This window comes from Sparus aurata, chromosome 16, assembly GCF_900880675.1.
Source record: "Sparus aurata chromosome 16, fSpaAur1.1, whole genome shotgun sequence".
NCBI lineage: Eukaryota > Metazoa > Chordata > Actinopteri > Spariformes > Sparidae > Sparus > Sparus aurata.
Genome location: NC_044202.1, coordinates 11,202,855 through 11,324,750, shown reverse-complemented (window position 1 = coordinate 11,324,750; position 121,896 = coordinate 11,202,855). Strand labels below are relative to the sequence as shown.

At 41.7% G+C, this 121,896-nt stretch overlaps 11 protein-coding genes and 1 pseudogene across 20 annotated transcripts; 6 read left to right on the top strand and 6 right to left on the bottom strand.

Moving 5' to 3' along the window:
* Nucleotides 1-377: 377 nt before the first annotated feature.
* kdm1a (lysine (K)-specific demethylase 1a) lies at nt 378-13,138 on the bottom strand. 5 transcript variants are annotated; one of them, XM_030391592.1, is made up of 22 exons: nt 13,039-13,138; nt 12,240-12,276; nt 11,345-11,638; nt 10,855-11,023; nt 10,424-10,557; nt 10,247-10,325; nt 10,039-10,131; nt 9,831-9,937; nt 9,552-9,633; nt 9,192-9,286; nt 8,187-8,204; nt 7,656-7,798; nt 7,437-7,527; nt 6,689-6,823; nt 5,268-5,341; nt 4,259-4,370; nt 3,996-4,128; nt 3,693-3,880; nt 2,699-2,813; nt 2,302-2,429; nt 1,383-1,529; nt 378-1,074 (listed from the first exon to the last, which is right to left on the bottom strand). In XM_030391592.1, the coding sequence occupies exons 2-22, from the start codon at nt 12,267-12,269 to the stop codon at nt 874-876; spliced, it is 2,568 nt and encodes an 855-aa protein (XP_030247452.1). In that variant the 5' UTR covers nt 12,270-12,276; nt 13,039-13,138; the 3' UTR covers nt 378-873. The 5 variants fall into 5 exon arrangements, with proteins under 5 accessions (XP_030247452.1, XP_030247451.1, XP_030247450.1 ...); XM_030391591.1 differs by having other exon boundaries at nt 10,424-10,551; nt 12,225-12,276; nt 13,039-13,126; XM_030391590.1 differs by having other exon boundaries at nt 10,855-11,020; nt 12,225-12,276; nt 13,039-13,126.
* Nucleotides 13,139-13,466: 328 nt separating this feature from the next.
* Nucleotides 13,467-17,908, top strand: tmem30b (transmembrane protein 30B). Its single transcript, XM_030391551.1, has 8 exons — nt 13,467-13,593; nt 14,067-14,265; nt 14,576-14,683; nt 14,816-14,923; nt 15,120-15,210; nt 15,297-15,434; nt 15,624-15,830; nt 16,855-17,908. The coding sequence occupies exons 2-8, from the start codon at nt 14,077-14,079 to the stop codon at nt 17,031-17,033; spliced, it is 1,020 nt and encodes a 339-aa protein (XP_030247411.1). The 5' UTR covers nt 13,467-13,593; nt 14,067-14,076; the 3' UTR covers nt 17,034-17,908.
* Nucleotides 17,909-18,413: 505 nt separating this feature from the next.
* Nucleotides 18,414-46,463, top strand: dync1h1 (dynein, cytoplasmic 1, heavy chain 1). The gene is made up of 78 exons (XM_030391546.1): nt 18,414-18,794; nt 19,983-20,070; nt 20,239-20,412; nt 20,550-20,805; nt 20,948-21,134; nt 21,231-21,502; nt 21,629-21,856; nt 21,976-22,629; nt 22,752-23,174; nt 23,331-23,510; nt 23,673-23,822; nt 23,936-24,082; nt 24,285-24,425; nt 24,557-24,733; nt 24,887-24,997; nt 25,092-25,211; nt 25,341-25,580; nt 25,804-25,959; nt 26,123-26,236; nt 26,339-26,449; nt 26,548-26,757; nt 26,883-27,029; nt 27,127-27,293; nt 27,408-27,581; nt 27,690-28,044; nt 28,137-28,331; nt 28,421-28,703; nt 28,806-28,906; nt 29,018-29,177; nt 29,387-29,627; nt 29,718-29,901; nt 29,994-30,206; nt 30,335-30,573; nt 30,685-30,841; nt 30,939-31,163; nt 31,296-31,526; nt 31,643-31,783; nt 31,909-32,142; nt 32,237-32,443; nt 32,604-32,725; nt 32,860-33,025; nt 33,149-33,312; nt 34,490-34,619; nt 34,728-34,861; nt 34,974-35,088; nt 35,179-35,340; nt 35,455-35,669; nt 35,778-35,982; nt 36,071-36,244; nt 36,401-36,520; nt 36,687-36,807; nt 37,071-37,266; nt 37,985-38,102; nt 38,195-38,410; nt 38,514-38,726; nt 38,976-39,103; nt 39,240-39,393; nt 39,523-39,669; nt 39,821-39,971; nt 40,114-40,367; nt 40,502-40,636; nt 40,724-40,818; nt 40,902-41,076; nt 41,170-41,245; nt 41,362-41,522; nt 41,615-41,726; nt 41,834-41,894; nt 41,999-42,122; nt 42,266-42,379; nt 42,494-42,664; nt 42,856-43,073; nt 43,168-43,271; nt 44,277-44,485; nt 44,741-44,894; nt 45,023-45,165; nt 45,269-45,437; nt 45,725-45,849; nt 45,996-46,463. Exons 1-78 carry the CDS (start codon nt 18,545-18,547, stop codon nt 46,122-46,124), a joined length of 13,923 nt encoding a protein of 4,640 aa, XP_030247406.1. The 5' UTR covers nt 18,414-18,544; the 3' UTR covers nt 46,125-46,463.
* Nucleotides 46,464-47,381: 918 nt separating this feature from the next.
* Nucleotides 47,382-49,953, bottom strand: LOC115565898 (uncharacterized). Of its 3 annotated transcripts, none has more exons than XM_030391547.1 (5): nt 49,688-49,953; nt 49,465-49,520; nt 49,252-49,326; nt 48,417-48,509; nt 47,382-48,315 (listed from the first exon to the last, which is right to left on the bottom strand). In XM_030391547.1, exons 1-5 carry the CDS (start codon nt 49,905-49,907, stop codon nt 47,665-47,667), a joined length of 1,095 nt encoding a protein of 364 aa, XP_030247407.1. In that variant the 5' UTR covers nt 49,908-49,953; the 3' UTR covers nt 47,382-47,664. The 3 variants fall into 3 exon arrangements, with proteins under 3 accessions (XP_030247407.1, XP_030247408.1, XP_030247409.1); XM_030391548.1 differs by having other exon boundaries at nt 49,252-49,323; nt 49,688-49,951; XM_030391549.1 differs by lacking the exon at nt 49,465-49,520 and having other exon boundaries at nt 49,688-49,949.
* Nucleotides 49,954-51,384: 1,431 nt separating this feature from the next.
* Nucleotides 51,385-58,499, top strand: wdr20a (WD repeat domain 20a). Its single transcript, XM_030443233.1, has 4 exons — nt 51,385-51,681; nt 53,867-54,049; nt 54,497-55,840; nt 57,353-58,499. Exons 1-4 carry the CDS (start codon nt 51,418-51,420, stop codon nt 57,404-57,406), a joined length of 1,845 nt encoding a protein of 614 aa, XP_030299093.1. The 5' UTR covers nt 51,385-51,417; the 3' UTR covers nt 57,407-58,499.
* A 1,061-nt stretch (nt 58,500-59,560) lies between these two features.
* Nucleotides 59,561-64,960, bottom strand: mok (MOK protein kinase). Its single transcript, XM_030443237.1, has 11 exons — nt 64,611-64,960; nt 63,251-63,365; nt 62,735-62,824; nt 62,571-62,641; nt 62,374-62,452; nt 62,228-62,276; nt 61,967-62,145; nt 61,637-61,738; nt 61,373-61,546; nt 60,905-60,998; nt 59,561-60,591 (listed from the first exon to the last, which is right to left on the bottom strand). The coding sequence occupies exons 1-11, from the start codon at nt 64,891-64,893 to the stop codon at nt 60,514-60,516; spliced, it is 1,314 nt and encodes a 437-aa protein (XP_030299097.1). The 5' UTR covers nt 64,894-64,960; the 3' UTR covers nt 59,561-60,513.
* On the top strand, nt 64,951-72,479 carry nemf (nuclear export mediator factor). The gene is made up of 32 exons (XM_030443232.1): nt 64,951-65,146; nt 65,279-65,347; nt 65,810-65,912; nt 66,239-66,364; nt 66,473-66,621; nt 66,753-66,820; nt 66,926-67,015; nt 67,112-67,185; nt 67,292-67,362; nt 67,463-67,538; nt 67,623-67,763; nt 67,849-68,057; nt 68,145-68,318; nt 68,414-68,477; nt 68,569-68,657; nt 68,748-68,851; nt 68,932-68,994; nt 69,098-69,210; nt 69,331-69,388; nt 69,482-69,540; nt 69,617-69,737; nt 69,827-70,091; nt 70,185-70,227; nt 70,313-70,362; nt 70,472-70,613; nt 70,994-71,071; nt 71,184-71,402; nt 71,510-71,545; nt 71,670-71,776; nt 71,856-71,899; nt 72,000-72,079; nt 72,259-72,479. The coding sequence occupies exons 1-32, from the start codon at nt 65,088-65,090 to the stop codon at nt 72,334-72,336; spliced, it is 3,222 nt and encodes a 1,073-aa protein (XP_030299092.1). The 5' UTR covers nt 64,951-65,087; the 3' UTR covers nt 72,337-72,479.
* On the bottom strand, nt 72,470-77,611 carry klhdc2 (kelch domain containing 2). Of its 3 annotated transcripts, none has more exons than XM_030443234.1 (14): nt 77,477-77,611; nt 76,465-76,756; nt 76,291-76,370; nt 76,068-76,185; nt 75,834-75,946; nt 75,319-75,403; nt 75,109-75,192; nt 74,848-74,928; nt 74,645-74,703; nt 74,316-74,425; nt 74,159-74,231; nt 73,954-74,041; nt 73,809-73,861; nt 72,470-73,703 (listed from the first exon to the last, which is right to left on the bottom strand). In XM_030443234.1, the coding sequence occupies exons 1-14, from the start codon at nt 77,521-77,523 to the stop codon at nt 73,580-73,582; spliced, it is 1,407 nt and encodes a 468-aa protein (XP_030299094.1). In that variant the 5' UTR covers nt 77,524-77,611; the 3' UTR covers nt 72,470-73,579. The 3 variants fall into 3 exon arrangements, with proteins under 3 accessions (XP_030299094.1, XP_030299095.1, XP_030299096.1); XM_030443235.1 differs by having other exon boundaries at nt 76,465-76,753; XM_030443236.1 differs by lacking the exon at nt 77,477-77,611 and adding an exon at nt 77,143-77,375.
* Nucleotides 77,612-78,080: 469 nt separating this feature from the next.
* On the bottom strand, nt 78,081-82,842 carry pole2 (polymerase (DNA directed), epsilon 2). Its single transcript, XM_030391944.1, has 19 exons — nt 82,695-82,842; nt 81,761-81,861; nt 81,552-81,627; nt 81,104-81,181; nt 80,890-80,983; nt 80,712-80,786; nt 80,452-80,535; nt 80,301-80,357; nt 80,164-80,212; nt 80,002-80,074; nt 79,730-79,902; nt 79,543-79,632; nt 79,402-79,456; nt 79,239-79,298; nt 79,079-79,156; nt 78,800-78,908; nt 78,533-78,709; nt 78,379-78,446; nt 78,081-78,277 (listed from the first exon to the last, which is right to left on the bottom strand). Exons 1-19 carry the CDS (start codon nt 82,763-82,765, stop codon nt 78,259-78,261), a joined length of 1,587 nt encoding a protein of 528 aa, XP_030247804.1. The 5' UTR covers nt 82,766-82,842; the 3' UTR covers nt 78,081-78,258.
* A 116-nt stretch (nt 82,843-82,958) lies between these two features.
* Nucleotides 82,959-89,721, top strand: LOC115566194 (kelch domain-containing protein 1-like; annotated as a pseudogene).
* A 4,717-nt stretch (nt 89,722-94,438) lies between these two features.
* LOC115566313 (kelch domain-containing protein 1-like) lies at nt 94,439-101,026 on the top strand. 2 transcript variants are annotated; one of them, XM_030392136.1, is made up of 14 exons: nt 94,439-94,675; nt 95,033-95,146; nt 96,204-96,274; nt 96,435-96,552; nt 97,019-97,131; nt 97,271-97,358; nt 97,596-97,679; nt 97,828-97,908; nt 98,042-98,100; nt 98,210-98,319; nt 98,414-98,486; nt 98,578-98,662; nt 99,274-99,326; nt 99,821-101,026. In XM_030392136.1, exons 2-14 carry the CDS (start codon nt 95,039-95,041, stop codon nt 99,960-99,962), a joined length of 1,185 nt encoding a protein of 394 aa, XP_030247996.1. In that variant the 5' UTR covers nt 94,439-94,675; nt 95,033-95,038; the 3' UTR covers nt 99,963-101,026. The 2 variants fall into 2 exon arrangements, with proteins under 2 accessions (XP_030247996.1, XP_030247994.1); XM_030392134.1 differs by having other exon boundaries at nt 94,446-94,675; nt 95,030-95,146.
* On the bottom strand, nt 100,319-103,726 carry LOC115566314 (uncharacterized). The gene is made up of 3 exons (XM_030392137.1): nt 102,934-103,726; nt 102,655-102,722; nt 100,319-102,248 (listed from the first exon to the last, which is right to left on the bottom strand). The coding sequence occupies exons 1-3, from the start codon at nt 103,411-103,413 to the stop codon at nt 102,146-102,148; spliced, it is 651 nt and encodes a 216-aa protein (XP_030247997.1). The 5' UTR covers nt 103,414-103,726; the 3' UTR covers nt 100,319-102,145.
* Between the last annotated feature and the right edge of the window lie 18,170 nt (nt 103,727-121,896).

Sequence of the window (121,896 nt, the reverse complement as noted above, 5' to 3'; positions counted from 1 at the left end):
AGAATCGTTGCGGCTCTAGTGTACACAAACACATTCAGCCTTGTTGAACTGTTAAGAAACACACTGATAGCAAGGTACAATTCCTTTCTTTTTTTTTTAATAACGAAACAATTGACAATATATATAAAAAAAAAAAAAGCATGTGATGGCGACCATAATAAAATACTTAAACTGCTATGGAAACAAAAAACATTCAAAATTCTTTCAACATATCCGTCATATTAGCTTTTGATACAAACTATTTTCACTATACTCTGCAACCTTAATGGTAGAAAGTAAATTTAGGAGGCAAACAGCTACAGTACACAGCAAACGTTTTAAGACAACCAAGACGAGGCCTCTGGAACGACACCGGAGCGATGTCTTTTGCTTGTGTCTTTATGTTATGCTGTGTGTACATTTAGTATTTAGACAAGGGCACATAAATACATGGTGGGTTTTGCAGACACGCTCCATGTGGAACTGAAAGCACTGGATGAGTACCAAACGTAATGCAATTCTTCTGGTTTTAAGACTGGAAAATCGCATATTTATAAAGTCATAAAGGAGTTATTACATTAGAATGTAACAATACTGGGATTTATTCCTTATTCTTCACCAAGTCTTTGTAGTTGAATGCATGTGTCTCCTTGTTTTACTACACAAACATCCCCGAATTCAATTCCAGCTAAGGAATTTCACATTGTATGTAAAGCCACAAAATAAATCCTCAAAGTATAATTTTTTTTGAGTAAATCCAAAGATGCTAAATTGTGTGTGGGACTTCCACGAACTTTCACATACAGAAATATCAACAACTTATGAGTAAACTTTTTGTATTAAGCTGTAGTTGGTGTGAGTGTCCAGTGTTGGCAGGAACTGGGAGAGGCCATTTCAGACGCTGGCGGCAGGCTGGGCCTGCTGAGGGTTGCTGGCAGTTGTGGGAGTGGCCTGTCGGGGCAGCGTGTACATGGCACCCAGGAACTGATCTGCAATGCGTCCGGCCTCGCGGAGCCCGCTGAGCAGGGCACCGTGGACCGTAGCGGGGTAATTCCTGATTGTGTGCTCCCCGGAGAAGAAGAGACGAGGGACAGGCTGAAAAGAGAGACCACATTGAGTTCGATGTTGGATTGCCCCGGGGGAGGGGGGGGAGTGTGGTAGTAAACTGCCAGAGCTCATCAGGCAACGCATAAATATGACTTGTTCAGATCAATCAGCATGCCAACATCAAAACAGCCAAAAAAACATCTGAGTAGGGAATAAACTGCTCTGCTTTGGTTTGGTTTGGTTAAATATTGTGGTCAGGGCCGGGATGCCTTCTCTCCCTTGCTTTCTCACACACTTACACACAAGACACACGCATCAACTCAACACTCGGGGCTCTTCAGTGTTTGTGGGCTCACCTGTGAGGCTCCCGGTATAGCAGGGCCAGGTGTGATGGGCTGTGCCATGAGGTCGTAGTCGTTCCCCGAAGAGCCCGCTGCGACGTACGAGTAGGAGCCCCGTGCCCAGGGGTCCGCACGCCAACGTGTGACCACAGTTTCCTTTGGCTGCCATGGTGACAAACAACAACACATACTTTTGAGATGTTTCCATGATGACATTGGAGGGACCTGTAAACAGCTGGATGGCAAACTGCTTCAACGCTGGCCTCCATGCATATGATTTTATCCCATTTGAAACCATAAGCAAATGATTTATAACGATGGGTGGTTTGGATACGACTCCGCTTATGAGTGCCTTTCACATGTGCGCGCTGTGTAAAGTTGTGCTGGTTATGGGGGTCGACTCAGGAACGTCGGACATTCCACTTAAAGTAGTGGAAAAACCAGAGAGACTTCTAATGATGGAGCTTAAAAAAATAACCCACCAGTCCACTGCTTTTTATGTTAGCAACATATTAAAGTTGCAGGCAAAACAAAACTTCCAGCTGTGTTAAATTACGAGGACATTATGTTTGAAAAGAATACGGAAACTAGTGTGTGGACTTTCTTTTAGATGTGTATTCAATTGAAAACAGTACAGACAACAATTTATTTACCGTTTCATGTCGTCAATGTAAATATAGGCTTATTCTGAATTTGATGGCAGCAACATGTTTCAAACAAGTGAGGACAGGTGCTGGACAAGTGGTGAAATTATCCAAAGAAACACCTGTTTGAAACATTCCACATAATTATTTCATTCATTTATGTTTTGCACAACACCCCACAGCTATTAGAGCCGAGGTTGTGCTCAAAATTAAAGGTCAACGACCAAAGATGGACAAGAAAGTGTCAAGCAGAACATTGCAAATATCAGTAAAGTGAGAGGGTTGTGTACCTGTGGCACAGCGCTGCTTCCAAATATTCCTTTGAGAATGGCCAGGCAGCGTCCGACAATCACGTCATCACTGATGTTCTCCATGATTCCGGCAGCCTCACCAGCCATCAGAGCAAGTAGGATTGGGGCTGGGAAGAGAGAAGTTAATGTTGCTAATTTGTAAAATGCTCTTTAAATAAATAGGACACATACTTATTCATAATCTGAGCACAGCAGGCACAATTAAACTTGGTGCTGGCAGTTGGGACCTTATTCCTATTTTGCAACCTAACAAGATAATACAGTACGTGTCTGCTTTTTAGTCCGTGTCCCATGGTTTCTGCTCTACAAGGGAAAAAGTTTGGAAAACACTGACCTACAAACAACAGTGTGAAACTAAGAGGGGATCTCTTGTCACCTTTATAGAGGTTCCAGAAGAGGAAGAGTTCGCCCCGACTTGCTGTGGTGGAGCCGACATGACCGAACAGGTTGACGCTGGGATCCCAGAACACGCGGTCGAAGCACAACACCACCTTTAGACAGGGAGGGGCAAAAACAGTACAAACAGTCACACAACAATCAAAGTGCTTATTTTAACCCAAAGCTCAATTGCCTGTGAAGTACAAGGCAGGCTCAGCACATTTACTGCTGTGAAAGTGTGAACGGCATAGCGCCCTCTGCTGGAGGTTTGACATTAGTAGCAGCTCAGGTTGCGTAATAATGCAGTATTCTTCTCTGTGCTGCAGCAGAATTAGGAGATAAACTACTCTGCTGCGGATGATGCTCGGCTACAGAGAGTGGTGACTGGTGGGTCAGGAGTGACGCAGAATGAGTACTCTGATCGGATTACTAACACACGGGGGAAAAAGGAATCTTTCACACGCCACCAGGATCTGACTGCCTCTGCTGTCCTATACGTAGCAAACACATGGGCCTGGCCATCCACTTGATCCCACTCACAATCCTACATCTTAGCCCCGATATAAACCAGGATAAAACAATATCACTATGGCAGTTTAGATGAGGGAGGGAATCTCTTGTCGCCTCAGCTCATTAAAAATACATATTGTGATTTATCTGGGGGAAAAACTACAGGAAGGAGGAAAGGGAAATGTTCATGCAGGATGCGGCTGACTTTGACAATGATTTATGAACCTGCAAGGAACAGAATCAAATTCTGAATACTCATGTTTTTCTCTCTCTAAGCAATCCTACATCCTACTAAAGGCATGTCCTTTGGAGATATGTTTGTCTTGAAACACAAAAAAGCAATACAGCAACATGATATCGACAGAAATCTAAATTCAAGTATTAAAAAAAGGGGATTGGTATCTTTCCATATCAAACATGTTCAGGTTTGGTAAAGTGGTTAAGGATAGGACAGAAGGAATGTGCTTTATTAGAAGTACAACCTTGTTGAGGTTGCCGAAGCCCATCCTCTGTATGGCAGATGTCTTCCACTCAGGCAGCGGGGGAACAAACTGCACAGCGGGGGGCTGCTGCTTCAACACACCCAGAGGCAGGGTGCACAGCACAGCATCACACTTGTAGATGAATGTCTGGGTCGTGGAGCGAGTGTTGACTGCTATCACCTCACAGCCTGGAGAATGAGCAGATGAGTTACTGATCGGCACATTTTAACTGCATGATTATGAAACCCATTTTCAAACTTGTGACCACAAACACACGCACACACACACGTCCAGTGCACATACCTGAGGCTGTGTATCGGACCTGCCGTACTGCTGTGTTTAGTTTGATGTCCAAGCCTTCAGCCAGGGCCACAGGGACACATGAGTAACCATTCCTTACTGTGAGGTGACTGCCAGTGAACTCAAAGTCATCATCCTGTGGAGAAATTAAAAACCTGTTATCCCAGACAATCAACTGATCTCACAGTTAACTAACTTATTACACACATGGGATTGTTGTGAGGACTGCACAGTTATGACTTTCTAAACTGGGTACATGTATATACCTGATCCCAATGCTTGAGAGAAAGGGTGGAGAGGGGCGTAGCGTTGGCAAACTCCAAGTTGGCAAAGTGCCAGTCGAGGATCTGCCGATCCCTGGATGACAGGTAAACATCACTGTGGGAAAGAAAGGGAAGTAAAGAGACGTAGTGATGTAAACTGACAGCCATTCACACATCAGAGGGACAGGTTTACTCATGCACAAGCTGAAAATGCTGAACTCCAAATAGTGTCAAAGTAATTACACATAATTGAACATATTAAGTGAAAACTAAAAAAAAATAACCAGATTGTCACAGTACATACACAAGTAAACAGTTGTTGCTAAGGACTGCAGGGCTCCAACAAGCAATGACATTAAGCACATTCTTGGCCCAGATAGCTCTGAAAGTGCTTAATGGCCATGTTGGTTTGCGAATATATTGCAGACTTTTCAGAAATTGCTTAATGTAAATGTAAACAGGCTGGCATTATTTAAGTGAGTGCCACTGAATTGTCTTCAACATCCCATGTGGTAGATGTGCGTGCTGGGAGCTGAGGGATGTAAAAAAAAAAAAACAGTACCTCTGTGAAGTATTAGAGATATTTCTATAGGAATGTTTTATTTTGCTCATTTTAAAGTAAACACAAGAACTGTATTGCTTTGTCATTGTTAGGGCTGCATTCCACACCCTGGGATGTTTTTGACTTCTTAAATATACAAATTTTAACGATGTGAAAAAACAGAATGGGGAGAAACAAGCTGGGAAGTGTGACCAAAAACTAAATGATGTTGTAAATGGACAATGGTTTCACAATAACGTGTAATAAAAATAAGAGTGTGATTTTACCATTTACTGGAACAATGTTTGAATTCTAAGAAGAGATGGGTGAACACTGAGACAAGCTGGCCACAGAATCCTAAACCTTCTCTACTAGTTTAAATACAGCAAGATGTTTAAATAATATGACACTAAATAGGAAGACGGTGAAGCAGTCGAGGAGATTGTACTTAAAAGTCTGAAGGATAGTTACCTTGGTGGATTGGCCTCCAGCTCCTGTAGCTTCTCCTCCAGCTTGACCTGCATCTCCACCAACTCATCATACTCCTATACAGGAATAAAGACAGCAAGGAGATGCATACACACATTAATTTTATCCACCCACTATATTTCTGTGCCTATTGCAAATGTGCACATTGCAATGTCGATGCTTAAATGATATATTGCGCAGCCCCAGTTTTAACAATCAACAAAGTATTAATATCTTACCACAATACACTAAAAAGTCTTAAAATAATACTCAAAAAGTATATTTCACATCAAACTGGTATCAGACTTAAGGAGATGGTGATGTCTTTTGCTGAGCATGTGTTGCATTTCATGTGTGTTCAAGGTACACACCCAGAGGGTTTCTCTCAGGTTATGTAGAAAGGACAAGCAGTCTTGACGGAGTTGGCTGACTCAACCTGTTCATCAGTTCACCACAATAGAACTGACTCTGACAGCAGCTGAGAGTCTGGTAATACCACCTACAATGCCAGGCCCCAGGACACAGCTACACTGAGTCAACGTCCTAATGACGCCCCGAAGCTAGGAGGCTGACCTGGGAAAATACTAAAACGGAAAGAAAACCGGAAAATATCCTGACACAGCCATCCCCTCACAGGCTTTAAAATCTTGTTATATGGTGTAGTCGTGCATGTCATGAACACACACACACACACACTCTCTTAAATGCTCATTCTGTCTCGCTTAACTGTGTGTGTACATCTGCAGACATAAAGACAGTCAGACCATGATTCAAGGCCTTGAAGTGGTTTCTCAGACGGCGGATGGGCAGCAGACAAATCCAGTTCAGACACCAGCTGTGTTTAAACCAACTGAAACCTCCTTCTAAAGTACACACATAGCAGTAGTGGAGGTGATTTATCGGGAGCAAAAATAAAACAGCAGCACTCGCTCTAATAATACATCCTACTGAGGCATTAAACCACTTAAACACAGGCCTGTCTGGTTTACTTGGATAGCACGGCATTAAAATTCTGAGAGGCATCCACCCTGACCCAGTAGTCCAGAAACTAGGCATTTTACATGCTACTACTGCTGCATTATAATACCTTACACAATAATATTGCTTCAAAATTGTTTGAATAAGAGCCACTGGAAACACAGGCACTCTTTTACTCACGCAGCTTCACAAACACAGTTGGAAACAGTTTGACGCTTTGACTGAAGTAGCCTGATTTCTCTTTGATCCAAGAGATCTTAGGAGGTAATCAAAGTGTCACATAGGAATCTCTTTTGGAAAACAACCAGTCGAGATAACAGCCGCTTGCAGCCTGTAAATATCTGTAGGAAGTGTAAGGAGATGCAAGAGCTCTACTGCAACTTTCTTCTTCAGCTTTTTGATGATGACGGTTCTTTTGCTTTTTCTGAAACAGTGTTTGAGCTCACTTTGCACAGTGCGGTGAGGTCACGGTGCTTGCTCTTCACCAGGAACTCTGCTGTGATATCTCTGGGTGGTTTGACCTCACTGGCTTCTTTATACTGCTGATGGAGCTCCTTCACTCTTTCCTTAGTGCTCACCATCTAAAAAACAACAAAAAGGGAGAGGGAGAGTAAGACGGGCATGAGATGATGGTGGATGAAAGGAAAGAAATGAGGAAGCAATTAGAATTACTTCTTCAAAGGTGGAATTTGTAGATTGAACAGTGATTATGCTGTTTAATTGGCCTCTGAAGAAAAAACTGGTTTTAGTGCTTTACTAAGAGTCAACTGCATCTTTGCCTTTCCAGCTTAAATTTTTGTGGATCATCCTGAAATTCAAACAGCTTGTGTTTTTGTCTTTTTTCCATGTTGACTATATGACTTCTAGCTAGTATCATAACAGCTAGAACATTGATTCTTTTTGCACAGTAATTTCGAGGAATTCATCATTTTAGGATTTGCACTTTTGTTTGTTTTCTTTCACAAAGTTAGATGCTCTTCATCGAAGCTGATACCACGCTAGTGTCTGTGCAAAATACGAAGGAGTCTTGTTTCTGTTGTACAGTAACTAATAACGGTAATTAGAGACTCCTAAAAGGTGGGTTAGATTTTCCAAGTTAAATCTTGTGGGCTGTGGGGATTTCAGACACTACCGAGCCAACAGTATGATGACATTGTTTGGGGCCTACTGCGGCACCTCCAAAAAAGAGCATACCTTGTTGAGAAGATCCCTCAGCTCTTCTTGAGTCTTTACAATCTTCTTCCAGTGTTCTATCTGCTCGTCCTTAACATGCTTTTCCTGCAGCCTGCACACACAGACACAAGATGACGATTAGACTGTATCTATATACATCTCTTCTTCAAGTCCACATGTGCAGGACCCATCTGTCACCACTGCCCATGTGTGAGCTTGTGTAGTGTACACCATACTCACTGTATGACCACCTCCAGGGCCTGTCCCAGAGAAACAGGTTTGTTGTTGAGGAAGTTAAAGTCCAGCTGGTGGCTGAGGTAGGAGGTGGCCTCCAGCAATCTGTTGAACTCTTGCTCCACCATCTCATCCTTTTCTTTTGGCACCTGAACACACACACACACACACAGACATTCAGACATACTGGACCATCAGTCACAATACTGACAGTGATAATGGAATCTATAGAAAAACAGGCAAAGCATGCCAGACACAACTAAAGCTTAAGACACAAGACGTATTTTAACATGGTAAAATTCACAAACTTTTACACAACTACTAAACTAAACTAAAAAACTCCTGATGTTCTTAAGGTTGATGACAGGATTTAATGTATCCTGTTCTATAAGATGAAGGTTTAAAATAACCAGTTGTTTCTCTCTTTATCTCCTATGTGGATGGTCAATGGTGAGTTACAAAGTAGAATTTAAAAAGCTGAGAATGTAGTTTAGAAAGATGTTAAGGAATGTAGTAAATAAATAAACCAATACATACACTTGTGCATCTTTCACCCTTTAGAAGTTCACCAAAAGATGAACATGGAAGGGATTGAGAAGACGAGAGGGGGGGGGGGGGGGGAGAGAGAGAGAACATATTAAGTAAACACAACTTTAACCTCAAACAGGTTTGCACAAAAGTAAAACATATACATTTAATTTGCCTTTTCCTGCGGAAGAGGAAACCAGTTACACATGATGTGGATGCTTCAGGAGCCCTGCTGGCTGGCCTCCACTTCAGTGGAAGTGCCCTGAACATGAACCTAAACATCCTACTACTGTTGCTGCCACTTGACCGACAGAACAAAAATGAGAGGGAAAAACAATGTTTATTTCGAGTCTAATTACGTTAGGCTAGATCTGTTTTCTGGTCTGCTCGATTCTGAAGAGAATTGGGAGCTGTTGTTGATGACACGCAAGGGTAAGCAGTTAAATTAATCCACCGTTCATTGTGTTTTTGTGGCTCGTAGAGAGCCAGATCCCTGCCTCAGGACAACAACAGGTTTAGAGTTCAGCTATAAACACAGACACGGAGCACTTCTGTGCCAGGAGGGAACTCTTGTGCATCCATAAACATCTTCTGTTAAAGGAAGTAAACAACACAAGGTCCTGGTTTCAAAAATGTAATTGGCATGCACATACCTAACGCCCTGATGGAGGGTTATTCTTGAGGTCTGCTGTTTGTAGGGGAATTTAACCTCATGCATTGCTACAAATGTTAGTATGACTGAAGCAGGCTGATTTTTTTTTTTGCACATGCATGCCCATGCTGCCATTAGCCTCCAGCCTTCTTTCAATTAATTTCTTGGTTTTATGAGAGAACCTGGGATTGTTGCGAATAATAATTAATAGGAAATTAAGCAAATGGTAAATATTTATTCAGTCATAGGATGTCTCAGGATTCTACTTGTTTATATTAGAGTAGCCTAAGAAGATTGGCTATGGCAGGATTGTGGACAAGAGATTACTCAGTTTACTGATTAAGACATTTCATTATACTCACAGCCTGGCCATTGGCTTCATACAGTGGACACTTCTGTTTGATCTTGGCCAACTCCATGTTGACCTGCTTACTGATGACAGCCATGGGGTTCCCTCCTGAACACAAATACACACACACAGAATTGCTGAGGACATGGCATAACATGGACAACACCACCCTCTACAGGTAGATATTAGTTACTGTAAAATCTATCTCGTATGCTTATGAAATCAGCTGATGTAACATTAGTGTGGAGTGAATATGTAACCATTTGCAGCCCAGTTGTACATGATTAAACACTAGAGGTTAACAAGATGCTATGACTGACATTGTGACCGACTTCACTATTCATATTTAAAAAACACTGAATCTGTATCTTACCCAGGCCTGTCACCACCATGGCTCCCAGATCAGCAACATAGTTGCCCTTCCTAAATGTGGCCACTCTGCCTCCAACCCGGTCCTGCATGGAACAAGTAAGTTAAGATTTACTACGGTACAAAGGTAAAATGATTGCAATTACAAACAAATAAAAAGACATAAAGTATGTTTAGGTTGCTTGATAGGATTTAATACAAACTCCTAGAAAATATATTACCATATTAAGCATACTGTACACCTGAAAAAACACCTTAATGAGAGACTCTACTGATGACGTACCCTGGCCTCCAATACTGTAACATCCATCCCAAAGCTCTGTAGCTGCCTGGCTGCAGCGAGGCCAGACACACCTCCACCAATGACTATAACCTTCCCGGTCTTCTTGGCTGCAACAACAAGCAGGGATTCATCAACTTTGTATTATTATTCTCCTATTTAGTAAACAGCTACTGTTGTTTTACAAGAGCAAAGAATGAATTGAACTCACTGGGCAATGGCTTGACCCGCTTGTAAATGCCAAAGTTAATGAGACCATGCCTTTCCAAGTAGCTGTGTATCCTGTGGACCAGCACAGCATCACCTGAATAGAGAACAAAAGTACATAAGATCTCAACCTGTGACTGCAATCTTCTTTAAAACACAAGAAAAGATTGTAAGAAACTTTTTTTATTTAAATTTTTGATCTACTGTCTTACTGTTGTATGGAGCTTCAAGCTGCTGTGCTGTGGTCTCAAAGGTCAGCTGGATCTTCGGGTTGTCCAGCCACAGTTGGAGCTGGATAAGGTTGATATGAGTTCAGATACAGAATGTTTAAAACTATGAAATAACAGTATGCTTATAACACAAAGCAGTGGGTTGACATTGGCACCTACCGTACGATTTCGGATGTAGAGGAAAACCTTCTGAGTCTGCTGGGGACCGCTGATGATGTCAGGGAAGCAGGCGGCTTCCTGGGATGTCATACGGTCATGGGGAAGACGGCTCTGGAAAGCTGCTCCTTCTACACCTAGAAAATAAAAATGCCTATCACTATTCTATTAACAGAACTGACTGTCATTCAAGATCTTTTAAAGACTACACGAAATGGCATTCATGTGCAATAAGTTCTCAATTGAAACTGAACAAAGGGTAAACAATCACACTGTGAAAGACATAACCTTCATGTTAGAGAGGAACCTCTGCACTCTTGCATAAAGTAAAGCTTGTGTTTTTAATTGTGCTGAGCAATTCAACTGTATTTCCTAAACAAAAACACCAGTATGATTTGACTGCTTTGATATAATGCATCAAGTTTCAGACTCACCAGATGGTTCCTCTGGTTCGCTGTCATTCTCTTCCTCTACTGGTGGAGCTGGTGGTGGGATGACCTGCTTCCGCTCTTTCTCTGCCTTGGCGTTCCGTTCCTCCTCAGAGTAATATTCGTCTTCCGACAAATTGGCCAGGCTTTCGTCCATCTCGCGGTACTCCACCTGCAACGGTAGGCACAATAAAAGCATCATTAAAACCAGCGTTGCAATTTCAGATTTGTTTGTGTGCTCCCACATCACTTGAAACTGCCAAAGCCTTTCTTGGGGTTAATTATTTTCTTTTGGTAATTTCCTGTGGGCCAGTGAGAACCCATCTGTAAATGACAGATACAGAACAATATTACACCAAATGTTTAAATGACACATATTGATTCTTAAATCAAACAAATGGTCATAAAATAAAGTGACATTCATCACTCAATATTTTTGGCAGCATCCTCCCCTCCCTGAATATACAGGGAGGGAGGAGAACCCTAAAATGTTTACTTTTGCTCGCTTGCGACGACTCGTTCTGCGAACTTCTGCAGAGTCTTGGTCTACTCCACCAGGGCCTGCTTGGTGGGGCATAGGGGCTCCCCCAGGTTCCCCACTAGGGGACGACCTTTCCTTCTTTTTTGCATCCATTGGACCTGCAGCTGAGGCTGACGGACCAGTCTGCGCATCAGAAACCGGGGCCCTATCCCCTCCTGCTGCGCCCGCAGAAGATGAAGAGGAGGATGAAGATGAGCCAGCGTCTGACTTCTTGCTAGACAGCATCATGGAGGATGTTGGAGGCCTCTCCTGAACAAAAGGGGTTATGTAAATTAGGTGAAACCAATCACAAGAATACATACAACAGCCCAAGACACAATAACTTTTTTGGTGAAATGGTTGAAATTTGAGTTTTCAAAATTGTGTAACCAATGAAAAAAAGATACAAAATATTCCCGAAAAAAACAATGAAAATGATGAAGTGTGGGTTGTGTACGCAGAAAAAATAAACGCAAAACGAATCAAAGGAAATAAAATGTTGGTACCCTTTGTTATAGCCCTTAGCAGCATTCTAAATTAAGGATTTCCCACAAATGTGTTAGAAAAGTATAGCCTATAACAGTTAAAATGTGAAACCACCAAGGTCATGTCAAATTACTAGTTTGTTTTTTTCAAACAAAACTACCTTCTTCAAACATTCACTTAAAACCCCCATGTCATCTGGTCACTTTGGGGGCTGTGAATGCACCTGCAACAAAGGCTAACAACCACCAAGTGCTTTCGGGCTATGGGAGATGCTTCACCCACAAATATCACATCTATATCACTAGATGATTTAAGTAACTGTGCATGAATGTCATGGTTTATGAAATGAAGGCTCCATGGGTAGAGTAACCTTGTCTTGTTTTACCCATTTCTCCGTGCACCTGGTAATATCCATTCAAACACTAAGAAATGAAGACAGAACCAGAAATATGATTACGATCAGGACCAACTGAGCAAAAAATGTTGGCCTTTCATATTACATCAACTGTGATTTAGCTAAACATTTTTAAAACCTGTTGGCAAATACAGTGAAGTTCATTTACAGATTTAGCTAGCCGAGTTAGCCAAGTGGAAATACCGACTCGAGAAAACCTGAGAAGGCTCAACGTGTTCCCGAATGAACCCTGCGGCTTGATCAATTTATTTGGAAACAACAGCCGTAACATCAGAACCTTTATTGTGTCTAGACCTTTAGTAGATCCTCGATTGCCATCCAGACCAAATGGACCACGGTTAGCAAGCAAATTGACTGCAAAGCTAGCAACAGACTAGCATGGCCATCAGTGTTAGCTTGCGTTAGCTAACTGTAGCTTTATTCTGGACAACGACTAGCATCTAGCACTCATCAGAGTAAAATTACATTCCGTTAATAGCTTTGCAACATACGCTGTATTGCAAATATAGGTTAAAAATGAATTCCCTTTCAAATATATCATACAAGACCATGCTCCGTTCGCTAACGCAGCTAACAATGAGACCTAGCTAGCAACAACAGTGGCACAGCAGCAGGTGCGAGTGAAAAAGAAAGCGCCTGCTTCGGTGGAAAGAGGGTCTTTACTGATCAGCTGACGATAAAAATATTTAGGCAAACGTCCCCGCATTATGATGCACGTTTTGGGAAATAAAGATAAGCATTAAATATTACAAAAATATGTTAATATTACCTCTCAATCCTCCGAAGATGTCAACACAAAGACGGCACAGTAGCAGGTCTCCTTTCAATGAACTCTTTCCTGATTGGTTGCTCGAAAGTGTTACCCAACACCACCCAGTGAAACGATTGGTCAAAGTAAGTGTCAATCCGAAAGAAGGCGGGACTTATTACTCGAAATACTGCAGTGGCTATGTTTTTTCAGTTTAGGTTTAGTGATGCAGGATTCTTTTATATATTAATATATATATAAAAATATATTTATTTATATATACTGGCATTATTGATCAGCTTTTAAAAAGCTGCTTATTTAATTGTGTCAAAGTTGCATAATGTTGCTGGTCGGTTTCCAGAGCTGGCTCCTCGTTTTACTGCCTGTGGAGAAACGACGAAACTGATCCCAGCTCTGCAAACAATGTGACGTCAGCACGTAAAAGAACAGTAAGGGCGGGGCCGGTGGGGGGTAGACAGGTAAAGGTGTGCTGCTGCATCGCGCCTACAACTCAAGGAAGCAAGCATACCGATGAGTTGTTGACTCCTTTGTCTCTCCATTTTGAGCTCACTGCATGTAAGTAACACCTAGGAAAGAGATTTAAACCGTGAATATATGTGTTTATATATGTTTGGATTTCATTTGAACCAATTCTGTTTACCAGCATGTTTTAAAACCTGCGAGAAGTCAGTCCTCCTGTCTGTTTAGTTTTCGGCTAATCTGGGTGTTGGGGGTGGTGAAGCTTCAAGATTGTTTTGTGTGTGATGTGGCTTTTAAAGGTGTTGTGAGCTAAACTGTTGTGTTAATAAGTTATATTAACTGCTGCAGCTATCTGCATCATCCCACTATAACTTCGAATGAGAGCTGACAGAAACGTATGTGAAAGAGGCTTTAAAGTAACAGACAGTGAAGTATTTAGTGTCAGAGCACAGGAAATGAAAGGATCATTCATCTAAATGAAATGTTTGACATGGCTACGATCTAATACATTTGGAGCAAGGTACAGTGCGTGTTGCAAATGAAGAGCTGATCAACAATCTGCCCAACAGAACTGAGAAAATGGTGAAGCAGGAGCAGGAGATAGCCAGCCGGCCTGACAACACCGCCTTCACTCAGCAGAGGCTTCCAGCATGGCAGCCGATGCTTTCGGCCGGCATTGTCATCCCAGGGTTTGTCCTCATCGGCCTGGCCTTCATTGGCATCGGCGTCGCCCTTTTTGTCACGTCACAGAGCATCACAGTGATGGAGGTGAGGCTTGTGGCCACCGAACACACAAACCAGCCGGGTGTCACGCTGAGAGTTGGGGTCAGGTGTCAACAGCAAAAGACAGGAAGAGAGACATGATTGTTTTGAATGGAGACTTTGTTAAAGCAATGTGTGTTTCAGTGTTGAGATGAAGCAAAATAAGCAGCGCGGCTGTCTGCTTATCGATTTATCACTTGTAAGCGATATCGTACTGTTGGAGTTTAAAGAGGTGCAGTGTCAGTAGCACTCGATGCAGGTTGGTGTTGTAGCCATCAATAATTAACGGTAACCTTTCTTGTTCTTCCCTCCGCAGTTGGACTACACTGGGGTTGAACGAACCTCACCGTGCTTCAGGTGCTCTGACCCCAATGTCAAGAACTGCGTGTGCCAGCTGGACTTCTCCATTGCCAGTCTGTTCAAGGTTGTGTGTCGAGCTCTGTACAAGTGCATTCATTCATTCAAATCAGTTGAACTCTCCCTCTAACTCTAATCTTGCCTTTACCCCTGCCTCTGACCCTTGGCTGTGGGGTTGCGACTCTGTTTTCCTCCTCAGGGGCCCGTGTTCTTTTATTATGGGTTGACCAACTACTTCCAGAACTACAGAAGGTATGGAGTCTCCAAAGATGATGACCAGCTGTCTGGAGACCTGGATAGCTTCACAGTGAGTTACCGACATAGAGGATTGAAAGAAAATACACAGACACTCAAAGACAAAAATCCTCTGTCCTAAATTGAAATAAAAACTTTAAAGATATTCTGAACTGAGTAAGAACATGCTAAATTGTCACCGTTGCCCATCAGTAATACAAAGATTTTATTTGAGCAACGCGAACACTGTTTTTCTGTCTCTCCCTAAGTCTCCCAGTGACACCTGTTCCCCCTATGAGTATGACAGCAACAACAAACCAATTGTGCCATGTGGATCGGTGGCAAACAGCATGTTCAACGGTACGTAAGGGAAAATAACACACCTGTGATGAAGTGTATTTGCTGTGTTGAGGTTCTTATTCTTCCTTGTTTTTTTTTTTTTAAAGACACCTTCAAGCTGTATCAGATCGTCAATGGGACAAAGAAGCAGGTGCCCTTCGATGGGAAAGGGATTGCCTGGTGGACTGACTACAACGTGAAATATAGAAACCCCTCTGTTACACCTCTGAGGGACGCTTTCAACGGTAGCACCTGAAGTCAAATTTATTGTCGCTTGCCGTCTGCTCTGCCATGATGAAGATTTACTGTGTTTATCAAAGAGCTCCCAATCTGCCATGAAGATTTTATAAAGCAAAACAATATTTGAGTAATTGTTAGTAAATGTAATGTCTAAAAAAAAAAAAATGATGGCTCATACACAGTTTGACTTCCAGGTACGGTGAAACCCCTGTTTTGGCCCAGACCTGCTTACGAGTTGGACCCCTCGGACCCTGCTAACAACGGCTTCATCAATCAGGATTTCTTGGTTTGGATGAGGAGGGCGGCCCTGCCAGATTTCAGAAAGCTGTACCGACGAATCACGGAGGGGGATTACGCCCAGGGTCTGCCGGCAGGAAACTACTCCCTTGAAATTGCCTACAGTATCCTTACACACGGTTTTAAGGGTGGTTGGTTTGGCATGGGTCCTGTGTTTAAAGATTACACTAGCCATTTTTCACTTGGACTCTAATCTTCTGTCGTCACACAGATTAGTGATGTTTAACTTTTTACATCATGCAGGCTTGACGGACACTAGAACAATTAATTTTTCAACATACTGACACTGTTCTGCTTTCTACGCATTTCACAGGTGCAGTCATTTTGTTCGTTATAAGTAAAAAAGAGAACATTACTTTTATAAAACCGGTACATAAATCTGGATAATAAATCTTTCACATGAGGAGATGTGAGCTTCAAATCCACCGAAACGGGTCAGCCATTGGCTTGGCCACATGTTTTGTATCATGTTACAACAACAGCAGCTTCAGTCAAACTTGTTTTACCAGTTGGGTGCGGTTCAGTTTGTACTGGGGCAGAGTGAACACACTGACTCAGGAGTTCCTTGAGATTCCGGAGGGGAAAAAGAGAAGCAAATTTTCTGACATAAGAAAATGAGCTAGGCAAATTACTATTCACATCATGGATTGTCGTCTACTTAAAGCCCACGAAGGCTTATGTAAATACCACAAAGACATTTTCCTCTGCTGTGTTTCCATGTTCAAGTCCCGTAAATAAAACCAAATGCTCATAGATGGATGCTTTTGCTTACAGTTTTCGACACAACCCAGACCATTTTTGTTGTTTGGTTGCAGGCAGCCATTACTTTCTATACACACTCATCAATTCATGGAGTTGGTACATGTATGTAGTCCAGTGGCAATGCAATAAATCACTGCAGTAATGTAACTGGGATGGATTATACAGCTAAAAGAATACAACCACATTTCATGAACTAGTGGTCATAGTCTAACTGTGATGTCAAGTGTCCATGATTTAGAGAAAATGGGTTAAATTGGGTTGTTTAATAGAATATTTTCATACAGGTTTGCATGTTGAACATTCTCCATTTTTCATCTTTTGTGCATTTCCATTTTTGCAGTGTATCCTTAACATTTTGTCCCCCAGACTATCCTGTTCTGAGCTTTGATGGGAGAAAGAAGGTGGTGCTGAGCAACGTGTCCTGGATGGGTGGCAAGAATGAGTTCCTGGGCATCGCCTACCTCGTGATTGGTTCATTGTGCATCGTCATGTCCATAATCATGCTCATTGTCTATGCCAAATTCAAGTTTCCTGAGGAAGAATGAGTTCCTGGTCATGGACTGTTGTCAACTATGTGCCTTATCCACCCTATCAAACTTTTTTTTCTTCTGTTTTCTCTAAATGGGATGATTAAAGCACAGTACAGTGCTCACATAAACCACAAAATACAGCTGGAATGCACCCTGTAACTGAAATCACACGTGAAGACATTCTTTAAGGTGCAGAAGAAGCCTGGTGTCATTTTGTGAGACAGAACTCAACAACACTGTCTGTGACTGCAAAAGAGGAACCATTCATTGTCAGTGGAACAGCTGTTATGTGTGTCTCTTCTTGGTACCTCAAATTTGAGTGATCATTTGGGAAGTGTCATTGATCGAAATCCTTATTTTGATGTTAATGATGTTGTAAATGTATCTGGACTTTCTTTATTATTAGCCTCCACTAGGAGTCTTAAAGGATTAATGTGAAGGTAGAATCAGTATGTGCTGTGCACAGGCTGATATCTGCTGGAGGAAATGAGACTTACAGCTCATGTGTGTTTTTTGTTTTATTTTGTTTTTTTGTCATTTTATGCTAGTCTAGTTAATTTTAAGTGGCAGGATGTTTCTCTCAGGTTTCTGATTCTGTATTTCCTTTACATGTGCTGTCATAAGCACTCAGTGAGGTCAGTGGTAATGTTAAAGCCATAAACAATTTGATAAGCCATTTGTTACTGGACAAAAAGTTTCTCCTGATGTTTGTCAGATACATAATTTAGTAATATATTCCCACATTTTAATGCTGTAAAATGTGGAAATGCATCTCTCTTCAACCTCAGGGATCTGATATACAGGCACACTCATGTTGTCTTGTATGTACTGAGATTTTACTTCATGTTGATATTTATTTAATAAAAACAACATTTATATCCCACAAGAAAGAGTGTTTATATTTTTGGGATTGTGGGCTTTCTGCTGTCATTATGGAAAGTATTTATCAACTGGCCACTTCTTTATCATGACTCCTATTTTCCAGATTTAGGATGCTCTTCTAACCCTAAACCTCTTTATATTTATTCCCAAATGGGTCACATTCAATGGGGTCCTGGATGTCTATATCTGCCTTCCCAGCAGACTCAAGTCCAAGCTCCAAGCACTTATTCTTGATGTTTAGCTAACACCATTATTAACACTCTGTTTTTAACAACCTCGTTGTGCTGTAGCTATGGAGGAAGATTTCTTGATTTCTTGCTGCATCATTGGAGACAACTCCCTTTCTCCCTCTATCTGTCATTCACTGTTAAAGCAAAAAGACAGAAAATGTGGTTTCGTTCAACTGCATTGTGAGTATCGTAGTTTTCGGCCAGCATAGTCTAATTGAATATGTGCCGCTCTTGAACTACAAGTACCACAGTCCATTGCGCGCTGATAAATTTGACGGTACCAATTGCGGCGTTCTGACAGCACCAGTCAGTCTCTGACCAGCTTTGTAGTCACTGCAGTCATCCTGTTAACAGCAGCCTCGTTTCTTTGTTCACTTTCACATCTGGACCGGTCGTCGTTGACCGCTTCAAAGCATGTCTGACGGCGGGGGGACGGAGGAAAACTCCGGCACCATGGAGGTGTCGGCCGTTCAGACGGTCGCTGACACTTCTGTGCTGCAGAAGCACATTAGGAAATTGGTACCGCTGCTCCTGGAAGATGGCGGCGAGGCCCCGGCCTCACTGGAAACCGCCCTGGAGGAGAAGAGCGCCGTGGAGCAGATGAGGAAATTTCTGGCAGACCCCCAGCTTCACACCATCCTTGTCGAGAGAAGTGCACTCAAAGGTACATCCTGGCAAAAGCGACTAGCTAGCTGTTTTTTTTTTTTTCAATAACAATACCTGTTCAGTGTTACTAACGTTACAACATGAACGCAATGTGTCCTCCACCATTCATTCTTCACAAGCGAAATGTATGTAAATCCAATATTAGCCAGCTAAGTTTACAGTGCATGTGAGCTAATAAGCATTATTTGACAGCCGGCTCGATAGCAGTGCTAACCTAGCTTGCTATCACCAGCCATGACAATGGTAGCTGTAAGGCAACTACGCCACACTGGGTGGGGAGGAGGAAAAAAAAAAGCTGACAGCACAATACACTGCAATGAAGCTGCTCAGTGTTGGAGATAATATAAAGGTTTAATACTGATCTAATGAAGACGTATTTTATAAACATTTCGCTAAGGTAGTGTAGGATTTATTGCAAGTCAGCATTACCTTTGCTCTGATTCTTTATAAAGCACATTCAGTTCATACTTGTAGACAACAGACGTGTTGTGTGAAAGAGAATAGAACAAACACACTGTGCTTATAAAAAACAAGCTCTGGATTTAAAAATGACACAAACAACAATATTATATTCATTGAAGAAGAATGAATCCTTTGTAGTCACTTGCAAGTCATGTTATCTTCACCTTCTTGGGGTTTTATCATGTGAACCAGCTTGTGTCAATGAACACATGATCTGCAGTTTTCTCCAGGCAAATTAAGCTTCAGAGCCGCTTGCCTTTCCTAATATTTCATACTGAACATGACCAGCTGCAGTCTGAGCCTGTCGGATTTGGATTCCCAGCCAGAGAGCAACTTCCCCAACCTATTCATGCTTTTGCACTAAGAATACAAACGCTGCAATGCAGTGATTGCAGATGGCTATCTTTTCCTTTAAACCATGACCTCACTTCTGAAGGAGGGTGGGGACATAAATGGATGGAAGTAGATAAGTGTCAGATTGCACTGTCATCCTGCTGTAACGTGGCTTTTTATACTTTTTATTAGCAGCAGAGTCATTTTGTTGGGCTTGAACATTCAGTCCTTACTGCCTCAGGCAAGTCTAAAACAGTAACTTGCGTGGTGAAAAACCTCAGGCTATTGCAAACACGCACCGATTAACACTGGCAGTGTATAGAACATGACTTTATGAGACGTTTGTTTATTTGTTCAGTTAAGACATAGATATTCTATTTTCTTTACACAGAGGACGTTGGAGATGAAGGAGAGGAGGAGAAGGAGTGCATCACTTACAATGTCAGCATTGACATACACTATGGGATCAAGTCCAACAGGTAAATTTGTCTTCCTTTAAGCCATGCAACTATATCTGAAGTGCTTCCCTCTTTTCACAGAACTTGTAATCAAGAAAGCTAATTCCGAATTTAATGCATAGCACTCATCCCTGCAGTGTTATTAATCCTGAACTATGAATTTTTTTCCCTTTTTTTTTTTCGCTGCAGCTTGGCTTTGATCAAGAGGACGGGCGTCATCGATGCAGACAAGCCCATATCAACCCAAGTGCGAGTTCTGACCTTGAGCGAGGATTCTCCCTACGAGACGCTCCACTCTTTCATCAGCAATGCCGTTGCTCCTTTCTTCAAGTCTTACATCCGCGAGTCTGGCAAGGCAGACAGGTAATCCTAAAAAGTGTCTTTATATTTCGTTGAAACTTTTCATCTCATCTTAGCAGCAGGGGCATGAACCTGCATGGAGGAACAATGTAACATTGATGGATAATTCATTTACTCTATAATTTCTCCTAATCCTGCAGAGATGGGGATAAAATGGCGCCTTCAGTGGAGAAAAAGATTGCTGAGCTGGAGATGGGTCTTCTCCACCTGCAGCAGAATATTGAAATTCCTGAGATCAGCCTGCTCATCCACCCCATCATCACCAACATCGCCAAGCAGTTGTATGAGCGTGGGGAGAAGCCTAAGGTCACTGACTTTGGTGACAAAGTGGAGGACCCAACCTTCCTCAACCAGCTGCAATCTGGAGTCAACCGGTGGATCAGGGAGATCCAAAAGGTAAGAAACATTCCCATATGCCTGTAACTTATTATATCAAGCAGAACATCACTGTTTGGTTTGTGATGGGAATATGGAAAAATATTTTTTCTCTCCTAAACTCACAACTAGGTTTATTTGTCCGCTCCTGTACTTTTTTAAGGTGACAAAGCTTGACCGTGACCCAGCATCAGGCACAGCCTTGCAGGAGATCAGTTTCTGGCTGAATCTGGAGAGAGCCCTCAACAGGATCCAGGAGAAGAGAGAGAGCCCTGAGGTTCTGCTCACACTGGACATCCTCAAACACGGCAAACGTTTCCATGCTACTGTCAGCTTTGACACCGACACTGGTGAGTGGCAACCAGTGGAAACAAATTATCTTTGGCTCATTTCACTTCTGTTGCCGCAGTATGATTAATAGTTTGTCCTCTCTGTACTTCTCACAGGTCTGAAACAGGCTGTGGAAACAGTCAATGACTACAATCCTCTGATGAAGGACTTCCCTCTCAATGACCTGCTCTCTGCTTCAGAGCTTGATAAGATCCGCCAGGCCCTGATGGCCATTTTCACTCACTTGAAAAAGATTAGGAACACCAAGTACCCTATCCAGAGAGCACTGCGTTTGGTGGAGGCCATCTCCAGGGACTTGAGCTCCCAGCTCCTCAAGGTGTTGGGCACCAGGAAGCTCATGCATGTTGCCTACGAGGAATTTGAAAAGGTTGGTGTGGTTGGGTCTCAAGCTGAAACTAAAGCCTATTGCATTTCCCCCCAGAAGTACACTCTTACTTAATTACTCAAAATTTTAGATGTCTTCTTAAATGACAATTTAAATGTCCCTGTGCAGGTGATGGTGGCATGCTTTGAGGTGTTCCAGACCTGGGAGGATGAGTATGAGAAACTGCAGGTGCTTCTGAGGGACATTGTGAAGAGAAAGAGAGAGGAGAATCTGAAGATGGTGTGGCGTTTGAGCCCTGCCCACAGGAAGCTCCAGTCACGTCTGGATCACATGAGGCGTTTCAGAAGGCAGCACGAGCAGCTGAGGGCTGTGATTGTCCGTGTGCTGAGGCCTCAGGTAAATCACCATCAGTTTTTCCACTTTATTTATTTCATGGTCATTTTAGTGTTGTTAATTAAGACCTGGCTCTATCCACACTTGACTGAGAAATGATTCTTCTACTTTTTTATCTCCAGGTGTCTGCTGTGCCACAACATGCCCCTGGAGAGACAGTTGAGCCTCAGGACATGAAGGTAGCTGGAGTTCTCTTTGATGCTGCTGATGCCAATGCTATCGAGGAGGTCAACCTGGCATATGAGAATGTCAAAGAGGTCGATGGCCTTGATGTGTCTAAGGAGGGCATGGAAGCCTGGGAAGCTGCCATGAAGCGTTATGATGAACGTATAGACCGTGTAGAGACCCGTATCACCGCCCGCCTGCGTGATCAGCTGGGAACAGCCAAGAATGCCAACGAAATGTTCCGCATCTTCTCTCGCTTCAATGCTCTCTTTGTGCGACCCCACATCCGTGGTGCCATCCGGGAGTACCAGACACAGCTCATCCAGCGTGTGAAAGATGACATTGAGTCACTGCATGACAAGTTTAAAGTGCAGTATCCTCAGAGCCAGGCCTGTAAGATGAGCCATGTCCGAGACCTGCCGCCTGTGTCCGGCTCCATCATCTGGGCCAAGCAGATCGATCGTCAGCTGACTGCATATATGAAGAGAGTGGAGGATGTCCTGGGAAAAGGCTGGGAGAACCATGTGGAGGGGCTCAAGCTGAAACAGGATGGAGACAGCTTCAGGGCTAAACTGAACACCCAAGAGATATTTGATGACTGGGCTCGTAAGGTATGTAATCAAATGTTATATATTTGGCAATAAGATGTTTAAGTTTAAGTTATTTTAAGTTCTATTTTTTTGGCAGTTTTTCTGTATTTAAATATGTGTTCTTCCTTTCTTTTGTAATTCAGGTGCAGCAGCGTAACCTTGGTGTGTCTGGCCGCATCTTCACCATCGAGAATACCCGTGCCCGCGGACGTACTGGAAACATGCTTAAGCTTAAAGTCAACTTCCTCCCAGAGATCATCACCTTGTCCAAAGAGGTCCGCAACCTTAAATGGCTGAGCTTCCGTGTTCCTTTGGCTATCGTCAACAAAGCCCACCAGGCTAACCAGCTCTATCCATTTGCCATCTCTTTGATCGAGAGTGTGCGCACCTATGAGCGCACTTGTGAGAAGGTGGAGGAGAGGTCCTCCATCTCCTTGCTGGTGGCTGGGCTGAAGAAGGAGGTTCAGGTTCTCATTACTGAAGGCATCACTCTGGTCTGGGAATCCTACAAGCTGGATCCCTATGTCCAGAGGCTGGCTGAGACTGTATTCAACTTCCAGGAGAAGGTCAGTGTGAAGGACCTATTGTTGTAAAATTGTAATATACATCCTGCAGAAGTAAAGACTCTCCTCAGTGTCATTTTAGAATGAAACGAGTGCTTTTGTTTAAATACTCCAAACATTAGTTCTAAGCTTTTTTTCTGCTCTGTGTTTTGTCTCCAGGTGGATGACCTCTTGCTGATTGAGGAGAAGATTGATCTTGAGGTTCGCTCTCTGGATACATGCATGTTTGATCACAAGACCTTCACTGACATCCTAAGCAGAGTCCAGAAAGCTGTGGATGACCTCAATCTCCACTCCTACTCCAACTTGCCCATCTGGGTCAACAAGCTTGACATTGAGGTTGGCACCACAAAACAACAGAATTATTTGTCATTTCATTAGATTGTGATTTATTTGAGCTTGAAAGGTTTAAATGATCAAAACATTTCCATTCTTTCTTTTTACACATGGTGGGCATGAATGGTTTTCAAACTGGATGTTTTTTTCGTTTTGTTTTCATAGATTGAGCGTATTCTGGGAGTGCGTCTGCAGGCTGGCCTTAAGGCCTGGACCCAGGTGCTCCGTGGCCAGATAGAGGACAAAGCTGATGTTGACATGGACACTGAGGCTCCACAAGTGAGCCACAAACCTGGAGGGGAACCCAAGATCAAGGTAGCCGTTGTGTCTTTAGTGACTCTGTTGTTTCGTTTTATTCATACATTACTTGCGAAACCTTGGATTCGTTGACACAGCTGATTGATTATTATAATTTTTTCTTTTATCAGAATGTTGTCCATGAGCTGAGGATTACTAACCAGGTGATCTACCTGAACCCACCGATTGAAGACTGTCGCTACAAGCTCTACCAGGAGATGTTTGCCTGGAAGATGGTCATCCTTTCCCTTCCTAGGATCCAGAGCCAGAGATACCAGGTAGAGATTTCTGAATGGTTTTGATGATAAGGCTGTGATTCCCACTGCAGAAGGCACTGATAAGAAGGCCTGCATGTTTGTGATATGCAAAAAAAGCACAAAATACTTGGAACAATTTATCTTTTAACACAAAATACGTTGTATGAATGCATTCTGTTATACTTTTGCTTTAATCAAAGCTAACCTGTTCGTTCCTTACCAGGTGGGAGTTCACTATGAGCTGTCAGAGGAGGAGAAGTTCTACAGAAATGCCCTGACTAGGATGCCAGATGGCCCCGCAGCTTTAGAGGAGGCCTACAATGCAGTAGAAGACATTGTCAATGAGGTGGAACAGTATGTCAAGGTAAGAGTCATCTTGTTTTATAACAATGCAAAAAAGTGTAATAACTTTTATTTCTAATCATAGACATGTATATCATACACTATCCAGCAAATTGTTTTTTGAGGATTCATCCCTTTGTTGCCCCTGTCCAGGTGTGGCTGCAGTACCAGTGCTTGTGGGACATGCAAGCTGAGAACATCTACAACCGCCTGGGTGAAGATCTCACCAAGTGGCAGGCTCTGCTGGTCCAGATCCGCAAAGCACGTGGAACCTTTGACAATGCAGAGACACGGAAAGAGTTTGGACCTGTGGTCATCGACTATGGCAAGGTAATAATGACCTACAGTTCGAGGTCCTATATAAGAACAGCAATTCTCAAACGACCATCTGTAAGACTGTATTACATGAAGAGGTTGTTTTGTAATACTTTAAACTTTTATTTTTAGGCAAACATTAATGTTTGTATTTGTCCCTGAACACAGGTCCAGTCCAAGGTGAACTTGAAGTATGACTCCTGGCACAAAGAAGTGCTGAGCAAGTTTGGTCAGATGCTCGGCCAGAACATGCAGGACTTCCATGCCCAGATTTCCAAGGTAATACATATCTGAGAATACAGTGATCAGAAGATTTTCCACAAACTAAATTTTTTTTTTCTTATCACGTTTTTTTTGTATTTTTCCTCAATAGTCTCGTCAAGAACTGGAGCAACATTCTGTGGACACAGCCAGCACATCAGATGCCGTCAACTTCATTACATATGTGCAGACCCTGAAACGCAAGATCAAACAGTTTGAGAAAAATGTGGATGTAAGTGTTCAAATATGTACTTTAAAACGTTCAATGTCCTATCATTCCTTCATTATTTTGTATCACTGCAGGATTTAAGAAAAACCTTTGCTCTAATTCTAATCGGCTTCTTCTTCCTTTTAACCCTAGTTGTTCCGTAATGGACAGCGTTTGCTGGAGAAGCAGAGATTCCAGTTCCCTCCATCTTGGCTCTACATTGACAACATTGAAGGTGAATGGGGTGCCTTTAGTGACATAATGAAGCGCAAGGACACTGCTATCCAGCAGCAGGTGGCCAACCTGCAGATGAAGATCGTCCAGGAGGACAAAGCTGTGGAAAACCGCACCACTGACTTGCTCAATGATTGGGAGAAGACCAAACCAGTCGCTGTAAGAGAAATCAAATCATCCAATTAGATTTAACCTCCTAGTATACTTTCTGTGAACTTGTAACTGATGACTACTGATAAGAATGATTATAAGAATGACAGAGGTTGAAGCAATTGCTTTTGTGATGGAAATAATTGGTAAAAAAAAAAAAGAGAGAGAGAGACATGTTTGATATAAAAGATTTAGGCTTCTTTGATGTCTAATTTCTATTCTGTTTCACCAGGGTAACCTGCGTCCAGAGGAAGCTCTTCAGTCTCTCACCATCTATGAGGGCAACTTTGGCCGTCTGAAAGATGAAAGGGAGAAGTGTGCCCGAGCCAAAGAAGCCCTTGAGCTCACTGACACTGGTCTGCTCAGCGGCAGTGAAGAGAGGGTGCAGGTAATGCCAGCAGTTATATTTAACCCATAATGCAAAGAGTTACAGCTCTTATCTGTAGTTATATAGATGTTTCATAACCTGTACTGATGCCTAAGAAAACAAAGGCATCTTTTGATTTTTTTCCCCTTCTTCTTTTTTTTTTTTTTTTTACTTTTTGGTCTAGGTTGCACTAGAGGAGCTGCATGACCTGAAGGAGGTTTGGTCTGAGCTGTCAAAGATCTGGGAGCAGATCGACCAGATGAAAGAGCAGCCATGGGTGTCTGTACAGCCTCGCAAGGTAACCGATCGACAATAATCTTGCAGATCATAATTGAACCTCAAGTTATTTGTCAAATTCTTGGTATATAACTATTTTTGTGTTGGTGTTTTATGCTTGTAGCTTCGTCAGAGTCTGGATGCTCTTCTGAACCAGCTGAAGAACTTCCAAGCAAGACTGAGACAGTATGCCTCCTACGAGTATGTCCAGAGGCTGCTTAAAGGATACCTCAAGGTCAGGCAGCTAGTTTTTCCTACTAAGAACAAGTCTTTGATCACAAGAAAACTCAAAATGGATTATTTAATTCCTGTCCTCTTCCTTTCTCTGACCAGGTTAACATGTTGGTGATTGAGCTGAAATCAGAGGCTCTGAAGGAACGTCACTGGAAGCAGCTGATGAAGCGTTTGCATGTGAACTGGGTCCCATCAGAGCTGACCCTGGGACAGATCTGGGATGTGGATCTGCAGAAGAATGAGATGGTTGTGAAGGACGTTCTCCTGGTAGCCCAGGGAGAGATGGCTTTGGAGGAGTTCCTCAAACAGGTGAGAGAAAGACCCTCAAGATATTTTGCAGTGTTATTTTCTTATTTACTTTCAGTCCAGATTTAAAAAAAAATATGCTCTGGTTTATAATCCTTTTTGATAATAATTCTGTTATCGATTCTCAGATCCGAGAGGTGTGGAACTCGTACGAGCTGGACCTGGTGAACTATCAGAACAAGTGTCGTCTGATTAGAGGCTGGGATGACCTCTTCAACAAGGTCAAAGAACATATTAACAGCGTGTCTGCCATGAAGTTGTCTCCATACTACAAGGTAAGCTGAAAAACATGTCATGTTCTTTAAGATTTTAAAAGTATTTAAATTGTCAGAACTGCTTCAACACTATGATTATCTCCTTTCTTTCTCCCAGGTGTTTGAGGAAGATGCTCTGAGCTGGGAGGACAAGCTGAATCGCATCATGGCTCTGTTTGACATTTGGATTGATGTCCAGCGTCGCTGGGTCTATCTTGAAGGTATCTTTACCGGCAGTGCTGACATCAAACATCTGCTGCCTGTAGAAACTCAGAGATTCCAGAGGTAAATAAAGCCTAATTTTTACACTTTTTATTTTTACAAACCAGAACATTTTTTAACTGTAGTAATATTTTATACTGGAACTCACTTTATTTTGCCTCTCTTTTTATTCCACAGTATCAGCACGGAGTTCTTGGCACTGATGAAGAAGGTGTCAAAGTCTCCCTTAGTGATGGATGTGCTGAACATACAGGGAGTGCAGAGGTCTCTGGAGCGACTGGCTGACCTTCTGGGAAAAATCCAGAAAGCCCTTGGAGAATACCTGGAGAGAGAAAGATCCTCATTCCCGAGGTAAGAAGATATAAATCACAAAGCAAGAAAAAAAATCTGTGTCGCACACTGTCACACATTCATTTACTAACTATCCTTTAATGATCCATCACTCTCTTTGTTTTCCAGGTTCTACTTCGTGGGAGACGAGGACTTACTGGAAATCATCGGCAACAGCAAAAATGTGGCCAAACTGCAGAAGCACTTCAAAAAGATGTTTGCTGGTGTTTCTAGCATCCTGCTCAATGACGACAACACTGTGGTGCTTGGAATCTCCTCCCGCGAGGGTGAAGAGATTCTCTACAAGACACCAGTCTCCATCACCGAACACCCCAAGATCAACGAGTGGCTGACACTGGTGGAGAAGGAGATGAGGGTGACACTGGCCAAACTGCTAGCTGAGTCTGTCACAGAGGTCACATCCTTCAACAAGGGTACAGCTATTGACCTGAGTCAGTACATCAACTGGATTGATCGTTACCAGGTTGGTATTGAGAGCATAGTTATTTAGCATACTTGGAAATTGGATCATGTGTTTTATTTTTGTAATTTTTACTCTGTTTCCTCTCCTCACAGGCCCAGCTGGTGGTCCTGTCCACTCAGATTGCCTGGTCTGAGAACATCGAGTCTGCCTTGACCACCATCTCTGGCGGTGGGGACATGAGTCCCATGCAGGTAGTGCTGACAAACGTGGAGGCCACCCTCAACGTGTTGGCTGATACCGTGCTGATGGAGCAGCCTCCACTCCGTAGGAGGAAACTGGAGCACCTGGTTAGAGGGATTCTTTTTATCCAGTCATTCTTACAAAATATTTTCCAATGCGAAAATGTGTCTTTAATCCCTGTTCTGTGCTGTCGTAGATCACTGAGCTGGTGCACCAGCGTGACGTGACCAGGACTCTGATGAAGAACAAGATCGACAACCCCAAGTCCTTCGAGTGGCTCAGCCAGATGCGCTTCTATTTTGACCCCAAGCAGACAGATGTCTTGCAGCAGCTTTCCATTCAGATGGCCAATGCTAAGTTCAACTATGGCTTCGAGTACTTGGGTGTTCAGGACAAGCTTGTCCAGACCCCACTGACAGACCGATGCTATCTCACCATGACCCAGGCTCTGGAGGCCCGCCTTGGAGGGTCACCATTTGGTATGAAAGCTTTTTGTACACACACAAGAAATTGATTTTTTTTTTTTTTTTTTTTTTTTTTTTTTTTAATGTAATCCAATCTTTCTTTTATCATTCATATAGGTCCCGCTGGAACAGGGAAGACTGAGTCAGTGAAAGCTCTTGGCCACCAGCTGGGTCGCTTTGTCCTGGTCTTCAACTGTGACGAGACATTTGATTTCCAGGTACACAACTACCTTCAGACTCTTTGTTCTTGTCCTTATCATTTGCTTTTTTAAAGAGTGTTTCTATTTCTCATACTCGTCATTTAAATTAATAAATCTCTTTTCTTTTAGGCCATGGGTCGTATCTTTGTGGGTCTGTGCCAGGTGGGAGCATGGGGCTGCTTCGACGAGTTCAACCGTCTGGAAGAGAGAATGCTCTCTGCTGTTTCCCAGCAGGTGCAGTACATCCAGGTTGCCTTGAGGGAGCACAGCAACCCCAACAGAGACAGGAGTAAGTATAATACAAATGGTAAATGTCATAATTTGTAGAGAGAATGTCCTTTTTTATAAGAATATTCAGATTCAATTCAGTATCTTTGAACACCAGCTGCCTTTTAAAAGGGGGTTCCAAGGCGATTCTCTCTTTAGAGAACACAAATTGTACAAAATGTTTCCATGAAAACTACATTGTGAGTAACTATATATCTGTCATCTCCTCAGGTGTGCCAGTTACCACAGAGCTCCTGAACAAGCAGGTGAAGGTCAGTCCAGACATGGCCATCTTCATCACCATGAATCCTGGCTACGCTGGCCGCTCTAACCTACCTGACAATCTGAAGAAGCTGTTCCGTAGTTTGGCCATGACTAAGCCCGACCGCCAGCTCATTGCTCAGGTCATGCTGTACTCTCAAGGTTTCCGCACAGCCGAGATCCTGGCCAAGAAGATCGTGCCCTTCTTCAAGTATGTACTGTTTAAGAAAAATGCTTCTGGCTTTGAGAGAATTTTGATGGGTCCTTTCTTCACTGAATTTATCCCTTGCCTCCATTTCAGGCTGTGTGATGAGCAGCTGTCATCACAGAGTCACTACGATTTCGGCCTCCGAGCTCTCAAGAGTGTGCTGATCAGTGCTGGTAATGTCAAGCGTGAGCGCATCCAGAGGATCAAAAAGGAGAAGCTGGAGCGTGGAGAGGTCGTTGATGAGAATGAAATTGCTGAGAACCTTCCCGAACAGGAGGTATGCAATTTTTAGATGTTTTTGAAATTCAGCAAAAAATTTGAGGTGCTTTCTTTCAGTTATTTAACGCAGTCTGTACCTTGTTTCTGTAGATCCTGATCCAGAGTGTGTGCGAGACCATGGTTCCCAAGCTGGTGGCAGAGGACATCCCTCTGCTGTTCAGCCTGCTGTCAGACGTCTTCCCTGGAGTCCAGTATCTACGTGGAGAGATGACTGCTCTGAGGGAGGAGTTGAAGAAAGTCTGCGCAGAGATGTACCTCACCTACGGAGACGGTGACGATGTGGGCAGCATGTGGGTGGAGAAGGTATATAGTTAAATTCTGTCAACGTATATCTTATTATGTGTGACCAGAAATGGTGAGTTGTACAGCTCTGCCTGCACTGTGAATAGTTGCTCTACTTTCCTGAAACTTTGCCATTCATCCCATTCCAGGTGCTCCAGCTGTACCAGATCACACAGATCAACCACGGTCTGATGATGGTGGGACCCTCAGGAAGCGGGAAGTCCATGGCATGGAGGGTGCTGCTCAAGGCCCTGGAGAGGCTGGAGGGTGTTGAGGGTGTAGCCCATATCATCGATCCCAAGGCCATCAGCAAGGACCACCTGTATGGAACCCTGGACCCTAACACACGTGAATGGACTGATGGGTTGTTCACGCACATCCTCAGGAAGTGAGTTCTCTAACACATTTTATGCTTAGGTCAGCTCAATCATCTTTTTCTCTTTCAGCAGGACTTTTTGAAAAAGAACTGGTTTAAAATATTTTTTCCTCTTTTTTTCAGGATCATTGACAATGTTCGAGGAGAATTGCAGAAACGTCAGTGGATCATCTTCGATGGTGATGTTGACCCTGAGTGGGTTGAAAATCTGAACTCAGTCCTGGATGACAACAAGTTGCTCACCCTGCCCAATGGAGAGCGTCTCAGCTTGCCGCCAAATGTAAGTGCATGGCACTTGGAATACAAATGTCTGTTTTTATCTTATTATTAGACTATAATGTTCTATGGATTGACCTGAAATGACTCTCTCTCTGTAGGTGCGTGTAATGTTTGAAGTACAGGATCTGAAGTACGCCACCCTGGCCACTGTCTCTCGTTGTGGTATGGTCTGGTTCAGTGAGGACGTCCTCAGCACGGACATGATCTTCAACAACTTCTTGGCTCGCATACGCAGCATCCCATTAGACGAGGGAGAGGATGAAGCTCAGCGCCAGAGGAAGGGCACAGATGACGAGGAAGAGACTGCATCACCAATGCTGCAGGTAAATAAAGCGAATAAAATACACAATTACAAAAAACAAGACCTCTTAAAATACCTTTATTGAAAAAATTGCTGCACATTTTTCTTGTTTATATTGATTTAACTAATATCCTTTTTCCTTCCTTTACATTAGATCCAGCGTGATGCTGCAGCTGTCCTGCAGCCTTACTTCACCTCTACAGGCCTGGTGATCAAGGCCTTGGAGCATGCTTCCAAGATGGAGCACATCATGGACTTTACCCGCCTGCGCTGCTTGGGTTCCCTGTTCTCAATGTTGCACCAGGCCTGCCGTAATGTGGCACTCTACAATAACAACCACCCTGACTTCCCTATGCCCATTGATCAGCTGGAGAAATACATGCAGGTAATGTTCTGCTTTCTATTATGATTTTATTGTTATTCAAACTTGTAACTTAATCACTGCAAAACATACGTGCATTTTCTTAAAACTGATCAATTTGTGGCTTTATCTCTCTACAGAAATATCTGATCTACGCTGTGCTGTGGTCCTTCTCTGGTGATGGGCGGCTGAAGATAAGAGGCGAGCTGGGAGAGTACATCCGTCGCATCACCACTGTGCCCCTCCCTGCTGCACCCAATGTCCCTATCATCGACTATGAGGTAAAGCCTCTTAGTGATAAACAGTTATTTAACATTCTCTTGAGTAAATTAAAAAAAAATAAAAAATGGCTAACAAAAACTACTGCAGTCAAGTGATCATTGTGCCGTTTCCTTTGAATTTGCAGGTGTGCATCACGGGTGAGTGGCAGTCCTGGCAGGGCAAGGTGCCCCAGATTGAAGTAGAGACCCACAAGGTAGCATCCCCTGATGTTGTGGTTCCCACCCTGGACACTGTTCGCCACGAGGCTTTGCTTTACACATGGCTGGCAGAGCACAAGCCACTGGTGCTTTGTGGACCTCCTGGCTCTGGAAAGACCATGACTCTATTCAGTGCCCTCAGAGCGTTGCCTGATATGGAGGTGAGAGGCTGGATGAAAGTATAAATAAAAGGGGATAAAATGTAGTAAATTTTGACATTGTCAACATTTCCACATACTCTTTCCACGCTACCAGGTTGTGGGTCTGAACTTCTCCAGTGCCACTACCCCAGAGCTGCTGTTGAAGACCTTTGATCATTACTGCGAGTACCGCCGTACCCCCAACGGTGTGGTCCTTGCCCCCGTCCAGCTGGGCAAGTGGCTGGTGTTGTTCTGTGATGAGATCAATCTGCCAGACATGGACAAGTACTGCACACAGAGAGTCATCTCTTTCATCAGACAGGTATGATTTATTGTTTACAACCCAACATTGTTATTGTCACCTGTTGTCTCTGTAGCAACACGTTGGCTATTTTATAGGACTGTCATGGCAGCATAAAATTTGGTATCCCTCGTTTTATGTTAAATTCAATTTAACAATAGATATTGTGTTTTCTTTGCAGATGGTTGAACATGGAGGTTTCTACCGCACCTCAGACCAGACTTGGGTCAAACTGGAGAGGATCCAGTTTGTTGGAGCCTGTAATCCCCCCACTGACCCCGGCAGAAAGCCTCTTACACACAGGTACAGTTCAGACTTTATATCTGCTTAAAACAATAATATCATTAATAAAAAAAAAAAAAAAATTGGAAACATTTGATTGAAAATGATAGCTACATTGCATATGAAGTGACCATTTGGTGGTGTGCTGTTTCTAGGTTCCTGCGTCATGTTCCTGTGGTCTATGTGGACTATCCAGGACCAGCCTCTCTAACCCAGATTTATGGAACGTTCAACCGTGCCATGCTGCGCCTCATCCCATCTCTGCGTACCTATGCAGAGCCTCTTACCGCTGCTATGGTTGAGTTCTATACCATGTCTCAGGTACGGTGATTACTAGGATCTGTACATGTGTCACAGAAAACTTGTTAGTTTTTTTTGTACTAAATTGTTTGTACTATTACTAGTTTGTCTACATATCTAATTTCAGTCTCTTTTTCCATTTAGGAGCGGTTCACCCAGGACACCCAACCTCACTACATCTACTCTCCCAGAGAGATGACCCGCTGGGTGAGGGGCATCTTCGAGGCCCTGCGACCACTTGAGACTCTGCCTGTGGAGGGTCTCATCCGCATTTGGGCCCATGAAGCCCTCCGTCTCTTCCAGGACAGGTGAGGCTGAGCTTTAACACTCCAAGAGGAGACTGTTTTTATTATCCCTGGTTAGGGCTGCACAAAAAATCGTTAAAAAATCGCGATCTCGATTCACACATACACGTGATCTCATTTCTACACACAGCGATTCTGAAGCATTTTATATCTCGAGCCGAATCACAAACAAATGCTCCTATTTTCCTCCCGGATTTTTTGAAGCGCCCCCAAACGCAGCACGGCCGCTTCCTCCTCCCTCAACCTGTGGTAAAGCGTCTTTACAACACGTGATTCAGTGGCGGAAGCCCACCTGCAGTTGAGTGTTTGGAAGGAATGTGAGAAGCCGTTTTTAGACACGGCAGCAAGCCGCCAATCTGCCCGTCCTATTGACGGCTAGGTCCGCGGTTTTAGACAGAGGGCGGCAAATTGGGGGTCTGTTTTGGTCCGCCGATTTGCTGCCTCGGACGGTACACTTATTTCCGCCTCGACTGCTAGCTTGTTGTTGTAGCGACAAGCTAGGAACGGTCGCTACTTTCAAATTAAAAGCCCCCCGCTAAAAACCCAGTTCTAAACTCCAATGGGGTGCAATGTAAAGCTCTTATTTTGAAGACAAATTTGTTGTCAACTGTTTGCAGCCCAACTTCGGGCTTCACGTCACGTCACCTCTGAGGCGGCTTTTGGAAAAGGAAGAATATTATGCCTCCGTTTTAGAAAGCCGATCACAGCAGCTATCACATATCACCTAGCCAAAGCTACGGCCCCAATAAACACTGTACAACATGAGGTATTAGAGGATGCCCTCTCATCTTGGAGACTAATTTTTTTTTTACTTTTGTAAAAATCATTTATCATCCAATGATAGAACTAACAAAACAAAAAAAACATTGCTTTTTCATACTACAATGGTTTTTTTTTTTGTTTTGTTCAAGTTCATCAGTGCAATAAACATTTTGTGAAAAAAATCGTGCCAGAGAATCGTGATCTCAATTCTAAGCAAAAAAATCGTGATTCACATTTTTTCCAGAATCGTGCAGCCCTATCCCTGGTATTGTTTTAAGGGACTCATGTGGTTACAACAAATCGGTTAGACATGAAAGTGTTCATGAGTCTTGTTATAGTAAAGTGGGTAATAAATGCAGTTAAAAGAGTAGAATGGCCATTTTGATGATGAGGTTGTTTGTCTTCAACCTTTTTCCAGGCTGGTTGGTGATGAAGAGAGAAGGTGGACAGATGAAAACATCGACATGGTCGCTCTCAAACACTTCCCCAACATTGATAAGGACAAGGCCCTCAACAGGCCTATTCTTTACAGCAACTGGCTCTCCAAGGTAAACGACAAATAGCCTGACCATGATGAGAAATTCTTGCTTTGCTAATTATGTTAGCACTTCAGCATTTTTTATTTCCATTTTCACTGAGTTTCTTTGTGAATGCAGGACTACATCCCAGTGGAACAGGAGGAGCTGAGGGACTATGTGAAGGCCCGTCTAAAGGTGTTCTATGAGGAGGAGCTGGATGTTCCACTGGTGCTCTTTAATGAAGTGCTGGACCATGTCCTAAGAATTGACCGGTGAGTAACCACTTCTCCAGCTCCTGATTAACTTCTCTTTGCTTTTCGTCTAGTTTAAGGTCTGAAATAATTGTTTTGGAGTAAAATTTTTAAATGGTATATCCTCCTCCAGAATCTTCCGTCAACCTCAGGGCCATCTCCTGTTAATTGGTGTGAGCGGAGCAGGAAAGACAACTCTGTCCCGCTTTGTAGCATGGATGAACGGACTTAGTGTGTACCAGATCAAGGTTGGTTCAACATGTGAAGATATTTTTGGTCATATTACTACATTTGTTGCTGTGTTTATTCATTTTTGTATGTGTGTGTGTACGTTTCAGGTACACAGGAAGTACACTGGAGAGGACTTTGATGAGGACCTGCGTACAGTGCTACGTCGCTCAGGATGCAAGAATGAGAAGATTGCCTTCATCATGGATGAATCCAACGTGTTGGATTCTGGTTTCCTTGAGAGAATGAACACACTGCTGGCCAACGGAGAGGTAACTGCCATCTCGATCTTCAGCTCATTGAGAACAAGATGATATTGCTGCCTTTTTGTTTTCTGAGGCATGTATATTTGGGTTCTGCTTCCTGATGTTGATTCTTCTTTGTAGGTTCCTGGCCTGTTTGAAGGAGATGAGTATGCCACCCTGATGACTCAATGTAAAGAGGGAGCCCAGAAAGAGGGCCTGATGCTCGACACACATGAGGAGCTGTACAAGTGGTTCACCAGCCAAGTTATCAGGAACCTTCATGTTGTTTTCACCATGAACCCATCATCAGAGGGCCTGAAGGACAGGGCTGCCACATCTCCTGCCCTCTTCAACAGGTACAGATACACATACAGATGGTGGACATTAACTGAGACTAGATACTACAACTTTAAAATTACAAGATGGTGTTTCTGGGTTAACTGAAAACCTTTTTTTTGTATTAGGTGCGTGCTGAATTGGTTTGGAGACTGGTCCACAGAGGCCCTGTACCAGGTGGGCAAGGAGTTCACCAGCAAGATGGATCTGGAGAAGCCAAACTACAAGGTGCCCGACTACATGCCCATCGTCTATGACAAACTGCCCCAGCCACCATCCCATCGCGAGGCTATTGTCAACGGCTGTGTGTTTGTACACCAGACTCTACACCAGGTAGGGATGTTTCCAGGTTGGGCATTTTAAACCAAGTTACTACATTTAACAGCTTGCTAATGCATACTAATTTTTACGCTATATACAGGCTAATAACCGTCTGGCTAAGCGAGGTGGTCACACGATGGCCATCACTCCTCGTCACTACCTGGACTTCATTAACCAGTATGCCAACCTGTTCAATGAGAAACGCAGTGAGTTGGAGGAGCAACAGATGCATCTCAACGTTGGTCTCCGCAAGATCAAGGAGACTGTCGATCAGGTACATTCATTTTGTATTTTACTTCACTTTGAATGTGCTTGTATCTAAGTGCCATTTTATTCCACCTATTTCTCTAAACCTGAGTTGTTTTCCACAACCAAGCTGGTGTCATTGCTCATTTCTTTTTCCCTGATTCTACTTGTGCCTCCTCATCAGGTGGAGGAGCTCCGTCGTGACCTGAGAATCAAGAGCCAGGAGTTGGAGGCAAAGAACGCTGCTGCCAATGACAAACTGAAGAAGATGGTCAAAGACCAGCAGGAGGCTGAAAAGAAGAAGGTACGCAGGAAGGAATTTAACACTTAGAAAGATTATTTTTCTTCTTCTTCTTAAAGACAAACCTGAGCCCTTGGTAGTTTAGTGCAGTCCTCCTTTTTTCCTTGCATCGTACTTTTGGACTAACTGATGCATATAAATATACTTCATTACCATTATCTGATTCCAGGTGATGAGTCAGGAGATCCAGGAAGCTGTGTACAAGCAGCAAGAAGTGATCAAAGACAAACAGCTGAGTGTGAAAGAGGACTTGGACCAGGTGGAGCCTGCTGTTATTGAGGCTCAGAATGGTACAGTCTTTTATTTCCTCACAACTTTCCTTATAATATATTTGCATTGTTGTCACAGAATGAGTTTACGTAAGAATATAACATTTATAAATGTCCTACAATGTTTACTTGCCTTTATTCAAATATTTATTACTACAATGTTATCACTTAGTCATTCATGGTGAAGGGCTTCTGGTTAACAACTTACTCTTAACCTGCATCCTCCCTTCATCACTGCCCCATCCTTTTCATAATCCCCATCCTTGTTCACCTGATGCCGATAGCTGTTAAGTCCATTAAGAAACAGCACTTGGTGGAGGTGCGTTCCATGGCCAACCCACCAGCGGCTGTGAAGCTGGCCCTCGAGTCCATCTGCCTGCTCCTGGGAGAGAGCACTACTGACTGGAAGCAGATCCGATCCATCATCATGAGAGAGAACTTCATCCCCACTATTGTTAACTTCTCTGCTGAAGAGATCAGGTGAAATAAGAAGAAAAAAAACTATTCTGGAGTTGTTCACTAAAGCTCTCTCCCTCTCTGTCTCTTCCTCTCTCTGACTTCTTGCCCTGTATGCTCCCCATTCTCCCTCTACTCGTACTACTACTACTTCTTTCTTTCAAACACATTCCCCCTTCCACCTAACTAGCGGTGAGTTCTATTAAGCGGCAGCACCTAGTAGAAGTGCGGGCCATGACCAATCCCCCAGCTGCAGTCAAGCTGGCCCTGGAGTCTATCTGCCTCATGCTGGGCGAGGAGACCAGTGACTGGAAAAAAATCAGACAAGTTATTATCAGGGACAATTTCATCAGCAGCATAGTCAACTTTTCCTCTGAGGAGATGAGGTACCGGTGTCAAAACGTCTGTCTAGTCCTTAATGGAAGCACAAATTATATCAATCAGTGTATTAATCAAGTAACACCCATGTTTAGAATTTGATTGTACCGTGTTATTTTGCCTAATCAGAAAACCAGCTGATGGTAACAACGACCACTATGGTTGTTAGTGGCTGTTGACATGATTTTTAACTTCTTACAGTGAAGATGGTAGAAATCGCTCTCCTTCCCCATCCCAAAAATCTAAATGATCTTGTGTAATATTTAATTTCCTGTGATTCATGACTTCAACACGTTCAGCACTTTACATTGGAGTATTTGTCTGTGTAAACTGCGTCTGACTGGACTGTTTCCACTGAATCCAGTGACTCCATCCGTGACAAGATGAAGAGGAACTACCTCTCCAACCCAAGCTACAACTATGAGGGCGTCAACAGGGCATCTCTGGCCTGCGGACCTATGGTGAAATGGGCAATTGCTCAGGTAAGGAAACCTAGAAAAGATATGAAACTGGAGGATGTTGAGTGGGTAAAGAGAGTACTCCTTTTAACATGCTTTTTCTATCATTTCCCTAGCTTAATTATGCTGACATGCTGAAGCGCGTGGAGCCTCTGCGTAATGAACTGCAGAAGCTTGAGGATGACGCCACGGACAACAAGACAAAGGCAGAGGAGGTGGAGCAGATGATCAGAGACCTGGAGGCTAGCATCGCTCGCTACAAGGAGGAGTACGCCGTCCTCATTTCAGAGGCCCAGGCAATCAAGGCTGACCTTGCTGCGGTTGAGGCTAAGGTAACTGATCATCAAACGAATCTTTAGTTCACTCTGTATTATCTCAAATTAAAAGTGAGGCCTCTTGAAGCATTTTTCTGAACTCTCACTCTCCCCTTTTAAGGTGAACCGCAGCACAGCCCTTCTGAAGAGTCTGTCAGCTGAAAGGGACCGCTGGGAGAAGACCAGCGAGACATTCAAGAACCAGATGTCCACCATTGCTGGAGACTGTCTGCTCTCTGCTGCTTTCATCACATATGCTGGTTACTTTGAACAGCAGATGAGACAAAACCTGTTCACTACATGGTCTCACCACCTGCAGCAGGCCAACATTCAGGTAGTTAGAGTCTGGATACTCAAGGCTCAAGAGACTGTTGATCATCACTCACAACTCATAAGCCACAATCATATTACCAATAGTAGGAACTTCTTCTTTGTTACTCTGGTTCCTATGTTCATAGTCAAAAGACACCAAATATGCACTTAAGCACTCTACATAACTTTTCACATAGACTTCAAATGTATTTCATACTGAGGCTCATGTTTTATTCTAATATCTGATTGGCATCACTTTTGTTCCACACAGTTCCGTACAGACATTGCCAGAACTGAGTATCTGTCCAATGCTGATGAGAGGCTCCGCTGGCAAGCCAACTCCCTCCCAGCTGATGATCTCTGCACTGAGAATGCCATCATGCTCAAGAGGTTCAACAGGTCAGTATCTTTTTCCTCTGTAATGTTTTTAGGCTTTAAAATAAAAATACCATGTCAAAGTATTCCTGAGCAGTAATTAGCCTTGGGTTGAGTTCATATCCCATGTTGATCATTTCTATGCTATTGCCTTTTCCAGGTATCCACTCATCATCGATCCATCAGGCCAGGCCACAGAGTTCATAATGAATGAGTACAAAGATCGCAAGATCACCAGAACCAGTTTCCTGGACGACGCCTTCAGGAAGAACCTGGAGAGTGCTTTGCGTTTCGGAAACCCACTGTTGGTCCAGGTATGAACAACTTCCTCACACAGAACACACAACATCTCATTCTGCACTTTCTACTTACTCACAATAACTTGTTTTCATCAAGGATTTGGTTATTTATAGTCAGTTCTTCTTCTTTGTTTGCCTTTTAAGGATGTAGAGAGTTACGACCCCATCCTAAACCCGGTGCTGAACAGAGAGGTCCGCAGGACTGGAGGACGTGTCCTCATCACCCTGGGAGACCAGGACATCGATTTGTCTCCTTCATTTGTCATCTTCCTTTCTACAAGAGACCCAACGGTGAGTTGATAGTCACTTAGATTCAACAGATTTTAATAGGTATCTGTTGATTAACAGTCTATCAAAGAACATGTGCAATCTTATACACCTCATTAATATGATTGTACCAAAAAGTTAATCTGTGTTATTATGGTGTCTCTTGTGTATGCAGGTCGAGTTCCCACCAGACTTGTGTTCTCGTGTTACATTTGTCAACTTCACTGTGACACGCAGCAGCCTTCAGAGCCAGTGTCTCAATGAGGTCCTAAAGGCTGAGAGGCCTGATGTGGATGAGAAACGCTCCGACCTCCTCAAACTGCAAGGTGAGACGAGAAGATAGAGATGTGCTTACACGATCACAGGGCTTAGCTGTTGATGATAACGGCAGGGGTAACAAGATAATTTCGACTTGAGTCACAGTGAAGAAAAAAAGCATATAAACAACTGTGGTTCCGTCTCTTACAGGTGAGTTCCAACTGCGTCTGCGTCAGCTGGAAAAGTCCCTGTTGCAGGCCCTCAATGAGGTGAAGGGCCGTATCCTTGACGATGACACCATCATCACCACACTGGAGAACTTGAAGAAGGAGGCAGCTGAGGTGACCAGGAAGGTGGAGGAGACAGATATCGTCATGGCAGAGGTGGAGATGGTGTCACAGCAGTACCTGTCTCTGTCTTCTGCCTGCAGCAGCATCTACTTCACCATGGAGGCTCTCAACCAGGTCTGGACACATCTGACTTGCACTTTCACCCCATATTTTATTTCATTTTTAAATGTAAACCCTTTAAATTACACATACTATCAAATACTTTTATGGTGTCTAATAATAAACAAATACTTTGTATCCTGCTGCAGATGCACTTCTTGTACCAGTACTCCCTTCACTTTTTCCTGGATACCTACCACACTGTGCTGTATGAGAACCCCAACCTGAAGAGCATCAGTGATCATACACAGAGACTCGCTGTCCTCACCAAAGACCTCTTCCAGGTTTGAATAAGACATTTTGAAAATAAGGACACTCCCTTTTGGTGGTTTGGTTATACTGAGTCTAATTGTATCTGTTTTTTGATGTAGGTGCTGTTCAACAGAGCAGCCAGAGGTATGCTACACCAGGATCACATCACTTTTGCCATGCTGTTGGCTAAGATCAGCCTAAAGGGCATTACCAGGTACGATGCCAGAATAATACTAATCAGTGATAGTGTTGGATAAAACAAAGTAAATCTCAATCATGTCAATCTTATCTTTCCAGCGAACCCTCATATGATACGGAGTTCCAGCACTACCTGCGTGGTAAAGAGATTGTTTTGACTGGCATGACTCTGCCCAAAGTTAAAGGTCTTACCACTGAGCAGTGTGAAGCCATGGTCCGCCTCAGCCGCATGCCAGCATTCAGCGACTTGATTGACAAAGTTCAGGCTGATGAGGTGAGTGTAAACGGATACTGATTAAAACGACTTCCTTTGAATACAAACTGCATCAGCGATAGTCTTATCTTTGTTTTTGTTTTGTGATTTTAGCAATTCTTCATGTGGATTGAGAGTAACACTCCAGAGCTGGCTGTTCCTTATCTGTGGTCAGAGGAGAAGCAGTCCAGTGAGTGTACAGACTTGTCATATTTTGCAAACGATGCATTAACCAAACATATCGCTTTTAAAATATGAGATTTATATCCTGTGTATACACAACCTGCTTTGCTCTTCCCTGCTCAGCTCCCATTGGCCAGTCAGTGCACCAGCTGCTGCTGATTCAAGCCTTCCGTCCCGATCGCCTGCTGGCCATGTCACATATTTTCGTCTCAAAGGTGCTGGGAGAGTCCTTCATGAACATCATCGAGCAGCCTCTTGACCTTGCTAATATCGTGGATAGTGAGGTAGTAAACCAATATTTCTTTGAAAATTATTCTCTCCTATGTTGTTTGGCATTGCTAGTGTTGTTGAACCTGATTTTCCCTCTTGTCTGTAGGTGAAGCCCAGCACTCCAGTGCTGATGTGCTCTGTACCAGGTTATGATGCCAGCGGTCTGGTCAGAGATCTGGCTGCAGAGGAGAACAAACAAATCACCTCTATCTCTATCGGTAAGGAATGAATAAGCTCATAGTCTTGACACACAAATATGATCTTTTAAGTAAAAGTTCAGTGAGGTTATAGTTCGTAAATGTTTTTGTTCTTACGCTGTCCACAGGTTCTGCTGAGGGCTTCAATAAGGCAGACAAAGACATTAACACTGCTGTCAAGTCTGGCAGGTGGGTGTTTTTTGTTTTTTTTGTTTTTTTTGTTTTCTGTGTATTTTCTGAGCACGTACGCCTTGTTTTGTTGTTCTGGTATCCTGACTGTCTCGGCCCTACAGATGGGTGATGTTGGAGAACGTCCACCTGGCCCCCGGATGGCTGATGCAGCTGGAAAAGAAGCTCCACTCCATGCATCCTCATGCCAGCTTCAGGCTTTTCCTGACCATGGAGATCAACCCCAAGGTAAACAGCGTCACTTGTAAAAAATATTTCCAACATTTCATAATCTTGAATAGAGTTGAAGACTTTAATGACACTTCTACTAGCCCCAGATTTCCTTTTGTGCTTTTATTCCTCAAAGTTTCTGTTCTGTGTTTTCCTGTCAGGTTCCAGTGAATCTGCTTCGTGCCGGTCGTATCTTTGTGTTTGAGCCCCCCCCTGGTGTCAAGGCCAACATGCTCAGAACCTTCAGCAGCATCCCTGTGGCTCGCATGTGCAAGGTAACTTAATCTGGATTTCCCAACACTAATACTCACACTTTTCTACCAAAACCTGAATCATCAGCTTTCTGCACACTTCCTTGCAAAAAATCTTGATGGTTTCTCACTATCCAGGCTCCCAACGAGCGTGCACGTCTCTACTTCCTGCTGGCCTGGTTCCATGCAGTCATTCAGGAGCGTCTGCGCTATGCACCACTGGGCTGGTCTAAGAAATACGAGTTTGGAGAGTCTGACCTGCGCTCTGCCTGTGACACAGTTGACACCTGGCTGGACGACACTGCTAAGGTTGGAGATTATTTTATAAATTGTATACAGCTCTTTAAATGTAAGATTTATTTATTGCCAACTGAAACTTCTACCTTCAAGCCATTAATGGATACCCTTCTTACCTTATTAATGCTAAACCGATCTGATAAATTATGATTGTATAGGGGTTTGACAGAAAAAATATAAATTTTGCCTCTGCATACACCCAGGGTCGTCAGAATATTGCACCAGACAAGATCCCCTGGGCAGCTCTGAAAACACTAATGGCCCTGTCCATCTATGGTGGTCGCATCGACAATGAGTTTGACCAGCGTCTCCTCAACACCTTCCTGGACCGAATCTTCACCAAGGGAAGCTTTGACAGCGAGTTCAAACTGGCTCTCAAGGTTGATGGGCACAAGGACATCAAGATGCCCGACGGCATTCGGTCAGTACTGGCTCGACACTAGTGTATCCCACATTACTGATACTGAATGAACCTAAACTGGTTTAAAATTAAACATGATTTTGCTTTGTTACAGGCGTGAGGAGTTCATGCACTGGGTCGAGATGCTTCCCGACACTCAGACTCCATCTTGGCTCGGGTTGCCCAGCAATGCCGAGAAGGTCCTGCTCACCACTCAGGGTACGACAAAGTTGACTGTCGTAATCATCTTTACTCTGGTGTTCTGTCACAATCACTGGACCGCAACACATCCGGGTTCTTCTTTCTCAGTCCATCTCTCCAGATTTAATGTTTTCACAGGGTCGATCATTAACCATCTTTCTCTTTTGTTTCAGCATATTTACGTTTATCCTGACAGGGTGACTCGGTGGAGGGAGATTAAGATCTTATATTTTTTGTGTCTGCTGTGGGCAGAATACTGTTTGTTTGTGTGTTTATGGTGGGAAAGAACAAATGCTCCCTCTGCTTATCTCTCATCTTCACTTCACCCGTCAGTTAGTTTTCTATGACATAAGTAGCTCCTGGTTGCAGTGCTGTTCATAGTCATGTAATTTAGCTGTGTAGTTTTAGCCATCCTGCTTCAAAAGGTGGTCTGCCAAAAGAAGGGTGTGAGTGTCCTCACCCTCCAGCAGCTGTATTTCACAGCCATCATGTCGCTTTGCTGAATTATTACCCCCATCCCACCCTCAGTTTAAGTTTCCAAAACATCCACACACCTCCCCACCCCCTTGGTCATATCCTCCCTCCCTGTTTTTTGTTTTTTTTCCGGTCCAGTTGAGTTCCACACCTCCTCCAAACTCCTCCAATCCCAGCTCCTGATGCATCCACCCCTTGAATCACCTGACTCCCACCCTTTAGTTTCCTATGTCAAACCTGTTCCCCTACATTGGTTATATTGATTTCTTTTACAGATCCAGTCAGGAATGTGGTTAATTTATCCCTTTGGGAACTTGAATGTAACATTTGATTGAAATGTTGCCTGAAGCCTTGAGTGTCTTTCGTCCTGCCCAGTGTAGTCCTCATTTATTTGTCTGTCTAGTGCAACTCCTTTTTTTCTTCTTACATTAACCTACCCTGGAGGTAAGCTGTTCGTTTCTTTGTTCCACTATTAATTTCTTCTCCCACCACGGCCTTGTCTTCCACCTCCCTCCCCCACACACTCCCTCCCTCTGCCGGGCTGCGCAGGCACTGACATGATGGGTAAGATGCTGAAAATGCAGATGTTGGAGGATGAGGATGACCTTGCCTATGAGACGGAGAAGAAGGAGCGCACTTCGTCCACAGCCGATGCCCAGCCGGCCTGGATGAGGACCCTCCACACCACTGCCTGCAACTGGCTGCAGCTCATGCCCCAAATGGTCAATCCACTCAAACGCACAGTGGAGAACATCAAGGTAATGGCAGTAATAAGGGGAGACGTGGTTGGTAAGCAAAACTCTGGGGACTTAAGTGTTTTGTGTTGTCTATAAGAAGTCTTACTATTAAATGTTGTTGTTGTAAATCTTTCTGCTTGACTCGTGAGGGTAACGAGGGTAACAGGGTAAAAAAAGCAAAGATTTAAATATTTGCTCTTCTTTGTGTCACTGATGCATCTGCCAAACATCTGTATTTGATTCAAAGTCTTCTTTATCCAAACACACAAACACCAGGACCCACTGTTCCGGTTCTTTGAGCGTGAGGTGAAGATGGGTGGCAAGATGCTGCAGGAGGTCCGTCAGGATCTGTCGGATGTGGTTTCAGTGTGTGAGGGCAAGAAGAAGCAGACCAACTACCTGCGCACACTCATCAGCGACCTTGTTAAAGGTAGAATCTTACTTTCTCACTCTGCACTCTTAAAACTCCACATCGTCGGGCTTGACCAAGTAGGTGTCATTGGACAGTTTGTACATTGAGGAAATAACTGGTAAACACCTGTTTTTCTTTCTCCACAGGCATCCTCCCTCGCAGCTGGTGTCGTTACACAGTTCCAGCCGCCATGACTGTGATCCAGTGGGTGGCAGACTTCAGTGAGAGAATCAAACAGCTGCAGCAGATCTCCCAGGGAGCTGCAAGCGGGGGTGCAAAGGAACTGAAGGTGCCGTTTTGTTAACCGTTTGTGTACAGCATCAGTCAAACTGAGTATTCATTGCCCGAGCTACTCGCATTACTTGAATTTTTCTGTTCTCCTCTCTCTCCAGAACATCCATGTGTGCCTCGGCAGCCTGTTTGTGCCAGAGGCTTACATCACCGCTACCCGCCAGTATGTGGCCCAGGCTAACAGCTGGTCTCTGGAGGAGCTGTGTCTGGAGGTCAATGTGACCACTGCCCAGGGTTCCACACTGGATGCCTGCAGCTTCGGCATCAAAGGTAAGACAAAGTAGCACGTCATCTGTTGTACTCTCGGGTTGTGTTATGCTGTGGCATGGGATTTGGGATATGAGGTTTGTGCTGGACTGTTGTCATTTTTGTCTGCCCCCATGGGAGTCACAATCATTAAAAACATAGAAAGAAAGAAGAGATCCTGGCAAATACTCGAACTACTCTTGAAAACACAGTCCAGTAGATTGTCATTGAAATAACTATGTGGACATATACACTACAGATATGTGCAATTCAAGGGTTCTAATACGTACATGGTCATTTCTTTCTCCCAGGTCTGAAACTGCAGGGAGCTACTTGTGCCAACAACAAGCTTTCTCTGTCCACCTCCATCTCCACTGAGCTGCCTCTCACTCAGCTCCGCTGGATCAAGCAGAGCAGTGCTGAGAAGAGACACATGGTATGAACAAGATATTCTCCTTCCTATCAAATAATCGAGACAATCTGACTATTTAGATAGAAATGTCTATGCATGGTGTGAAATTCAGATTTTGCCTTGGTAAATGTTGAACCACTCATCACATTTGGCTTTTCGTCTCGTTGCAGGTGACTCTGCCCGTGTACCTGAACTTCACCAGGTCCGATCTCATCTTCACTGTTGACTTTGACATCGCCACCAAGGAAGATCCACACAGCTTCTACGAGCGTGGAGTTGCTGTCCTGTGCACCGAGTAGATGAAACAATTCATTCCTGAAGACCAGAGAGTCTTGATTATTAAACCACCCATAATCACTTCCATTTATTGCTTATTAATCACCATTTACAAAGTAGTTTGTAGCCTGTTGCATTCCATTATTAAACATAGTTGGGAACATTCCTGGAGCAGTAATAAACATCTAACCATTTGTAGTGTTTGTGGAAAGTGTCTTAAAAGGTAAAGAGGATGTTGTCAGATGGTAAAGGAAGAGAAAATTAAATGTTGGAAAGGAAAGTTGTAATAAAAGGATGTTTTTAGGAAAGAAACTGTATGTTTTTAGATGAAATAAAGTCCATTGGAATGAACAAAACTGCAATAATGACTTCAATGTGTGTGTGTTGTAAATGTTTGATTTTAAGTCATATCAGAATAGAAGGGATTAAGGCTTGCTTAGTTCTTGGAAGTTGATTACCTGAATCCTCACACACATATGGAAGATTTCTGATTGTCACTACTGTCTATGTACTCTGTCAATCACTCAAATTAGCTTGTTCTCAGTCTGCCAGACTTCCAGAGACCAACTTTGAAATCACAAATTTACTGGCAAGATAAAATAATTGTATGTTAAATTAAATTTACATCACAAACCAGGAAACAGATTGTCCTTGTCAAAGTGTCTGATCCCAGTTTGTCACTGTTTAAGACACATCTGAGGGGAATCCTACACCCAGTGCCTTTTCATATCTGCTTGATGAGGAGGGGTTCATGTTTCAGACAATATCATAATTTCACCCCTGACATGGTGACGCATCGGCACAGATCCTGAGATCCAAAGCGCACCCAGTGCTGAACATTAGTGCTTGCCCTCTGCAGCTGTCATGACATTTAATCAGCTTATCCAAACCTTTGCCATGTCTCAATTCAGGGTTTGCATCCTTCAGAAGCTGCATTTGAAGGCATCACAACGCCGCACAAAGGCTGTCCCAATTCAAAGGCTTCTCCAAATGCAGCCCACAAATGCTGCCTTTCAAAGACCGCAAAGGCCGGGTCCTTCGAGGGAGGCAGACCCTGAATTGAGACACAGCACTTAATGCAAAGATAATCAAGGCTTCACAGAATAGGCTGAGAAAAATTCATGAAAAAATGTTAACAGAAATATCTTAAAAGAGCACCTGTTGCTGATATTCTGTTGAGCTACAGTTGCTGAATTGCATCTTTTTCAAACAACAGTAGGTGTTATGTTTATTATTATCATCCAGTACAGCAAAAGAAACGGATAAAAAACAAAACTTCCTTTCGAATGATGTTTTTCTTTTTTTATTGGTGTCTGAGAAAACACACAGTTTTTCTTCATCGTCTATTTTTGAGTACTTTTCCCAACAAAAATAATAATTTCTTAAAGAAACGATCAGCACAATGTGACATTGGTGAGACATTCAAAGTAACTGTTGGTAGAAAAATAAATCCTCAAGTCTCTTTACATGACAACAAAGTGCATTAACAAGTAGCTATTCATAGTATGTCATTTTACCTTAAGTCATTTAACACACCTAACATGTTTTTGTGTTTTAATGACTCTAACATGGTTCAGATGCAGGCTCCCCTCCCTCCTGCTCCTCCTCCATGTTGACCACACACTGCCTCTTCCTTTGCACCAGCTCCACCACCTCTGCCCCGGGGAACCCCAGCTTCCTCTTGTAAAGAGATCTGAGGTGACAGGGGCTCGGCGATCTCTCAGAGGAGCTGCCCAGCATCTGGGACGAACTACCGTCCACTGTGGTTGAAGCTCTGCCTGTTTGAGGCGTGGAGGATCTTGTAGCGTGCAGGCCTGAATCGTCAAATTGGCAGTGAAGTTCTACGTCCATAGTTTGGGCATGTGTTGTTGAATCGGTGGCCATTTCTTCTTTCTGATCTCCACAACCCTCCCGGTCACGGTGGGAGGGTGAAAGGTCAAGCTCACAGACCCACAACTCAGTATCGCTCCCGCATTTCATCTGGACATCCAAAAGACATTCCTGCTCCGGTTCGTGATCTCTCATCCCATTTTTCACCACTTCTCTGAGGGAGGCAGGGTGATGGAGAACGAATCTCCTGCTCCTGCCTGAGAACCGACAGCCGCCGCCTCCTCCTCCACCTCTTCCCTGCTGCCTCGTTCGCCTGCTGGAGACCCCCATGTCGATGTCTGACTTGTCAGAATCCTCAGAGCTCCCATCGTACGGGTCCAGGAACTACAACCATGAGCACATGAGCACACACTGATGAACACACTAAACACTAGGATGCCTTTGCAACAGAAAATGGATGGATCAAAGAAAGGGAGGAAGCTAACCAGGGAATAACATCCATGCCTTCCTGCAGGCTTGTGTGTTAATGGCAATATCCGCCTGAAAGTCTCATTCTCTGGTGCACTGCTCACACATCCCTGCTCAAAAAGACTTTTAGTTTTACATCAACAAGGCAGCAATTTATTAATTTAATAGATAAAAAAAAACAACAAGCTGGAGCCCATCAAAGTGTGCTAAACCTAAATGATGTGACTTAAAAGACGGTGGGTGTGGGAAGGTGTGCCTTGTCCGGTGGTGGTAATGGGCATACAGACTCATCCCAATTTCTTGGAGATAAACTAATTTTGATGCCGTTTTAAAACAAAATTCAAGCTGTTGCACAATGGAAAATATCCTGTGACCAGGTGTGACCTCTTTTAATTAAGACAGGGATGCAATTGGAGATTATTGTCATTTTTGATTATTCTGTCAATTCATTTTTTGGTCTATAAAATGACAGAAAATAGCGAAAAATGTTGGTCAGCATTTCCTAAAGCCCAAGATGACGTCTACAGATGTCTCGTTTTACTTCACTGCTTCAGACCAGGGCTAGCTGGTTAGCATGCTAACTTAAGTAGTTATCTCTGCAACACAATACAAATGATTCATATCATCAAAACTGCTTTTTCCTTCACATTTTGTTGATGATTTTAGTGTGGATACTTTCTGAACTATTCCAACTAAAGAAACGTACATATAGCCCCTTTAATTTATTTTTTCAACTAAATTGATTAGTCATTTGAAGTCTACCTTAAGCCACTAAATGTATGCTGTACTGGTTGTCATTGTCACTTATCCATGCGTGCTTTTTGTGTGTGTGATGTTCACGTTCAGACGTACCATAGTGCTGGTGTCTGACCACCTCGGACTGATCTCAGAGTCAGAATCTGTGCTGGACTCCACTTTACACATCTCCTGACAAAATAACAAAACAAAACAAAACAAAACAAAACAAAACACTCCAGTCCACATTCATGTGACACAAATCAAACACATGTGCTCCTGATAAAGAGGGCCACAGCACTCTCAGCATGGGGATGGAACTGATCTCACCATGTACTTTAAAGCAAGCTGGTCCATGTTGTTAGGTCTGTGTCCATCACTGTGGTCTAAATGGACAAAGTGTGGTGCACTTTCAAAATTAAATACACACAAGTTTTGTTTTAAAAGTGATGTGTGGTAAAAGCTGCCAATTCAAATTATCAGCCATGCAGAGTGAGAATATTACGTCCAAGAAAACAAATAATGCACATTTTTAAATGATAAACATTGATACCTGGAAGTGAGAGTTGTCGCCTCCTCCTGTATGCCATGACATCTGGCGAGTCTAACTTTTCAAACAGACCAAAGATGAAGTGAAACACTGGGTGGGATGTCTTGGTGGAGCAGTCAGGTGGACCTGCAGGGCGCCAGCTGCCTCTGAGTGTGAGCACAGGTGAGCATGGACACGCGACAAGCAGCGTGGACACGCACTCAGAGCACCCGAGCTCGCTCATTTTGAAATTGTTACAAAATAATACGTCCGGCGAATTATTTTTTTGCTTTTCAAAATAAAATTCTCACCGATTCCGCACGACGACCGAATGTAGTTTTGTACTTTTTAAATAGTTTTTATTAATTCACCAGGACCATCGTGTAAGCTGTCTGATTATTTAAAGAGATCTCCACATGCAAATGAAGAGGTGAATTATTTCACAATAGTGTCAAACGTTTCTTTAATTTAGATATTGAAATGCATGATGACAACAAAGAAACGTAGTTGACTGATATTGTTGGGGTATGAGATAGAATAGCATTTGTATTTAATTTGCTTTCTCTTCTCGTTAATGTGTTGCATCACTGTCACCTGTAATGGGACTGGACTTCTCCTTATCTGTATGTGCATGTTTTTATTTATGTACATAGAGACTGTGATATTGTGGCCAGTGTTGTTATTCATTATGTTTTAGTTGCTTGTGTTAATGTACAAAATCAAAATAAAGATATCTTAGCCATAACTCAGGACTCACCATAAGGCTCTTATCATCATCAGTTGATGTTTTGCTTTAGTAATCAGTACCCCCATAACCCTTAACCAAAATCAAGAGTAATAAAATACCATAAACCAGCTGCCATACAGAAACTTGGATTGTTTGAGGTTGCAGGGGGCCGTGTGGCAGTCTACTGATTTGCACTGCTGGTAATCCAGCCTTGTGTACACTCTTCTGACTGTCCTATCTACTTAATACAGTATACAGTATATTGCATAGGCCTGGCTTGATGTGACATGGTGTAGCTATGGCCACGTTTAGGACATCCAGTATATACTGTTATCCAGATAATTTCTAAAGTAATAAATCTATGAAAACCTTAAAACTGTCAACAAACAGAATTTTATTTGCAGATGTCACATATGTCTTAGTGCTCTGGCTGCTATTAAAGATGCAAGAAAGTCTTATTTACTTTTCTTTAGTTCATATGTAAGTCCTGAGTGAAGATTATACAGTTTGAGTATAAATAATTTGTGAATATTGTAAATATTTTGTAATTTGTAAACCACCAGTGAATCCTAACTCATGATATATTGTAGTAGTTAAAAAAGCACTAGGCAGTTTTGGGGAACATGAGCCTAAAAAATCTAATAAACCAATTCTTTCTGTTTTCATGAATTTATAAACTGAATAAACAAATCCACCTTACAGGACGACACAAATTCATAAAGCTGGGACTTTGTTTTTACATGTGGCGGACCCTGCCACCTTTCTAGCTTGAAATGGTGGTTCCCAAAAGCGACGCAGTGCCCCTTTAAACATGTATACAACTTACCACCAACGTTAAACACGGCATACTGTCGCTGCGGTGTTTAAAAGTCATTCTAAAATTATTCTCAATTATTATTTATTATTCTAAAATAGCTACTACCGTATCCTGCTCCACCAGTTCCCCGGTGAACCGTTGGGGGGAACGAGAGAGTCGGAATCCCCGTTTCCCCCCGTGCGTAAGATCCGGCCGGGGGGAAAGGGATGAATGTTAATTTCAAAGATGGCGGCGGAGGGAGGAGGGAAGGAGATGAACGAAATTAAAACTCAGTTCACCACTCGGGAAGGCGTCTACAAACTCCTCACGCACTCCGAATACAGCCGTCCCAACAGGGTGCCTTTCAACTCGCAAGGCTCCAACCCCGTCAAGGTCTCCTTCGTGAACGTCAACGACCAGTCGGGCAACGGCGACAGGATCTGTTTCAATGTGGGCCGTGAGCTCTACTTCTACATCTACAAAGGCGTTAGAAAGGTAGCATGCTAACGCGGCTAATGTCCGCGGAAATTCATGATACTACATGTTGAGAAAAACATCACTGCTGTCTGAGCTGTTGCTGAGCTCCAGGCTTCTGCTGTCTGTATTAAACAACTCCGACAGGTGCTTGACTTTGAAATTAGCTGACACCTAGTTAGCTTGAAGCTAGCCTACTAGTTAGCTAGCCAACGCAAATGGCTAGCGTTAGCAAGCCAGTAGCTACCCCGAGGCCAGGGGCTAAATTCCGTCCCCAGTCCGGCACTCTGTGTGAGTTTTACTGGATAGAGGCACTCGCGAGGTTAGATAACGATCACTGAGATAAAGTTGACTTTTTACGTTTTATTTAAGTTGTTCGGGTCGTTATTGCTGCTGTAGTGGTTGTAGTTTGTGATGACAGTGACAGTTCAACGCTGACACCCATAACACCTGTCGACGCCTTTTGATTGACAGCTGTCCACAAACAGCGATGATGCAGATATGAGTGTATGGGCGATCAGTTGGCTAACAAGCTAACTATTGCCGTCATCTTTGCGTATCATGGCACTCGGCTTTTTGCTTGGGGTTATGTCTAGACAGAGTGGATGAGCTGATCAAACTAGCCGACTGTTCTGCTTGTAGAGAAATGCTAACTTAGGCTATGTATGATGGAGCATATCTGGTAAAGCATCCACAGTTAAAGGGGCTCATCTTTGAAGGCTCAGCCACGGCAGAGTATATTTATATTTCTGCGTTATCGTAAGTCACCAACAATTAAGTGTACGTTTGCAAAATGTCATGGTGAAAGTTGGCTTTGACAAAAATGTGATGCTTTTCTAGTTAAATAGAGGGTGGATTACATGTAGCAATTAAACGTTAACTCATTGTATATTGCCCTCAATCTACTTGTGTAGTTTAGGAGTGTCGTGATAGACACTCTGCCTAATGCTACATTTATTCTTAATCCTAGTTGTTCAGCATTTGGCCAGTCTGTTGCCATATTGTATTGCAGTGATGACACACATGACATGCACATGTTGTGGCAGAAGGCTGTGACACATTGATTTAACTTAGAAGTCAGCTGATTCCTGTCAACCTTTGATGCAAAGTCAGCTGAAACCACTTTATACTATATTTATAACAAAGAATATGACTGTTTTTATGATTTTTTTTTAAATATCAAGAGTTTGTAGTAAACGGAAAAAAGAGAACAAGGATAAGTGAGATGTCAAGTCATTAATGCACGAGCAAATTAGACATATATCTGATTAAAAACAATGATGTATCACAAGAAAATGTACTTAATACTTCACCTTATTGATTATTTGTCCCATCACTCAGCTGAATTTTACCTATCTGAAATGATTTGCAGGAGCAGATAATTTGCTACAGGTTCAAAATAATAGACTGTCCTATGTATCGAAGCCAAAATTAAACAAATCCAGTAGCTCTCGAAGACTTGTTTATTTCTTGTGTGTAAATCCATTAAACCCCCACCACAACAGCACTTAAAAGTACTCTGCAACACTGTTGGCTTAATACCATGCATGCTGTTTTGTGGCATAAATACTGTGTTTTGGACTGGACTCTTGATTTAATCTACTTTTAAGACTTGGTTTGACATAATGTGTCTCCTGAGGTGAGACAGAAACACTCAATGTCACATCCAACAGTAATGGAGGAACCACTGAGTCATCATCTGACACTCAGAGAATTTTCCATTCTACAAGTAGTGTAAACTGTAAATCATTAACAAAGGGAACAGTTGTACTGGTTATCTACAGTATATGCCTAGGGTGTCTTGTTGGCAGCAGTAAAATACTGTTTCTCCGACCTCAGAAAGAAGCTCTACATCATCATAGTCTGCTAGCATCTACCCATCTGCAGCAAAAAGACATACCTATACTTGTTTCTCCTTAATTAAAATTCATGACTGTCACCTATTTAATGTGTTGATAAAGATCGTGTAGAACTATTTAGTGTTTCATATTAGCCATTTCCTTATAATAAATGTGTTTAATTAACGTTCAACCCTTCAGCTCCTCTAGTTCTATGTGTTTGCAATGAAGTAAAGGGAAAAGAACAATATTACTGCACCCTCTGCTGCAATGGTTTAGTACTCACACTTTGTCATGCGACAATAAGTACAACAGGTTATTTCTGATGTTCTAAAAGGTCATTGCACTCCATGTATTTTTCTCTTCAGGCTGCCGACCTGAGCAAGCCCATAGACAAGCGAATCTACAAGGGAACGCAGCCCACCTGTCATGACTTCAACCACCTCACAGCCACGGCAGAGAGTGTGTCCTTGCTGGTGGGTTTCTCAGCAGGACAGGTACAGCTCATTGACCCCATCAAGAAGGAAACAAGCAAGCTCTTCAATGAAGAGGTAGGTCCATGAGGGACAGATGTTAGATCACTAAGAGTTTTGTGTTCCTCGGATAGCAGGTATTGGTCAGTAGAGGAACAATTTTAAGAGGGGCAGTGAATTTTCGAAGACAAGGTTCACTAAATTGATCATAGTAGTACTGTTATGTCCATTCTGTAAAGCATCTGAAAGCCAAAAAGTTAATGTGGTCACAGGACTTCCCATAGCTTTTCCTGTACTTTATTTTACCTTTTGTGTTTTCTCTCCCAAATGCCTTTAAACATAACATTGCCAAAGATATAAGACTTTTACAGTATTGTATGTGTAAGACTTTCAACATTTCAGTATCAGAAAATGAATTTTCTGACGATTCTGAACTAACATTGTTTTTATCCTTCTCCCCTTCCTCCTCTGTTCTCTCCTCCCCTGTCTGCTTCTCAAACGCCAACTGTCCTTCCCTCCTGCCAGAGACTTATAGACAAGTCCAGAGTAACATGCGTGAAATGGGTGCCAGGCTCTGAGAGCCTGTTTTTGGTCTCTCATGCCAGTGGGAACATGTACCTGTACAACGTGGAGCATACGTGTGGCACCACGGCACCACACTACCAGCTGCTTAAACAGGGAGAGAACTACTCGGTCCACACTTGTAAGAGTAAATCCACGCGGAACCCTCTCCTTAAATGGACAGTCGGCGAGGGGGCTCTGAATGAGTTTGCCTTCTCTCCAGATGGGAAGTTCCTAGCCTGTGTTAGCCAAGATGGCTTCCTACGGGTCTTCAACTTTGACGCGGTTGAGCTTCACGGCACCATGAAGAGCTATTTTGGTGGCTTGTTGTGTGTGTGCTGGAGCCCCGATGGGAAATACATTGTTGCAGGGGGCGAGGACGATTTAGTGACTGTGTGGTCGTTTTTGGACTGCAGAGTTATCGCCCGAGGTCACGGGCACAAGTCATGGGTGAGTGTGGTGGCATTTGACCACTACACCACCAGTGTGGAAGAGAGTGACCCAATGGAGTTCAGCGGCAGCGATGAGGACTTCCAGGATCCGATGATCCACTTTGGACGAGACCGGGCCAACAGCACGCAGTCTCGACTCTCCAAGCGCAACTCCACGGACAGCCGGCCTGTTAGTGTCACTTACCGGTTTGGCTCAGTGGGGCAAGACACTCAGCTTTGCCTATGGGATCTCACTGAGGACATCCTTTTTCCCCATCTTCCGCTCTCACGGACACGAACACACACTAACGTGATGAATGCGACCAGCCCCCCTGCGGGTGCTACAATAATCACTAACACCTCTAGTAACACTACTAACGGAAACAACAGTGGTGCCAATACTCCTGGCATTAACTCCCTCTCCACTACATTACCACGCTCCAACAGCCTACCCCATTCGGCCGGCACCACCACAGCAACAGCAAACAACACCAACAAGGCTGGCAGTGGTGGTGGCATTGGCAGCGGTATAATGGACAGCGCCATTGCTACAGGCGTGAGTAAGTTCGCCACACTGTCACTCCATGATCGGAAGGAGCGCCACCATGAGAAGGACCACAAACGCAACCACAGCATGGGCCACATCAGCAGCAAGAGCAGCGACAAGCTAAACCTGCTGACAAAAACCAAAACAGACCCTGCTAAGACTCTGGGCACGCTGCTGTGCCCGCGCATGGAGGATGTGCCCCTCCTTGAGCCCCTCATCTGTAAAAAGATAGCACACGAGAGACTGACTGTACTCATATTTTTAGAGGACTGTTTAGTGACTGCTTGTCAGGAGGGATTTATTTGCACATGGGCGAGGCCAGGCAAAGTGGTAAGTTCTTTTTAATGCAGGAAATGTGGGGGAAAGTTGACGTGATATATAATGTTATGTCTGTCAATCTTTAGCTGTCCTAAAATCAGTAGGTGGGCTATAAGTAAAAATCTAGACATATTCTGGAAGCATAGAATAAACTGTGGACAATTGGAAAAGCATTTTTTTAGCTTTTATAGTCAGATTGTCTCTCTCTGCAGGCAGGCAAGGAACATATCAGACTTTGTTTAATGCACATCAGCTTTCCAATGAAAGACCAATAATGCCTAAGTTTCAAATATAACCAATGCTGTGAAAATACCCCAGTCTGGTTATATAATACATTCTGATAAGGAGGATTTCCTGTGAGGGGAAATAAGACGTTAATCCGTATGAAGTGTGTTCATTGGTTCATCATAATCATCCCACAATGCATAGCAGCATAGCCAAGAAGTCATCTGCATACACTCTCACATTTCAGCTTTTATGCAAATGCCTCTGTATATGCCCAAAGAGTCTCTGCGATTTCTCACATGCTTACAGCTTAATGTGTGTATACACCCTTGTATACTTCCCTTTTGTCTGTGTGTTTTGAGAGATTTTGCCAGAACGAGGCACATGATAGTTAGCGGATCTGGAACAAACAGGCAGTCTGAAGGCTAGTGAGTCTAGACACATTCCTACTGTTGTTGAAACCAGACATTAACAAGCACTCGCGGCAAAAATACCCTAAAACTCAATCTATTCAGTAAAATGAGGACACAAACAATGCTGTGATACTGAGGATTGCCCTAGTGTCATCTGGGTGAGAAAATGTATAAATCCTGATGAATACAAACCATTTACATACAGCAGCTTGATTTGGAAGTGCGGTCAGTAATTGGAATGAAGTTCAAACACATCTCATTTTTATTTTTATGGTGGAAGATTCAGTGTGTATTAGCATAAGTGCAATAACAATATAAGGCTAAACATTTGAGTAAGTTCGCACCAGAGCTGCAACGATTTTGATATTCGTTTATAATTTTTCAAGCAAAAATGCAAAAGTTAAAAAAAATGCTGGTTACGGCTGTCTTTAATGTCAGAATTTGCTGATTTTGTTGTCATTTATGGTAGTAAATAAAGAGTCATTGGGTTTTGGACTTTTGGTTGCACTAAAGAAGGAAATGAAGACGTCACTTTGGGCTCTGGGAAATTGTGATGAGAATTTTTTGCTATTTTATAGACGAAATGTTTAATTGATAATGAAAATGATAGTTGCAGCCCCAGTTTTATATGTTAAAACATTAGAAGTGCCTTGATCAAGCAAACCTCTCACAGACATAATTAGTGTCACGCTGTACACTCCACTCTGACTGCTGTGCGCAGGCTTTTAATTAAATGCAGGGGACCGTGCCATGGAAATAAGCGGCCAGAGGCTAATTTGTTGCTATCTGCAATTGCTATTTGCAACAGTATCCTATTTGTTGCTTGTTTTTTTGCTACAGTTTGTGAACTTTCCCAATGCAAATCTCCTTGTTTTCCTTTTTCCAGGGTTTATTGTCATCCCAAAACCAAGCCAGCTCTCCCAGTGGAACAGTAGTATAGCCACAATATTTCTGCTGCTAAAGAACCCTGCAACCCAGAGTCTGATGCTGCTCTTCACCCTGCAAGCATTGCAAGTTTTCCTTTTCTTTGATACCCCTCCCTGCCCTATCCCCTCCTACGATTTTGTTAATGGCTTTTCTGTTCTTTTTCGTTTATCACTCACTTCACCTAGTGGAGAAATGAAGCAAGAAAAAGGTGTGGTGCAATGGTGGACTATTGCGCTAATGTACTATTGTTCTCTGGAGTTTTTAACACATTTTAGAGTTTTAAAAATCTTTCTTTCATGTCAGATCTCATCAGACTGTTGTCCCCTCTGGAAATAAAAGCTTGGCTTTGTTAGATGCAAACCAGACAATTGTGGCTTGAGATTAAAAGGATAGTTCATTTAATTTTCATGATCTGTGTGAACCCCCTGTTTTTCTTCTTTTTTTTTTTTACCAAATGGCGTGGCCTGGTCTCGGCTCAGGGTTAGTGATTAAAATATGACTTTTGGGTGAACTATCCTTTTTATGACCAAGTGCGTGAGCATCTGAAAATTTTGCATCCATCCACATTCACCCACCACTTCTGTCTTTTCTTGAGTAGAATCTCCCCATTACGACTTTGCACTGATTTTGTTAGTTATTTTGTTGTTTGTTTTTATAACTACTCTAATGGAACAAAAAAAGGAGGGTTGAGGACTGCCTTGTTGCACTCGGCTTTAACATCCTCAGTCTTGAAATCTGAAACTATAAAGCTGGATGCTGCAATCAGAGTCTTTTTAAAGAAAAAAAAAATGTTTGCACTTAAAATTAGTTTATTAGAAGAAAATGGCTTTACATTTTTGGGTGTGCTCAGAACTCACAGATGGCTAATACAGTAGGTTGGAAGAAAATGATAAAAAACTATTAAAACCTTTATCTATTGAGCATTTATTTTAATATTATTTCAGATTCAAATCTGCTCTGTATCATAATGTGTATATTGTAATTAATTGATTTGATGGGGGCCTAAGCAAACTACCATTACTCCAGTGGAAGTTTTGTCATTGATAGTTATATTTCTAAAGCCTAAAGTATACATATTAATAATATTAAAATAATCTTGAATACACCGTTTTCTGTTCCTTTTTTGTGTCGCATTATATTTCCATAACAAATGTGTAATGTCTCTGCTGTTGAAATTGGTTACAGTGTCAAAAAAGTGCACAACATGAGCTACAAAGTATGGAAGTCTCTGGAACTCAACAACTATTGAATCTCAAAATACTCCTTAAAGGTGCAATATGTGAGACTTTTAGTTTAAAAACATTCCAAGTCTGGGCGTGGTCACTGAGAGGCTGTTGATCCCAGTTTAGTTTCCCACTCACATGGCTGTGGCACTCGGCATTCCTCACTGGGTCCTTCTGTCCTGGGCCTAAAAAAAAAAAACCTTAGTATGAAACTACAGTGCTAATGGTGGAACAACACCAATGCTCCCCTGATGCTCAGTTACTCTGGTAAAATGCTGTCCACCATTTGTTTAGAGTATGAGCAAGTGGGCAATCCTTACATATTGCACCTTTAACTTGATAAGGCTCTTTTTTATTTCTTATAAAGGTCCAGTGTTTAGGATTTGGGGGTATTAAGTGGCCGGATACAAATATAACATTCATAATTATGTTTATCATCATCAGAAATCGGAAAGAATCGCTGCCTTAGAAGGAGTTCAGAACTGACCAACCAAACACAGGCTCTAGTCTAGTCAGAGCCATTAGCGTTTCTTTTGCATTTTATCAGCCAAACATGTGGGAGGGTGTGATGAGGGGTGTTCAGTTAGTCACAATCTGCAACAACACTACTACCTGCCACTAAATCCTGCACACTGGACATTTAACAAAAGTCACAGGAAAGATTTCTCATGAGAAACTTAAGGTGCAACTAATAAGTCTTTTTCCATTTGACATTACTGCAGTATTATATATTTTATTTGTGTGTGATAATTACCAGTTGTGGGTGCCATGAAAACTCCAGTGCACTAGACAGAGTTGGTGAGGCAGATATATTTTTAAAGTGGATTACATTTTATATTTCAGACTCTATAACGAAAGAATCATTCGCAATTCTTCTCATTTTGATCTCAACTTTTTTGTGTCAGGAAGTTATGCAGACAAGTTAATGACAACATCACACATACTTGACTTTTTTCTCATTTTTTTATGCACCACAAGAACCAACAAAAATAAAGTGCAGACAGAGTCACAGTTCGTGTTAATGAGCTCACAGCTCTAAATGAAATGGAACTACTACTTCTTTTTTTTTTAAGCCACAACGCTTAAAGTGAAGAGGTGGTCAAGCTACATTATAAACAAAGCATTACAGAAAAAAAATATTCAGGACTTTCTTAAGGCCCCATCTGCAAACACAGATGTTTTCACATACATCATTGATCTGAAATGCAAGTCATTTTTTGTTATCTATTCACATTCTGTGTTTTTGTTGCCTGCAGGCGGTTATGCAAGTGTCGCCCTGTGAACTAGTTCACCAAAAACAATGCTGTGCCTTTGAGTAATTGCAAAGCACTTAATGTGAATGCTGTTTACCTTTATACAGGAAGACTGTTACCCTACAAATCAGTTCATTGACCGCTATTAAAAAGAGATTATCACAAGTGTATAGTGCCTATAAAAAGTACTCAACCCCTCAGTCCCTCCAGGACATTAACATACACATATGATGTTTAAAATGTTCTTGTTTCCCATCCCAGAATGATAGTTCCCTATTTCTTCACTGGAGATTTGTCTGAAAGTACTACCCCTTCTTGGAGTGTGACTACTTTTTAAAGGCACTGTCCCTGCTCCCTCATAAAGTAGTTTCACCCTTTAATTGACCCGGTAAACAGCTGTTCACATGTTTAATATCTTATTGCTTTGCTTGTGCAATAGGCTCCGACTGAAGAATAATTATAAACAATTGTAAACATGTAACACCTGCCTAAGTCAAGTAAAACTGAGGTCATAACTACACTACACACTCATAATCCAACGTAATATGACAGACTTTATATTATCTGTGTGGAGTGCACATTGCGTTTCTTTAATACAGTCTCTCTTGTTTTTAAAAGGCCATTTTTAACAGTGTGTTTGGCTTTCAGTAGTCCCTAGGTTTCCTATCCAGAGGTGGCAAGTAGAAGGTCTTGAAAGCTGGGCAGTGTGGCTCATCTCGGGGCTGTGAAGAGAGGAAATGCAGCCTGAATGCCAAATCAAATCCGTAATGACAGCACTTTCATGGCCCCTGGTCAGTTATATTCATTTGACATTGCTCTTTTTTCCCTGAATATAACACAGCAAGCATTTTAAAACCATCTCATCAACTTTGTTAACTACACAGTGCTCTTGGTTAATTGGGAACTTTTTTTTTTTTTTTTTTATTTAAAAAAATTTAAAAAGCCAAGGGGAAGATGACAATGGTACCAGTTGTAATGCATTTAGACATTTCAGTTCAGTTGTCTTCAACACTGACCATTAGAAATTGAACTTACACTCATTAAAGTTGTGTGCCTTGGGCGCCAGATGTGGTCTGAGGATGCAGTACTGTAAAGTCTTCGAGGAGAGTCCGGATTCTGCTCTGCCACCCTGGGAGAAAAAGGCAATACTTTTATTACAATAGACAGGGTATAATTATTCAATTTTAGTTTTATCTATGGATGGTGAGTTCTCTTGGCCAAAAAAGTGCTTTGTGAGGTCTAAATGACCTTGACCTTTGACCACCAAATTCAAATCTCTTCATCTTTGAGTCCAAGTGGATATTTGTGCCAAATTTGAAGAAATTCTCTCAAGGCGCTCTTGAGATATCGCATTCACAAGAATGAGATAGACATACGAACAACCTGAAAACATAATGCCTCGGGCCACCACCATCGCTGCTAAACAAACCTGGCAATTAATGTCAAGCAAATTTCATTCAAAAGCTACAAGGTTGTGAATTGTTTCTGATTTGCATGGTCTACCTGATTTCCCTAAAGCATGTGTGCTGCAGGGCTGTTGCTGCACTGATGCGTTCATCGGGGTCATAGGCAAGCATCTGATAGAGCAGCGACAGAGCCGGAGCAGGGCAGCAGGGGATCAACCGTGAGATACCGGTGCCTTTTCTAGGGGTGAAGTTGAAATCCAGCGCTCTAGATCTGCCAGACAAAAACAATGAGATGTCATATCTTTTAAGCACATAAAAATTAGATAATTACAATTGACCTATAAAAACGAGGAACACATACCGTTTGAACTTTTGGAGGATGCTTGGATCTGGTGTCCCCAACACATTGTGGATCTTATCGACCTGGTCCAACTCGCTGGTTCCAGGGAAGAGAGGGTTCAAACTAAAACACACATGGGTATAGAACCACCTTTAAGTCACAACAAAGGTATTAGCACAACCATTGTTTACTATTTTTTAAGTCTGGAGGCAGAAAGGATTTCTCAGAGCAACACAGAACGGAAACTTAACATATAATCAACTATAACCAGTCTTGTCTTATGAGCCCATTAACTGTTGTCCTATTTAGGTACTACAAGGGAAATGTTGTGCCCCCTCCCTGCAGAGGTACCTCATGATCTCAAAGAAGACACAACCAGCACTCCACAGGTCCATCTTATAGTCGTAGTACCCACTGGTGAGCAGGCACTCTGGGGCTCTGTACCAGCGCGTGGAGATGTACTCTGTGTGCGGGGGCCTGGAGGACACACTCAAACACAAGCCGAAGTCACCGAGCTTCAGACTGTTTTGCTGCAAAATAAATGTAGAAATATATATACGAGTGCTGCTGTTGTGTTTCTGTCAAGCAAATTATGATCATGATGCATCTCACTTTGATGAGGATGTTTTCTGGCTTCACATCTCTGTGAAAGATCCCATAGCTGCAGCAAAAAAGAGTGATATTGGGGAAAACAATGACAGCATATGTAATGTGTTTATTTTAATGTTTTGTGTGAACTTAAGCGCTTTCATAACTACCTGTGCATGTGTTTAAGTGCCTTGCAAAGCTGGTACATGTAGTTCTGTACCATATGGTCAGGCAGTGGTGTTTCTCTTCCTGCAAGGAATAAAGAACTAACATCAGCCAATAACTTGACTGAAAGACAACATCTCCATCTTTCCACGTTACCCTCATAATGATTTTATTACGATGCTTTTCATACTCGCAGACTTACCTTGTATGAACTCATGGATGTTCATCTCCATCAGATCACAAATCAGAGACACAGTTCCAGTATCTTTGTTGCTGAAACACCGTATTACATTAGTATGACATGCCACATGAAACTTACTTGAGGCAATACAACAACTTCACAATAAATGACACCCCAGTACTCACAAAATCAGATCATGTAGCTGGATGATATTTGCATGCGGGCTCAGTCTCCTCATTACCTGGACTTCCCGCAGGTTTTTGGCTTGCTCCAGACTTGATGACGGAAAACAGGTGACATTTGCACATTTCGTTTGACAGGTGTTCACATATAATAGAGTTAATTAGATAGTCAGATTGCATATCTGCTCACTTTGCATGAAAAAATGAGTAGTGAGGATGAGGACTAATGGGTCACAGCTTAAAATGACAGGATGATGCAAAGGTAAAATTCAACATGATGATTGGTTGCACAGGTTTTAAAGGGCAGTCAGGTTAAAAACCAGCACACAGACAACTCACATTGCAGGCAATCTATTGTGACCTCATCACTACAAGGTCAAAGGTAGATAAAGCTGACATCTAACAGGACACTTAAGGTTACAAGCTGCTGACTCATGTTTCAAGGGTCCACAGACGTATGGCTCAAGAAATGCACCACCGATTGCCTGTGCATAGGTCATACGGTCACAGAATACATACCTGTTAATTGTCTGCTTCAATGTTTTACATGCGTAGAACTTCAAATCTTTAAGGCTCAGAGTTTTCACCACCTCTGAGAACGTCCCCTGCCCGATTTTCTTAATTGCCTTGTAACCTGCATGACAATTAAAAACAAAGAAGAAGAGTAATAGAGGGGAACGTTTTGCACAAACATCTATAATATGACATGTCTGCACAGGTGAATCCTATTTGGATGTTAAAGCCCAATATTCTAATGGGATGGGATTTTTTTTCTTCTGATTCACAGTTGGAAACCCTAGATTCATATAGGGCTGCAACTAATGTGTATATACGTTAAGGATTTGTCTGCCAGTTGTTTTCTTGATCAATCATTTGGTATTAAAATGTCAGAAATTAATGGGGCGCCCCAGTAGCTCAATTGATGGAGCATGAACAGGGCTGTTTCCTCACTACAGCAGCCCTGGATTCAGATGTCAAGCAGTCCTGTCACATAAAGCCATGAAAGGCCAAAAAAATGTGACTGATTAAAAAGGATGTCAGAAAAAAAGGAAAAACTTGATTTTCCAGAACCAAAATGGCACATTTAAACATTTTGTCCAACAAATAGACACCCAAAATGCAGTTTACTGTCATAGAAGACAAAAAAGCAGCTATTATTAAACATTTTCGAGACAGGAACTTTTGGCATTCTTGATTAAAAATGTTTTTCAATTTTCAGTGGTTTGACTTATCAAATAATGTACGTCACATTGGATTTAAAAGACGGCTGCAACTAGCAATGATTTTAATGATTATATTCTAGAGATCAAAGATCAAAGAGAGAAACACATCTTTAGATTTAACAATTTTCGACTCAGTTATCAAAATGATTTGATCAAATGTTAAAGCCAGCAATTCGAGTGCAGATCATCATCATTAGGGTTCTAACATTATCCTCTGTTAAATGACACATTAAATTATCCATATCCGTATCCATAACACACGCATCTGGACGGTGTGTTTCAATGCATTTCGATAATATAAACAAAAATTTAAAAATAAAAAATAAAGAGAAAAAAAGGGGGGGTTTGCGTGTCGGTGTGTCAAAAGGACACGACAGTTGACTTCCGGGTGCTAGCTTAGCCACGCTTGCTAGCGAGCCCTGTTGGCTGACCGTCGCCTTGGTAACGCAGCACGCCTTCGCCCTGCACCCTGACCTGTGGAGGAGACTACAAACTCCTGCGCTGAAAATAGCCTCAATTAAAAGCATTTACATAGCAGAATATGCCCTGCCGTGTAAGAAAGAAAAAAAAATGCCAGTCAAGCAGAATTATTCGCCGCGGGGCCTTATATTTTACATGACTTTACGCCTTTACAGCCGCACAGTTCACCTGCTTACCTTCTTTCCTGAGGTGGTTGGGGGTGACCACTTGCTCGGGTGTATTTCCAATAGGCAGCGTGTTATTCCCCGCGTCCACAACGTTCCCTCTATTGTTTGGTGGTGGTTTGCATGCATTTTGAAGGCTTGCCATGTTTTTCACGCCAATAAGCCAGTTTGAGTAGTGCAAATTGTTAAAAAAATTATCCATAACAGTCCCTTCAAAATCACGGTTGCTGCTCCACTCGTTCATGTTGTCGTATAACGGTACCAGGCACCGGTGAGAATTCAAAAAATCACGCATTACTATCGCACTTGTTTCTAAAAGGCGTTGACCTGCTCCTTTTCGCCCCACGTCGGCTTCCGTCACGACACGTCGTCTGCGCATGCTCATAAGTTCCCTGTATGTTTGCCTTGCTGATGTTGCACTAGAAATGTGAATTAATTGCCTCAGTGTTTACGTTTCTTTCTCTAGCTGTTGTCAGCTGTTCTGCCACCATGAAGACAAGATTCACCACTGTGGATATCAGGGCAGTTATTGCCGAGGTCAACGCCAAGTACGTGTTTTTTTATGCTGTTGCCCCCAGCAGGGTTGCTAAGCTAACCTAGCATCGTTAAAGTGGACTTTGTGTACAGATGTTAATCAGCCATACATTTATTTGCTTTGCTTTATTTTCATTTCTTCACAGCTACATCGGCATGAGAGTATACAACGTGTATGACATCGACAATAAGACGTATCTCATCCGGCTTCAAAAGTAAGAACAGTTTGTAAACTTGCATCCAAAACTTCCACTGTAGTTTTGTTTACAGCTGTTAGTTAACGCATGAAAATAGTTATGCATTCATAACTGTCAACTATAATCAGTACAATTAAAATATTAGATTGAAAGTATGCATTATGCAAGAGAGGGTTATATCAGTGCTGAGTTATTATACATTACATTCATTATTATTGTCGGTGCATGTATATCTAGCTTCATTTTAGCTCAGTTTAGGCAATCTTTAACAGTGCATCATATTGTGTTAGCTCACCACATGTTTTGTCTTTAAAAATCTGAATCTAATAGCTGTCAAGTACATGTGAAATGAAAAGTGCAGTATTTTCCTTTGAATAAAATAGCATGAAACAGAAGTTCAAGTTTGTCACTTCTATGAATATACTTTCTGTTCTTACCACTCAGACAGTGTGTTTAACCAAGTGTCATGTTGATTCTCAGGCCTGACAGCAAAGCTGTTCTCCTGGTCGAGTCTGGGACACGAATTCACTCTACAGACTTTGAATGGCCCAAGAACATGATGCCTTCAGGCTTCGCAATGAAAGTGAGAACATCTTATTGCCTATTTAATAAGACGGACCAACTTTTTTACAAGTAGATTTTAACTGTATTCTAGTTTTTTTTAAATAATATTTTGCACTGTGATTCTGCTTTCACTGAGACTTTTCATATAAACTCCTGTTTCTTTGAAGTCTGGTGTGGTGAACTTCAACCAGACACTTTGTCAAGAGACCTGTTTTGTCTACGCCTGAATTTGGATTTACATCAATATATTTTCCTTTTTCCAGAATTTCCTTATCAGGTCTGTTATTCTTTATTTATGGATCAGTTATGATGAAACTGAATGTTTAAAATCAACTTTCTCCACAGTGTCGAAAGCACCTGAAGTCGCGCCGGTTGACCCAGGTTAAGCAACTCGGGATTGACAGGGTTATTGACATCCAGTTTGGCTCAGACGAGGCTGCCTACCACCTGATTATTGAACTGTACGACAGGGTGAGAAAACATTGTGAGATGTATGATTTGAGCTGTACAGATCATACCAAACCACTACAATGATATACACTAATTTGTATGTGTCGGTCTGTCCGTATCTATCTTCAGGGCAACATCATTCTTGCAGACTACGAGTACACCATCCTGAATCTGCTGCGGTTTCGTACAGCAGAGGCAGAGGATGTTAAGATTGCTGTGAGAGAGCGGTACCCTGTGGAGAGTGCCCGACCCCCTGAACCTCTCATCAGTTTAGAGAGGTAACCACATCTTTATGTGTGCTTTTTGAGTCTGTGGCCCAAATGGAAATCCATTAATATATTATCCTCATAAATTAATCCTCAAAATTAGTGTAAACTAATTCTCTCTCAATGCTTTTTTTAAAATGTAGACTCACTGAAATCCTTGGCGGTGCACAGAATGGGGATCAAGTGAAAAGGGTCCTAAACCCTCACCTCCGTAAGTAGCAAGGACACTGATTATTAATCTAAAACAGAAACACATTTCTCTGTAGTTTAAATATCTTAACATATTTGAATAATTTATTTCCACACACCTGCCCAGCCTATGGAGCCACTCTGATTGAGCACAGTTTGATTGAGGTGGGTTTGTCGGGCTCTGTTAAAGTTGACAGCCAAGCTGATGCGGCCCAAGGTACAGTAGAGCTGTTGGGATTGTGATTCCAATTTTAAATTGTATGTTTGTTTTATTTGCAATGTTGCTCTTCTGTAAATCCATTCTCTCTTGCAGTTGCTCCTAAAATCCTGGAAGCTCTGCAGATTGCTGAAACATATATGGAAAAGACTGAGAACTTCAGTGGCAAAGTACGATCTGTTTAGTCAGCATTTTTATTTTTAATTTTAAGAAAAGTACTTTAGGACTCTCTACTGGATCTGTTAAAGTCACAAAGTCTGTTTTGTTTAATTCAAGGGTTACATCATTCAAAAGAGTGAGAAGAAACCAAGCTTAACTCCTGGCAAGCCCAGTGAAGAACTCCTCACGTATGTCCTGTTTTGTGTAACGAATGTTACAAAAGAAAATACTAAACATGTTTTTTTTTAGCTGGTTCTTTATTAATACATTTATGATGTCTACTTACAGATATGATGAATTCCATCCATTCCTTTTTGCCCAGCATGCAAAGAACCCCTATTTGGAATTTGATAGTTTTGACAAGGTAAATATGGGGTAAATATTTCTTAAGTAAATTCACACTCTTTGCAAGAATGTGATATGAATTTTGTGTAATTCTCTCACTCAGGCAGTGGATGAGTTCTTTTCTAAGATGGAGAGTCAGAAGATTGACATGAAGGCCTTGCATCAGGAGAAACAGGCCATGAAGAAGCTGGAAAATGTTAAGAGGGACCACGGGCAGAGACTGGAGGCCTTGCACCAAGCACAGGTCAGCGTCACAGGCAACTTTTGGCTTTGTGTGCCGTAAACATTTCACTAAATAATGGCACGAAATCTTGTCTGGCGTGTTGTAGGAGGTCGACCGGATAAAAGGTGAACTGGTGGAGATTAACCTTCCTGTGGTAGAGAGGGCGCTGCAGGTGGTGCGCAGTGCATTGGCCAATCAGGTGGACTGGACAGAAATCGGCATTATAGTCAAAGAGGCACAAGCTGCTGGGGACCCTGTGGCCTGCGCCATCAAGGATCTGAAGCTGCAGACCAACCATATCACCATGCTCTTAAAGTAAGACCATCACTGATAAAGATGACACAGCAATTTTTTTGTTTATTTTATTTATTTTTTTTACACCATTTCACTTTTCTCCCCTAGGAATCCATATATTTCTGAGGAAGACCAGGAAGAGGAGGAGAAAAAGGATGTGGTAGAGGAGAAAGGGAAGAAAAACAAGAATAAAGACAAAGGACAGAACAAGAAGTTGCAAAGGAACAAGCCCATGTTAGTGGATGTGGATCTTGGCCTGTCGGCTTACGCCAATGCCAAAAAGTAGGGTTTGCATGTAATCCTTTCGACACAGAATTGAGAATTATGCGGGGGAATTGTTTTTACAGCAGTGTCATTGTGCTTTTTTTTTTTGGTAGATACTATGACTTCAAACGAAGCGCTGAGAAAAAGGAACAAAAAACCATTGAAGCAGCAGATAAGGTAGGAAAGCAGTTTCATTCTACACTCAGGTTTAAGGCATGAAAAAATGTAAGCAAACAACAAACATGCTCTTCTATTTTTGTCCTTCAAGGCTATGAAATCTGCAGAGAAAAAAACACATAAAACACTGAAAGAGGTTCAGACTGTGACCACCATTCAGAAGGCCAGGAAGGTCTACTGGTAAGACATTTGTAGCTACACTATTAAGACTTTGATCCAGCTTCTTTTTCTGGAGTCTTTTATTCTCACCGTTTCTCCTCTTTTTGGCAGGTTTGAGAAGTTCTTGTGGTTCATCAGCTCTGAGAATTATCTGGTCATCGCAGGGAGAGATCAGCAGCAGAACGAGATGATTGTCAAACGCTACCTCCGGGCAGGTAACAAATTAGTACACACTCTTCAAAAGTAAGCACCTTCAAATAGTGTTACCCCTTCATGTGTTCCTTTACTTTGTCAGGTGATCTCTACGTTCATGCTGACCTCCACGGAGCAACCAGCTGTGTGATCAAAAACCCCTCGGGTAAAAAACGTGGCCCCTCAGTCTCTCTTTGCTGTTTGACTTAATTTCATCAGTTTGTGATGTTACATTTCCCATAATGTTTTCCTCTGTCTTCCTGCTCCAGGTGACCCCATCCCTCCACGTACCCTGACAGAAGCTGGCACTATGGCTGTGTGCTACAGTGCTGCTTGGGATGCCAAGATCATCACCAGCGCTTGGTGGGTTCATCATCATCAGGTGCGTCATCGATATTGAGCAGACAGCAAATTTCCCAGCTTGACGTGTTCAGAAAAATGTCTGTGTTTCATATTTCTGAGATACTGTATACTGATTTTACATTTTCCTTTTTTTTTCCAGGTGTCTAAAACTGCTCCCACGGGAGAGTACCTAACCACTGGCAGTTTCATGGTCAGAGGTATTGGACACTGTAAATGAAAATTTCAACATTTTATAATTCACTGATGAAAAATATGAGTAGATGTTTGACATTTGAATTATTTCTCTCCAGGAAAGAAAAACTTTCTGCCACCTTCTTACTTGATTATGGGCTTTGGATTCCTCTTCAAGGTAAAATACCTTCATCAGCACATTTGAACTTTTTCTCATCTGCAAACAATTAAGTGTTATTCTTGTGTCTGCGCAGGTCGATGAGCAGAGTGTGTTTCGGCACCGAGGAGAGAGAAAGGTGAAGACCGTAGAGGAAGACATGGAGGAGGTCGCGTCCAAAACTGCTGAGCTGTTGGAGGAGGGAGAGGAGCTGATAGGTAGCAGACACAAAATGCCACACTTTATTTACTGTGTGTGTGTAACAACAACATTCAGGTGTTGTAACCGACTCTGTCGCCTGCTGCAGGTGATGACAGCGGTAATGAAGATCAGGGTGAGGGAGGAGATGGAGAGACGGAAAAGAAGATTAAAAAGGAAGTGCGAAGTGCGAATCGAGAACTGGACGCTGTTCCTGAGGAGGACAACATGGAGGCAGAGGAGGAGGAAGAGGAGGAGGAGGAGGAGGGGAAAGAAGAAGATGACAGGGAGGAAGAGGAGGTGAAGGATGAAGAAAGTGAAGAGTTCAGTTTTCCGGATACGACCATCTCCCTTCCTCATTTACAGCCCAGCAGGTAATGCTACCACCGCTGCTCCTTCAGACAAACACTGTCATTGCACATTGGCGATGAACTGCGCTTCATGAAATTGTCTCCCCTTATTTCTAGGAGCGCTCAGAACCCTGGTTTCAAAAAGGAAGTAACCACTCAGGTAATTAGTTACAATCCTAAGCCACATTACATGAAGTAAAATCATAAATCACACTACACTTGTAATAATGTTAATTATTCCCAAGGTGGAGGTAGACTCGCAGGGGAGGAAACACATGACTGCAAAGCAGAGAAGGTACAATAAGTCACAGTAAACCATGCTCTTTACAACATTTATTGTAACATTTATTAACATTTCTAATGGACCAGTTACCGATTGAATCCCGTGTTGCCTTTGCCACCAGAGAAGAGAAGAAGAAGAAGCAGAAACAGGAAGAGTGCGACACAGAGGAGAAGACTGAGGTTTCATCCGGCAGGTCAGCGGTCGATCAGGGATCCAAAGGTGGAGGAGGCTCCACCCAGCAGCCGCTGAAGAGAGGCCAAAGGGTAAGAGAGGAGTGTGGAGATAAGGTGTCCTGTTATTGGGGACCAAATCTAAAACAAAGTCATACCACCTTTAATTACAGTGCTTTTAATTTTACTAATCTTTTTAAATTTACGAATATTAAAGGAAATTCAATTTGTAAAAACAAGACTTAAACATCGAGACGATTCAAGATTAAGTCTATAAATAAATAAAAAAATAAAAGTAGTCATTAGAAAATTGAATAAAATGGGATGAAATAGTACTTAAGAAGATGCCAAAGCTAAAATTGTTACTAAGAGTTACATGTCATAATGATTATGGATCGATCTTGAACTTGAACAAAGCTTCCTCTGTCCGTGTTGTTTCTTGTGTGTGTGTTTCTTCCCTGTTGTCACTCCAGAACAAGTTGAAGAAGATTAAAGAGAAGTACAAGGACCAGGATGAAGAGGACAGGGAGCTGAGGATGCAGCTGCTCGGGGTGAGGAGGCTGTCACTGTGTAATATACCGCGGCATCGCGCCATCTGCAAAGCTTTCAGTCGCACCTGAGACTGATACGAATATTAACACTGTGAATGCTGTACTTCTTTAGTCAGCTGGTACCACCAAGGAAGAGAAGGATAAGGGGAAGAAAGGAAAGAAAGGGAAGGGGAAAGACGAACCCGCCAGGAAACCGGCCCCTCAGAAACCACCTCAGAAACCTCGTAAAGTGGAGACGGCAGCGAAGAAACCAGAGCAAACGGGAGGAGCGGAGGACACTGAGGAGAGACCGCCTGGAGAAGAGGCAGCTCCTGCTGACCAGGAGGAAAAGGTGCTTGACACAATTCAGATTTTCACTAAGAATTGGATTTATAAATATCTACCTACATGTGCTTGTATATTATGTTGAATCTTTATCAACACTGTAATCTGTTGCAGGAAGATGAGGTGGACCCGGACAACCCTGGAGCAGAGGTGAGTTTTTTTTTAACGTTTAACTGTGGATAAATAGTTCTGTAAGGAAAGGAAATGAGTATGTGCTCTTTCTTATGTTTTAATCACGTTAGCCTAACTATGGTTTTCCTTTGCGCTGCCTCAGGAAGCAGAGAACCTGCTCACCTCTCTGACGGGCCAGCCTCATGCCGAAGACGTGCTGCTGTTCGCTGTGCCAGTCTGTGCTCCATACACCTCCCTGACCAACTACAAGTAGGTGACATTAACGTTTACATGTAAGAGAGTAAAGGTGAGGAGTGTATGGACTAAATGAGCCATTTGTTTCCAACAGACACAAGGTTAAACTGACACCAGGTTCTCAGAAGAAAGGGAAAGGTAAGAATAGTGATTCATTTAATTTTTTTCAAAAGCCTTTGCGTGATGCTTTACATTGCTCTCAGAATCAACAGTGATGTTAATTTTTTCTTACCACCAGCTGCACGCACTGCAGTTCTCAGCTTTATGAAAGCCAAAGAGTCATCGACCAGAGAGAAAGACCTGTTCCGCAGTGTCAAGGTGAATTAGTTTATCATTTAGTTATGTTAATTCTACTGTGAATAATACATTTCTTGTGATAAATGATTGTCAGAATTGATTTGGGACAGGGATCAAACTAATGATTGATAACACGTAAGTTTGTTTTACTTGATAATGCGATTCAAACCGTGTCCCCTCTTACATCACCCGTATTGCAGGATGCTGATCTATCCAGAAACATGCCGGGCAAAGTTAAAGTGTCTGCACCAAACCTGCTGGCTGCCAAGAAGAAATAATAGACGAGCGACCCCAGATCCCTCAGTTCAGTCTGCAGACGTGGACATTACAAATTTTATTCTGAATATTGTATTTGTTGAACAATTTCTCTGAAATGAAAACATGTAAATTAACAAAGCTGAACATGACACGTCTTGCGGTATGGGTTTATTCTTTGTGTACAAAGAAACAATATGCATCATATTCTACAATAAAAAACACCAACAGTACATTGTGCAAACCAGGCAAATACAAACAGAGCCCTGCTGACATGAGGCCTTTCAGTGCATCATGGCTAAACAGCCAATACACTTGCAGTATTTTAAGTCACTGATGAAATTAAAATGCTACAGGAGCCACTCATGACGATTGCAAGGCTTTAAAAAGCCATTTTCAGAACACAGAACCCACACATTTCCTCACAAATATATAAATTACTTTATATTTATATATATATATACACATATATATAAATAAAAATTAACATTTCTGTGGCTTCAGAGTAGATAGTTTCGTAAAGAAGCACTAGTTTTAGGTCTGTGACAACTTAAACTACCCAAGATCTAGGAAATGTCTGCATTCAAGATCTCAAACATTAGTTACAGGAATCATTTTTTTTTTTTTTTTTTTAAATCTGCACGGTTAAAGCGAACCTGTTTCAGCCTTGGACCGCTGAATTTAGTTGTAAGACATTAGACACATATTTTAAGTGGATTTAATTTTTTTGAGCAAGAACAATGAATGGCATGTTTGGAACAGAACTCTACCCCTGACTCTTGGGTACAAGAGGAACTATAATCTTGTGGAGGGAAGGAAGTTCACAAAGCTTAAGTCCTGCCAACTCCAAACCATATTTCTTCCCCCTTCAGCCTCAATAACACAATACTTTGTTGCACAGGGTTTCTTTCAGTGTTCTTCCTCAATTCTAGCTTTCTCTGAACGAGTTATAAAATAAAAGTCCATTTGAAAAATATGTTGAGCCAGGAACAAAACACAACTGGAAGGTAGTTCTGGGCTCCCCGCTGTCAGCACTGCTACTCAACTCTGGCTTTGCAAGAGTTCAACCTGTAAGATAATAAACGGCCAGGACCATTTCCAACAGTTCCACAGCTGTTCACTATTGCTTAGGGATTTTTTTTTCCACAAGTGTCCACACACATTAAACTAATGCTCTAAAAAGGACTACCTGCTCATCTCGTATACTGTACATATACACATATTTCCCTGTAATGCTCCGGTCTGGATTGATGGCTTCCTCTCTGCCTAGGAGCCCAGTGTGTTGACGCGCGACATTCTCTGTTTCAGGCTGTGCAGGAGGTGTTTAGGCAAGCAGTCCCAGTAACTGGACAAACGCTCCTTGTGCTGCAGAACAGTCTCCATGCAGAAACTGGAGAGGGTGGTGTGAAAAGTGAGCACATAATAAGAAACAACAGATCATTTCAGTGTCAGATAAACATTGTAGGGCATCGTCTTTGCTTCTGCACACACTCACCGGACTAGAGATTTGGGCTGAACGTTGAAAACCAGTAACTCGTTGCTATGCGCCTGTCAAGAAAAAAAAAAAAAGGTTCAATTCACTTGACAATCTTTTAATGCATGTACAAAAATGGTTGATTAAGATGCAACTTGCAGCTTACAGCTCTGTGGTGAGACAAAAGGTTGTTGGCACACCCTCCGAACACAAACACCTCTCCATCGGGGCCGGAGCATGCTGTATGCCACAGCCTGAAACACACAGCGCAATGTCAACAACTGTCTGCGTACAGTAAGAGTCCGCTTTCACAAACAAACACAGAAATCAGTGTGCGGTCATTAGGCTGAAACCCAATCTACAAGACTTACCTCGGTCGCTCTGTGTGACTGTGTTTGAAAGGCTTCCATTCATTTTTGCTCACAGAGTACAGCCAAGCATCACCTGAAACACAGATGACACCTTCTTGATACCAGCGATCGTATTTTGAGGGTTATTTGCTACTCCAGAACAGAGCGTCAGACTCACTCAGTGTCTCTCTCTCTGTTGTGAATCCTCCGAATAAGAAGATGTGGTCTGGTGACACGGGAGTGAAGGAGTGCCAAGACCGGCCCACGGGACCCTGCTGGGGAACGCTCCTACAACAAGGCGGGGAGGGTCACAGGAGAATGTGAGCACGACAGAAAACGGAAATGAGAGAATGCTCAAGGGTGAAAGCAAGAAGGATGGATCGCTGTTGGAGCTTGTTAGAAGATAAAATGGTCAACATTGGGCATAGTTCCTCCAGTCATTAACAAAAGGTATCCTGTTAACTAACGTCTTCCTAGATTCTTGTAAATTAAAAGAACAGCGCTTACATTTCATGCCACTCCCATGTGTCCAGGTCGATGTAGTACAGGTCATTTAGTCTGTAGTTCTGTGTGCAAACGGAGGATGGGAGGTGGAATTAGACAACAAAAGAGATGCAAACATGTCTCTGCACATTTGAAAAGGGAGAAAATATCAACCATGTCCATTATTAGAGGGACACATCCTGAATTGTTAGTCTAATTTGCTTCACCTTGTATCGTCCCCCGAACACATAGCCTCTGTTACCGATTGTGGCGCAGGCATGAGCTGCTCTGGGTGATGGGGTGTTCCCCTACAGAGAGAGGAGGGACAATGTAAAAGATTTAGATTTTGACTATATTGTCTCCTAAATGGGAGAGGCTACTGTTTGAACACGGCCAGGTAGTTAGCTCAACATGTGTGTGCATACAAAGCCTGTGTTGGTTATTAGGTTGCATGAGGTGGAATTAGTGGTGTCTGTGCAAGTATTTACTGTAGTGATGGGCTGGCTCCAAGTATATGTCTCCAGGTCCAGGATGTGGATGTGGTTGTTCCAGCCTCGTCCAAGGCTGTCCCACTGTAAACAAAACAAAGACTTAAACAGATGTTCTTCTTTCTAAATGAATTAAATATTTAAATACACACTGATTGGAAGCAACACATAGTCAGTGTTGCATGGAGAGATTTTTTTTGGTTTACAGACCACAAGTGAAGACGATTCATCATATTCAAAAGTCCCTTGATGAGGTCCTTGTGCAGCGTAGCCATAGCCCCCAAAGAATATAAGTCTGCGGAAAGAAAATCAGACAAAACATTCTTTGAATATCACCTAAACTATGGTTAACGTGGTCACATGGCTTGATGGCCACATTGACATGTTCTGACATGCGCCACGTGATTAAGATTTCTGTCATACCACGCTCAGGAAACTTAGTACCAGTGTTTTTATGACACTGTGGCCAGAAGACATTTCATGCATTTGCAGGCTGGAAGTCAAACTTGACTTTTAGTGGAAGTCTGTAACTAATATCTCGTTAAATAAAACTGTTCAAATCAATATGTTGTTACAAAGGAGTCTCGTATTTAACCATGCAGCCCAAGTCATTTATCAATGATGAATAAGCGTGCTGCCACTTCCCAAGCACAGCACGAGAAACCCTGGGATCTAACGTGTACGCTTAACACCCAAATAACACAAAAACAAAAATGTACACTCACCTGTTCTTTTGAACCCAGCACCCTAGCTTGTCCTTACAGGAAGGGGGGAGTCCTTTAAGATCCCTCATTTCCTCCCAGACGAGGCTGGGAGCTCTCAGAGGCAGGCGGTAGATCTGGAGAGAATACACAGAATACAGGAGTTCTGAAAAATGAGCGCAAACAGCAGGCCGACACGCGTCAAGGTCTTTAACATGATGCAACCATTTGGTGCTTGATGCAACGAGCAGACCGTACCCTGTTTGTGTTTCCCCTGGCGTGATGACCTCCAAAAAGGTAGAGGACTCCATCAACACACACCCCACAGCTGCCTGACATGGACGTGTGCAGGTTACCACCAGCTACATGCTTCGTCCTGTAAAACAGTCAAGTGTGATTTGTTTTCTTAGTGAGCAAATGCCAATTTATTTAAGTTAAGGATGATATTATTGATATGCAAGTTAAATGCGAAGGCTATTACCACACTCCTGACTCCATGTTGTATGTCCAGATCTCATTTCTCGGCAGGTACAAGTCGAAGAAACCGTGGTTTTGAGAATTCTAGTGCAGAGAGGGGGAACAAAATGTTTCTTTAAATAAACTGTGGGGGACAAATAAAAGAGTTTTTAGGAAATGCATCTAATTAACTCCTCACCTTGTATCCACCCCACACATACATGATGTTTCTGTCGATCACTGCTATATGACCACTGCGCTCAGCTGGGGTATCCAACTCAAACGACTCTGATGCCTCGGTTTCCAAGGGCTGTTCATCTTCCACCTCCTCATCCTCCTCGTCCTCGTCCATATCGTCGTTCACCATCCATGCAAACAGTCTTTCGTCTTCCTCCCTGTCTGAGTCATTGTCATCCTCTCCGGCAGGCACCTCTCCCATGTCTTCCTCCATCTCTGCCATTCTCTCTGCCATGTCAGCCTCTCTGTGTCTGCTGTCATGGCAAGAGTGAGAAAAGAGAAATCCCTGGGTTACACTGGGTTAAAGCTGTTTGGATTATTCGATTACCTGATTAGTTTTGGACTGTTTGTACAATGATCTGAAATGGGCTAACAGACAACGACCCATATTCAAAACACTGGCTGTCAGGGAATGATAACAGATTTTCCACTTAGCTGGGAAAAAGAATAGGACACAACAACAATAGTATATCCTCTCCAAACGTGCAGTTGTCTTGGTAAATGTAACATAACCCTCAACCTTATAGTCTACGTCAATTTGTTGGCGAAAATTCAGCTTGCTAGCTTAACCAGCGGAACTATTAATCATGGGAACAGATCAGATCATGCTAGCTCTGCAGCACGATTCCAGGTGACCTACTTTGACTAGCTGAATCCTTCAGGTTACTAGGTTAAATTAACATTAGCTGTTAGCTTTCATCCTCGTTAAAAATGCCAGAAACTATTTGGCCGGTCACCCAGCTAGCGAGCACCCAACAGCTGTTCGTCACTTAATGGAGACTGTAGGGCTGCAATGTTTGGGCTACCACGGCAGGAAGTTCCGAGATCGGGTCGAACAGCCACAGCACGTTTTGTAACTTGAAGATGCAAACAAAGAGAGGTGCTAAAATGATAGCAGCCGCGTTGGCGTCGAAGCTAACCCTCCTGTGATTGCAAATCTGATTTAAATGTATCCACACATGTCGCTAACGTACCTTGTCAGATGATTGTTGTCTGCAAAATTCAAAAAGCAGTCCGACATTTAAGTGAGGTCATCACAAGCGTTCTGGGGGCACGACCGGAAGTTGTTGACCCCCTAAGTCCGTCATCTTGGTGAGGTCGGCAGGAAACAGTAGACATCTGCATACATATATATCACCCCCACGGTCAGTCATAATTATGGCATTAAAAAAGTATATATGATTTTATGATTTACGATATCGAAATTACGAGATATAAAGTCAAAATAATCAAATATATAGTCAAAATTAAAGTTAAATACTGGAAATTGGGAGAAAAGTCCTTATTATGAGATTAAAACGTCGCAATTATGTCAAAACTGAATTTTGAGATTAAAAAAAATATAAATCATTACATTTAAAAGGTATAAATATACGTAAAAAAGTATTTTTTTCCACAGAGATCTGACTTTCCACCCCAAATAATATAGACTTTTATCTCATAATTATGATTTATATAGTGTTAATACTTATGTTTTTTACATCAAGCTAAGGCTAAGTTTGTTTGTATAAACACACATATATATAAATATATTCAAGGCAGATTGTTAACCTGAGGACATACTCAGATGTCAGAATGTTCAGTACAAAGAATAAAACCTTTATTATTCATGACAAAAAATACAGACAGATACAAAGAAAATAAAACACTAAAGTCGCTTGATTGCAAATCCATTTTAAGTATAACTATCACTATCATACAGGGGGCAATATACAAAACAACTGAGACACATCCAGTTCTAAATCCACAATCTTCTTTAGAGTCCTTGAAGTTTGCTGTGAACACATAAGAAGACAACCGATTAGTATGAACATTAGTGATGGTTGAAACTGCAGTTATCTGTATTAAATTGCATGGAGAGCAAAGTGAAACTCACCTGTCCTCAACAGTTCTGTTGGATGGGTAGTAGACCTTAAATGTGAAGCCACTTTTTGGGAATGAGCCCTGCAGAAATAAATTGACGAATCATATTAGTGACAAACACAACATTTATAATTTTCTCTCACACTTGGGTTTCTTCTGTTTCTTACCGGGTTGACACAGAGGCAGTCTGTGTTAGTGATGCTAAAGGGGTCGTATTTGTCCGCGAAGACGATAACATCAGGGATCGGGTAGACACGCATGGAGTAGTCATATGCCCAGAATATGGGGCTGACATACAGAGGCAGGGGAGTCAAGTGACCCTGGGATAAGATGGTCTTAACAAACTAGGGAGAGGAAGAGGAGGAAGACAAGGTGACTTATGTATATACAAAAATAATGTGCTTGAAGGTTTGCTCAGAGCAGCTAAAACTCACATGGTTTGGAATGTCGAGATTGTTATTGGGCAAGCGGACGCAGTTCCTGCACATCTTGTTTACCAGGTCTTCCCTCATAATGACGATCTCCTGGCTGCAGTACTGGATCCTGACGAGAAAAACATAGCAGGCCAGTTCAAGTTCCTAAGAACAGAGAAGCTACCAAATGTCATGAGCCTGGTTCCACATGCACATGCGCTTACAAATCAACCTTCTGTATATCTAAACTCAACTGAGCACAATTTACATTAATTTAAATAAAAGCCTCATTTGCTTTACCTGCATGGGTTAGTAGTGAACACAGAAAATGGCACCCTCTGTCTGAACTCTTCGGTGATGTGATCTGCCAAGGGAGGCCTGAGGGAAACACGATTTATCCAATTTTGTCCAAACCACTGAACAAAATGCTGTTAAAAAGCAGATGTCTCTGAAGGCCTACCTTGGCAGGATGGTGCCAGGGCCGGGGTCTTCTGGGCCAGGAACAAACACAAAGCGGCTACTGCAGGTGTATGATGGACATGTTCACATCAGACACATTCAAATTCAAACAGTGAGGAACAGAACAGAGCATACTACAAAACAACAATTCTTTAAGATCCTACCTGCTGTGAATGTTGGGGTGTGCACATATAGCATCAGCAAGAGTCTTCAGTGACTCTAAAAACGGAAACATTGATGAGATTCTGAGATGTCGTCTATGCATCTCCAGCATGTTTTGAGTGATTGTGACCGAAAAGTCTCACCTTTGAGCGCTTTGATCTGTGCGTTTCCGTACGGCGCTGAAGAGAAGTTCCCGCACAAAATGAAACAGGTGGGAGGCATGGAAGCATAACCTGTAGGAAACAGCGAAGTGGAGTTAAAATGAATTAGTGTCTCATAATGTGCAGATACTCGACATGTAAAGCCTGAGCCCACGATGCTGTAACACACCTGAGAACATGAGGTTGAGCTTTTCCATCACTTCAACGTTGTCCAGCCACACATCGGACACAATTACAAACATGGCATCCTCGTTCTCCTCCTCCAGCTGCTTCAGCTTGGCCGAGGCCTTCACCGAAGTGGTCGATGGACCCCCGAAGAAGTTCATATTGCCGTAGTATGCCCTGGGAATGAAGTAAGGATCACATAGTGCATAAGAAGAAACAGGGCATTTCAAGCATTCAAAGTGAATGTCTGAACGCTTTTCAACTCAACCCACTGACCTTGTGCTTGATGACGGCTCTGTTGGTGGAAACCCGAAGCCATTGACGTGGAAAACCGAGTCCTCGTACCAACCTACGGGACAAGGGGCAAAACTTTACTTCTTATTGTGCAACAATACTTAACATTTTCAATCATATTGCGTTTTATTTTTTGTAGCTTACCCTCTGCCAGTACAAAGCAGGATTCTGTGTACAGGCCATTATGAAACTGGTGAGAACATACTTAAGGAAGTAACAAAATATTGTATAGCACAGGGTGGATTTTGATGACACACTCAAACAAACAAATGAAAGGATATTGCTTTGGACATGTCTAGCTGTACTGTTCCACTCGGGTCCTCCAGGAAAAATTTACCCTTAAAAAAAAAAAAAAAGAAAGAAATGTTTCAGAAACTAGATGGAAATAAACAGTATAGTACTGAAACATAGACCCTTTCTTCACTAACTCACCTCTTTCAGTTGTGTCACCATCCCGAGTACAATCACCTCTCCCAGTTTGGCTGTGCTACCGAGCAGTGCTTCGATTGTCTTGAGCTAGAAAGACAAAATCATACAAAAACAAAAAAACTAAAAACTGTCAAATGTGGTTTAATGCCTATCTCCAACTAGAAAAGCAGTTCAGTATTAATAAGTGCAATATGTCGAGTAAAAAAAGTACTCTTAACAAGTACTTAATATGGTAGTTATTACAGTGCTTTAAGATCTGTTACCTGAAATTTGTTTTGACCCTCTTCAACTGCTGCTCCTATTGCAGGCGGGGTGAAGAGCTCATGTCGATGTATCCGCTACAAAAAACATGTCTGTATAAATACAACATGCACGCAACATATACTAGACGTAGCAGCAAAGAAAGCGGGTCGAACTGGGTGATGAACAGAGCGAACCGACCTGCTGTAAGATGGTGTAGCGCTCCCTGAAGAGTTCGGCTTTGTCTTTGGCCAAACCACACAGGCTGGGGGCCGGATGGGTCGTCATACTAATTCTGAATAAAAAAAAGCCAAACTTAAAGCTTTTAAAACTTTTTAGCAGCAAAAAACTGAAGCAATCCATCAGATATCATTTTGGATTGGACAAAAAAAGGAATACGGGCTGTTTTACTCACGGTACAAATTTCTTCCGCTCCACACTGTAGATGTATCTGGGCACATCGAAGGCGCCAATAATGTTGAAAACATTATCTCTGGAATTGAATTAAATAATTCTTATTCATAAGATTTTTAACAGGAACATACAGCTGATAACACAAGCTACATCTAATTGTTGGTTGATAAACTGTAAAAATGAACTTTTGTGTACTTAAGGCATCATTAAATTATAACAATGATGCACCAGGAGGCTGTGAACAACCTACCATACCCTGGTAATGTAGTTGTAATTTGAAGAAGAAATTCACTTATTAATAAATGTAGTCATTTATCAAAGCAATTACAAAAATTTGCTGAGTTTATGATAACAAAGTGCTGGTAGCTCTGATAGCTCATGAGGTGCATCCGTCCTTATTGTAAACATTATATAAACTAATGGCGAGATCAGTTGATCAAAACACTTACATGCTTTCATCACAAGACTGAGTGCAATCCTGCACAGCGATTTCCACCACAGACAGCTCTATCATACTAGAGGACACTGTTCGCAAGGAAAACAAACTGTGGTCAAAATCTGCAAACACACCTCAGGAAAACAAAGAAACACACTGCACACAGCAGATTCTGACTCGATCACACTGATCTGGAGAGGCTGGTAGTGCTGCAGTACTTACACGGCTGCTTTTCCACTGCATCCAGGACCCTTTCGATGACATCATCCAGTTCAGAGGGATTGACAGACTCCAGTACTTCAACGAGGTACCTGCTGGCTTCACTGGAGCACAAAACAACAAAAGAACAGGCATATGTTATTGTCATTTCTTTTTCTTTCTACTGCTGGTAAAACACGTCAAATAGTGTACACATCATACTGCGATCATCACAATTTTCGTTTTCCCTGACAAAACTATGAAATCCAAATGTGACATTTGTTGTGGTGTGTCCCAGTCAAAAATATTACCATCTGGAGAACAAGATCTGTCGGCCAGGACATCTCTGCAGCGTTAAAGATACTAGAACACATCTAGGAAGTGCAACTCTACTTGTCACGCAGTGTCACAATGTCAGTGGAGACATCTGAAACTTTCCTGAAATCTTTTTTATTAACTTGAAGATTGAAAAAGTTTTCAGATTGAATTTGTTGAGACATTAGAAAGAGAAAAACTGAAGCTGAAGCATTGTAAGCCACATGCATTAGTAATACCCAGACCTGAAAATAGACTTTAACATGGGGAACAAAGTGTCAGCTGAAGCCCATGAAGGTTTTCAAGTGCTGGAAATACCTTAGTTGAAGCGGAATGACTGCAAAAAAGTATTTAAGATAACTGTGCGACATTAGAACCAGCTAATCCTGAGAGCTGTTTAATAGCCATTTTAAGCTAACACTGAGAGATGAAAGGTATTACAAGTTAGAAAAAAACCTATGAAAACTTAAAAATCTACACAAAACCACAGCCGGCATCAAACTATTACAGCTAACAAAGTCTCGACCACTGTGTGTCCTTTGAGGTGACAGATGCATTGTGTTAGCTCTGTCGCTGCACGCACAGCAATACCGTAACAACCAAAATCGTTTTAACAACTTTTACCCATCAACAAAATACATACGGTCGTAGCATAAGTCCCCGCATCTTGAAGCCAGCGGACACTTTTGTCTTTATTTTGCGAGCAACATCCATGTTCGTTACTGTCCAACTCAAGACTTGGCGCTAAATGTCAACTTCCGCGTGAATGTCGTCACTTCCGCTGACGCATCCATGTAGCGCGCAAAATAAAGTTGTTGTTGTTGTTGTTTAAATCGTTTTTTTACATTTACATCACTATTATTTGTATTTATATTATTTGATTTTAGAACGGGGAATGGCAATAGTAGTCTAGAATAGTCTCAGACCTGTATCCACTGGAGGCAGCTGTCAGTTTAATTTTGAAGACCGGAAGTTGCAGTTTTTGTGTTTGTTATGACTCGGGTAGGAGGACAGGTGAGGGGTTGTACCTGTGTTGATAAGCCAGTTTGGTAAAGCGACATGAACAACAGGAAGTAAGCATATCAGCTCTTGCGAAGAAATATATGTATTTAAAACCTATTTTTTGGGTTTTATCATTGAGGATTCATTTTCTGTTTTGTTTTTTCATCTGCCACTCATTTGCTCAGTGGATGATTGCTTACAATAACTTTTTGAGAAATGCTTTTAAATATTCTATACTCTCTCCTTGGCTACAGGAGAGTACAGAATACTCCAACCCTATTGAGTTTGGTGTGTATTGGTGGAGTGCTGTGATAAATGTCTTCACATAAGACACACCCTTTCCATTGCATTAAAGGAGCCAATCATGAATTCCAAATTGGAGAAGCGCTGCTCGGCGCTGGTGCCCCAGGAGAGGAGCGGACACACGGCTGTGGTGGAGGAAAACCTGCTGTATGTGTGGGGAGGATGTGGGGTAAGGTAAATAAACGTTTGCATGTGTTATTGCTTACTTCTGCAACACAAACGGCAATGCAAATACAATAATAAGGATTGGAAAAAAAAAACTATCTATAATATTATTATTTTTCCTTGTCCAAAAAGTTATGACATAATGAATATCAGTCATGGGTTTGGGATTTTATTTTATCCGTTTTGAAGCACTTAACAAACAAACTGGTTTATTAAGTACATACGGCTCATTTTAACACAGCAGCCCTGAAGTGAACGCTGCCTTTAAGAAGCTTTGTAATGATCAGTACTGGTTGAAACTGTTTTACAGAGGTGTTGGTTGAATTGTAGCAGTAGTCATGTTAAGAGGCTGCTGTTCATGGTGTTGTGGTGTCTCTGGTATCTGCCGTACCCTCATTGGGTTAAACATGATGAACAAACTATTACAAACGCTGTAACGCAATGTATTGCAATAGGGTTGGGCGGTATGACGGTATTATACCGTGTGACGGTATAAAAGTGTCCACCGGTAGAGATTTAGCAATACCGTTTATACCGGAGAAAGAGCAGATGTCTGCGGCATCTCTCTAAGTCACTGTAGTTACACTGCCTCAACACACGGGGCACTGCAGGCACTGCAGCAGACTGCTCGGCGCGGTTGCATGAGCACGACGAAGAAGAAACAGCTTTACCGGGGTGATAACAATCCAGGGTTTTCCCTGCCATTATACGGCTTAGGCGCGGCGCCCAAGCATTTTTGCCTCCCGCCTAAGCAGGATTCTCCCCAGATGGTATACTCCGCGCGTGACGGTGACGAGCGTCCGTCCGTCCCCCGGTTAGCTCCCGGCTAACGGCTACGAGCGTCCGTCCGTCCCCCGGGTGACGGAGTTGATGACCGTCCGTCCGTCCCCCGGTTAGCTCCCGGCTAACGGCAACGAGCGTCCGTCCGTCCCCCGGGTGACGGAGTTGATGACCGTCCGTCCGTCCAACCCCCCGACTGACGTGAACGAGCGTTCGCACATTTTCTTTAAAATAATGTTATGCTGCTGTGAGCAAATAAAAATAAAAGAGGAAAATGATCAAATGCAACAGTATGATTATTTTAAGCCATTAATTGAATTTACAGGGGAGAAAAAACATACCGCGATATAAACCGTTACCGTGATATGAAATGACTCATACCGTGATATAAGATTTTGCTCATACCGCCCAACCCTATATTGCAATATTGCAGTCCAACATTAGTTTTATCTAGGTGTATCTAGGTGTATCAAATGAGGTGGCAATCAAGTTCATACATGACGCATGGTTTTGCATGGTTAGTCAAGACATACAGTGGAGGAAATAAGTATTTGATCCCTCTCTGATTTTATGAATGCAAAATCAATTTTAATCTTTTTTTTAAATGTGATTTTCTGTTTTTTTCTTTTTGATATTCTGTCTCTCACCGTTAAAATAAACCTACCTTTAAAAGTAATTACATTTCTTTGTCGGTGGTCGAACTTACAAAATCAGTGAGGGATCAAATAATTATTTCCTCTGCTGTGTAACAACTCAATGTTTCTGTTCAAAGTAACAAACAGGTTGTGTTCTCTACAGGCCTCTGCTACTCCATCCGCCCGTATACCCAATGATGAAATCTGGGTATTGGACCTCGAGCGGGGTGCATGGTGAGAATATGCAATATGTTTAAGTCAAACATTTACTTCTCTCCTCTGCTTTGTAATTATAGGCACAGGCTCCAAAATGCTTTCTGTCTATGTGTTGCTGCAGGCTTTTTCTTTAGTGGTGTCACTAGTCATCACTAAACTAGTTAAACCACTTTTTTGTTTTTTTACCCAAAGGAGAATGTTCAACATGACGGGGCAAGTTCCTCCCACAATGTCAGGAGCCTGTGGCTGCTCCCTGAAAGGAGACATGTACATATTTGGAGGTTATGATTTCAGTGGACAGACCAATGAGGTGAGGGTGATAACTGAGGGCATTGATGAGCACAGTGATGCTGTTGACACTTACATACACTTCAGGGGGTTGATTAATCCATGTTGGCACATGGCAAGGAATTTGATAAATGTATCTTTTTGCTTTTAACATTTGTATTGAGAAGCAAGGATGGCCATAAACCGACCAACATTTTACTGTCTTAAAGGGTTACTCCACCAATTTTATACATTAAAGTATGTTTACAGGTCTTACAGGTGCTACTGTATATGTGAAAAAGTAGTATAAAGCCTCTAGTGGCTCCAGAGGAAGCTGTATGTACTCTGATAATTTGCCATCAGTGATGTCACTCGGTGGCTTTGTTGCATTGTGGGTTATGCAGGTGCAGCTTCTGAAAAAGAAGGACAAGTGAGTGTGATGAAGGTGGAGTTACCCCTGAAGGGATTGTGTTCAGTTGCCAGACCTTTTCGAACTTATCAGTCCTTCAAAATAATTTATACCTGTCCAATGACACAGTGGATCACAGCAAAGGATCACAGGTTAGACTGTTAACCTGAAGTGACCAGTGTTTGACTTCACACAGATGTATTGTGTCAACCTGACAGACACTAAATACATGTCGAGAAAGATCATACATGAGAGCGGCATTGTTCCTTCACCTTGAGACAAACTGTCCTGCTGGGTTTACAATGGAAGGTGAGTTGTATCTTTATGACAGAAATAGTCCCTGGTGTGTGGTTAAAAGTAACAGAATGTGATTTTCTGGAGAAGGATAGTTGATAAGTGACCCTCTTCCCCAAGTTTTCCAGTACTAACACTTTGGTTGGTGGCTTTATTCACACTCACTTCAGAGTGGGGGTGCATGCTAACACATTTTGCTTAGCCGCTAGTCCGCTACATTGAAGAGTTCATTTTGGATCTCAGCGTCTCTGGAGACTGGATTATGCCAGATTTTAAAACAAGTCCCCATCTGCTTCAGTTGTGTAGGAGAATGCTGAATCACTGTTTTGCTGTGAAGCAGTGATGACTCCACCATAGTTTGCACTAGCATGATGGAAAACGGTAAAAAAAAAAAAAAAAAAAAAAAAGTTTTTATTCCCCAGGATAATCTATTTCGGAGGATATGGTGAAAAAACAACAGATGATGTCCGCAGCAGGAAGGACTGTTTCCTTGTTGAAGAAGAATCATGGGTAATATTTTTTTCATAACACTAATTTGCCTCAGGTCTTCACCAGAGATACCAAAAATTATTTATTTTTTTCTTTGTAGATAGTGGATTTGATCTGGGGTTGGAACAACGAGGTACACATATTTGACCCCGTGCATGCCAGTTGGAGTGAACCAAGGACTCATGTGAGTCAGCCCTTATACACTGGATACCGTACATAGATACAAGCTAGTGATATTTATATTTCATAAGTTGTAGAACATTTTGAATAAAGAATGTAACATGTCGAGAATATTTGTAACGTCTCTAAAGATTTTTTGTAGTGACAGTTTCTGTCTGCAGGGACAGGCTCCGAGCGCCCGGGCCACCCATGCAAGCGCTCAACTTGGCCATAGAGGATACATTATTGGTGGCAAAGTCATGGTGAGAGCTCAATATGCTTTTCATCTTTCAAAAACGAGGAAAGTTAAACTGCCATTTGTAAGCTGACCTCCTCCTTCTTTTAAATGCAGGAAACCAGTACAAGTGACATTCACTGCCTCGACCTTGAATCTTGGACGTGGTCAAAAATGTACGTATGTGATTACATACTGCACATATTCAGTGGGCCACATAACCAGAAGGTAAACCTAGAAACTGGAAACTTTAAAGGTTGAATATGTAATATGCTTATTAAAAGCTATATTTTTTCAAAAATAATACATCCACGGGGCGTTTAGAGGGGCGCAGATTAAAAGTAATGCGTTTCCTTGAAAATTTGTATTTAGTCTGAAATAAATAATTTAAGAAATTTTGACGGGTTCGACAATGACTTCCTGTTTACATCGTACCAGCCAAATAGCGGCCGGCATTGCGGGTTGCCAATTTCGCAACCTCGGCAGTGCTCGGCACAGCTAGGCTGACACTGGGTAAAATGGCGAAGTCTGCAAGCTCTTCAGAGCCCCAGCGAACGGTGCGTTATCTGTCCCAGCAGCTGAGTGACGGGAGAAGAGCAAAAACCAGAGTAAATATCGGTGAAGCATACGCTCGATGGACTCAGGTAAAGGATTTCCACGGCATCAAAACACACGTGGAAATGGCAAACTTTCTCCTGGATCGGTAAGCTAACTCACTTGCTAACTTAGCTAACGTTACCTGTCGGTCAAACTCCTCTGCTATACTTATTTTCATTATATCACGTTGATTCTAGATATGAGAATACGGATCGTGACCCATCGACCTCCACACCCAGTAAACTGAGGAAACGGAGGCGGCTCAATCCTCCTGCCCTGTCCAGTATTGCTGGTTCACTTTCACCATTGCGGTCAGTGGCTATAATAAAGAATATTCTAGCTAGCTATCTGTATTTACATAGGTCTAAAAATAGAGACAAACCTGGCAACCCTACCGCTGGAATTACTTTTTTGTTGTGGTGACTACGATCTTGAGACACTAGATGGCGGCATTCAGCTCATATTCCATATTCCACCTTTAAAAAAAAAAAAAAAAAAAAAAAGGCCCTCCCAGTGTGTTGCTGGACACATTTTGGCCATTGTCAGGGCTAAAAAAACTGATGAAAAAAGTTCCCTGATCTTCAAAGATCAAGTTAGTCATGGTACGACAAGATTGTTATCTTCTCGAATGTAAGCCTGGTGGAGATCTGCGGCCTAACATTTTGGGTCGTCTGTGCAAAAAATGTTTCCCAGAATTCCTGTGTCCTCCTCTCCAGTGGGCAGATCGTGGCACACACTCACCGCAGTATCAGACAGCTCCTTGTTCCTGTTTGGAGGTCTCAGTAAAGACTGCAAACCAATGAGTAAGAAAACGCGCCCACTGATGTATTTGTTTACCTCTTGAAATGTGTCTTTTAATAAAACATGTTTTCTTCCATCAGGTGACGGGTGGTTGTTTGATGTTGAAACGAAGGAATGGAAAGAAGTCGAGCATCCCTTTAAGCATAAACTAAGGTATCAAAACGTGAATATAACAGCGTAGATTTTTTTTCATGATTTGCACTAAACCGTCCATCTTTTGTCCTCTTCAAGGTTGTGGCACACAGCATGCATAGGCACAGACTCTGATGTGATTGTGTTTGGTGGAAGTTGTGAATACTTCCTTGAAGTCCACAAAGTAGGTATCAGGGACACTGACAGACACGCAACAGTTTTAGATTAAAAAAACTTTACACAACTGGACTAGTTCAATCTTGAATCTTCTTGAAAAAAAGGCAACGGTATGATGCAAAATAAGTTTATGATCATGTCAAAAAAGCTCCTCACACATTTCCTTGTTTGTTTCTCTTTAGCACCGCAATGATACACTCATTTTCCAGATGCAGCCGTATCCTTTATACATGTAAATCTAAAAAAAACAACAACAATTTCAACAACAATTTTCAATATTTTTACCCAATATAGCAATTGAAAAAAAAATAACAGACTTTCTCCTCTGACAGGATTTGTGAGGATTACATTGTAAAAAGCGTGACGAGCAACAAAGCACTCAGGACTGCGGTTCCTCTCCTACCCCAGCAGCTGCTGACAGCAGTGCAGAGGAAGATGTCTTTTGACGGGACTTCGACGAAGCTGCGTTAGTTCACCAAACTAGTGCGACGCATCATCATAAAGATTGTTACATATGTACAGGAGTGACAATTTTACTTGTTAAACTTGATGTTCCAAATCATTTATTGTTTTTTATATGTTATTGTTTTTTACACACACATTTTCATACTTCCAGTGAAGGGCTCAGCATATGTGGGGCACCAGCATGCAGAAAGTTGAAAGAACTATTAACTATCCAGATGAAGGACATCCTAGAAGGCACTTTATTGTGCTGTATCTGCCAAGAGCGCACTCTGATGTAGGGGCAATGAATAAATAAGACATTATTAAATAAATGATCCTATTAATGAATAATAGTTAGATATATAACATTGTGAAATAAAAGATTTCTTCATTGAATACCTGGACCACTGACTGTTTTGTGTCTTGAGTCCACTTTGTAACACATTGTTAAAATAAAGTTCAAATGTCATGGTTGTGCTATATATGTTTATTTGTTGTGTTTATGTTATTATTTCGTGATGGGTTATTGAATGATTTCATGAAATAAAACGCGCTTTGGACTCCATATAGTGATCGGGGGGATTTTATTTTGACAAGATAAAAAGACCGGAAGTTGTAATTCGTTTACGGGGCTGAAAACAACTAGAAATACTGTACATTGGTTAAAATTACACCTCAACCAGCTACAGAAATAAGATGCTGCAGTGCTCACATATTAGTGCATTACATCAAAAATAGTTCAGTTATAGAATATAGCTGTATATAATAAGATACGATAAAACATTATTAATCCCAAAGGAAATTGTTGTGCCAGATATTGCAAAAGAAGCTTTCCTGGGTCAGGGTCACACACTGAGCCTAGTACAAGACAATGAAGTGTTAAATATTGTATTTCATTCCTTAAATACTTATTATTTTGTATATTTCACTATTATTTAATACTCTATTGTTTTAAACTGGGGCCAGTGTGACATAACACTTTGAAATGAGCCATTGTGCATCACATTTACTTTCATTTTGCATGTTTTATGTGCATTCGGCAGATAATACTTCTGCACTAATTGTCACAGAGGTTTTTTTGGTTTTTGTCTTCTTTTACGGTGTGTTGTCTCTTTTTTTCTCTAGTTCTTCCACCAGCATTTACACAGTAGCCATACATACAGACATATAAACCAAATATAAACAACATATAAACACAAATACATGTTATATCTATTTTTGATTAAATAAATGAAGCTCAGAAAACTAGGTCTAGGTTGTGTGCTAATATTCTTTAGATTTACATGATGTAGAAAAAATCAGCCAAACATAAAATAACTGAAAAGTTATTGTGGCCTTTGGAAACAGAATTGTATCAACATGCTTTTTTTTTTTTTTTACTTCAGTTTTTAATGTTGTTTTCATTTACAAATACTGAAAGAACAACACTGACAATAATCCCCCCTCCCCCCCCAAAAAAACAAAAACAAAACAAACAGTAAAGGGAGTCACTTTGTTGAATATTTCAGTCTTCGTTTCCCAGGTCCTCGTGTCTATCGCTGTTTGAGTTCTTGTGTATAGTCCATTTCTCCCATTTTTGTTCACCCTGTACCTCTTGTAATCTCAAACGAAATGTCATCTTCTCCATTATGTATATTTCCTCGACAATTGCCATCCACTGATCTTGGTTAGGTGGGTCTACCTTACACCAATTTCTAGTTATAGCTTTCTTACTCGCAATCAATAGTATCTTTACCAAATATCTATCTCCCATATTTATATGTCCTTCATTCAGGTTACACATGTACAGAGTCTCACAGTTCATGGGGATATTATATCCCAGTATCTTCTGCATGACATTGTGTACCATTCCCCAAAACCTTACAATTTTATTACATTTCCAAAAAATATGAGCATGGCCTGCTTCTAATTCACCACATTCTCTCCAACACAAGTAATTGGTTTTTGAATATTTATTTTTTATTTTAGGTGTAACAAAGAATCGTATCAGGTTTTTCCACGAGAATTCCCTCCATGACTGTGAGCTGGTGGTGGTTTGATGTGTTTTCCACATCTCTTGCCATTGTTGATCCGTAATATCTATGCTGAGTTCCGATTCCCATTTTTCTTTTACATATTTTGTTGAATTTTTATTTACTGTCAATGCTTTATATAATGCCGATATAATTCTAAAAGAAATTCCTGCGTATGATTTGATTAGAAGTTGAGTTACACCCCAAACTTCCATGGAGGGATCTCTTCTGATTTTCTTCTTGTAATAATCCCTTAGTTGTAGATATCTATGAAAGTCATGTTTCCCCAGATCGTATTTATCCTTCATATTTTGAAAACTCTCCAGCTCCCCTTTCTCCTCTAAAGTGCACCATGCTGTGATTCCACTTAGTTAACCATGTTTTGAATGCCCTGTCATATTCGTTTGGTTTGAAACTACTATCAAATGCCAGCCATTTTAGTTGGTTGATATCCTTTATCTTGTATTTTTGGACAACTCTGAACCATAGATCTAAAGTGAAAGAGGTAATTGGGTCTATTTTTCCCTGTATTTTTTTGTAGATTTCTTTATCTCCAATGATGCTCTGTATTGGGTACCCAGCAAATTCCTTTTCCATGTCTTTCCACTTAGCCACGTAGTCCAGCCTACACCAACATACTATTGATCTAAATTGGGCTGCATGGTAATATTCCTTTAGTTTTGGGAGACCCATACCTCCCCTATCTTTTGGTAGCTGGAGAGTTTCGTACCTTACTCTGGGGCGTTTTCCTCCCCAAATAAATCTAGATATTACTCTATCCCAGTTTACAAATTGAGTTTGGGGGACCTCTATAGGTAAAGCTTGGAACATGTATAGAAGCCTGGGGAGTATATTGATTCTGACTGCCTCAATTCGTGAGCTGAAATCTAATGGTAAAGTAGACCATCTTTCTATGTCTCTTTGAATATCCCGATTAATATTGTTATAATTTGCCTTATATAGTTTAGTTACACTCTTAGTAATGCAGACCCCCAAGTATTTGATTGTTTTCTGCTTCCAATTGAAATTGTAAGATTCTTGTATCAACCTTGATGGGGTATAGTGTAATGTTAAAACCTGTGTTTTTAATATATTAATCGTGTAACCTGAGAGATGTCCATATGTTTCGAATAGTCTCATTAGTGTAGGGAGAGAGTCATCCGGCTGGCTGAGGTAGGCCATGATGTCATCAGCAAAGAGCCCTATTTTGTGCTCCACACCATTTATAATCACTCCTTTAATTCCTTCATTCTGTCGGACTGCTTGAGCTAGTGGTTCGATAAAGAGAGCAAATAGAGTCGGCGATAAGCAGCAACCTTGTCTAGTAGATCTTTGAAGATTTATCCTATCGGTCAGGCTGCCATTGATTTTGATTCTGGCACTGGGTTGATGATAGAGTGTTTTTATACATTGCACTGATTTACTAATAAATCCAAGTCTTTCTATTACTTTGTATAAAAATTTCCAATTTACAGAATCAAACGCTTTTTCGGCGTCCACACTTAATAACAACATATTCTGCTTTTCCTTTTGAGCTTGCTCAACAATATGTATAGTTCTCCTGATGTTATCATGTGCTTGTCTATTTCTTATGAATCCCGTTTGATCTTCTTCTACGATGTCTGTTACAAATTTATTGATTCTGTTTGACATAATTGATGTGTATATTTTATAATCTACGTTCAATAGTGAGATTGGTCTATAATTTCCACATTGCTCTTTATCCTTACCAGGTTTTGGGAGTATAGAAATTATCGCTTCATCCCACGAGGGAGGTATTTTGTTTTCCTTAAGTGTCCAATTGAATGATGCCAAAAGTAACGGTGCCAGTTCTTCCCTGAGTACCTTATACCATTCAGCAGGATAACCGTCACTGCCCGGGCTCTTTTTATTTTTCAGCTTTTTAATTGCATCTGTCACCTCCTCCATTGTAATTTCAGTTGTTAATATTTCATTTTGTGAGGAGCCAATTGAAGGCAAGTCCAAAGAGTTCAGAAATTCCTCCATCTCACCTTCTCCTGCTGATATAGGTTGAGTATACAGTTTACTATAATACTCCCGGAAGACTTTCTCTATATCTTCTGGTGTGCAAAACAGCTCTTGTGTGTGGGGGTCTCTTATTTTATGGATGCTATTAATTGTTTGCTGCTTTTTTATGCGCTTTGCCAATAATTTAGTAGCTCTTGGTCCTATTTCATAATAATTCTGTTTCAGAAACCTATCAACATGCTTTTGCGTTTTTTTTCCCCTATCAATTACATTTTTCTTTCACGTTTCTAACTGTTTTTTGAAGGGAAGTGAAACACATGACAGGTGAAGTACCTCCCCCTACGTCAGGGATCTGCGGCTGTTCCCTTAATGGACGCATGTACATATTTGTGGTTTTTGAATATTTATTTTTTATTTTAGGTGTAACAAAGAATCGTATCAGGTTTTTCCACGAGAATTCCCTCCATGACTGTGAGCTGGTGGTGGTTTGATGTGTTTTCCACATCTCTTGCCATTGTTGATCCGTAATATCTATGCTGAGTTCCGATTCCCATTTTTCTTTTACATATTTTGTTGAATTTTTATTTACTGTCAATGCTTTATATAATGCCGATATAATTCTAAAAGAAATTCCTGCGTATGATTTGATTAGAAGTTGAGTTACACCCCAAACTTCCATGGAGGGATCTCTTCTGATTTTCTTCTTGTAATAATCCCTTAGTTGTAGATATCTATGAAAGTCATGTTTCCCCAGATCGTATTTATCCTTCATATTTTGAAAACTCTCCAGCTCCCCTTTCTCCTCTAAAGTGCACCATGCTGTGATTACCTTAGTTAACCATGTTTTGAATGCCCTGTCATATTCGTTTGGTTTGAAACTACTATCAAATGCCAGCCATTTTAGTTGGTTGATATCCTTTATCAGTGATAATTTGAGGCCGAAAACTGATGCGGTTTATTTCACATAAACTACTTTATACCTCCACACCATTACATTTTGGAAGCAAATATTGTACATTTATTCACAATTATATACTTGCTAATTTTAGTTTGTCGTTACTTTGCAGATTGCGTGATGCATCAGAGCCAAAATGGCACATTTTTTAGATTCGTTTATTTTACCAAATGAAAAATAATAATACACTGACTCCGATAATCAGATGAGTGCCGAATATAGGATTCGATAATTGATCGACACCTAGATTCAGCGTACGTTTGATACTTAAGTACATTTCATATCAGATATTTTAAACTACTTTTACCCAAGTACTATTCATATCTATGACGTTTGGTTACACTTATATCAGTCTTCAGATTCATTAAATGATAAAAAAACAAAACAAAAAAAAACAAAAACCAAAAACGTATGGATGTTTTATTTTGACAGGAGAAAAGCACCGGAAGTTGCATACCACTCTATGGCTAAATTGTTGGGACAGAGACATTGTTGTCGTCCTCTGAGCTTCACACAACATGAGAAGAAAACACACGACATCATAAAAAAGGGCCCAGTCACATGTGAGTATGTCCAAAAGTGTTTGTGAGACATTAGTTTGGAATATTTCCGTATTTCTGACGCCGTTTGTATTTGTGTCAGCTGCCTTTACTCACGTTCGCACTCGGACTGTGACGTTACGTAGCCTCCTAATGTTGTTACAATACGTTACAATTCCCTCATTTTTACCTTAAAGCGGATGAACAACAACACGAGTGTCTTTTGTGTTAGCTCTGCTCGCATGTGTGATTTTACTTGCTTCACAATTTAAGTGCAGCTACAGCTGAGAGTGCACTGAAGGTGACATTTCTGAGACAAATCTGACAAATTCAGGCTCGTAGACAAGTCTTCCCTTTTTTTTTTTCTTCTATTAATAGCAGCCAGGCATGGATCCTGCCTTCGAGAGGCACTGCTCGGAGCTGGTGGCCCGGGAGAGGAGCGGACACACGGCTGTGGTGGAGGACAACCTGCTGTATGTGTGGGGAGGTTACATGGTGAGGAGAACCAGCATGATCACCAGCAAAATCATTACATTACACCAGCAGAAAACATATGATCATCATGTGACGTATTAGACAAAACTACCTACAAGTAAATACTCTACACTGGTTAAAATGAAATACACCTCCACCAGCTACAGCAATAAGAGGCTGTGCATTACGAAAGATACCATATATCAGAAATAGTGTAGTTATTGAATATAGCTGTGTATATTAATATAAGATAAAACTTTATTAATCCCGAAGGAGATTGTTGTGCCAGAGATTTCAAGAAATTTAGAGTACAATAGAAAAAAACAGTAACAACCAGTGGCTTTCCTGTCAAATGTCAAATATCCACAATATAAAGTGTATTAGGAGTTCAAAAACCAGTGCTCTCTGCATTTAATTCCTTAATTACTTACACGTTTGTTTCACTAATATTTGTTACTGTACTATCTTGAAAGTAGGACCAGTGTAATATGCAGTAACACTATGCAACACTGCTGCACTTTACTTGAATATTTCAGATGTTCTAAGTGCCAGATTTACTTCTAAGCTTTAACTTTCAAACATGTTACCAAACCAGTTTTCCAGTTAAGGCCAGTTTCTGTGTCTTACACTGGGAAACAACCAGTGGTGCGGAGGTAATCAGTTACTCTACTTAAGTTAAAGTACTGCAGTGAAAAGTAATGTATTAAAAGTAAAAACACTCCCATTATTTATGAATGTTATTAGATAATAATCATTAGAGTATTATTACTACTCATTAATGTAATAGCAAGCTTTTACTATTGTAGTTGTTTGAGGCTTACTTTTAACTATTTTGTCAGCTAATGATTATTTTCATTTAAGATTTCTTGTCAGTTGACTAATTATTTCAGCCTCACTTCCACAAACTGTTAGGTAGTTTAATTCATAGCAAATTAACACATTTATTTTATGAACTCTTTGTAACTGCAGTGAAGTACAACTGAGTGCAATTGTAAAGTATAACATTGTGAGATGTGTTTGAATGGAAGTAGAAATTGGCTTGGAAAGAATAGTAATAGACATGTTGTACTCTCTACAGTCAATTGCTGACAATGAAGTTTTCCTACCCAATGATGAAATCTGGGTGTATGACTTGGAACAGGGTGTATGGTAAGAATGTTAAATAAATTACAATTACAAAGAATTATAATGCATATTTTCTCATAATGTTTGATAAAAATCTAGATTTCGCTCCAGCTTTCTGGGGATTTTGACACAGTCGAGTACTGTCACATGTTTTAACTTTATTTTTCATTTATTTTGTTTGAAGGAAAGTGTTTCACATGGCTGGGGAGGTCCCTCCCTCTATGTCTGGGACCTGCGGCAGCTCCCTGAACGGACACATGTACATATTTGGAGGTTGTGATGACAACGGACAGACCAATCAGGTGAGGCTCACAACTGACAGCCAATGACACCGTATCTATTGTTTACTCCACATAAACTACATGATTTATTGATGGTTTATTGATTTATTTTTATGTGGTTAGATCATTTTTTTGTCAGAGTATGTGTAAAATCTCCTGTAAGACTGTGGGCACACTGATCATAAGCTTCAGTCGTTGTCTTAGATTGTTTTTAGTTATGTAGGAGTATGGATTGCAACAGAAATACCTCCTCAGATCTACAGGCCAAGCAGATGCTGATGTAATGACACGTTTTTCACAAGAAGCTAAAACTCATGTCTTTTCTAGATGTTCTGATCTAGGCATCAGCAGCCATGTACTTATGACATTCCTCATTGGGTGACAGTTAACAAGTGTGAATGAATTGACACCGTGGATCAGTGTGGTCACAGCTTAGACTGAGACTGAGACTGACGTGAAGAAGTGATCAGTGTTTGACTTCAAACAGATCTATTGTGTCAACCTGACAGATGGCAAATACACGTGGAGGAAGATCATACATGAAAGCGGTTCTGCTCCCTCGCCTCGAGACAAACTGACCTGCTGGGTTTACAATGGAAGGTAAGCACCATGAATTATTTCATGCTATTTCCAGCATAATTAACTGCAGGTAAAATCTAATAAACGACAAAAACGTAATCTATAATCTGCACCTGCATGGTAGCAGCTGTGATAAGGTTTGTTGTCTCTTGTTCCACAGGCTCGTTTACTTTGGAGGATACGGTCACAAACTACTAACTGATGTGGACAGCAGGAACAGAAGCTTCATTGTAGATGAAGCATCATGGGTAATGTTTTTATTAAACATTATTATTCACCATAAATATGTCATAGTTCTCTGTATGCGTATGCTATATCAGCCAGTTATGTGTTATTATTTCCTGACATTTTTGAGTGAGATTTGGTTCAATAAATGTATAAGAATTCCAGCATCTGTTGACAACTAAATCAGTGGTTCTGACTAGGAATACTCTTTAATTCCTCAGTATAAATATGATTCTTTGCCTCTCTTTATCCATGCTCAGGTAGAGGATGTCTTCTGGGGATGGAACAATGAGGTTCATGTCTTTGACCCCGTGCATGAAGGTTGGAGTGAACCAAAGACCCATGTGAGTCAGCTTGAGACTGATCCTTGCTTTTATAAACTTTCTATATCTGATAAGTGATTTAGGCAACTAAGGGCATTTTAAGCAGCATTGGAAATCTGTTTAAGACAGTTGCAAACATCCTCAGATGATTGACAGTTTTTGTGTGCAGGGTCGGCCTCCCGCCCCCAGAGCCGCCCACGCCAGTGCCACAGTTGGATGCAGAGGATACATTTGTGGAGGCAGAGTCATGGTGAGAGCTCCACATGCTTCTCGCTTCCTCTCGTAAATCAGAATTCAAAAGTGGACAACAAGAAGTCAGAAGCTCAGCAACACAAATCAGAGTCTGTCTCTTGTAAGTCGTGCTCTTTTTCTTTTGATTGTAGGAAACCAGGACGAGTGACATCCACTGCCTGGACCTTAACTCATGGACATGGTCAGAAATGTACGTGTGCCAAAATAACTTTTATTTCAACACTACCAATGACATTTCAGCTGGCCTGATCTTTAATCAGGTTTGTCTTTGACAGCACTGTGCAAAATTTGTTTTCCAGAATTCCGGTGTCGTCCTCTCCAGTGGGCAGATCGTGGCATACGCTCACAGCAGTATCGGACGCCTCCTTGTTCCTGTTTGGAGGCCTCAGTGTAGACTGCAAACCTATGAGTGAGAATATTTATCCACTTTATACTATCATTTTCCTTGTGGCTTTGATCATTTAATGGTCTTTTACTGATTTCCTCTCCATTTTCTCGATCAGGTGATGGGTGGTTGCTTGATGTCGAAACAAAGAAATGGAGAGAAATTGAGCATCCTTTTAAGAATAAACCAAGGTAGCAACAACCACAAGTTACAGGTTTTACATTTAATAGTTCATACAGGAGTTTGCAGAATTTACATGGCATCTCTTCACTCTCTTTTAAGGTTGTGGCACACAGCTTGTCCGGGCAAAGACTCTGATGTGATTGTGTTCGGTGGAAGTTGTGACTACATCCTCCTTGTCGACACCGTAAGTGTTGCAGAGACACTATAGAAAGCCGGACTGAATTTTACAGACTTGAAGAGAATGGAATTGCTTGTTTTTTAATCTTTAATGGAACCCCATTAGCTTCCAAAGGGTGGTTGCCAGTCTTGCTTCAACACAGAAAAACACAGATAAAATGACACAGTATCAAGGCAAACTAGGATGGGATTTGGTCAAGCACATACCTCTGCCAAGGCCCAACAATCCCCTTCATTCAATTAAGTCTTATCCAATATAAAACTCAGTGGCTCTGTATCACTCTTCATTTGAAACCACCCAAAACTACAAATGTGGAGAGACCCGTAACACTGTTAGGGATGCAAACTTGGTTAAAGAATGAACTTTTACAGTTGCAGTTGGCAGTACTGCTGCAGGATATTGAACATTTCAGATTTTTTACTTTCTCAAAAAACAAATAAATAAAAATATACCTTGTTGTGTGTCCTGATGTTCCCCGGTTGACCCCAAAACACTGAGAAAAAAGAAGTTTAGGATGCTGTTCTTTAAGAAAAAAGAACTTTGTGCTGAATTTATAGTCAAGTGACATTTAAAGAAATCCAAATGTACCTTTATGACCTTAAATTATTTCTTTTCAGGGTCACTGCAACGACGCACTCGTCTTCCAGATGCAGCCTTATCCTCTGTTCCGGTAAAAACACAAACTCCTCTATACTTTTGTCAGTCTTTATTATTTTCTGTTTTATTTATTAGCTTTTATCAATGTCTCTTGATTCTACATTGTGTTCCCAGGTACAAGTCTTTTATTTTACTTCAGAGAGAACGTTTAGTAGCACCTGGGTATTACGACGCTTCAGATAAATCTTGATCAGTTTATAAAAAGGAACAACAAAAATAATTTTCATAGCAGAAATAGACACAAATACACAACAGACTTGTCAAACATGGCTGAAATAAATACGGTTAATTAATAATGGCTATGTGACGTTGATGTGTGTCAGCTCCCGAGCTCTGTTAATGTGAGCTTTGACTTACTGATCAGAGCTATCACTAATGATATTAATATCAGCTGTTATGGCAAGTAAAATTCTGCTGTTAAAAAGGTCTATTTCTTTGTAGGTCATTGTATTTACTTGTGTAATCTTATTCCCAAAATAGACTTGACTCATTTTTCCTCCCCAACAGGATTTGTGAGGATTACATTGCAAAGAATGTGAAGAACTATGAAGTGCTCAGAAGTCAGCTTCATTTCCTGCCTCCCAAACTACTGACAGCCGTTCAGAGGAGGATGTCTTTCTACAGACCGTCAAAGAAACAGAATTATTAGTGAAAGGAAAGTTGTTATTGCCAAAAAACAAAACGTACTGTACTCCCTTCAGTGTGAACATCTCAGTCACGCCGCTGGGTAGCATATTTATTTTTTAACTATATTGTGCAAAATATTTTATGGTGTCATTTTTTTTTTTTGTGTATGGATGCACATTTCATTTTGTACAGTCTGCCTGCTGAAATATGAAACAAATCTGTTCCTGTGATGACTGCTTATCTCAGTGCCTCTCTGTGCTCCACTAACCATAAACTAAATGACAGGCTTTCAGCACACAGGAATTCCACAGAGCCCTTCAAGTACTAGTCAGCTAAGCTATGCTGTAAAAGCCAACAACACCAACTTCAGACAGCATCAGGAATTCAGCATTTTTTTTTATTTGAAATATAAAATAAAATTACAAAACCCCTCCTCTACATTTTAGGTTGAACTTTACCTTTCTTTAAACAGTTTCAAGTGCAGTTTGTCGAGACAAACAGTATTCACAACTGTTCAAGCACACAAGTAGGACTTACGCAAATAATGATTTTCATTATTGATTAATCTGCAAAATAGTTTCATGATTATTTAGTCTATAAAATGTCAAACACTGAAAATGCTTATCATAACTTCCCAAAGCCCAATCGTTGCAGCTCTACCAACAACTCCTGTGTTCCACCACTGAGTGGCAGCACGACTTCATGTTTGAAAGCAGCAGAATGTTTCAGTCAAACGTTCACGTGAGTGAAAGTCTCTGTTGCCACACATTCCTTCTTCATAAGGGTGGAGAAGTGCAGGAACTGTGGTCAGGAAGGGGAAACCTTAAATAAACATCCCCAGCTCATACCTTTGCAGGGTTGCCACTTAAGAAAAACTAGAACTGTGCTGAACGTACAAAACCGCCAGTGGAAAATATTATGTTTGCATATTAAATGCAAGAATGTGCCTTTACTGCTACTTTTTTTTTTTTTTGCGTTTCAGCAAGCAGATGAATACCTGTTTTCTCCCGTACCTATTAACAGACAAGTTAAAGTAAAGTAAGTAATAGGTAACAAGTGAGTATGTGTGTGCTCTGTGGGAGGCTGGCAGCCTTGAGGGGGGGTGACAGTGACACCTTACTGCTGCAGATAACACAGACCTGACCGAGGAGAACGTCCTGGCACCTATTCAAGTCGGTGTTATAACTCTGCGATTACACCGCTGCATGTTGTTAAATAAGACTAGGGTAAATGCAATGGCAGATTGAATCCAGGAACCCCTGCTTAAATACAGTGAACATAGCCTTCCTTAGTAGCAGGAAATTGTCAAAAGACACCCTGGTTGCATTTCCTTTTTTTAAATTTTGGTCCATGGTCCTCAATGGTAAGTAGGTGGTAACTACATGTTGGACATTTCTTTGAAATTACCACAAAAGATTACCTCAGAATCTTCTGAAAATGACCCAAACATGATTCACTAATAGTACGCTGCTATTTATCAAGAAGCAAGTAATAAATCGCTGGTTTATTTCCTTAACACATCTCATGGATTCCAGCTGGTTTCGGCTGAAATCCTGCTGATGATGCCATTTTAAATCCCATCTAAATTCTGTCTAACTTAACCTCAGCAGGACACTAAACTGATGTGAACTGTGAGTGCTTGATTCTGCCACTAGAAAAATTTATGGTTAAAAAAACATACTTAAATTTACTGACTTGAATAAGTCGGGCAGAAATTAGTTGGATGTTAAGCTGCAACAACTCACTTTAATTTAGTGGTCTGCTGAGAGGACGTTGGACAGAAACTCGTTTGAAGCTAATCTGTGACATTTTACTTAAATTTAGTGGCCTGCCAAATGAAAGTTATACAGAAACTAGTTGGGACTAAAGCTGTGACAACTCATTTCAATTCAGTGGCCTGCTGGGGGGAAGTTAGAGCTATTTGGAAAGTAAAATGACATGTTCAGCAGATGTTGGGCAGAAACCAATCGGAAGTTTCCTGTAAACATACCAAAGAAAATATCAGCTGTGTATTACCTGCTTCTTGGAAAACAGCAGAATATTGGGATGATTTTCAGCTATTTTTGAGGTAATGTTGCTCAGTTATTACAACCCACTTTGCAGACCTGCCAATTAAAGTGTCACTACATTTATTTTGTTTTCTGCAAACTGCTGTCTCACATGAAGACAGCTGAAGAGGACAGCGGCCCTCTCAGCCTGGGGGGGTCAGCTAAACTCCCTCTCAATAGTGTCCATCAGCTCTTCTTCTGATCCATCGTACAGGATGACTGGCATGGTGAGAGAGGAGCCGTGGCAGCTGCCAAAAGTCCTGGGGAGGCAGGAGAAGCATGTCAGCAACATGGCAGTAAAACAGAAAAATATGAGTGAGGCTCTAAGTGATGTTATTTTCACACCAGATGCACCAGTTTGAATCCATCAACCAATCAACCAACAATCAAATGATTCATTTCCAGTACTTGTAAGGCACACAGTTACTGAAATGTTTTTTTCTTGGTTGTTCTTCTGGTTTTCACACTCTCCTCCAACAAAGACGCAGCAACAACAGACTTGTTTGTCTGTCCTGCTCGCAGACGTCTAACTAATCTGATCTGCCCTGAGAATAATGGCTTGGTATTTCGATCTCTTCAAAGTGAATTTGACCTGGGCCCCCTCCTCGGCTTTTTACTACTCCACTGAGCTCGGAAATCAATTATTTATCACAGTTGTCTACTTACGATTGTTTTTCTGGTGTGGGAACAGCTTCCAACAGAGCTCCTCTTGTCAGAAAGCCCCGGGAGGAGGACTGAGACAAGAGAGGAGAGAAGGGATGTTATGTTTGGTTTTTGGTTTTTATCTCAGAAATTATACAATTCTCCAGGTTAATTGATACTTTAAAAACCACCCTGATATTAATGATCAATAATAACTGGCTAGAAAAAAAACATTTTAAAACATGACTTCACCAAAAAAAATAAAACATAATCATTCTTAAAAAATAGGAAAAAAGTCCTTACACTGTGCTGACTTGGGGACGCGGGTGTGTGTTTTTTAAAGTGCGTGAAAGCATCATTGCTCCTCTTGTTTACAACTCTGTCCCCGCCGTGTGAGCCACGTGGCTCCTCCGAGCTCAGGTCCTCCTCGTCCTCCTGCCTGAAGTGACACAGTCCGTATGTTTTAGATCTGACGACAGTCTTCTTCGGGGGACTCTTCTTCACCTCGGCTCCCCCTCGCTCCTCCTCATCCGCGAGAACCGTGTCCAGCTCCCCGTCGATGTCGTCGTCCTCCCTGGAGAAGTCGGAGTCGTGCCCCTCGCTGTGGCAGTCCGGTTGCGCACGGTTGCGCGCGTTGCGTAAAATCGCGTGGATCTTGATAGGCTTGAAGGGACTGCTGCCGTCCTGTTTGGCCGAAGTGCCTGCAGCAGCTGTTTTGGTCGCGTTCACCTCGCTGACACACGCAGGTGCAACCTTCTTCCCTCGGCTTGTACCGCTGCCCATGTCTCCGTCTGGCTGCTTTCAAACTCTAAACTCACATTTCCAGATTCCTCTCCGGGCGCACCGAGAGCAGCCAGAGTTGAACATTAACCGACAAAGACTTGATCCTTGGCAGCGTTTAAGGTCAGTTTTCAATGAGTTTTACGGTCATGAGGCAGTATCTTGGCTGGAAATCAGCTCCGAAGGCCATTCTTCTCCAAAAACGACCCGCTTGATCTGATCTGCAGACGCGCCGCTGAAATGATCGCATATTCCATGTTCACGGGCCGGGCTTGAGTCGCCGCCTGTAAACTTTGGGGTGACTCCACATCAGGATGAGAAGTATCCGTTACATAACACCAGTTTGGCTCAGGACCCCAGGGAGAAAACTCCGCCTTCTTATAGAGGGAAACACACACACACACACACACCCTTTATGTTTCCATTATTTCTACTGGACAAAAATAACTTCTAGTTTTACTTCAGAGCATCTGGCTTCAGAATTCAGTCCCCTCCTCCAGTCAAAAGTGTGTTTTTTCCTTCTTGTTCCAAAATGTTTTAGCTCCACGTGTAGCATGGTGCATGTGCAGAGGTGGACACCAGGAGCCTGTGCGCATTGGAAATCTGATTTTGAGTGCATGTTTTGTGACATTGCAAGTAGTTTGTAAGCCAATCCTGGTCCAATATTCAGCATCCAGTGCACACACCCTAAAGTAAAGGAGTTAAAATTGAGTTGTATAAAGTTTTTGGATTATCGATATATTTTTCAAATGAGAATGAAGAAAAAGGAAGTTGCACCTTTAAAACAGCATTTTTCCCCTTTTTTTTCTGCACAAACCATGTGAGACACACATGAGATAATTTGTATGTATGGAGAGGGTGTCTAGACAATTTTGCACTTGTAAAAAGCTGAAAAAACAACAACCCCCCACACACAAGAGGTTACATAAGGACTTAGACGACCATGAAAAGCCTAACAGGGTCCAATTAGTTTGATTTATCCGCATCACATCGGCAACAATGACCCGCCTTTCACCTGTTTGTGTTCGGCTAATAGATTTTATTGAGGCACGTGAGGTCAGGAGTGAGTGAGTTCCTGTCAGTCCGTCAGGTCCAGGACAGGAGGCCCCCAGCGCAGCCGGCCCCTCCAGTGACTGATTAAGACTCCAGCACTGAGCCATGAGAGAGAGAGAGAGAGCGAGAGAGAGAGAGAGGGGGGGGGGGGCATTCCTTTCAAACAGCTCGGGCTTCCCAGAGATTCCTCACTGAGCTTTTGTTCGGTCCACTCGCACACACAAAAGATAGCATCTCCCCGGCCAGAGCTTCTCCGGCGAGAAAACCCAGGGTTCACCCGGCTGAAGGTGTTGTTTGCTATCTTTCATTAAGTGCCTCATTCTCTCTCTTTGCTCGCTGGTGTGTGCACACATGTGTGTGTGTGTGTGTGTGCCAGACAGCTGTGCAACCTGTTCTCTCTGGAGGATGACCAAGTCAAAGACACCTGCTGTTGAAGCAACCGGCATTCTCCAAGCTGTGAATGTGAGAGAGAGAAAAAAAATCAGCCTGCAAGTCCCAGATGTCTCGTCTAGGAAATTCTTGCTTTCCTTTTTTTTTTCATATATATTTTAGAGAACATGTGGAAGATGTTGACGAAAGATATAGCCACTGTTGTTCCTTCACTTAGACATTACTGAAATCAGATCCTTGGGCTGAAAACTCCTCGTGCCTAATCGAGTGAATAGGTAACATGGAAGTTTATAATATAACAGTTTTTGAGTTATTTTGAGAAAATTGCACTATCCCTGCTCCCCGTACTATATTGTCATAACCAATAGAGTGACCTTCATGTTGTCACAACGTGAAAAACATCTTGTTAGAAAAACAAACCTTCACACTATGATCTGTCTCTGCTAACATGGCAGCCACTATGCTGCGGTACAATCCCGATATATAACCATTTTACACGATGTACCTCTCACTAAACAGTCCCTCTCTGTTTCACTGCTGCTGCCCAAAGATATAGTCATTTTTTTCTTTATGAAAAACATCTCCTCTGGGTTTGGCTTAAAGGGAAAATAGCTTTCTGAACAAAACTGGAACATCCTCCTGATTGTGCAAGAGTTTTACAACTGTATACTTTAGTGCCTGCCTCTCCAAAAGTCCAAGACACCATTAAAATCCACTCAAGTGAAAGTCTAAAGTCCTAATTTTAGACCCAAAAGTAGAAGTACACAAACGAGCTGCTTTCTCGCGGAGTCTTGTTTGTCTTGTTCCGCCCTCATTCTGTTTCTCTCTGTCTGCACCAGCGTATCATTAAAAAGATCAGGCGGCCACATCTGGAGAAGAACTCAACAGCTTCCAGACGAGGGGGAGGATCTGCCAGAAGACGGAGGCCACAGCCCAGCTCGCTACATAACTGTGGTTTTTCCGACTTTTGCCCAGATAGAAGAATATTCCACTTCCCATGGACGGGCACTTAAAACACTGAGAAGAAGTTGAAAGAAAAAGCTGGCTTTGTGTATCCTCCGAGGCCGTGTGAACTGATATGACGGCGGGACTGTTATGAGACTGTTTGCGAGCTGCTTTTTGCACTGTCATGAATACAAATGCACTTTGTTTTTCTCCCAACAGCAGGAAAGCATTTGTGGGAAATTTTGATCGTCATGACTCAACTGCTCCATTTGAAGGGCAACAAATAAAAAACTGTTGTTGTCATGTTTGAGTCAAAGAAACATTTCTGCCATATGTCTGGCGAAACAAAATGTCCAGAGAGTATTTAACAAGCCAGCTGCCCGCTGATAGGCATTCCAGTAAAAGTGTGTGGGCCTCTTCCCCCGCCAGGTACACAAACATGAACATGACAGGGTCAAGGAGAAATACACACCGACATAATACACACTCTACATCCAGAGGGTCTTCTGTTTGACTAATATTTTACTAAATATATATATACATGTTTATGAGGTAAACACATTGTCTTTGTACTGTTTTAGGTTGAGCACATGTACAAAAGTGTCCCAACCTTTTTGCAATTGGGGTTATATATTGTTGCTAATGTTTGCACGCTGTCATTTACAAATTAGCACAAAAAAGTAAGTATAGCTGAATCTGATGGGAATGACATTATCTTTGTGTGTATTTACTCACGAACCAAGGTAACGGACAAACTGAAATTTTGACCCGATGATGGTGCAAGATGGAAAAACGAAGGGATCGCTGAAATTAATATCCAGGAACCGTCCTAAGGGGAACATGAATGTCCGAGCCAGATTTCATGGCAAGCCATCCAGTACTTGGTGAGATATTTCACCCACAAACCACAAATGTCAACTTCCCGGTGGCGCCGAAAGGAAAAGTCGGGGGGGATAACCAAAGTCATTAGGATTCATCCTCTGGGTGCCAGGAATGTCTGGATCAAATTTCATGGCAATCCACCAGATTATTGTTGAGACATTTCAGTTATTTCTCACCTAGGGGGTTAGAGTTTAACGTGCATGTGAATGTGTGTGGGCGGCATACAATTTCAGCCAGTATTCCTTCTCTCTTTACAGACTTGATGTCAGCAACTGAAAGTATTTTCTACGTACGTAATAGAGGCTCCATTTTTCTACTGAGGAAACCAGAGCTTCTCCCTTTGCGGTCTGACAGAAGATCCATCGTGACGCTGAACAGATGTAATCAACTGAACAGATGAGCAACGCTGAGACACAGGGATATTGTAACCCTGACACGGTGACATAAGGTTGTCAGGGGAACAGTCAACGCAGCCAAGAGGAGTTCAACTGTAGTCAAAGAAGCAGGGGCAGCCCTGTTTATCTTTGAGCTATCCCTCTTAATCCGCTCGATTACTAAATGTAAATTAAGGCTTTTGCTGTTGTGTTGACGTTCAAAGTACGTCACCGAGATGAACTCCTGACCTCTGGAGGAGGTTTGTGGGAAACCTTTTCAGCGCTCTCTGTAAGCCCTTTACTCCCTGTCAACACGTGAATAACGTCACACCAAGTATATTTCTCATTGGAGGTCTTTAGTATGAGATGAGGCACCGACCTTCGTTCTGATCTCATGATTTGGTTCATGTTGCCATAGCAGCACAGGTGAGAGCAGCCTGAAGAGTGAAACCAGCAGATGGAGCCAGCATTCAAGAAAAGCAACCCACACAGTATATCCCCCCCATAGATTCCTGCCAGTTAGGAGACTTAAGGGTCCTCGTACAGGACAGTGGGAGGACATCTGGTAGATTTTCTGTGGAAGGTTCTGTTGAGATCAAAATAAATAAAGAGCCCCCCCCCCAAAAAAAAAACTGTATACTGCATGGTTGTTGTTTTCTTGTCAGTATTTAGAATAGTGATGTTTGACAAACATTGTACAATATGTTGAATAAAATTTTATTCATTTCAAGTTGACTAAACAAGTATTGAAGACTGGCAATCGAGAAGACAAGGAGGAAATGTGGAAATAATATATGTTTCAAATATGTTAAAAATTGTGATAAATACCATCCTTCATTCATTCCGAAGTGGATGATAGAAGTAGCTAAGGAAGTAAGAAATCTTGCATTCTGGATATTTAAAAAGTAAAATATCTTTGACTTAACTTAAGTCTCTCCTTCAAACTCAGCACAGACTGGATTGTGTTCAACCCTGCTTAAACAGAGATGGATATAAAGGTATTAACAAGCCAGCATCCTTAACTTCAATGTGTGTCATAGCATCGCAACTGAAAAGGGGAGAAAATTAGCGTGTCCACCCAGGTGTTGTGTTTCCATAACATCTGATTGGAGCTGGAGCCGACAAACCCCCCACTAGAGATGTTAGTCGTTGTTAGTGTTTTTTTTTTTTTTTTTTTTTTGTGTTTCTGGCCACCTGATAAATATAAGTCCAATATTCACTCTTTTTGCTCTGTTTTTGGTCTCTACCATCTCCTGAGGGAAATATCTGCTTCTGTAAATGGTAAATGCTTCTAACCGTTTATCTGCCATTTTGCTGAAAAAGTTACTATGAGAGTGGCGAGAGTAGTAATGGTAAAGTTTTGGATGACCAACTAATCAATAAGCGAAAAAATCACGATAAAGCTCCTTACTACAGGGGAGCTGCAGATTCTGGTGATAATTCTCTGTAGGTTCTGAGGATATAGAATATAAATTGATATCCACTCACTTCCACCTTACTTTCCACCGCTTCTGTGTTTGTTGTAACACTTAATGCAGGAAGGTCTGTGGTCACTACTGCAGTGACCCATTTTTCTGTCAAAAGGCCACGTAATCAACAGGAAACAATTACTGCCTCTCTCAGGAGCTCAAAGCACTCAATACCAGCATCTGCTCACTTCTAATTACCTACGAGGTAAGAAGCTTCATTTGGAAAGGAACTCACAGCAATCAATTCTTGCATTATACTTGGCTTGTTTGTCAGTATCCTAATGTGTCAGATTGGAAGTGTCAGGTCCGTTCAGCTCAGCTCTATTTGATTAACTTCTCCTATGCCTATATGCCTTTAATCTATACATATTTTCTTGCACGTATTGGTACTTTTTCTTCTTGTAATTTAATCCACTCTAAACTTCTGACCTGAACATATATTCTGGATGCCTGTTTTACTCCTCCTCTTTGCTCCCGGGCTAGTGCTAACACGGTTCTGCCTCCACACCACACAGTCTTAAATGGCGCTCCTTTGTTTAATGTTTTCCAAGCTATACCAGACACTTCCTCTGGCAGGGCTGCAAAACTGATTTCAGTGCCCTCAGCCTCAGCAGTACCTTGTGTTTAAGGCTACATAGCAAATGCTGGCATGGCTAGAATGCAACAAAAATTAAGTTAAACATCTACCTATTAATAGCATGGCAGTGCAGAGGTTAGCACTGTTAGCTTCAGCAGGAAAGGAAAGGTCCTGGGTTCAAATTCAAGCTGTGTCGAGTTTGTATGTTCTCTCTGTGCTTGCATGGGTTTCCTCTGGGTTTCCCTCAACATCTAGACATGTACATCAGGTTAATTCTCCGGTCAGTGCCCTTGACCAAAAGCACTGGCTTAGATCTGGAGTTGGTCCCCGGGGGCGCTATACGTTGGCATGCAGAGAGCCACATTCACTATGTTTGTAGAATGTATGACTGTATTTGATATTTACAGATCCTTCTTCTTCTTCTTCTTCTCGCATTTAAATGTCGGTCTAAGTATTGTTTTGCAGTGGCATCACAGATCAGTGATAGTATAGCAGAGTGTTAGTATTTTCATTTTGATTGGGCTGATGTCTGTATCTGCTGCTGCTCAAAGCAACTCATCTTTCAGCAAACTCTGGAATAATGGAGTATTTATTCATCCGTTTCATTCCCTCCTGCGTGGCCACAGTAGATTTTTCCCAGTGGGTAGCATGGTAAGTAGCAATCAAAGGCAAGCTTTTAATAACAATACACAATCCTGTCACTTCTTCTTCATGTTTAAGCAATTTACATGCAATGGTTTCCCAAAAGTATATGGCCGCGTAAGAACCGTATAGACGCTGTTTCCACCATCACAAGAAAAGCTGCTGAACAGCACCTCAAACCGTTGTTGTCAGTGATTTCCTTTTCTTTCTCTTTTACTCTCTGTCTGAAGAACACAGAGAATGTGAAACTTGATCTGATTCCTTCCCAAGGTGCTTTTGTTCCAAAAACACTTTGACGGCAGAGGAGGAAGTACAGAAGGTCCGCAACGGGAAGCAACACCAGTTTGATGCTGTCCGTGGTGCTGACTGGCCACAGATGGCACTGAACGGACAGCTGCACTAAAAACCTCGCTGTTTAATTGATAACGTACCAGGGGGTCTACAGATATGTCAAGGATTTTGTGCCTGAAGACCTGCTAAAATGGATTACCATATCATTACATAATAGAGAAATTGAGAAACCCTCTGCAGCAGCTTTGCAATGATTCTGTGCAGCAAATCTTCCTTTTGAGCTGATCTGAAATAAGAAAACCTTCACAGGTCGCCGAACAACGAAGTAACATCCACGCTTGGCTTTGTTGCAGAGGTGCCAGACGTGGCAGAGCATGTGGTGGGTTGTAGAAAAGATCAGTAGTCACAGTGTATTTTTTCCTCAAAAAAACAAATATGGATGCACTGCATGACATAGAGAAACACAGCTCACTGTTTACTGTGTATGTGAATGCTTGTACCTGGCTTCAAGCAAGCCTGCCAAGTATAGGAAAAAAAGTATAGTGTGCTGTTGAAAAAAGTGCCATGCATGTGCACACCCCCCTGTCCATGATATATAATGGGACTGTTGATGGCTCACATCATTATCGGCCCTGTCTATGCAAGTCTAAAAATACGATTCAGGACTCCAACTGTATGTGGCATTTATGTAACGACAGAGGACAGGAGAGGGGTTTGGATCACAAGCTGTTTCTGTGACAGTCCAGAGCCAATGTGACAGAGAGGGCGGGTAAGGAGGAAAGATCCAGCATCGAGTAAAAAAGAGAAAAAGCGAGCGGGAGGGAGTTGAGTGAGTAGGGGGGAGTGTTGAGAGAGAGAGAGAGAGAGAGATGGAGAGAAGTGTGGAGGAGGTGGAGGCACCTCAGCTCCATTATCATGCACATTTTAGATACTCCTGCAAAGAAACTTTCACTCATCTGCAGCATATTTTTTTTCATCTTCTGCTAATGCAACTCTCTGCAACATAAACAGCCTTCTGCACTTTAATTTCATAACCCTTAAAGGTGTTGTCCCAATAAAGTATATTGCAAACTATAATGGCACTCTCAAGTGAAGTGAAAGTGGAATTAAATTTAATTTCAGCTTAGAAATAAAGTTTAGTAAATGAAAGGAAGAGGCCTGAATATCAGTCAGAGGAGAATGGTAACTCAGCATCCACTTCAATTAATATTTTGTCTTCAGAAAAATAAATTTCTGTAGAGAGCTGAGGTCTACTCTACATGTTCTCACCCATCTATTTTTTTTATGAGGTTTTTGTCACAGGTCTGAAGAGAGTTATGTAGAAGTGGCACTGCAGAAATCACACATCAATAAATGGATTGATAAATAAATAAATAGGCAATTAAATGTCCCAAAATTATATTAAATTATTATATTAAATGCAGGCATAGATATATTTAGAAAATGTGATATTTCTTATTAGATTGTGTTATTTACCTTTGTACCAACTCCTATTTATTTATTTTTCATTTCATTTATTCTGAAATGATTCTCTCTAAATATTATTTATTTATTAATGTATTTTTTAATGAGATCTTTTGTCCTTTCCCCTTTGCATTTTGCAGGATAATATTAAAATAAATACACAAGTAAAAAAGATAATTAATTTGTAAAGCACATTTTTGTGTGCATTTAATGGCATATAAACTTATTTTTTGAGCTATTCAACTGATTTCTTAAATGATTTTTTAGCAGTTTCTGTCCTTCATAGAGAAGAGTGATGTCCCGTACTTTCTAAAATCAGAAATTAGCAACATCTGAATCAGAACCTGACAGTTTTGAGTTTGTTTGTTCTTGTTTCCAGTCCACTGTCGATCACATCTGAATACACCACCCACGCACAGTCTTCGTGAAGTAGATTAGCCGAGTTTTGGAGTGCTAAATTCTTCATTGACTGTTCCCTAAACCCCTTTGCGGGAACAATAAACCAAATCACAGCATACAACCATTAAAAGGCAGTTTGTCCTCCTATAAACCAAATAACATTACATACATACTCTTTAGCATTGAATCATGTATGTGGCCATCACACACATATTTAGCCACAACTGATATGATCTGCCAGAAAAATTTCATTTAAGTTGACAAACTCTCCATCTGACAGCTAGAAATGAGCAGCCTGTTTGTATTATGCTGTGCCAAAATGGATATTTTGATTTGTTGAGCAACAAGCCTACAGGCTTGGCGAGCAGTCGGTTGATAAAACATGAACTTATATATATTCAATGGTATGAACACAAACTCAAACAGTTGAGAAATTTTCCTTTTCTTGTTGATCCAGGTATTTACAAGCACCTCAGTGAGAGAACACCATCTTGTGTCTTGATCACCCTTCTGGAACAAAGACAAAGTGATCTTGACGCTCTTTTGTGACATTGTTAACATCGCACATAAACCTTTACTATCAGGAGGCAGCATGCGGGTGCGTCGAGGTAATTCCTCGTCTCGAGTGACGTTATCCTCTGTTCCCTCTGCAGCGTCTCATGCTTACAGATCAGACTCTGGGGAGGGAATCTACTCGAGAGTGATTACAGCAGCATTATTGGCTAAATGTTTACCCTAATTAACATGCAGTTTAAGTCAACGGGAAGACTTCATTGTCATTTGCAGCCTCTGTAAGCCTCCATTTTCTTTTGCATTTCCAACATCACTGAGAAGCTGGCATTCTTATACACTCAGATCGGACACAGTTTTATACGGATATCTAGCGCGTCACTTTCTTTGTGTGTATACAATAATAAGACAGAGTTGTATGAGCTTATGAGCTTTTGGTTTACCTCCAGATTGACACTGTAAATAACTTCTTTTCAAATCAATGTATGATATCAGTGCTTGAATCACAACAGACAACACCCATCCCAGCCGCAGTCTGCTCACCCCGCTGCCATCTGGCAAACAGATGCAGAATTATCCATTGCCAAACCACCAGACTACAGAGCAGCTTCTTTCCTCAGGCTGTGAGAGTCCTTAATTCATCCTCCGCACTCCACTGTTTAAAATAGTTTGCTTTTTTCTCTATCATGTAGCTTAAAGGGATGAAAATCTTGTGCCTTTAAATGCTGAATGGAGCCATTTGTTTTCCCCATCTGTTTTTTTGTCCTCATCTACTTCAGTTGTTTTGGAGAATGCAGTAAAGCTGTTTTGCTGTGAAGCTCCAGAAATGTTTCGTTGACCAGGAAACTTGATCCAACTTTGCATCGGCATTGGGTTGAGTAGGTAATGACTGAAGTTTGGTTTATTGGGTGAACTGTTCCTTTAAGTAAAGCAATTGAGTGAATGTAACCTCAGTTCTACCACTGTTTTCTGATTACAATTTAGAACTGGACGACTGGTAAAATCCTAAGCATCACTGTTAGTGTGATATTGGTTCTGACTCAGACATCGTGCTTTGTCTTGTCTCCGTCTTGATAACAACTCTGGCGTGGCCTGATGTGGTGACGCCACAGTGAACAACAAACCCTAACGGCTGTGGTGAACTATCGAAGCAGAAGGCTGCGCTTTGTGCGGAATAGAGTCACCCATTCTTGACAAATTACACCTGGTAAGCAAGTCTGAAACACGTTACCTCAGTGTTTGTAAGATTTATGAGCAGGTCTGCGTTCGCATCTAATTCGCTTGGATCTGGCAGACACGGCAGAAAGCCCATGATGGGGGGGGGGGAAAAAGGAGATTTCCTCAACAGTTTTTTGTGAAGACGTATGCACTTCCCCCGTCATTCAAAAGAGGTTGTAAAAGTTAACAACCTCTGCATATAATAGGAACGCAGCAAACATACTCTGACACACGGCAGGTTATGCTGATCAAAAGGTTTACGGTGGGGTTTTGATGAGGGGCAAGCAGGAGGGGATTGATATTTCAGCATTTCTTCACTTGATGACATTTTCTTATCTGAAAATCTGGAGGAAAGCTTGTAATGTCTCACCAATTAAACTGTATGCGTTGCGAAATATGACGATATCCGTTATAAGAAACGATTTTTTAAGCAACTGCCCCACAAAAGTGCACCTTTTTTAAAGCACGTTAGTCCTTCTTGAGCCCATGAACCCCCTGAAAATGCTCAGCTGTTCATGACATTTCGTCTCTCCACATTTCTCTGATGTAAAAAAAAAAAAAAGAGAGAGAGAAGCTAACTCACTCCAAACAGGGCGCGATGTATTGCCCATATGAACTGATTTTGGCTCTCCGGCTGTCTTGCACAGAGCTCGCTGTTGTTCTGCTTGTGTTATCAGAGCTCAGCGGACTGGGCTGAATAATTCAATGCTCCCAGCAGCACCTCTCTCTTTGCACCGACCTAGTTTACATCAGGAGTTTACAGGTCGGGCAAGGGGGCTGGAGACTTTCAGCCCTGTAGCTCTGGCTATCAATCCTGGCCAGGAAAAAATAAATCAAACTCTGTGCACAAGATCAGCCTTTGACAGCCTTAGAGATTAAAATTAGAGTGAACCAGACCATATTCAAATGGCGGCCATTTTCCTCTGACATCACGCTCAGGATGGCGAGCTAAAATATCACACCACTGTGTTACAGGTTGCAGGTACAGATTCCCTAAAGTTCATACGGCCTTGAAAATCGCAGCATTCAAGCTTCCCGCCATGTCAATATGGTCTATATCTTACATTTGTCGACCTGTAGCTCCCTAGATACAAATTGTTTGGTATATTGTCCTCTGATATCAGACTTGATCTCGAGTCCGGTAGTTATACAGGTTGCAGGACTTAACTTTAAGCACCACCCAGAGGCACAGTGTTGGTTCAACCGCCTGCCAGGCTGACGAGGAGGAATGTTACGCCTGTTAAACAGACCACCAATATCCGAAAGCTCCGCTCAGTGACAAGCCTGATGGTGCTCATAGCTCTCCTTTGACCTGCCAAGACTGCTGAGCCCAAATGAGCTTAAAACGCGGCATGAAACACAGGCTGTCGACAGTCATCTTGCGAGTGGGAGTCTGCTCGCCACAAGCTGCGGATTCAAGAGTTGTTGAGAGGTGACAGTACAGATCTGTCACACAAAATCATGTTTTGGAACGTGACGTTTTTGGAATTGTAAGTGCACGTTTTACATCTCCAGCTCTCAAAGCGCTGACTGAGCGCCGTTCACTTCATTTTGGAAGAAAATAGGTCGACTTTTCCTTTTCTTGTTGTTTTTTTTTTTTTCCAACTAAACTATGGGTGGAACAACAGATGCCAAGCACTGGAGTAAAGAGTTAATGAAATTTCCCCTTGAGAGAGAGAGATGGAAAATCCAGCGAAGAAAAATTGAATTGGGCAGCTTCGGGTTCAGGGAAGCCAAGGTTAAGGAAATGCAACAAAGCAGTGCAGTGTTTTCATTAAAAATCAATACCGTGCTTCTCATTAATGTCCTCATACCGCTGTGGAGAAGACAGCTCAGATTTTTCTACATGTAGGGAACAATGAAGGAAAGAGAGATCAAGTCTGTCTTAATTTTAGAAGTCCGAGCAGACACTTGTCAGGGGTAAATACACAAATACAAAAAATGTTGCCATGAAAACATGACAGGTGGGTAGATTGTTAATAATTTCCCCCCTTGGAATAGCTCTTTAATTTCAGTAAAAAAAAGTTTCAGGACTCAAACTAAGCTCACTTCCTCTCATCTCATCTCATTACTCTCACCTCTCATGTTCGCAGCACTCTCCTGTGACCCCTGGCTGACCTCCCATTAGCAACAGCTATCACAGTCTGACATGGATATCACTGCTTCAGGTCAATATTCAAATCACACCTCAGAAGTGGAGTGGCCTTTCCTGCCAAGTTTCTGTTAATCCATTCTGGGCAAAAACGAAAGAATTATCTCCCCATTTGCCAAAAAAACTCTTTCCTGAAATACTTGCAGGATGTTTTCTTGGAATACTGATTAGAAGTGAGAAATTAGTAATCAGGTGGCTCAGTGTAACTGGAAAAACTCTCTTGCCAGACTTTGAGGATGTTTGATTTCATGAATACTGATGGTTTTTGTTCACTTTCATATACAAACATGTTTATTTCGTAAAACACACTACATTTTCTTTTGTTATTCGTCTCTGGGGCTAGAGACAGTGGACGGGCTGGGTGCCCTCCCTGCAGACACTCCACTCTGCCAAGCCCAGAGACGCAACTGTGAGCTAAAGGGGTGGGTGTGTTTACCAGGTGGAAGTGCAGAGGGCAATCCGCTCGCCAACTGGATGCAAACATAAATCAGCCTCTGTGTTGCTGTTGCTATACCTGTCAAGCTCATCACAGTGATAAAGTGGCAGATTTACAACTCATAGACTCATACACATGACCATACTTATTACTTCTAATTGGCACCACACCAAAAAAATACTTGTCTCACAATTTTGTTGACTATTGAATACTGTTAAAGAGCACCAAAAAGAAATAAATGAGTGTAATGAATGAATGATGCATGAACATCTGGCCTTGCCTTCTTCTTCTGTTGAGTTTTATGCTGATTGGCATCCCTAAGTGTTACATTACCACTAACTGCTGGACTGTCCATTTCCCTATGTATTCTGCCATTGCCATGGTATGAGTGCACAAGTGTAAGATGGAAAGCAACTGCTACAAATGTTTGATTTTGCAATTGTATCAAACATTGTACTTTTTCCTTTCAACAGTTAACCCTTTTCTTCAACAAAAATGAAAGCCTGTTGTTTGGTCAGAAATATCAAGCAATAACTCCCGATGTCAGATCTATTGGCTAAAGTTGGCTGTTACTTTAGTTTTAGTAGTCACTGGGCTCGATCATTGATTTACACCAAGCATAAATGCTATTTTTTGTCAGTTTGTATGTTTAGATTCCTTCAAGGTAGCTTATTGTGGTCTGTAAAAAAAAGTATTTTTTTACCCGTTACTTGGCCATTGCAACTGAAGATAATGTAAAAAAGCCACCGGTTGAGAAAATCATCAATGCTTGAAAGGTTATCCCAAAAATGTATCAGGACCTACGCATGAAAAAGTGCTTAATATAGCATTCAGGATAGGCTTTTAGAGTGGGATAGTACAATATTTATGCTATACAGTACATTAAATGAAGCGTTGTTTGTAAAGCTTGGTTGCAGCTGTTGGTTGTAAGCTAGTTAGCCAAGCATGCTAACATTTGAAACTGATGTTGAGGAAGAAAAATAATGTTTAATCCATTTTAACCAATCCACCTGCCAGTTACGTTACCAGTTACCAATTACGACTGCCAAGCTATTGGTAGCCACAATCGCTGTCCGAGGGGTGAAGCAAGTTTGGTTTCATTTACGACTTACCCGTGACAAAACCATTCCTTATTAATATTGTGTTGTTTTTATTTGGTCAACTCTGTCAACTTCACTCAAACACAGGTCTGTCTCATAATGGATGACAACATCCCTGCTGCTAATAAACACAGCTGAAGGTCAAGCTGTTCCTTGAGGCCGCATCCCAAAACAAAAGACTACATATTACCTCTGTAAGTGCTACCAACAATATGTCACAGTAAATTAAATCCCCCCCAACACACACACACACACACACACACAGGATGGAGCTGCCGTTCGATCCCCACAGACACTGACCTCTCTTTTGCCGGTCAGTGCAGTCAGGCAGGAGAATGAAGTGAACGAGCCCCGGCCACAAAAGGCCATCCCTGCTTAGCTCGAGATCTGCGCTGCCAGAGCTGACATCAGAGGTGTTATTACCATATAAATGAGATAAGGTCTTTAGTAATTGCTGGCTGAAATTAAAGCCAAATAGTCATATGCGTTGGAGACAGTTTGTCTGCATGTGGAAGGAAATTGTGATGTCTTACAGTAGATTAACTTGGGTTTCCTGAATGAATGCATTTGCAAGTTATGAAGAAGATTATACTTTTTGATGTCGCGGCTATTGTCTTTGTTGAAGCAAAGTGTGACACCCGGCCAGAAATGTACTTTAAAAAGGGTTCATGGCAGCTTATTTACCCAGCCCTCTGTCTGTTGCTGATACCCTGAACAAAAAAAATAACACAGTTTGATATCCCAACATCATAAAACATGCTTATAAGAGCAAATGCAAACATTAACACTGGTAAACAGCCTTATTTAGAATCATGTTAATCCCCTTAAAGCTATCTGATTAGATCGAGCACTAAAACACCAGTCACACAACAAATTAGCAGCGAGCAAATTAGATCTTGATAAGTGCTGCTAATTACATCTGCGGTGAGGTGTGTGCCATCCGCTGATTTTTACGAGCATTGTATCGTATTATGTTATGGTGCTGTGGTGCTGAGAGAGGGGCAATGGAATTTATTAGCTGATGGAATAGCCCACCTGGGATAAGAGCAGCCGTGACATTTCAGCAGCGGAGCAGGGCAATTACCCTGGATGTCAGCAGCAATAGAGCAGGCTGGCCTTCTGTTGTAGTTCAACTCATCCAGGCTTTGATTTGTACATAGATTTCTCCGGTTGGACATTCGGAAATGAAAGAAGCACCTGTCTGTCTTTTAGGGCCAAGATCTATTCTCAGGTTTTAAAAACCAGTTGCAATACAATCACTGATCATATGATTGTTTAGGCAATAACGTATAACGTATTCACGAAGATATTAGTCAAATCACATTCTAATTGCTTTTGGCTGGCATTACTGGAGGAATAGACCTTTAACATTGTGTGAGAGTCTGTTTCCATTTCAGTGACATTTCAATTGTACCAGATATGGAAGTGATTTTTATTATGTTGCTCTGCTTATTCAGACGACAGCCACTCACATAGCTGACTCCACATTAATTGACAGATAAAGACTTTTGAATTAATGTCTGGGATGCGGTTGAATAGCCTCCTCCTATGTTCTTTCCTAACCACTTTTCCTCGGCAATGGAAGATGTCATGAAGTAGATTAAGTGTGTGAAGGAGACTTCTTTTAGGAAGTTTATGATTTTGGAAAAGACATCTGCTGTGCTCAAAGATTCTGATTGACGCGGGTGTGTTTGCAAGGGTAGAAAACAAACAAACAAAAAAAATTGGAGATACACTACTAAAAGGAATCTTTTAGTTGTAGTAGTAGTCACTCTGCACATCATTCTTACTTTGTTGTTTCATGCATGCAATATTAACCTGGACAACACGGGGAATAATATTACTTCATTTGGGATGCTGAGGGGGGTACATCACACTCAGAAAACCAGGCATTATAAAAATGATCAACCGATTATGAATAATTGCGATGCAGACTCGGAGCTGAGATAGAGCGGTGCCTGTCCTTATTAGTGGGAAAAAACAACAACAGCCCAAACAGCACCCCTAAACGAGTGCTTCTGAACAGAGAAACCGCTAACAGTGCGTGTGCAGCGCTATTAGTTTTTTATGACATAGTGATCACATAATTGTGTACATAAAAATGACATTTCATAATATGGTTATTGCGTTATTTGTTTGGGTTTCATCTTTAGCCTTTTCATTGATGTATTTACTTCATGATGTCTGATTTATGATCTACCAATGAACACTTTTGGTCTCCATACATACAAATCTTACCCTTACAAATGCATGAAAACACACATCGACTTTCACTTTTTCAGGACTGCAACAAATAATCAAAGCATGAATAATTTGGTTTCTCCTTCAGAGAAAAGGGCTCTGCCTGCTTCTGCAAAAAAGCTGTTAATCCCTCTGTAACAGACTAACTTTACTGTAGTGTAACCTTACTTGACCTCGCTTTATGTGCCTCTGGGCAGGTGAATACATTTAAAAACATGAGGGTAGAAGCCAGCGTAGGCAGACCGCATTTGATTATCTCTTGATAAGGAGCAAGCTGTGAACTATTGATCCTTTAAACTGTGTTACCACATAGGGTCGCACACCACGTGCCACGATAACTCGGGGGAAGACTGATGACTTCCTGCAACCACATCTGTTCCTTTTCATAATAAACATGCTTTAAATCAGGTCATTTGACAAGATCGTTCTTTCACAATCTTTGCCACCTGTGATCTATACAGTACACGCAACATCAGTGCAAGGCGCCGGAACAAAATGAACGACCTCTGCTTTGTCACGACCTCTCACCGCCATGAAGTCACGAATAAAAACCTCCACTAATCACGGCACTGTGTTTCAATTACCCCCACATCATAACGCCGCTCTCCTCTTCCCAGAATGCCACTGCCTGAAGGTCATGGCAGCCTTTTAGTATTGCATGCTGTCTAGGACTTTCCGTGGTTGACCTTTCACTGTCTGTCACTTCACAGGATAACACCAATCAGTATGCAAGACTTTGATTGCATGCAAGGTTACATCATGAGGTCCTGGCCATGTTTCGTACAGTATATTAGTCATGCAGTTTGTGTTCATTGTCGAGTCTGTCATATTGTCTGCTGTGTTGGAAAAAGCGACAAAGAAAGACAATCTGAGAGAAACACGGAGGTGTTATTTTGTTTTTTTTAAAAAAAGCAAGAAAGGAAAAAGGCAAGAGACCAATTCTGCCTGTGATGACTGAGCTCTAACCTGACTGATTCGTTCCTGACAGGGTCCTCTCATTAATCTTTTACATCTTGCCTCTAGTTATCATTACTTGGAAACCCGTCAGACTCTCTTCCCATATTTTGACAGAGACAAATCCTTTCATCTTCACTATAAGAATGGGGTAGATTGTTGTTGTTTGCTGGATTCCCACCCACCTCTGAAATTTTGCGGTGTTTAGCAAGTCATCCACTGAGAGACAAGTCTGGACTGACGAGCAACTGCTTTCTATTTTTGGCTTTGTTAAGAATATGGAAAATTCACTTTTTGCTGGTCAGAAAGGAATTATGTAAGGTTCAGTCTGCATTACCAAACTCTCAGTTATACATATCATATTGTATCGTATTATCTTGTACCGTACCGTATAATATAGTATCCTATTATATCATACAGTAACATATCATACTGTATCGCATCGCATTGCATTGTACCGTACTGTTATGTATCGCATCGCATTGCACTGTACTCGCATCATGCTCTATATTGAATCGCATCATATTGTATCGCAAGCCTGTGCGACAAAGACTACAAATGAGTTTTGCTCAAATTTGGAGTTCAAGACTTGAAGCGGGGGGCTTCAAGTGTGTAAAGAAACATTGTTTACATTCAATGTGCCGCACCAAACACAGCCGCCAGCTTTCAATCAGTGAAATAATTTACTATAACTAATAATAAATACTGACTGGGGCTTAAGCGATTGTGCTAAATCTTAAAATAAATAAGCATTTTCTAATCTGATGCCCTTATCAATATGATAATATAAGTGGTCTGTGCCTTTCAAAGCATTTACAAACCGCCATTGCAAAAATAAAAACACTTTCTTATGTAAGACAGCAATGGTTATATTTTGGTTAGATTTGGGCACAAAACGACTTGTTGAGATTAAAGGAAGAATCATAAGATTTGGTTAAATTACAACTATAATAATGATCATGATCACAGTTAAAAGAAACAATGTTGACTGGTGGAAGGAGGCAAACAGCTGACTCCTATAAGAAAATGATTTTATGTTTCTTAAGGGAGTTTCAACCACCGCAACCTCCGTCTTCTACGGACTCTGTGGCTCATAACAATGTCGGTCAAGACGCATGATCCTACCATCATTAGAGGACTGAAATCATCGATGCTCTCGCTCCTTCTTGGGAAGGAAGGCTCCCATGTGGGCACGCACAATGAAAACAAACGGGACTCAGTGAAATAAAATATCTTTATATTGCCCTAGTGGTAAAAGCACACGGGTAACCTTGAAACATCTTTCACCATTTTAAAAGATGTATTACAACTTAAAGCCCTGCTGAGTAAAGCAGAAAAAAACAATATGAAATACATTTTAGAATAATTTTACTTTTCTGTCATGATTTA

Excerpts from the sequence above, each read along its gene's own strand:
- mok (XM_030443237.1), bottom strand. The coding sequence starts at position 64,893 with ATGCGTGATTTTTTGAATTCTCACCGGTGCCTGGTACCGTTATACGAC. Across the intron at positions 62,453-62,570 it reads CATCCATGAGTTCATACAAG|GAAGAGAAACACCACTGCCT; the intron begins GTAAGTCTGCGA and ends TATTCCTTGCAG. Across the intron at positions 60,999-61,372 it reads ACATGCTTTAGGGAAATCAG|GGTGGCAGAGCAGAATCCGG; the intron begins GTAGACCATGCA and ends TTTTTCTCCCAG.
- tmem30b (XM_030391551.1), top strand. The coding sequence starts at position 14,077 with ATGGTGAAGCAGGAGCAGGAGATAGCCAGCCGGCCTGACAACACCGCC. Across the intron at positions 14,924-15,119 it reads GAGACCTGGATAGCTTCACA|TCTCCCAGTGACACCTGTTC; the intron begins GTGAGTTACCGA and ends TCTCTCCCTAAG. Across the intron at positions 15,831-16,854 it reads CTCCCTTGAAATTGCCTACA|ACTATCCTGTTCTGAGCTTT; the intron begins GTATCCTTACAC and ends TTTGTCCCCCAG.
- LOC115565898 (XM_030391547.1), bottom strand. The coding sequence starts at position 49,907 with ATGAGCGAGCTCGGGTGCTCTGAGTGCGTGTCCACGCTGCTTGTCGCG. Across the intron at positions 49,327-49,464 it reads AGCTTGCTTTAAAGTACATG|GAGATGTGTAAAGTGGAGTC; the intron begins GTGAGATCAGTT and ends TTATTTTGTCAG. Across the intron at positions 48,316-48,416 it reads GGCATGGATGTTATTCCCTG|TTCCTGGACCCGTACGATGG; the intron begins GTTAGCTTCCTC and ends TCATGGTTGTAG.
- LOC115566314 (XM_030392137.1), bottom strand. The coding sequence starts at position 103,413 with ATGGGCAGCGGTACAAGCCGAGGGAAGAAGGTTGCACCTGCGTGTGTC. Across the intron at positions 102,723-102,933 it reads CGTCCCCAAGTCAGCACAGT|TCCTCCTCCCGGGGCTTTCT; the intron begins GTAAGGACTTTT and ends CTCTTGTCTCAG. Across the intron at positions 102,249-102,654 it reads CCCACACCAGAAAAACAATC|GACTTTTGGCAGCTGCCACG; the intron begins GTAAGTAGACAA and ends CTGCCTCCCCAG.
- dync1h1 (XM_030391546.1), top strand. The coding sequence starts at position 18,545 with ATGTCTGACGGCGGGGGGACGGAGGAAAACTCCGGCACCATGGAGGTG. Across the intron at positions 39,972-40,113 it reads CGACCTCCTCAAACTGCAAG|GTGAGTTCCAACTGCGTCTG; the intron begins GTGAGACGAGAA and ends CGTCTCTTACAG. Across the intron at positions 40,368-40,501 it reads CCATGGAGGCTCTCAACCAG|ATGCACTTCTTGTACCAGTA; the intron begins GTCTGGACACAT and ends ATCCTGCTGCAG.
- wdr20a (XM_030443233.1), top strand. The coding sequence starts at position 51,418 with ATGTTAATTTCAAAGATGGCGGCGGAGGGAGGAGGGAAGGAGATGAAC. Across the intron at positions 54,050-54,496 it reads GCAAGCTCTTCAATGAAGAG|AGACTTATAGACAAGTCCAG; the intron begins GTAGGTCCATGA and ends CCCTCCTGCCAG. Across the intron at positions 55,841-57,352 it reads GGGCGAGGCCAGGCAAAGTG|GGTTTATTGTCATCCCAAAA; the intron begins GTAAGTTCTTTT and ends TCCTTTTTCCAG.
- pole2 (XM_030391944.1), bottom strand. The coding sequence starts at position 82,765 with ATGGATGTTGCTCGCAAAATAAAGACAAAAGTGTCCGCTGGCTTCAAG. Across the intron at positions 80,787-80,889 it reads GCTACACCATCTTACAGCAG|CGGATACATCGACATGAGCT; the intron begins GTCGGTTCGCTC and ends TGTTTTTTGTAG. Across the intron at positions 78,909-79,078 it reads TTCACTACTAACCCATGCAG|GATCCAGTACTGCAGCCAGG; the intron begins GTAAAGCAAATG and ends TTTTCTCGTCAG.
- klhdc2 (XM_030443234.1), bottom strand. The coding sequence starts at position 77,523 with ATGTCGGACTGCTTTTTGAATTTTGCAGACAACAATCATCTGACAAG. Across the intron at positions 75,404-75,833 it reads TGCTGGGTTCAAAAGAACAG|ACTTATATTCTTTGGGGGCT; the intron begins GTGAGTGTACAT and ends TTCTTTCCGCAG. Across the intron at positions 74,232-74,315 it reads AACAGAGAGAGAGACACTGA|GTGATGCTTGGCTGTACTCT; the intron begins GTGAGTCTGACG and ends TCTGTGTTTCAG.
- LOC115566313 (XM_030392136.1), top strand. The coding sequence starts at position 95,039 with ATGGATCCTGCCTTCGAGAGGCACTGCTCGGAGCTGGTGGCCCGGGAG. Across the intron at positions 97,359-97,595 it reads TTGTAGATGAAGCATCATGG|GTAGAGGATGTCTTCTGGGG; the intron begins GTAATGTTTTTA and ends ATCCATGCTCAG. Across the intron at positions 98,101-98,209 it reads TCATGGACATGGTCAGAAAT|AATTCCGGTGTCGTCCTCTC; the intron begins GTACGTGTGCCA and ends TTTGTTTTCCAG.
- kdm1a (XM_030391589.1), bottom strand. The coding sequence starts at position 12,269 with ATGGATATTACCAGGTGCACGGAGAAATGGGTAAAACAAGACAAG. Across the intron at positions 11,024-11,344 it reads GTCGTCGCAAGCGAGCAAAA|CAGGTGGAGTACCGCGAGAT; the intron begins GTAAACATTTTA and ends TGCCTACCGTTG. Across the intron at positions 10,326-10,423 it reads TCTACATCCGAAATCGTACG|CTCCAACTGTGGCTGGACAA; the intron begins GTAGGTGCCAAT and ends AACCTTATCCAG.
- nemf (XM_030443232.1), top strand. The coding sequence starts at position 65,088 with ATGAAGACAAGATTCACCACTGTGGATATCAGGGCAGTTATTGCCGAG. Across the intron at positions 66,622-66,752 it reads CCTCTCATCAGTTTAGAGAG|ACTCACTGAAATCCTTGGCG; the intron begins GTAACCACATCT and ends TTTAAAATGTAG. Across the intron at positions 68,058-68,144 it reads CATATCACCATGCTCTTAAA|GAATCCATATATTTCTGAGG; the intron begins GTAAGACCATCA and ends TTTCTCCCCTAG.